Source organism: Sorex fumeus, unplaced genomic scaffold (assembly GCF_029834395.1).
Source record: "Sorex fumeus unplaced genomic scaffold, SorFum_2.1 ptg000198l, whole genome shotgun sequence".
Classification (NCBI taxonomy): Eukaryota; Metazoa; Chordata; class Mammalia; order Eulipotyphla; family Soricidae; genus Sorex; species Sorex fumeus.
The window spans coordinates 991,847-1,115,000 of record NW_026606255.1 but is presented as its reverse complement, the minus strand read 5'-3'; the positions used below and the strand labels follow the sequence as shown (position 1 = coordinate 1,115,000).

The window sequence follows — 123,154 nt, the reverse complement described above, 5'->3', positions numbered from 1 at the left end:
ACCTCAGAGGAGGGGCACGGACTCACACCTCAGAGGAGGGGCATGGATTCACACCTCAGAAGATGGACACGGACACACACCTTAGAGGATGGGCACGGACACATACCTCAGAGGACAGGCACGGACTCACACCTCAGAGAATGGGCACGGACTCACATCTCGAAGGACACTGCAGCTGTGGGGGAGCATGGCAAGAGTGTCCCTTCTTTGGGACACGTGGGTTCGCTCCCAAGTCTTGCAGGGACTGGAATGGCCCCTGCACCATTTCCAGAGCAGCATCTCCTTAAATCCCAGGCAACGGATCAGAGATGCGAGTTACGTCCATGAGACACCTGCAGCTGGCCAGTGGTTGACCAAATGTCTGGGTCCGTCGGCCCACCCACTGAACCTGTGAAACCTCATACCTGGGACCCAGGAGCACTCACAGCTGGGCTGGGGGAAGAAGCACCTGGACCCATCCCGTGGGGGATGTCCAGGGGGCTGGGAACAGGAGTCTTGTGGCGGCCTGTACTGCCATCTGGATAGGGCTGTCCTGCTGGGGAGGGAAGTCTTGTGGAAGATGTTCTCAGGGGAGAGACCCGGGGTCCGGTGCTTTCACCTGCCTGGTTCCCCGGCATCTTCTGGGGCTGTGGGTTCTGTGGTGTCAGTCAGGAAAGCCAGGCTAGAACACAGAGAAAGGCTGTGTCCCTCCCTGTGGGGGCCAGTGGGGCACCCCTAAGCTATGGGACACAGCCGGGACCACGTGCTGGCAACACAGTGGTCACCTGCTTGGTGAACAAGGCACAGGCAGGAGTTAGCCTCCAAACGCCATGGAGCTCCTGCCCAAGTAGCAGGCCTGCTGGACCACCCGGCAGATTTTGGACTTACTCACAGCCACTATTACGTGAGCCAAATACTTAAAAACACATCTCTCATGTACAGACGCACACGCACACGCGCGCAGTGCCCTGCTGGTTCTGGCTCTCTGCTGCACCCAGACTGACACAGTCTCCCTAGGGGGCGGGCTTCCTCCCCCTGCCTCCACAGCAGGCCCCCGGCTGCTCAGATCTGATTTACAGCACGGGGCCCGGCAGAGTAAAATCTGAGAGTTGGCATGAACAGCTGACGCTAAGCAGAACTGACAGTTTATGCATTTATTCAACAAATATTTATTGAGTGCATTCTGTGTGCGAGGCAGTCTGCCTTGAAAGTGCCCAAAAGTCAGCTGGGGAGAGAGCAACTCCGAGCTGACGGAACCAGGGGGTGCCTGGGGAGGGTGGGACGGCCGCGAACGGGGCCCTGCCTGAGACGGGCAGCGTCAGCAAAGCGGCTGGCTGCGCCCTTGGGTGGGGAGGCAAGAGGGGGCACTTCTTTGCTGGATCCCCCTTCAAGGGCGTCTGTGGTGCCTGCCTAGCTGGGCCCTGGCAGAAGGCAGAGCCAAAGACGCATCCACATAGCTCTGGCACTGCGCTGAGGCCCGTCGCCCGTGCCTCAGTCTCTCCGTCTGTCCTGGCCATCGTGCTGATCTCCTAAACAGACGGAGCCCTCACAGTGCCCAGTAGATGCACAGCTGCGGTGGCCGCTCCCTGGAGCACACGGGCAGGAACTGTTCCCCACTGCGCTCCGTATGCAGTCGAGAGTTGGGTTTGCCCTTTTTCGTTTTATTATTTATTTATTTTTACTTGTTGGGTCACACCTGGCGATGCACAGGGATTACTCCTGACTCTGCACTCAGAAATCACTCCTGGCAGTGCTCAGGGGACCATAAGGGATGCTGGGAATCGAACCCAGGTCAGCCGCGTGCAAGGGCAAACGCCCTACCCACTGGGCTACGGTTTTGCCCTTTTTAAAGAAAAAAAAAACTTTTACTTCATAGCGGCTTCCTCCTTTATGGTCACTCGGTGGCTGCCCACTTGCAAATCCCAGCCCCTTGGCACAGGAAAGAGGGCCCCCGAGGGTAGGGCCATCTCCTGGCCGGGAGAGCCTTCCCTTCGGTCTTCCTGTCCTCAAGCCCAGTGCCTTGCCCCCTGGGCATCCCACAAGCCCTTCCGCAGCCTTCAGTGCCCAGCCCAGATGTCACCTGCTCTTCCAGGGCGCCCCTCAGCACCCCCCCCAGAGAAGCCCAGGGCTTTGTCTGAGCTGCAACCGCCACCAGCAGTAGCAGCTGCACTGTGGTCTCTTCCCGAGTAGGGTTCGGGGGGAAGGTGGCCTCTTGTCAGCACACACGTTCTTGATGCTCTGATCTCTGGTGTGGGAAGTGTGCTCATACCCAGCGTGCAGGGTTGACCCGCTGTGCATGGGATTTGAAGGGAAGGAGGGAGGGAGGGGTGCTGGGGTGCATGTCAGCCCAGAGCTGTTTCCAATAGCATAAGCGGCTCGTGCCTGAGGCCGTGTGCCCCGGGAGCTGCCTGGAGGCCCCTGTATTCCAGGCACAGGATGAGGTACCCAAATAGATTCCTTTCTTTTAGGGGGGAGGGGATGACACACCAGCAGTGTGTAGAATAACATTGCCACAGGGAGCAATGTTTATCGGGTCACACCCATCACAGTGCTCCCGAGTCACTCCCATTCCTCTGTTTATCTGTAAACTCTTCTCTGTGCTCTCCTCCCCAGCCAGTTAATCACCTTTTCTCCCTAATCAGATTCTGTTAGCTTGTAAGATCAGATCCTTCTAAGCACACTGAACTTGTATTGTAAGTTATGTCCTTTGCATAGTTTACCTTAAAGCAATGTCCTTTCTGTATGGACACAGGAAGACAGTTAATATTATGCTCTGTAACTTGGGAGTTGATTGACTCCGAATAATATTTACTCCTGGGCATCTGCTTTCTTGACTCAGTTGCCCTTAGTTCCTAGCACCCCAAAAGCAGGGTCCCAACGAGGGACTGAATGGACCCAGGGCAAGCTGTGAGCTACCCTGGCATCGAAATGGGCCAGGCCAAAGTGCCACGATACTCAACTATAAGTTGAGGGCACGATCATGGACAAATGCTGTCATGATCCAAAAGTAAGTAACGACGAGGCCAGGGCCCTGCTGGGCTAGGAAGACTAATCTGGCCTGAGGACTGTAGTATTGGTCATGGTCCTCCCGTTGTTCATCGATTTGCTCGAGTGGGACCAGTAACGTCTCCATCATGAGACTTGTTACTGTGTTTGGCATATCGAATACATCATGGGTAGCTTGCCAGGCTCTGCCGTGTGGGCGAGATACTCTCGGTAGCTTGCCGGGCTCTCTGAGAGGGGTGGAGGAATCGAACTCGGATCGGCCATGTTGGCCGCTTGTAAGGCAGATGCCCTACAGCTGTGCTATCGCTCCAGCATATATATACATATATATGTATATACATATATATGTGTATATATACATATATATGTAATATATAGCAGTGCTTAGGAGTCACTCCTGGCAGTGCTCCATATAGGGTGCCGGAGATTGAACCTGGGTCAGCCATGTGCAGGGCAAACACCCACCCTGCTGTGCTGTCACTCCAGCTTCTAGAATTTTTTCGTTAGTTCTGATCCGGACCCCAGTGGGCCTTCGAGGCAAAGAGAAATGGGAAGCGGGTGTATCTTCCGCTCACCTGGCCTCAGCTGCCCTCTCCCTGCTGTCCCCCCCAAGCCCCTGTAACTCACGTAGAAAACACTGCCCCCTCCCTTGTGAAGGCGTGAGCACCTCTGGCTGGGCCAGGTCGCAGCCCCAGTGGGATCTGTTCTTGGTACCACCTGGCACTGCTGAGTGTGGCCCGTATAACTACAGGGGCGACTTAAAAAATTAAAAGCACTACACTGTAGCACTGTCCTCCCGCTGTTCATCGATTTGCTCGAGCGGGCCCAGTAACGTCTCCATCGTGAGACTTGTTGTTACTGTGTTTGGCATGTCGAGTATGTCACGGGTAGCTTGCCAGGCTTTGCCGTGTGGGTGAGATACTCTTGGTAGCTTGCTGGGCTCGCTGAGAGGGGCAGAGGAATCGAACACGGGTCGGCCCAGCCAGCCTCGTGCAAGGCAAACGCCCTACCACTATGCTATCACTCCAGCCCAACTAAAAGCAGGGATTTAAAAAAAAAAAACTCCTGGTGAGGGCTGGATGAGCCTCCCGGCCATATACCAAGAGCCCAGCCCAGGCTCCGGGGTGCGTGGTCTGGGGAAGCAGAGCCACGGGACAGGCTGGCGGGGCCATGCGGGGCTTTTGGTCCTTCACGAAGCCGACGTGAGCACCCAGCGTTGGGGAGCCAAGGGGCGAGAGCACAGCAGGGAGCCTGTGGCCTGCCTGCTTCTCTATCCTCGTGCCCACGGTTTGCCTGATGGGGCTTCCGGCCAACTCGCACTCGACCACGTCTGGGTTCTGCCAGCACACACTGACAGTGTCGCAGCCTTCGTGGCCGGTGCCACGGCTGACCCGGGATTTCACATATGGCATTGTCGCCCCCATGGATGATGGTGCTGGAGAAGTTCCTCATGGCATGTTGAAGGAGGTGGGGCCCGTGTCCAGGACACTCGTAGGTCGGCCCACACCTGCCCAGTCTCTTCGTATGTCCACACTGTCACTGAACTCCCGAGGGCAGGGACGGCGGTGCTGGATTCACACAGGAGGACTCTGAGGCTCCTGGTTGAGCTTGGGCTGAGGCAGGGAGAGGAGCAGTAATGGCCAGGGCCTCCGGCCGACATCAGCGCTCCTCGCCCTGCTGACTGAGGGGATTTCACTGTGTCCAGAGGCCCTAGGTTCTTTCTAAGCATTGGTTACTCTCTACCACCCGCAGAGGGGCCCCAGCTGTTCCCAGCTCTCTCAGATGCCCTGGGAAATGCCTATCTCCTGCCTGGGTCTGGCTGGCCCCACATCACCCAGACCCACCAACAGTGAAGTTTTATCTTGGTGGTTTGTTTTTCTTTTTTGACCTCTGAAACTTTACAAACATCATCTCTCTCAAGCCTCCTGCCCCCATGCCTGGCTGTCCTGGCCGGGCCCCTTGGAGGGGAGCGGGTTGAGTTTCCCTCCCCACCCCGACCAGGGCTCCGGCAGCCAAAGACCTCCAGAACCAGCCACCACCATGCTGAGACCACTCTCCACACGCATGAAGGTACCAGCAGAGGAACAAAGGCATGCGGGTCCTAGGGCTGAGATCTCCAAGCCTGCTCGGAACGGGGCTGAGCATCCTCCACCCAGATCCTCCAAATTCCAGTGGGAAGGGGTCACACCCACCAAATGGCCCCCCTGGCGCCGTGTAATCCCATCAATGGCCAAGACTCAGAGACTATAAAACCCAGCTCCCGGAAGTACACGGTCGCATTCATGGCCACACGACATCTTATCTCATTCCTACTTTGGACAAACTGGCAGGTCACCGAATGTAACCTGCCCACATGGCAGAGTCTGGCAAACTCCCCGTGGTGTACCCAATATGCCAAACACCAGTAACAGTGATGGGTCTCATTCTCCTAACCCTGAAAGAGCCTTGAATATGGCACTTTTTAAAAAATCTCAGGGCTAGGACAAAGGAAACTTTACTGGGGCCTGCTCGAGGCAATCGACGAACAACAGGATGGTCGTGATCGTGATCGTGATCTCTCTCAAGCAGCACTTTTTATTTTTACAGTGAGAGTGATTAAGAAAGGAGCGAGAGATTGGTGCCAACGGGAAATTAGCATGCAGCATTTCTGGTGAATTTATTTACTCGTGTTTTTTTTTTTTTTCAAGAAGGTCTGTCTCCTTTCAGAAAGACTGTCTAGGAACACGGAGGACAATTGGGATGAAACCTATAAATCATTTCTGATACGGTTAATACTCCACTGTAAGGCCACGGAGATGAGGGCTGAGCCGTCCTCCCCAGCTGGGGGAATTGGGGCTCTCGGGGTGTGACATTTCCGTTCTGCCGCTTCTCGCGTCCTGTGTCCTTGGAAGCCCCCGTTCTCTCACCAGCTTTGCTCTGGCACAGGGTCTTCCGAAAGGGGTGATGACTTCTCCCCTGGGGGATGCTGGAACCGTGGTGGGGATGGTCTGTGTGTTTGCTTGAGGAACGTGGTCTGGGGCTGCGGCGCTGCTCGGTGGAGGTGGGGGTGCCTGGGGTCCCCGGCCCTCACGGGAATCACAGGTAAACACAGGAAGGAGAGCAGACAGGAAAGCGTGAGCGTGCTTCCAGGACCGGGCTGGGGGGGCTTTTCGGAAGAGGGGCTGATAGACCGAGGTATCTGAGGCATCTCTGTCATCCTCCCATCTCCACCTCGTGCCCTGTGTTCCCCTTAGGGAGCATGGGTGTGCCGCCCTGGGTCACTTGGCCACTCAGTGGCAGTGCCAGGCTCAGCACTGAGGTGTCCTCAGGCTGGATTGTCCAGCCCCAGTGGGGACTAGACCCACCCGCATCTGGGGGCCTCAGCCAGAAAGCAGAGCCAGACCTAGCGAGGGGCTTCATGGGAGACCAGAAACGCCTCCTGCCAGCACTGCCCCCCAGTACTGTCTCCGGCACTGCCCTGGCTCCCCCCATTACGGCCTCCTCCCCCAGCACTCCCTCCCCCATCCGCCTCCTTCTCCTCTGCCCCCTGGAGGCAGAGGTGGGAAGTACAGTCCAACCCATTCTTACCCCAGACCACCCACCACAGACACCCCGCCTCGGGGAATGGCCTTCCGGGGGACCTAGGGGTCCTGAGAACCATCTCCCGCAGCCCCCTCCTTGAGGGGTGCAGGGCACTGCTCTGGGCTAGACAGCGCGTCACAGACCCCGACTGCAGTGGGGTCTGGTACTTGCTTTTATTCCCACTTGCCGATCGATGCAGAGAGTGGCTTTGCCGGGTGCAGGGAGGGGCCTCCTCCAGGCCCTTTTCACCCCCTCTGGGTCCTGCGTAGCCTGGCTCGGGCGTCCCCATGCCTCGGCGCCAGCCGCCAGGAAAACGGGGATGTTCCACTACACTGTCGCTGCTCCCAGCATGCACAGGATGAAGCATCGGTGAATTAGCAGGGGGGTTCATTAAGGGCAGGAGGAATCTGGACACGCAGAGAGAGTCCATATCTCCTGGGCAACTGCCAAGGTCGTGGGCAGCTGGCTGGGAGCCCTGCGGTTCCCCCCAGCATCGGTCAGCATCAAGGACGCGGGCTCCGGGGGCGTCCACTCTGGAGTATCATCGGCCAAGAACAGCAGAACTAGGGGCTGGAGCGAACGGACAGCAGGCAGGGGGTGTGTGCCCTGCACCTGGTCAATCCGGGTTCTGTCCACAGCACCCCATAGGTTCCCTGAGCCCTGCCAGGAGGAGTTCTAAGCATAGAGCCAGGAGTGACCCCCCAAGAGGCTCCGGGTGTGACTTACAAACAAACCATGCAACAGAACTAATTCCAACTCCCTGATTTTCAAATGCATCGCAGGGCTTGACCTATTCTAGGCGTGTGGGACAAGGACTATTTGCAAGCGATTAGCCCCCTTCGGAGTGGCTTTCCCCAGAGTGAGCCGGCCCACCTGGCCCTCAGCGAGACGTGCATAAATCAGCGCAGACGCCCATAAATCCAACAGTCGGCTTACGCAAAGACGGGTCATAAATATTAGAAGTTTCGGAGTGCCATAAGGGGGCGAGGCAGTGGGCCGGGCTGCTGCTGGCTTGAGGGAGAAGGCGTGGGATCAATTAGCGAGATGATCGGAGCAGGTTGTGCAGATGAAACGCAGAGGCGCCTCGGCACAGCTGCCTGCCGTCCTGCCGGCACGAGGAAGGAGCACAGAGAGCCGATGCCCCCCCCAGCCCTCCCCTTGGACAGAGAGCAAGTGCCTCTCCCCTCTCTCCTGCCCTCTGTCCGCAGGGGAGCTGCCTGTTGAAAGCAGTCGAGCGGCGCCCTGGGGAGAGAAGCCCAGCCCTCGGGTTAAGGGAGATCAGCTATTCGGAAGAAAACGCCGCCGCTGGCTGGCGTGACTCGGAGCTCGCTGTCCCTGGGAGAGGGGCTGTCTGAGCACGGGAAAACAGCACCGCGCTGATGCAGAGCCCGCCTGGCAAGCCCCGCGCGTCTGTGGCATCCTGGGAGTGCCAGGCGCTGCCTGAGCCCGGATCCCAGCCTCAGGCGACTGCCTCGTCGTCCCCACTCCGGGTGGCGCCAGCCAGTCACGGGCAGAACCCAGTGCCGCCGCCCTGGCCCCGTGCCCGGCGGGTTCCCACGGAGCCGGTGTGTGTGCTGGGTCTGTGCTGCCGGGCGTCTCCCCACGGCCACGCCTCCTTCCTCACACCCAGAACCAAACCCCGCCGCCCCCAAGGGTGCTGCTGCTTCCCTCCGCGCTACGCGGGGGCCCAGGTCACGTGGGGCCTCTGAGGGGCTTTCGGGGAGCAATAAGGAAAGTCTTGATTTTCTCTCTGCCCTCCCTGAGGGTCAGGATGTAGCAGCTGCTGAGAGATCGGGGTCCAGGAGGGCGCCCCGAGTGGGTGCACATGAGGTCCGGCGGGTGTGGTTCACGCCTTTACGCCCTGCGGCGTCTGTGTCTGTGGACGGCGCTGCGGGAGTGGGGTGGCCTGTGGCAGGAGCAGAATGTTGGCTAGGGGACTCGGAGTCTGCTGCCTGAGGCCTCCCTCCAGTCAGAATTCCCCGCCCCCCCCCCCCACGGTCTCTCGCCACCCCCATTGTCTTCCAGCCTCCTGTCGGAGGTCCCTATAACGCCCCCGAGTGTCCTGAGACCGCAAGGCAAGTGGGCCAGGGTCTCCGGGGTGCAGGTGTGGCACGTGGGCCCGGGATTCTAGTTGGGCACTTGACTCCGTATCCCTGGAGAAAGGCGGCCTCGAAGCCCGGCTCACCAGCTGTGCCAGTCCCCTGGGCTTGTCTCCCAGGCACCTGAGCGTGGGTTTCTTCACCAGCAAATGAGTTGACCTGCGCCTGCTGGTGCCATCCTGGGCTCACCCAGAAAGCGCCCTCTGACGCCACCCAAGTGTGTCCAGAGCATCCTTGGAATCCCCCCATGTGCTCAGTCCTGCAGGTGACAAAGGCTGCCTGGCCCCCGCGCTCCCTAGGACCCTCAGAGCCACAGGCCTGCCCACGGACGGGGACAGCGGCCTGCCCAGCCCAGGGGGGCCTCCACTTCCAGCTGTCCCCACCCTGGACCCGGGGCCTGGTCCCACCCGCACCCCCACGCCCTGGCTGTGTGTGAACCTTGTTCTCTCTCCGTCTCCAGGGACGCAGGCCCGGCTACTTCTCCTTCCTGGACCCGTTCTCCCCGGGCGTCTGGCTCTTCATGCTCCTCGCCTACCTGGCCGTCAGCTGCGTCCTCTTCCTGGTGGCTCGGTAGGCGCCTGCCCGTCCCGACACCGCCACCTGGTGCCCGCCTCCGGGAACTGCGGGGAGGGGGTGGGGACAAGGGACCTGCCGCCCTCTGGCCAGCTGTGGGCCTGGCTCTGCCCGTCCACCAGTCCCTGCTCCTGCTCCCTCCTTGGGTGCCCGAGGAAGGAACGGCCCAGGGCCCGCTGCTCTCCACCCATCCCCCGCACTCCGTCCAGTCTCCGTGAGGGTCCTCAGAGGCAGCGCTGTCCTTTGGCCGCCCCGGTGCCTGGCTCTGCCAGGATCCGCTGCAAAGTGCTGAGTGACAAGAAAACAGCAGCCACGGAGCCCTGGATGGCACAGGAGTGGGGCGGGGGGACGGGCTGCTGCGTGAGGGCCTGGCGCCCCCAGCCCTACTCTGCCCTGCAGACACAGCTGCCCCCATGGGTGTGTGCCCCCGAGGGAGGAGGTGGGTTTGCATGTCGTGCGGAGACCAGCGGTTCAGAGTGGGGGTCCAGGAGAACAGGCCCCCTTGCTGCCCGGGGCAGCCCCTCGCCCCCAAGGAAGAGGGCGAGCCCACTTGACGCGCCACTGGGGGCGCCACTGATCCCTGTGGCCCTCGGAACCCAGCTCGGCCTCCACAGGGCCCAGAATCACACGGGCCGTCCAGATTGAGAGTTCTGGGTCTGCACGGCAGCGCCCAGTGGTCCTCTGGGGTCCAGTCCAGCTCGGCCGGGGGAGCTTCTCTGTGCAGTAGCCCCGGGCAGGGCGGAAGAGGAGTCAGCTTGGGGTGAGGGGACTGAACCCCGGGCTCTGCCAGTCTCGCCTTCTCTCTGGAGACCCATGGGGGCGTCTGTGTCTGCAGGGTAGAGTCTGGCTGAGGTCGAGGCTGGCGTGGGGCGAGGCCTCACTCCTGCCTGGGCCGTGGGCAGAGGCTGCTGTGTGCTGCCCTCCTGCCCCTCCGCTGCCACCTGTCCCCACCCGCCTGCTGAGCTCACAGGCATCTCCCAGGAACTACCCAGGAACTGTTGTCGGCGACGAGCCCGGCACCGTCTGCCACCTCCCCCTGTACCTCGGCACTGTCTGCCAGCGTTTAGGCAGCCTCCGCGTGGGCGCTCGGGCCCCCTCTGGAGGGACGCCCGGGACCTGGCAGGCCACTGGCAGGCCACTGGCAGGCGGGCAGCTCTATAGAGGCCCGAGAACGGCTCACGGGCTGGACCCTGCCGTGCCCCTACTGGGCCCCACACTTGGCAGCACCCCAACCCCCTGAGGTTGAAGGGACCCTTTGCCCTGCCCTGCACCCACCCTGGCCTCCCCATGCAGTATTAACAGGACGGCCCCAAAGCCGCACCGAGGGTCCAGCTGCCCTGAGTGCACGTACAAACCTGAGCCCCGTGAGCAGGGCTGCGGGGATCTGGCCACTTCTGGGGGTGGCAGGGACTTACAGGGAGTGAGGGCTGAGTGGACGCTGGGCAGCTGGAGTCCAGGGCCCTCGGCCCCTCCTTTCCCAGACTGGCCTCCCGAGCATTGCCCCCTGGGCCTGGCTGGATGGTCCAGGCATCGTCAGGAGTGCTGCCCAGGGAGAGGCCGAGTAGGATAGGCCTGCAGGGTCCCCCACACCTAAGATCAGCACTCACAGCCCAGATGCCCACTGGGAGCCCTGGGCCTCCTCCAGAGTGCAGAACCCCAGGCCTGGCCTGGGATGAATCTGTTCTGGGAGTGGGGCCTGGGCCGGGGAGTCTTTGACAGCTGGGGACCACAGACTTGGGCCAATGAGACCACTGGGGTCCCCAGAGCACAGCGTGGTCCCCCCTGGCTGCCCACAGGCCCAGCCACACCTCAAACCCCCACCAGACTCCCTGAATCTGAAGCTCAGGAGTGGGGCGGGGGGAGGCCCAGCAAAATGTGCGTACGGATTATTTTTTTACTTGTCCTTTTAAAAAATAAGGCATGATTTATGTGGTACTATCGCGCTACAATTTGTGGAAGGTTTTTTTTTTGGGGGGGGATGGAGGTTGAGGGGGAGGTGTGGGCCATACTGGGTGATGCTCGGGGGTTGACTCCTGGCTCTGGGCTCAGGAATCACTCCCAGCAGTGCTCCGGGGACCCTATGGGGTGTGGGGGAGTGAACCCCGGACAGGGGCATGCAAGGCAAACGCCACCCCCACTGCACTATCACTGTGACCCCCGATTTGTGTTTTTAACGGGGTCATAATTGGTGGGAGTGGGAGTGGCTAAAGCTGGTCTGTTCGGGGGTCTCTGGGCGCCCGTCCCTTCATGCCGTCCCCGTCTTCCTGCAGGCTGACGCCCTACGAGTGGTACAGCCCCCACCCGTGTGCCCAGGGCCGCTGCAACCTCCTGGTGAACCAGTACTCGCTCGGCAACAGCCTCTGGTTTCCCGTGGGGGGCTTCATGCAGCAGGGCTCCACCATCGCGCCCCGGGCCCTGTCCACCCGCTGCGTCAGTGGCGTCTGGTAAGCGCCCCCCGGGGCGGAAGAGGGGTCCGGACCCCTTGGGCGCGGGGGAGGGGGATGGCAGGGGTCAAACTGGCCCTGCTCTGGGCTTCCTGCCCTGGGTGTGAACCAGCAGGGCTGTTGGTGCCCTGCCAGCAGGCGGTTGGGGGTGGGGGTGCAGGGGGCACCTCTCCACCTCTAGAGTATAGAAGCAGGAACGTAATGCAAACCCCCTCCCCCAATCCCCGACTCCCAACTCCCACCTCACCACCAGGAAGCTGCCGGGGCAGATTTATGCCTACGATTTATGCAAACTGGGCAGAGCTGCTGTGCCCCCTCCCCAGCACCTGCTTGGTCAGCACTGCAGGGGGCAGCGGGCGGGGCCAGACAGTGTGGACCGCGGCTCTGTGGCTGAGACCTTGGGAGCTCGTGGACAGCAGGCCCAGCCTGGGCCACACGCACGGCCCTTCTCTCCCGCCCCTCTGGGGCCCAGAGGCCCTGGAGGTGGATCCCACGGGTGGGGCAGTTCTGCAGACTCAGGCTCATGCGTCAATGGAACTGCATCCAGGGTGTCGGGAGCGAGCCTGCAGGGCCCACGTTCCCCGTCCTTGCTGGACCTGCGTGTTTGGGTTTGAGAGGCTGGGTTGCTGCCCACCTGCTGGGCCTGGTGAGTGCGGGAGGGAGTGGTGGACGCGGCACCCTGGGCTGTGGCCAGCAGGAGTCAGCACTCCCTGGCCAGGGGTGGATTTCCCTAACGGGTGATGGTGCTTAGGAGTGGGTTGTCCCCGGTGGGGCACACACCCTGTGTCAGCGGGGCACCCAGAAGGTGACCAGGTGGGTGAGCTTGAGGAATCAGGCCTCCCCTACCCTGGTGGGGAGGGCTAATCACAGGTCTCTGGGAAAGCCTGAGGGCAGGTGTCGGCAGCTATGGGCTTGATCTCTCCTGGGGTGGGGGCGCATTTCTCCTCCACACTGTGCAGTGTATTTCATTGCCTGCTCCCCCTGCATGTCAGCTCCCAGGCCCAGGGGTCCCCACCAGGGCAGTGGGCTGGGACTGTCACCCACAGACTCAACCACACTCTGAAAAATGGTCTCCAGGTGGCCTGATTCCTCAGCTCCCAGCCTCTGTGTGTGTGTCTGTATGTCTTTGTGTCTCTGTGTCTGTGTGTCTGTCTCTCTGTCTGTGTGTCTGTGTGTCAGTGTGTGTCTGCGTGTGAGTGTCTGTGTGTGTGTCTCTGTGCGTGTGCGTGTCTGTGTGTATCTGTGTGCGAGTCTCTGTGTATCTGTGTCAGTGTGTGTCTGCGTGTGTGTCAGTGTGTGTGTCTGCATGTGTCTCTATGTGTGTCAGTGTGTGTGTGTGTGTGTGTGTGTGTGTGTGTGTGTGGCGGGGGGCCCTCCCCACCACCAAGGACACCACCCTGGGGTGTCAGTGTACCCCAGGGCCTTGCTGAGTTCTTGCTCATTAGATCCAGGCCACCTTGGGCCAGCGTCCCTGGGCAGCCAGAGGCCGGGGCCACTTCAGCCGAGCCCGTGATGAACTGCAGGTGGATAATGAGACTCCCAGGCCTCCCTGGCATTGTGGGTTCATGGTCTTCCCAGGGGAGCAGGCAGAGCAGAAAGGGCTCTGCCTTCCCGCCCCCCTGGCACCCCACGCTCCCTGACCTCCATGGCCCATGCAGCCACGTGGCCGTCCCGGGTGGAACAGAGCGGCCCGAGGGAGGTGCCCGGCCAGCTCTGAGGTCAAGTCCACACCTGGGGCTCATTAGCCCGGAAGCCACTTCCCAGGATCACTCGGGCCCTCCTGCTCCTCTGGGGCTGTCGGCAGAGGGGGCGCAGGCAGGAGAGGCAGCAGGGCGGGATGCTGGGCAGGCGTCCTGGTGGCCCCAGGGCCTGTCCAGGTGGGGATGCAGAGAAGGCCATGGCTGAGGGAATCACGGCTCGGCCCGAGGGCTTATTACCGAGTCTCTGAGGCTCACAGCCCGCGGAGGGCCAGTGAGCTGGGACACATGGGCTGTCCCCGGCGGCTCACGTGGGGCCTGTCCACTCCTGTCCACTCCGTCCTGTGGCAGGTGTTTGGCTGGCACTGCAGAGAGCTTGGTGACAGGGACAGCACCGGGTGTCCACTCTCAGCCGCCAGCCCCCTGGGCTGCGCCTACCCCAGTCTCGGCGCTGGCAGAGGACTTGACTTGGCTCCTCCAGTGCCTCCAGCACCCCCTGCCGGAGTCACAGAGCGAGTCTCCCTGACTGAGCTACCAGCAGCCGCCCTCTGTTTCCAAGTGACCCGTGGGCGCTCAGGGCGGCTCCTTCCCGGCCTTCCGGGCCCTGCCAGAGGCTGCGTGTCGCCTGCCAGCCTCAGGGAGCTGCTCTGAGGAGCTGGATTTGCCCGTGGAAAGTGACTTGCCTTTTCTGGGCCTCAGTTTCCCCACCTGTGAAAGGGGTGGGAGTAAGGACTGTAGGGAGCCCCTGGTGGTGTGTGTGGCTCCTGGCCTTGTGGTCAGGGGTGGGGGGAGGGTGCCCAGCACCAGCGCAGGACAAGCCCCCCGCCCCCACTCCGGGCCGTGCACAGGTCACTGTCACGTGACCCCCTCCCAGAGGTCCACTCATTGCTGCCCAGGCCTGTGCCCGCCTCTCTCCCACCCGCTGAGTGCCCCATCGGGAGAGGGCCTCCCAGTCTCTACTCCAGTGGCCACCTCAGGCTGGGGATGCAGGCCCAGTCCCCTCTCCCCCCCCACCCCCCCACCCCCCCCGGCAGTGGCGGCAATGTCCTGGCCTCCTCCCGCAGGTGGGCGTTCACGCTGATCATCATCTCCTCCTACACGGCCAACCTGGCCGCCTTCCTGACCGTGCAGCGCATGGAGGTGCCCATCGAGTCCGTGGACGACCTGGCAGACCAGACGGCCATCGAGTATGGCACCATTCACGGCGGCTCCAGCATGACCTTCTTCCAAGTAAGCCCGCGGCCGGCTGGGCGGGGGGAGCCGCGTGGTCGACCCCACCGCCCGCCGCGCCCCCATATCACCTTTGCTAGGGCCACGGGGGCCCATGTGGTTGCAGCACCCTGCGAGGGGCCCACAGAGGCCTTTGGGTCAGTCTCGGCCATCCCAGGGCCACGCCCGAGTGAGCGTTGACACGCGGGGCTGCTGTGGTCTCATGCTTGTCCCGTGGTGTTGGGTGTCGGGGCTGTGTGACCCTCGGCCCTACCGGCTCTTACCGGCACCCGCGCACGGGAGAAGGCTTGTGTGTGTGTTTAGGCTTCTCAGGGCAGGTCGAATTGTAAACGCATGGTTAGGCCGGGGCTGGGGAACCTTCTCTCTGTTCGGATGCTTAGAGCATCTTTCTCGGGCCGTACGGACCGTGGGCAGCCAGTAAGGAGCACAGTGTCCGTCCCGTCTTAGACCCAGTGGCCTCCCGTGCATTATATGGTCCATAGACCAGCCACTCCCTTCTCCGCCCCCCATCCCCCTCTCCCGTGCTTGCCTTGGGCAAAGCAAGATTAGAACAGCATGCCCAAAGGCAGCGTGAGGACACAGGCAGGGACGAGGGGCCAGCACCGCCCCGGGCCCCTGGGGCCCCCCTCCGCTAGCCTTCCAGAGTGTCCCCCGTCAGGCTCCAGCTGTGACGGCGTGGGCGCAGAGTCAACGGTCCCCAGGACCAAGCACCAGGCCAGGCAGACAAGCAGCCATGTTGCACGTTAGAAGCTCAGACCTCTTGCGCCAGGCGATCCCTGTGGAACGTCTGCTGCTGCCCACGTCTTGGGGCCTGCTGGCCTGGGCCTGTGAGGTCAGCAAGTCAGGGGCTCAGAGCCCCCAGCAGCCACTCGGTCTAGTCCGTGTTTGTCAGATCACAGCCAGTGTCGAATGTGTGAGTGACGGGGGGGTTGTGGGGAAGGGGAGGGTTTCTGTAGAAGTCTTGAGCCGACTGAGCTCACTGCCCCTGACCTGAGGGACGAGTGGAGGACACTGCTGCTGGAATGTCCCTTCTGAGAGGCCGGCTGTGAGTGCCCGTGATGCAAGACCAACCCTCTGGGCAGAGAGCAGAGCGTTCGCAGAGCCTGAGCCCGCTGGCGGCTCCTTGGTCTTCCGGAAAAGGCAGCTGAGGGCAGAAAGGGGGCTGCAAGGAGGGGGGTCACGTGGCCGCGGGGCCCACCGTCCCGGGACCAACCCCGCCGCCTGTCTTCCCGGTTCCCCGCAGAATTCCCGCTACCAGACCTATCAGCGCATGTGGAACTACATGTACTCCAAGCAGCCGAGCGTGTTCGTGAAGAGCACGGAGGAGGGCATCGCCCGGGTGCTGAACTCCAACTACGCCTTCCTGCTGGAGTCCACCATGAACGAGTACTACCGGCAGCGCAACTGCAACCTCACTCAGATTGGGGGCCTGCTGGACACCAAGGGCTATGGGATTGGCATGCCAGTCGGTATGCAGGAGAGGAGCAGCCTCGGGGGGGCCGGCTCGCTGTACCCGCCGAAGGCAGCCCCCTGTCTCTAGCACCGCGGGGTCTAGGTGGGCGCCCACCGGGCGGGCTCCCGCTCCCCGGCCAGCGGGTCTGTCCTTCAGTGCCCACTGACACCAGCACGGGGTGATGCTCTTGGGCGCCGTGGGCCTGTGCTTCTCCTACCCCCGCCGGCTGCCCTGTGGCCAGTTCGCTGTTGATTGGCATGTCTGCCCGCCCGCGGGAAGGAGGCACGAGAGCCTGGCATGGGTTCCAAGGCATTCGCTTTGCTGGCAGTGGCCCTGGTCAGCCGTGGAGACGAGATGGGGCGCTGATGCAGCTAGGTGGCCCTGGGAACAGGCCACGACACTCGCTCGTGCAGGGACTCAGAGTGTCCTGGGTGCCTCAGAGTCACTTGTTCCCCCCCACCCCCCACCCCCAGCACCCCATCATCTCCTTGGTGGAGCTGGAAGATGTCTGGCTTCCGGAAAGTTGTCCCTACAGACAAGCATGCCCTGCAGAGGGGGACGGTCATGCCTGACTGCTGCCACGGCCTGGGGAGGGCTCAGAAGTCATGGCAGGCTGTCCCAACACGCCTTTCCCCCGTCACCCTGACACCCCCCGCAGGACAGCAAGGGACTGGCCCGGGGCTGGCAGGTCCTGAGTGCAGGTCCGCCAAGGCCAGAAGCTGGACCTGGGGCATGCCCGGCTTCTCCTGTCCGTGAGGGCCCTTTGCCAGTCCATCGAGGAGACAGACTGTAGACCCTACTGAGGTCTGCCCGGGAGAGAGGGGCTCGTGCCGGCCTTAAGCGCGGGGGGAGGCCTGCTGGGCATGGGAGGGTCAGGCACAGAGCGAGGGACGTGACGGCCAGGAGCAGGGGGCAGGTGTGGAGAGAGTAGGGCAGCCTCCCGCCAAGGAGTGGGGGGCAGAGATCGCCAAGGACCACCCAAGAGTGGGGGGCTGGGACACTTGCCAGCCTCCCCACCTGACACCACCTCCTCCCAGTGGCCACTGGAGGCCGGTGTGTCCAAAGGCTGGCCTCCTCCATCAGCCAGGACTCTCGCGCCTTGCACTTGATGTGAGCAAGCAGAGCTGTTTCTGCCACGGGGGGCAGCCTCAGTCTGTGGACTCTGGTCTGGCAGCAAACATACAGGATGAGGGAACGGGCCAGGGCCCGGGGCTGGATGCTGCTTTGCCTGTGAGGCCTTTTGTTCTGAGCAGCCCAGCCGTCCCCTAGGCTCTCTGCCATCCTCGGGCCTTCCCTGGGCTTCCACAGGGACCTGGACCCCTTTGTCCTGGTGACCTCTTACCCCAGTCTGGGCTGGCACACAGAGATCCAGTTCCATTCGGGTCTATTTTCGGGTATGAATTCCTGAAGCCAAGCCCCTAGACTCTTCCATTAGGGGAAAAAAGGTTTTGGTTTTGTTTTCTGTGAAGAACTGTGAGGGCGTGTGTGGGTGAGACAGGGGGAGCGGCAGGGTGGGGGGAGGCGGCCCCAGGGTCCTTGCACTCGGCAGGCAGCTGTGGGTGTGCGAGATTCAGTGCACCCCCCTTGCCCCATGCCCCAAGGAGATGGGAGACTGACCTGACCCCCAGGGTGGGGCTCTCCTCCCCCGGGGGCCCTTGTGGGCGACTCAGGGTGGGGGTGAGTCTAGAGAGTGGATACAGGCTTGAGGCCCCTGGATGCGGGCCAGAAGCTTGGCATCAGAGCCCCGTGGCAGTGCCATGCCTGAGGTGATGACACACAGTCGTCCCAGCCGGACGTGGCCACGGGCTGCAGGTGCCAGTCCAGGTGGAAGCAGAAGGCCCTGCAGAGCAGGGAGAGGGAACAGCAGCCAGCCAGGGGCTCGGGCACGGGGCAGAGGGCCACGCAGCGGGCACTCACCTGTGTCGCGGACTCTCTGACCCCCCAGGCTCCGTCTTCAGGGACGAGTTCGACCTGGCCATCCTCCAGCTGCAGGAGAACAACCGCCTGGAGATCCTCAAGCGCAAGTGGTGGGAAGGGGGCAAGTGCCCCAAGGAGGAAGACCACAGGGCCAAAGGTAAGGGGGCGGGGCACGCACGACACACCCACACTCACACCTGCACTCACATGCACACGCACCCGTGCACACGACTGGCACACGCACATACATACACCCAGGCACATATGTGGGGCACGCACGCATACACAAACACGCATTCACACACTCACACACACTCATACACGCACATACACACACACTTACACTCACGTACACACACATGCACCCTCACACACTCACACACACCTGTACACTCACATGCACACACACATACTCATGCACAGGCACTCACACCTGCACACACATACACCCGTGTACATATGTGGGACACATACGCACATGAACACAGACATTCATTCACACATTCACACTCATACACTCATGTGCACACACATTCCTATGCATATGTACTCACACTCACGTGCACACGCATGCACCCTCACGCACTCATGTGCACCTAACACTCCTACATATGCACACATAGTCACTCATACACATGCACTGCACACACACTCACACACACACACACTGTCCACTCCCGGCATTGAAGACATATCAATAACAAGCCCCGAGGGAGTAGGGGATACAACTGGATGCTGGGGTACGGCATCCCCTGGGCCTTAGCATGTTGTGTCCCACGGCCCCCGGAGGCCTGACCTCCACTCTATCTTGGGCCCAGCTACCCACGCCCGTCCCCTGCCCAGAGAAGCCTTGTCGTATCCCCTGCTCCCTGCATGCAACCTGCTGGGCACATGCCACCCTGTACAGGTGGTGCCATGCCAGTATTGCCAGTCTGTACCAGGCAGTCCCAATCTGTGCCACCTGAGTCAGGGGCTGCCATGCAGTACTAGTATTGCCGTCTGTTCCAGATGGTGCCCATCAGTGCCAGGTGTGCCAGTCTGTACCTGATAATGCCACTTGGCCAGCCTGTACCAGTCAGTGCTGACCCTGCCAGACAGTACCATCCTGCCAGGTGATGCCAGTCTTTGCCAAACCTGTGCCACGTGGTGCCAGTAGGTGCTAACCTGTGTCATACGATGCCCGCCTGCCAGTGCAGTGAAGTGCCATGTGATATCTACCCATGTCAGGTATCAGGTGATACCAGTCTGTGCTGCCCTGAGCCGGGGCACGTTCGCTGGCCCTGTTGGTCGTCCTGGTTTGTGATGGGAGGGGACAGCAGCGTGCCCAGGCAGCGGGCACACAGGCCACCCTCATGGCTCCCTGTTCTCCAAGCCCCGCCCCTGCCATGCGCCATCTCCGGGTGTCGGGTGCCCCATGGTGGGGCTGTGGGACCGTGGAGATGGGGCCACGAGAGTCATGAGGGGCAGTGCCCTGGGGTGTCCTGGGCCCTGCTGGGGAGGCTGGAACCGAGGGTCTTGCTGGCCAGCCGGGCCCGGGGAACAGGCCCCTACGCGGAAGCCCCCCAAGGTCCCTCCGTTCCTCATGCTCGCACCTCGCACTCCTGCTTGCGCCCCACGACCTGAGCCGGCTGTGTTGTCGCAGGTGCGAAGCGGCACCCCCGACCTTGGCTCAGTGCCAGCTGTGTCTGGATCCCGGGGAGGCCCGGCCATAGGAGGGTGAGCCCCGGCAGGCTGGGCGCGGGTGCTGGGGCAGGAGGTTCGAGGGGTCTTGGCCGTTCCGGGGACAGTGTTGGCCTTGGAGGAGCAAGGACTCCACTTACCAGCTGCGGCTTCCCAAGGGCCTTCTCTGCGTTTCTGAGGGTGACCATGCTCTCTGCGTTGTCTTGGAGGGGCAGAGGTCAGTGCCGGGAGCCAGCTGGGGAGGAGAAGACTGTGCTTCTGAGCTGTCCGCAAGCTGCCACTGTAGGGCTGCCTGGAACACCCACTGTCCTTGCCACAGCTGGCAGCGCCCGGCCAATGCAGTGGCCCATGCAGGGGGCCATGTGACGAGCTCCAGGCCAAGGCAGGAACCCCTGGCTGGGGAGGAGGGGTCGCGGCGGGGTCTCTGTCCCACACATTCGCCATCAGACGCCCGAAGTCTCCTGTCAGACGCGAGGCCGTCATCTCAGGCTGCTTTTCTGGCACAGCTGCCAGTGATCGTTGTCCCTGGCGTAGAGCTGCCGACTCCCGGTGTGCCTGCAGGAAAGGGCAGGGACCCGGGGAGGCCTCTGAGGGGCAGGGCAAGGGTATGCTTCTACTTTTATTTTTTGAGGACTTCCGGAACCCAGAGCCACTAGGACTGTGGCTGCATCCAGAAGAGGCCACTCAAACTGTAGCGTCCAACACAATCCCGTTCCCCTCTGTTCAAAACAGCTCTGAGGAGAGGGGCGGGTTCTGTGGGGCGTCCGCTCCATTAGCCCAGCCCAGCTCTCGGGCCAGATTCCAAGGGGGGTCCTGACCCGGTTCAGGCGCGTTGCCTAAGTGCCACTGTGTCGCCCTGTGGCTGCTCCTCTGCCGGTTTCTCTCCCGGCCTCTGGGCTCTGGGACCACCCGGCTCCATCCACAGCTCAGGATGGAGATGGTGGCCAGCTGGGGAATCTCTCAAAAGGTGACAGGCTTCCTTCCGAGCTGTTTCCTTCAACTTTTTCCTTCCCGAGACCCTGGTTTTATTTATGTGCTCACTCCCATAAAAAAGAAATCTCGCTAACCCCTCACAGATGCAACCCTGTCTGGGGAGTTGCATGGCCGTGGGCTCTGCAGAACAGTTGCTAGACCGAGGGTGGTCGGTGGATTCCAGGGTAATCGAATCCATTTATCTGGAGAAGCACAAGCTCAATCAACACTGGGCTTCAGAGGCACAGAAACACACCCGCCGGGCTGTGAAACCCAGGCTTCCCTTCGGGGGTGGAAGAGAGCCCTATGGCCCGGACTGTGAAAATCCTTAGCCACGGGAAGTTGGCCGTCAGGCTCCATGAGACCGGAAGTGTGAGACACGTGGGGTGCCGAGGGGAGGGGTTCTCGGACCTAAGTCTCCCCTTCCTTCCCCTGGAGGTGGTCCCAGAAGAGGTTCCCGACTCTCTGGGGAGAGGCCAGGCTGGACACCTGAATGTGGGTGTCGAGAGGCCACCAGGGAGAGATGCTTCCAATGGGACGTCTGTCTCCCCCGTCCAATCAGATTGATTGTTGGGAGCAGAGGTGAGGGAGACCTGGCCAGGGGCCTCCATTCAGGGACAGGGCAGTAGGCTGGACCTGGAGCCAAGCCGGAGCCAGTAAATCATCGCTAGCAGCATCTGCCGACACGCGTTCGAGGAGAGAAGGGGGTTTTACATGTTGAAGGCACAGTCAGGCCATCGGGATTCTCCCCCCAAACCCCCCCCCCCCATGCCGCCCCCATCACTCAGGCCTGGGGAGGGAGTTCCAGGAAGAGACTCGGGCCCTCTAGCGTGTTTGCAGAGCACCATTGTGGGATGGAGGTGAGGATGCAGTGTCCATACTCAGTCTGGACCCATTCACGTCCCCTTGCTGGTCAGCACTGCCCCACCCCCACCCCAGAGAAGGGACCTGCCCCAGGCATGTTGGATTCTGGGCGGGAAATGGGCAGGAGGCTTCGAGTCAGTCTCACAGAAAAGCTCGGTGTGGTGGCTGCATGGATGGAGGCTCGGGACCCCGAGGCAGCCCCTGGGGAGTGGGAGGCTGACCGGGGAGTAGAGGTCTTCCTGGAGGTGTCCAAGCTTCCGTTTCCTCGACCATCCATCTGGGCTTCAGCTCCTGCAGATGTTAGACATTACTCCGGCTTCTTAACTGAGTGACGCTGGGGGATCTTTCTGGGACGGGGCTTGTGTTTTGAGATGTGGGGCAGCGGCCCACGCTCTGGCCAGTCACAAGCGTTAGCCTCTCCCGTCCCTCTTCTGTGTCCTGGTGCCTCTTTCCCAGCTCAGCCGCCACCACCACCATCTGCAGGGTCCGCGGGGTGCCTGTGACAGATGTCCCCGGCCATGCAGATGGGGCAGCAGATACCCGGCTTCCTGGGTGCCCGCCCTGCAGAGGAGACCGATAAGGCGACTTCAGGAGGACTCTGTCGCCTTTGCAGAGATGCCCCGTGGCCGGTGACACTCTGGTGGAGCAAGGGTTGTGTGTCCTGTGGGTCGGTCCTCGGAGCTGGTGGGTATGGAGCTTGGCTTCTGTGTTATGCCCCGTGGGGGCCCTGGAAAGGCCTGCTGGCCAGCACTGTCAGCAGAGTGCGTCCCTCATAGAACAGTCGCCCCTGCCTGGCCTCTTCTCACTGTCAGTGGTCCTTGTGGCCACTGTCCCTGTTTCCCAGGCTCCACAGGCACTCAGAACCTGACAGTTGGCGTGCAGGTTTTGGACCCGAGACGAGACATCTCTGCAGGCAGGGAGGGTCTGTTTGTGGTGAGCACTGTGGGCCGAGCAGCAGGGTGGGAGGGTGGAGCCTTGCATCTGCCCAGAGATTCTTTCTTCCAGGACGCCCTTGGGCTTTAGGGATCAGGAGCCGAAAGACCCCCAATGGCATTTGTGGAGATGAGAGTTACCCCCTGCGGCGGCACAGTCCCTGACCCAGCTGCGGAGAGGCTGGCCTCCCTCCCGGGGGTCTGGCCTTCTCACATGGGCATAGCTGAGGCTCTGAGACTCAAGGTGGGGAGCAGAGAGACAGTGCAGCAGGGAGGGCTCTTCCTTGGCCCGTGGCCGACCGGGTTCGAACCCCAGCACCACATCTGGTCCCCTGAGCACCGCCAGGAGCAATCTCCGAGCTCAGCCAGGGGTGACTCAAAACACGCAACATCCCTTTGGAAATCCTCCGTGTGGACAGGTGGCCCCTGCTGGGACCAGGGGAGAGGAGTGGGAGGGCAGCAGCCCGGGGCTCCGCCTCGTAGGTGCTGCGGCCTCTGGGGTGCAGGCAGGTAGGGGGGTGATGTGCGCCTGACAGGGAGGAGAGATGGGTGACGGTGTTCCTGTTGCCTGCTGAGCTGCTCCCCACACCATCTGCCCCTGCCCGGACTCTGCCGGCTCCCACTTTCCAGGTGGTTCCTGACAGCATGAGGGGTGTGCAAGCCTGGCTCCTGGGGAGAGCCCCCTTGGGCGGGCACCCCCCTGTGACTCGGGTTCCTCCCGCTGCTGTGACAGCCTCAGCTCCTCCCAGAGACCCCCCCCCAACCCCCGGCCCATCGAGGCAGTGACTCCAGCGCAGCCATTCTGCCAGGGGTCACGACCCCTCCACTGACGGTGTGTCTGCTGATGCCGCTTATGATCCGAGTCTGATCAGGCCCTCCCTGGGCCTCCTGCCTGTGTGTCCGGGCCAGAGCCCTGGGCAGGGCTGTCACGCTGTCCAAGGACTCCACCAGCTCACCGGAGGGCTGCATGGAAGGGGACGCAGCTGCAGGCCAGGAAACTCTCTGGAGGGGCCTGGACTGGGGAGGGGGGATAGCAGGGAGAGGAAGGCGAGGAGTGGGTAGGTGTTTGGGGGGGTCCGCAGGCCCTGGGCATCTGCAGGGACAGGGAGACAGGCTGGGGGTGAGCCAGAGAGGTGAGACGGCGCCAGGCCCGGCTGAGCAGTTGGAAGGGGGAAGGGGACAGGGATGGGGCTTTACGGAGAGTCCAGGTGGCAGGCAGGGGTGCGGGTGACAGGGTCGACTGTTCCAGAAGGTTCTCTCAGATCTGGAAGTGAGCATTCCCGTGCCTCAGCATCCCACACTGATTGGCCACCTGAGGGACGGAGGGTGGTTCTGGCAGCACAGGACAGAGCACCTGAGTTCCAGGACTAAGGAGCTGAGGACAGGAGGAAAGGGGGGTTCAGATCGGGTCGGCCCGGCTTTCGTTGCCGCAGGCTACCGAGGGCTTCTCACATCTGCAGCTGCGTGTGCGACCTGAAAAAAAAAAATTATTAGCACCAAACGCCAAGAGAAAACTGCAAAATTAAATTAAGACATGTTTAATTAAATATCTCCAAAATGTAACAGTGTTTCAACTTCATTAATTTTTAAATTTAATATTCATAAAAGCTTCATTCCATTTAGAAACAAATTTGGGGATGCAGTCCTTTTATTATTTTTTTTCCCCGGGTTTTACAAACATTCCCTTGTATGCACCATGATGGTTGAGAAATCACAGGCAGAGAGAAATTAACTGTTTCTTTCCACTCCTTCACCTGGGAGGCAAAAAAGAAGAAAAAAAGTGTTTCCATCCAGACATTTTACACAAGACGTGGGTGGGTGCACTTTCTCCTCGTTGCTTTCTCAAGTAGGATTTGGGGCCTTGGAACGTCAATGTCCTAAGGGCTGTGGAGTGTTTCCCCAGTCTGGTCTGGAGGAAGAGAAAAGTGCTCAAGTAGCCAAGGGGGGAGGGGGACAGGGGCTGGGGCGGCCGGAGGGGATATGGAAGGAGGGAGGGTGTGAGGGGGAGAGGCCCGGCCTGGTGGCAGATGGGGAGTCCTGCTCCTTCCTTCTCTGCTGGCCGAGTGATTGACCCCCATACAATGTTCCTCACCTGGAGACAGCCAGGGCCTGGCAGTGATGACCTCCCGGCTCTGTCCCCTGTCCCTTGCCCCCCCCTGGACTCTCCGGCCACCCTCTCCGCACCAGGCGTGCGTAGGAAGCAGCTGCTTCCCCAGGCCTACGCCCCAGTTCTCCCCACACCTAAATCAGAGGCTGAACCCCGACCAGAAACACGGGTTCCCTCTCTTCAGCATCCCTTGGGCCTCCCCCGCTCTCGTTCACCTGGCCTGAAGCCGGCAGGTGAGGGCAGGTGTGCGACGCAGGCTCGGAGGCAGACTCTCCCCGCGAGTCTCAGCCGTGCTCGGGTTCTTGTGTCATCCGGAACAGACGCTCCCCTTTTCACAGCACTGCTGGGGGCGCTGTGTAGGCTGCAGGCCAGAATCCACAGCGTCTGAGTTCGTGTCAAGTGGGGATCCTCAGAGCCTCCGAGGCCGATGAGCACTGGGAAATGAGCACTGGCCAAGAACTCTAACAACCCAACAGAAACCAGCACCCGCTGGAGCCTTGGGTAGGGAGCCCCATGTCTCCACCACGCTGAGGTTTTCTGCTCCTGTCCCTGGCTCAGCTTCCTGGCCGGTGAGACATGAGCTCTCCTGGGGAGATGCAGCCCCAGCCCCCGGGACCCCCCCAATGGAGCTTCCATGCCCACACACCATTCTGGAGGAGCTCAGGGCGCGGGCTGCCGTCTTGACGTTCTCCTGGATAAAGGCGGATATTTTTCTCTCATAACTGTGACCCTCCGTTCAATCAGAGTTCTCTGTGTGGGTGATGTTCCTCTAACACTGAGGGGTCTTGACCCAAAAACTGCTGTTTGTGTCACAAACCTCAACTCCGGGTCCAAGGTCGTGGGAATGAAAACACCCAGTGAACCGCAAACTACAAGTGTGTGGCCAACCCCGTGATCTACAAACCATGTGCATGTGGCCAAGGGCGGCTGTGACACAGGATGGATAGAGCTTAGTGCTCTTGGGCCCTGCCTCCGAGGGGCCTGCATGCAGACCGTAGTCCTGGCTGGGAAACATGTTCTAAAATGCAGACTCTCGGGCCCCTGTCTCCAGAGATGATGATGCCAGGGGTCTGGGGGAGGCGCTTAGAATCTCTCTCTAACCAGCTCCCCAGATGATTTGAATGGCAGCTAGGCCTGGAAACCACAAGTTTGAGTTCAGTCTCTGGCACCAGAGAGACCCTCTGGGCACCACTGGGAACTACCCTGGTAGCCCCCAGCACCTCTGAATTCAGAGAGAGCCGTACAGAGGGGCCCTGGTATTGAGCCATCTGGCCTGTCATCCAGTACCACTGGGTGTGGCCCTCAGGAGCCCTGAGCATCACTTGGGAGCTTCTCTGACTGTTAGCACTGGAGTCCCCTGAAAAACATCACCTTCCAAATTAGCATTTTAGAGATGTGTGGGAACAGAGAGGTAAGCCATTTTTCTAGCCGTGGCTTGGTTAAATAAGTGCTTTAGCTCGTCCCAAATGCCGTCTAGAGGCATTCAGAATGACCCAGCAGTTGGCACACCACCGTAGACTCACCACCAGTACAGCCGCCAGCATTACTATACCGTCTCAACCCCTGGCAGTGTAATTGTTTACTTTATACCAAAAAGGTTAGGGACACACCAAAACCTGCATGGTGTGTGTGTGTGTGTGTGTGTGTGTGTGTGTGTGTGTGCCTATGCTGTGAGACTGAAGGTTCATAAGAGGCACCTGAGACACAGGGTCAAGTCAAGCAGGGTCTGTGATGGGCCCAGGCAGGCTGGTGTGTCCAGGACAGATCAAGCACGCTTTCCTTAGTGAGAGGAAATCACGGGGCAGGTGTGGTGGGTACATGCAGAGTTTGAAGGCAGCATTTTTAAAGGAAAATTTTTGGAATGGAAAAAAATAAGCGCTTATTTAAAAGAATAAAAACACTGTCACTGTCCTCCCGTTATTCATCGATTTGCTCAAGCGGGCCCAGTAACGTCTCCATTGTGAGACTTGTTGTTGCTGTGTTTGGCATATCGAATACACAATGAGTAGCTTGCCAGGCTTTGCTGTGCAGGCAAGATACTCTCGGTAGCTTGGTGGGCTCTCTGAGAGGGGCGGAGGAATTGAACTTGGGTCGGCCGGGCCGGCCGCGTGCAAGGCAAACGCCCTACCGCTGTGCTATCGCTCCAGCCCATTTAAAAGAATAAATAAATAAAATAAATAAACATGAAACAAACCCACTAGGGCGATGGGCCAGACTCTTTAGGAAGCTTCTCAAATGCACGAGTGTTTAGGCATTGCATAGCCAGAGGCTGAGGCAGGTTTTGCCTGACCCTTAAGATGATTCTCAGGTCTGGAGTGATAGTACAGTGGGTAGGGCGTTTGCCTTGCACACGGCCATTCCGGGTTCGATTCTGAGCAAGAGCCAGGAGTAACCCATGTGTATCACCAGGAGTGACCCCAAAAGCAAAAAAAAAAAAGATGATTCCCCCACCCCAGACATCCCTTTGGGGTCCCCTCCTTTTGAAACCATAAGTACCCCTTTAACTCTGACCTATGCTTGTTCTTTCCCCCCAGAAGAACAGTTGAGCCTCTCAGACTTAAGTTCTGGTTGTCTAACTGAGAGTATCTCGGGTAGGGTATTGGTAGCTTTCAGTTCTCTAAGCGATTTGTCTGTTTGCCACGGCTTTCCTCACAGGACTGGGAATGGAGAATATTGGTGGAATCTTCGTGGTTCTTATTTGTGGCCTAATCGTGGCCATTCTTATGGCGATGCTGGAGTTCCTGTGGACTCTCCGACACTCAGAAGCCACAGAGGTAACTCAGAGGGGGCTGGCTGGCAGGGGTTGAGGGGTGGGCCCCGGGGCATGCTGCCGTTCAGACAAAGCCCTGCAGTGGGAGGTGGGCGCCCCCCTCCGCCTCCCCCCCCCCATCAGCCCAGTGGAGAGAATCATAAGTCCCACGCCAGGGGTGGGGCAAAAGCACCCGTACTCGGTCACACGGCCACAGAAGAGACACAGACCCTCCCTCAGCGCCCCCGATCTTGGAAACAAACAGCCCGGCAAATGTGTGACACCTGATTCAGAAGCAGCCGAGCCTCCCGCCGTGGAAGGATGTAGGCCCAGCAGAGAGAAAGTGACGAAAATGCCCTCCTTCCCGATGGGAGCGGTGATGGGCCTCCACTTTCCAACACCCCGAGCCTTGGGAGCGCCACACTGCCCAGGACCTGCGGGAGCTCAGCCCCGCACTGGTGGCTGGGACCCAGGGGCCCTTAGAAATGGCGTGAGGGTGAAGAGCCGGAGAAGCGGGAGGCGTCTGCCCTCTCTTCCCTCCGTGCCCGAGAAGGCTGCTCACTCTGTGTTTGAGTTTGTAAGCGCTCTGGCCCCCTGCCTCCAGCCCTCGCTCCTGGAGCCCCCTGAACGCTTCCCTTTGGAGCCCTGTGGCCCGTGTTGTTGCCCTGCACACTGGCCACGGTGTAGACGACTGCGGTGTAGACAGGTGTGTGGCACCTGGCTGTTGGAGGGGGAGGCCAGAGCAGGAAAGGAAGTCCCAGGGCGCTGCTTCTGCCAGGTATGGCCGGTGACACCCCACCACCCCGTCCTTCCCTGCAGGTGTCCGTGTGCCAAGAGATGGTGACTGAGCTCCGCAGCATCATCCTGTGTCAGGACACTGCGCACCCGCGCCGCCGCCGCACCACCAGCGGCCCCCCGCCCCGGCCCCCCGGCCCCGAGGAGCGCCGGCCACGGGGCACAGCCACGCTCAGCAACGGCAGACTGTGCGGTGCGGGGGAGCCCGAGCAGCTGGCACAGAGGCTGGCGCAGGAGGCCGCGCTGGTGGCCCGCGGCTGCACCCACATCCGCGTGTGCCCTGAGTGTCGGCGCTTCCAGGGCCTGCGCGCCCGGCCCTCGCCCGCCCGCAGCGAGGAGAGCCTGGAGTGGGACAAGACCACCAACAGCAGCGAGCCCGAGTAGCCCGCGGGACGGCAGCGAGACCGAGACGGCGGCGCCAGACTCGGCTCCACGCGGCACACGGCTCGGAGCCCGGAGCCCGGCAGACACGGTGCCCGGCCGGGGTGTCCTCAGGACCAACGGACACGCTCCCGGGGGGCCACACGGACCAGCCTCTCCCCGTGGGTCTTTCCCTTTGGCCCAAAGAAGTATGTGTGTGTATGGGGGGTCCCTGCCCAGGAGGGTTCGCCAGGACAGCGGGATCCCCTGGAAGGGTCCCTGTACCCCACGTCTGGCCCGTCACCGGAAACATTAAACTCCACAGGGAAGGCTTTTCTTTTCTGCATTTGTACACTTCTGTTTCAGGCTTCTTCGTGTCCCCCTGTCTCTCTCCCTCTCCTCCCCGCCTTTTCCCTTTGGTTTCTTTTCCGTCCTGCTCCTGTGTGCTGGGTCTTGGAGGGGGAGGCTGGAGTTGGGAGTGGAAACCATCTCATGGGCGCCTGATCCTTGGTCCTGAATTTGGGGAGAGGGGTTTCGGGTGCATTCCATTTCTGGTGCTGAACCCCCCCTGGTGTGTGGCAGAGAGGCCTTGGGAAGTGGGTGTCAGACGAAGCCTCTGAGACACTGAGAGGCGGGGGTGTGGGCCGGGATGTGTCCTGTCCTGCCTTTCCACCGTGGCTTTCCCTGGCAGGGGTGGGTTTGATGGTGGGTGGGTGAGAGCGGAAGGCAGCTCAGAGCTGGATGGAGGAGTGGGGGGAGGACTTTGTTCATCGGCAGAGGGGCGGCCTGTTCTTCCCAGCAGAGGAAGAGGGGGCCACCCTGTGGGCATGATGCCCCTGTGCCAGCGGCGTCTCTTAACACCCACACCTGCCTGTGAGGCCAAACCTGCCTCCACTCTCGGATTAGGTGAGTTCTTGCCTTGAGACTGAGAGCAAGTATGAGTGTGTAAGTACATGCGTGTGCATGCATATGTGTGCATGGGTGTGTGTGTGTGTGTGTGTGTGTGTGTGTGTGCATTAGTCATCACAAGAGTTTGCTGGGTGCCCAGGAGGGGCCGGGCAGTCTCAGAGCGAACACCTGCGCCTGTGCTCAGGAATCCTTGAGCCCAGCCTAAGCTGGGCAGTTGAAGTGTCGACTTTCTTGACTTTCATCTGCAGAGTTGGTTTCTGCTGCTTCCTGGCTGTCAGGGGGTCGGGCTGCTGGTTACCCCTCTACTTGGAGGGGTGTCGCAGGACCCTAAGCTGTCCTCTTGGGGGGGGTTGGCACCGGACACGGGACTGTGTACTTCCCCAACAGCAGCTTGAATTGCCTTGACTCTGCCTCCTGGGAGTCTCACCGGGAGTTGTCACTTTCTGATGGGAACAAATTCTATGCAATGTCTGCTTGTAGGCTTAGAGTATTTATGCAGAGGGGGAGAGAAAGAAACAGCCACTGTCCCCTCCTCTCCCCCTCCTCCTCCTCTCCCCCTCCTCCTCCTCTCCCCCTCCTCCTCCTCCTCCCCCTCCTCCTCTCCCCCTCCTCTCCTCCTCTTCCTCCTCCCTCATCTCCTCACTACCACTGTGAACTGAGCTGCCCTCACACCGTTTCTGCACTGAATGTGCTACAATACAGACATCTTACGGACGAACAGGTCCCGTGGTTCTGCCGCGCGGGTAGAGAGGTACCCCTCTCTCAGCTGGTATTGTGTGTCCCGACCAGCCCCCAGGAAGGCTGGCTTCCAGTCCTAGCCCCCATCTTCTCACTCACGATGCTGAACCCCATCCCTCCTAAACCTTAAGTGACAGCAAGCTCAGCGGACTTTGTGAGTTTTCTTCTTAAACTTACCTCGAGTCCCAAGGGCGCCAGGAGGTCAGTTGGCCACGGGCCCTAAAGGTGTGACAACTCCAGCCTACCGCTCTGTCCCAGCCACGGCTGTCTGGGTCCTGCTGCCACATCCCATTTGGAGGAGGGAGAGGTGTTTTTTTCTTAAGGAAAAAAAAAAAAGACATGAGCAGGATATCTTGATTAATAGTGAACTTTTTTTAATGGGTTCGTGAAATAAATGTCCCCATGAATCATGTGCAAAGCCTTTCACCGCGTGGAATGACGATGAGATTGACGGCGTGAGACCGCTTCTGTTGGCCGTGACCCACTTGGGCTGTGAGCGAGTCTGCCACCAGCTAGTTCTCATCCTGGGTTTGTCTCCACTTTTTTATCTGTCGCTGGTCGCCTTTCATTTCCATTCTGTATTTTCTATCTGATTCTGTATCCTGTATAAAGCAGTTGGGTGTTTTTTTTTTCCTCCCCCTTGTCTGTTTAATCTTTCTTTGACTGGAATATTTACAATAAAACAAAAACAAACCCTGAAATCTTGGTGATGGGGGGAAACTGTTTGGGTTTGGGAAGCATGGTTGGGTGTGTGAAAAAGGCGCTGTCCCTCCACCCACCCCGTGCCTTCCCCACCACCCCAGCTCCCCAGCCCCCTCCGCCCCCCACCCCATCCCTCCCTTTGTTCAGCGCTCAGGGAAGTCTAGGCACCTCTTTCAACTTGGAGCTGGGAGCCTGAGCCAGTGCCCCCACTCCCCCCAAACGGATACACATGTTAATGAAGACCAGGATTCATGAGGTTTTGTCTTCCTAAGGGCGCTTTCCCAGAGTAGCCATCTGTGGGTACCTAGTCAGGGTAACTCTAGTCAGATATCGCCTCCGATTCCACTGGGAGCTTGAAGATTACATCAATTAAAATATAATACTTTGCTTTATTTCTTTTAATTGCCTTGCAGGGCCCCGACCGTCACCAGATCTCTGCCTCAGAACCCAGGTGGGGTGTAAGTTGAGCGTGTAGATGGCCGAAAAATCTCTTGGCTTCCTCTAATCCCGCGCTCAGCGGAGAGCCTTCATCCTGGGAGTGTGCCAGCCGGCCCTCTTATTGGTTAGCTGAGACCGAAAGATCAGGATAACCAAACCCCCCTGGGGCCGGCCCGCGACCAGTTATTAGTTTTGGATTCCAAGGAGTTTAATTTTCTTGCGGAATCCGAGGGGGGCTTCCCGGCAGTGCATGAAGCCGACCACGCACACGGCCGTCAGACTCGGCCCAGGGGTGGCTTGAGAGAAGCCCGAGAGAGACGAGGCCTGGCCCGCCCGCCCTGGGGTGCACAGCAGGCTGAAAGAGTCTGGAAATGATAAGGGGGATTGGGTTCCCCGACGGGTGGGCCATAACAAAGAGGCCTGTTTGGGAAATTCGGAGAAGAAACCCTTTCATAAAGATTCTGCCTACAGCGAGGGCTTCCTATGGGGCCTCCTCAGAGACAGCCTGTGACAGGGGCCTTCTCCCCACGGGCGGGTCCCTCCAGCTCCCCCAGCAGTGTGCCCTCAGGTGACAGCCTCCTCCAGGTGCCTCGCAGGCAGGGCCACGGGCCTCCAGCAGGCACTTCTCACAGGAGAAGTTGAAAAAGAAGCTGCGGAAGCAAGGGGGTGGACGACCCTTTCCTTCAATTTGTGGCGACCTCTTGCCAATTCCCAGGTGCGCCTCTTCCCATCACACCCCAGGCCTGGCTCCCGAGAACAGGCCGGGCACCTCGGAGGCCGTGAAGCCTCTGTGATCCGAAGTGGCAGGGGCAGGCGTGAGCGTGGAATCGCCCCCATGGAACTCGCATGTGTGTCCCAGAGACGGCACAGGGAGTCGGTGACCAGGCGCTGACCCTGTCTCCAGGTCAAAGCCGCCTGTGCTTCCTTGCCCGTTTCTTGGTGTCCTGACTGAGGGAAACGGGGGCCTCAGAAAGTGCTGTGCGATTTCCTCAGGATCCTGCACCCTGCGGGGCTCCCTGGGAAATCATGACGTGCGGGAGGCTGCCCGGACTCTGTGGGAAGACCAGGCTTCTCTGTAAGGAGCCATGAATGGCAGTCAAGCCCAGAACATTCCAGAACATTCCAGAATATGCTGTTGCCCCTGGCATAATTTCGAGGTGCACGATCTTCCAAATCATTGAGTTGGTAAAGCAAACTGTCTGGGTTGGGTTTGTTTGTTTGTTTGTTTGTTTGTTTTTAGCAATGCACAGGCGTTACTTCTGGTTCATGCACTCAGGAATTACTCCTGGCCGTGCTCGGGGGACCATATGGGATGCTGGGAATCGAACCTGGGTCGGGCCGTGTATAAGGCAAACACCCTGCCCGCTGTGCTATCACTCCAGCCCCTGGGTTGTTTTTTGACATCTAGAAAAATCATATGCTCCCCTCCCTTGGAGTGGAGTCTAGTGGTTCCTGTTGATGAAGGCAGCGTGGCTCTGCCAAGGCAGCTCTGGGCTGCTGTTGTTTTGTTTTGTTTCCCTGCCCCCGCCCCCTCATGCCTGCTTTTCGACAGGCGCTGGCTCTCTTGCTCAGCCGCCAACACTGTGGAGAGGCAATCACCACTCTCCTTCCCGGGCTCCCTTACATTTTATCAGGGGGATTAGCGGTAGAGACAAGCCACGTAGCCCCACAGAATACAGAAAAACCCGCCAGAATAAGCAGTGGAAGGGTCTAAATGGATTAGGAGCTGGAAAAATATATATGTGTAGACATCAAACACGTTCAAGTGTGGGAGGAAGGAGTGTGGGTGCAGGGCTGAAGGTGTGGAAGCAATGTGAAGAATTAATACTGAGCCCCCAGCACCCCTCCCCCCCGGTACAGAACATTTAGAACCATTTTCTTTTCTGCTCCATTAGGCCGTCCTGTTACCCAGAGCACAGAGTCGGCCAGCAAAGTTATTCTACTCGGATTGTTCTGATTAGATTCTTAGAAGCTTTTCCATTAAAAATAACAGAATGTAACTTCCATTTCCACATCATCTGTAATCCCTCGGCGTCGAGTGGGTATATCGCCCAGCGTTTTAAAGCACCCAAACTTGGTGGCACGTGAAGGTCAGAGGAGGCATGTGGCAGGTGGATAAACAGTAGGAGGCAGCTTTCCCGAGAGTCGCCGTGTGCCCCCACGGGGGGTGTCGGGCCACAAAAAACTAGCGTCAGAAAGACCTGCTGAACAATCGCTGTAGGCAGAGACGTTGCAGGTAATTTTGTTTTGCTGCTCCTCTCCTTGTTAGAGGAGCTAAAGTGGTTGTGTGTGTGTGTGAGAGAGAGAGAGAGAGAGAGAGAGAGAGTGTGTGTAGAGGGAAAGAGGAGGAGTGGGTGAGAGGGAGGGAGAGAGGGAGAGAGAACGTGTGTTTAGTGCAGACCTGCCATTACCCCTTATGTCCACTTTTCTATACAGAAAAGCCACTTTCTCTCATCGTGTCAGTCAGCCTTTCTTCGTGCCACTCAATCTCATTGCTGGGTTTCGTCTTTTGGCTTTTCGTAGCTTAGTTCCCATTGACTGGCCTCTGATATAATTCGTTTCTAAGCCAGACGTATACAGAGATGCACGAAGTAAGAAGAGTCTTCCCCTCCATTTCCAGTGGAGAAAAAAAAGCGCCTGAGCTGACTTACTAAACCCTCCCCTCCTTGCGGGGCCGAGCCAAGTTCCTCTGACTTGAGCTCAGCCCGGGGGACACCGGCAAGAAGAACAGTAACACCGGCCGGCCGGTGTTCATTCCTGTCCTGTACTTGGCAGTAACCTGGTCCATGGTGGGCAGAAGGCAGTTGTCCCCAAGTCCAGGCAGTGCCATTATTCAGACCCGAGTGGGGTTCAGAAGTACAGATCTCAGAGACTCTTTCCCTGGCTGGCATCTCTCATTCTAGTTGGGACCCTGGTGGGCCTCTGATGATGCCATCCTTCCAGCGCGTCCCCGCTCCTGCTCCATCAGCCCTTGAGCTCTCCTCACCTGCTCTCGGTGCTTTCCCCACTGCCCTCCACCCACTCTGCAAGCGGTGCTCGCGCCTCAGTGCTCTGTGTGGCCCCGCGCAGCCCACCAGAGTGCTCATCTCTGCCTCGGCTCTCTCCTCTCCCAGGAATGCTCTGCACCCCTCCCTCCACGTCAAAGACTCCCCTCTTCGAGCTCTCGCCGCAGCACCCTCCCCCCATGAAGTCTCTTCGTGGGCTGGGGGAGTGAGGAGATGCCCCCCTCATTTGAACACGCCCCTTGGCACTTAGGACGAGGCGCTACAAAGGCAGCGCACATTCCTTTCTTCCTTTTCTCTTTTTGCTTTTCATCCTTGCGCAGAGCACAGGATTCCCCGTATGTACTGGCTTCCCATGAGTGAACACACCAAAAATTCATCAATGTGAATGTTGGACGGTACATAAAAATGCTGCAGGTATGGGTCTGAGTGGCAGAATGCGCTGAGCTGCCCTGGATTTGAAGGAACTGTGAAGAGCCCAGCTTAATAATTTATGCCAGGCCAAAAAGAAAGAAAAAGAAAAGAAAAATGACTTCATTTATTTCACTGGCCATGAACCGTGCACGGCGAGGCTAGATCATATTCCTAGGCTGGTTGAGAGTTGGTTGCACTCCGTAGGTAGATGTGCGGCGGGTATTGGCTTTGCCTTCGGTCAGGGTGGAAGAACGCAGCCGCCCAGCTCCATTGCCAGCTTTGGAATATTCATCCTGCCTTCTCCCTTCTCTCCTCATTATCCCTCAAAAGTGACTTCCGCACCAAAATAAAATAACCCAGACTTGATTCACAGTCTGTCCATTTCAATATAAGTCCATCAAGGTGGCACTTGCTGAGGACAAATAAGATCTTCTTTGCCTGCCAAAGTAATAAAAATCAACCTCAGTTTCCTACTAGCCAGGAAAAAAAAAAGAAAGAAATGAAAATCCCACATTTTCATTCCCCTCCCATCCCCTCAGAGGTCTGCATTTAAAAAGGAAAAAAAAAATCCTCAAAATATTCTAAGGCTTTGAAGGCCAACAAATTGTAGCTCAGGAGCACAGGCTGATGGCCATACTGGGAAATCTTAGCGTGAGGATGAGTTTAGGAAACTGTTGCCATTTTCTGAGGTGTTAGCAGTTAGGTCAGAGAGAACAGGAGCCAGCCCTGCCCCCTGTCAGCTCCATGCCAAACACACTACAAACATCTGTTTATTGTAGCCTCCTGATAGCGCTCCGAATTAAATATTGCTATTTTCAGGCCAGAAAATGGAGCTTCTGGAAGTTAAATAACATCTGCAAAGTTCACAGCGAGGGAAGGAAAGAGTGAGTCAAAGCCAGCCATCTCCCTTGGCCAACACAACCTCCTCACATGCCTGTCCCTGGGAGGGTCCGGGCCTGGCTGGAACGGGGGCCACGAGCTGCACGGGCCTCCTGTGCATCGTCTGGGCATCTGCCGCTGGCTGTGCTGAGCAGATGGATCTCATGTTCTGTCACTTTGACCCCCTCGAATACTTTGAATTCGAATTTGAAGCAACCTGTTTCCATGCATGACCCCTACCTCATCAGAGATGCTCTGGCTGTTCCTTAAAAACTATATATTCTCTGAGGTTCTCTGACGATGCGTCCTGTTATTAACAGTAATGAGAGTTGAGAGTTCTAATGTGGTACCTGCCGGGGAACCAGAACAGCCATCGCGATGGCCCAAGCATCCAGGTAGCTAATTTTCACTTTCAGAGTTCAGGGGGCAGAAATTACTAAAGCAGCTTCTGTGACAGTTTCGTGTAGACCGAGAGGTTTGCACAGAGGTTCTAATTCTGGAGGGGCCCTCTGGAACTCAGTTTATTGGTTTTTTTTTTATTAGTGAAATACCATGAGGTACAGTTGTGGACATTACAAGTTTTTGTGCTTGGGTTTCAGTTATACAGTGATCGAGTACCCATCCCTCCACCAGTGCCCATTCTCCACTACCACTGGTCCCAGTATCCCTCCTACCCATCCCCATCCCCCATCCCACCCTGCCTCTGTGGCAGGGCATTCCCTTTTGTTCTCTCTCTCCTTTTGGTTGCTGAGGTTTGTAAAAGAGGCATTGAGTGGCAATCATGCTTGGTCTATAGTCTACTTTCAGCATGCATCTCCCATCCTGGGAGGATCCTCCCAACACCCTTGACTTGGTGGAACTCAGTTTTTTACTTTAACTTTGCCTCTACCTTCAGGACTGTACTTGAAGAGGCCCATTAAACCCAAAGCCTCCCGTAAATGCTCAGTTACGCAGTAGGAAGCAGGGAGGTTGGGGGTGAACTAAGGCCCAAGTCATCCTGAAGATGGATTAGAGCATGTAGCAAAGGCAGCAGATGTGCCATTTTGTGTGGCTCCGAGAACTAATTGTGCGTTTTTCTGCGCTACAAACACCACTACTCAAAATGAAGACTTAAAGCACCAAGCCTCTTGTCACGGTAAGTATCAGGTGCATCTTAACAAACGGTGGGTATCAGAGAAGATTCTTGTATTTTCCCAAAAGTCAGATTAGATGACTATTGTGATGACAAGGGAGAAAAATATTATAATCACATCCATCAGATAGCATTACTAGCAGTTGAGTTATTTGTAATCATTATAGTTATCTTTTATTGAGACTGAATAGTTACCAGATCACGTGCTTTATGTTTTCTCTTGCCTCTTTTCATCCTCACAGTGGGAGATACTATCTTCCACACGTTACAAAGAAGGGAACTCTTACACTTGTCCAGAATCGGTTTAGAAGTCAGTGGTGGAGGAAGGGTTTGAACACAGCTACCAAGTCTTTCCTGTTTTTAGCAAGGTATTCTTGATTCTAATCTTGAAATCCTGCAATTGTCAGGCCTGGGGTCATGCCTTTAAAGTATCATTTAAATAATAAGACATATGTCTTGTTATTTAACAAGGAGGAAATCATATATAATTCAAAGCATCATTCAAAGCATCATCTTGTTGAGATTTGAAACACAGATACAAAACAAAATTAGCTTTACTTGCTAATGAAAGATATGATTACAAAAGACCTAACAAAGAACTGTGCAATCAACCAATAAACTTGAACCAATAAACTTGAAGTATACAAACAACCAATAAAATTCAATATGAATTTATTATTGTGTAATCAAAAATTGCTCCTTCAGCTGCTTATTCTGTGTTCATTTCTGTCTGGCAGCTGAGGATTGAGCAAACAAGGCTCTTGGAATAAGGGACTCACTTTCTCTATCACTTATTTGATCCTCGTCTCAGTTTGGGGACATTACTAGAGTCCTGCTACTTAACTCATCTTTTTTTTTCTTTGCTTTTTGGGTCACACCCAGTGATGCTGATGGATTACTCCTGGCTCTGCACTCAGAAGTTACTCCTGGCTGGTGCTCGGGGATGCTGGGAATTGAACCCGGGTCAGCCACGTGCAAGGCAAACGCCCTATCTGCTGTGCTGTCCCTCCAGCCCCTTAACTCATCTTTTAAGCTTTGAATTATTTATTAATAATGAATAAATGTATCACATAAAACTTATAAAATCAAAAAAGTAGGGGGGAAAAAAAACCACCCCAGTACCAAAAGATCATCATGACTGTATTCAAATGTTACATTCCATAAAATAAAACAGATGTTCCTGTGTAGAACCGCCCACAAAAGTCAGTCACCGCTGGAGCCCCGATACCACCCCTGCTGCCATGGTAAGGGGGAGGGGTGAGTACTTGTCCGTGTGCTTTCCTTCCATGGCAAGGCCAGACTGAGACCCACCAACACGTTTCGAACCGAGCTATGACTGCAGCCATTGGCAGCTAACCCCTGCTCTCTGATTCACTGCACAGGCCATGACCTCTGCCGAGACGATATTCTGTGGAAACTTGCAGTTATCAGATAAAATAGCAAAGGCCTTCCTCTTCTCCTTCCAGGCCTTTGTATGTGGTTTTACATCCTCCTGATTTTATGCTCCTTTGCACCCTCGCACCTTCTCGTACACTGGTCCAGCAAGATAGAAAATTACTAGACGGGTGGCCCGACAGAGTTCCTTGCCCAGTGCTCTCAGCGGAGTAGCTGCTGGGATGCCAAGTAGATGGATGGTGGGGTTATCAGTCAGTGACCAACAGAAGCAACACAAGCATCCCCTTGGCCTTGGGTCTGTGTGAAAAGTCAAGTAGAATTGAATGCGCAAAGCATGGCAGCCTAACGCTACCAGTGATCAAAGGCTGCCTCCTCTAGGTCTGCTCAGACAAAGAAGTGACCTTGGGGAGGAAGGAGGCTGCTTCTCTCGCTAGCCAACAACCCCACAGACATAGGCTGCCCTGTGTCCAGCCAGGCCCCGTTGTCCTGTCCTGTCCAGCACAAACTGGCCTCTCCAGCTCCACGGACCCCTCTGTCAGAGGACCCACTATTTTCCAGGCACACCAAAGAAACCAGAACTCCTCTCTCCACGGGGGAAATCGCCCGGCTAGTGTTTCTTCTCCACTCGGGGACAAGGAAGGAATTCTCAGCGACACGACAGGTTCCTTTCTCCAGCGGTAAGCTTCCTAGGAAGAGGTTTTAAAATCTCCAATGGGTGCCTTTCAGGTCCAAGTCAGCTGGGGCAGAGGCTGAAATGGATCCAGGGCCCCGTTATCTGATCACTGCAGGCCCAGGCCCTGTGCTCAGATGTGCATCGAAGTGAACCTTTGCTGGGTGACCTGTTTTGGTTCCAGTACACGGCATGGTCGGGGTGTGGGCTGGGGGGACCCCAAGGAGCTGGGGGCTGCAGCAATGGCCTGAATTCAGTGACTGGTTCCCAGCTAATCAATGGGAGCATGACAAGCAGGCGGGTGGGGGAGGGGAGGGCAGCGAACAGTCTAGCTGGAGAATTACCCAGGCGTACCCTCCGGCGCATAGGATCAGGCCCGAACTTGGTATGCGCCAGCGACGGTGGTGGCAGCTTGTCTGCCGGGTTACCCACCCCTGTAACAGCTCTTTTAATTCCACATGAAATGAAAATTCCCTCCTTAGTAGTCATTAAGGCTCCAATTTTATTTCTCATTATTAAACCATGAAGTTGGCCAAAACATTCAAATTAAGCAGAATGAAGAGATTTATGAGCAAATTGGAGTCTAGGTGAGGCCTAATCTTCAAAGATTAAGAAAGACACAATAACCTCACTGGGGGTTGTGGTGGGGGTGGGGGGGAGAAGAAAAAAAAGAGCAAATCTCAGAGTAAACAGGAGGAAATGATCTCTGATTCCCCCCCTCCAAGAACCACTGCTTTTCAAATGGAGGTTTTTAGATGATAATTTTATGCTTGGTCATACCCACTTGCTTTGAGGAAGTTAGAATAAGAATTAAATGGTGTTTTCCTCTCCATGAAGCCTTGAGGGGGAGCCCAGCACTGACCAGCGGCCTTGTGGGGATGAGGGGCTCCCCCTTGGCTCCCAGGCAACCCCGAAGTCCAGTGTGGGGCCCAGAGGAAACTTCTCTTCCGTCTCTGAGACTGGCAGTGCCCTCAGAAGAGGGTTCCTGTTCTGGTCAGAGTCTGCCTCCTTCCGGGAGAGGCTCCTGCCGGGGGCGCGGGTGAGTCCATCTAAAGCAGCCAACAGCGTGGTAAAGCAGGAGGCCCAAGCCTAGAAACGCACCTGGCAGGGAGCATGCTGGGGCCTGGAGGGAACCTGGGGACACTGATGGGGGGGTGGGTGTTGGGGCACTGTTTGCCTGAGACTCTGTTAGGAATAACTGTAAATCACAGGAAAGGAAAGAAGGGAGAGAGGGAGGGAGGAGTGGAAGAAGGGAGGGGGGGGGAGGGAAGGGGGAGGGAGGAGGGGATGGACGGGGAGGGAGAAAGGGGAGGGAGGGGGAGGAAGGGGAAGAGGGGGACCACATGGAGCCACTTCAGCCAGCCACTCATCAGTCTAATTGAAAAGCATTTTCATTTAAGGCCAAAGAATGCCAGGGGTGGGGGGTGGGGGGCAGATAACCTCACTCCATCTATTTCAGAGGCCATGAGGACAACAGCGATTCCCCAGGGACTTTCAGAGAGAGAATTCCAGTCCCTTCAGTATAGAGGCACAAAGACGGGCCCCTCAGGTAAGAGGCCTGCTCTGGGGGCTGGCACCAGTGGCTGCATGAGTCTGCTTGGGTTCCAGTCCACTGAGAGCGTCCTTCAGGTCAGGTTGAAGGGCATCCCAAGAGCAGACAGGGCTGAGGAGTGGTCAACATTTTATTTGGGGGCAGGGGGCGTGGAAGCACAGCTGGCCGTGCTCAGAGATCACTCCTGGCAGGCTCAGGGGACTATTTACGGTATCTGGGATTGAACCCACATCACCCGGGTCAGCCGCGTGCAACCAACCGGGGCCAGGTCAGCATTTAGGAAGGTTGTGGGGTCTGGTGTGGGCCCACCAGTTCCCCAAAGATCGTGGGGGCTTCGAGTGACTGGGTGTGCGGGGAACTGATTCAGAGATGGCAGTGGCAGGGCCGGGGGGCAGGGTGTGGAGGAAGAGGGTTCAGGTGCACTTCCGGCCTGTGCTGTGGGTGGGTTTCTCAGTGTTTCTCCATGAGGTCGCACATTTAACCCCAGCAGCGACACTCGGGTCTCCCCTCATGTTAGCGCAGTCCCCAGGGCCCCTGTCCTCTCTGGACATCAGGCCGGATGTCAAAAAAGTTCTGCCTGAAATGGAGAGATCAGGGGTGTGCGTGGGGTGGGGTGGAGACCCACTTCCCAGCAGGGCGCCTGTATGAGAGGGAGGATCAGAGGCGAATCTCTCATCCCCAAGGGCCATTTTGCCCCCCACGAATGGTTTTCAAGGAAACGCCTGACTCTCTCTAATGCCCCAGAACTGAGCGGCCACGAGGCGAAAATGATTAAATAAGACTTAAGGAAAGGGTCAGGGATAACAGCGGATCACATACGGATTAAGAGGCGACTAATTCATCAGCCCAGGAGCTCTGGCTCCTGCCGGCCGCTGGCCAGGGCCCCCCCCCGTTCAGCATCTCCAGGCTGCTCTGTGTGACTGGAGACCAGGCCCGCCACCCCCCAGTCATCTTCCCCCACCCCACCTTCCTTCTGGGAACTTACTGAAGTCTGCCTCCCAAGCTTAGCCCCCTTCGAAGCCAACTTTTGAAACTTGAAGCCAGGGATATTGAGGGAGGGAAGTTGATGATGGTGGTGGGTCGGATTGGGGTTGGAGTATGAGGTGCCCGAAACTCAGCCACAAGTGACTTTGTCCATCTGGTGCCTTAATTAAAAGTTGATTTTTTAAAAACCCTGTAAGATGGAGCTAGAGGGGACTGGAGTAGGGCATTTGCCTTGCACGCGGCTGACTCGGGTTCAATTCCCAGCATCCCATATGGTCCCCTGAGCTACCGCCAGGAGTAATTCCTGAGTGCAGAGCCAGGAGTAACCCCTGTACATCACCAGGTGTGACCCAAAAAGCCAAAAAAAAAAAAAAGAAGAAAAGAAGATGGGGCTAGAGCAACAGTACAATGAGTAGGCGCTTGCCGTGCACACAGCCACCCCGGGTTCGATCTCCGGCATCCCATATGGTCCCCTGTGCACTGCCAAGAGTGATTCCTGAGTGCAAAGCCAGGAGGAACCCCTGAGCATCTTTGGGAATGGGCCAAAAACTACTTCTACTGTATTACTACTACAAATAATAATAATGAAAAAACTCTGTAAGCAAACACTTTCACCTATGAGATGGGCTTCAGTCTCATCTGTGGCCAATCCATAATTCAATCAGAACAGAGAACAGCCAGTCCCATGGGGCAAGGGAAGGACATTTGACAGTTTGCTGACATATGAAGACCAGTGACGTTTTTATTCTAAATATAACTGCTCGGAGCACTGGTCCACAACCCGCCTCCTTGAGCACAGCCCCCGAGGTCTCACTCCCTGAATTCTTCTCCTGCCCTTCAGACAGAGCCGTGCATCCATGGAGCTTCCAAGGCAGCTGTCTTCCACCAGCATGAAGGCCTTTAGAATAGCAGAGTTGGGCCAGAGAGAGTACAACAGACTGGTGCTCGCCTTGTACATGGACAACTGAGGACTAATCTCCAGCACCCCAGAGACTCCCCCAAACCCTGCCAGGAGGGATCCCCCAATTACAGGGCCAGGAGTCGACCCTGAGCACAGTCAGGTGTGCCCCCCCCAATTTAAAGAAATTTCAAAAATAACAAGTACTACAGTACACCCATCAGGTAGACAAAATAATATATTTTTTTAAAGTTTATAATACCTCTGAAGTCTCAGGCCTCCCTGCTGATAGGAACCGGAAGTGGAGACCATTTGGCAGCATCTAGCAAAGGCGGAAATCAGGTCACCCCTTCGAATCCGTCCATTGTATGTCCCAGATTGTACTCAAGAGAGTGTTTCTCCAGCAGAGTTTTTTCAAAGGGTTTTCCAAGGAGACACAGGTGGAAATCCCATAAATTGGGAGCCATGGCATGAAACGGGGGAGTTGACTGGTGGAGCTGGGGGTGCTGTAGGAAGGAAATAAGCTGGGAAGGGGACCATGGTCAGGAAAAGGCCGAGAAGCATCTGGCTCCAGCGTCTGGCTCCAGTGTGACCTCTCGCACCCCCATATGGGCGGTAGAACACTTTTGAAACACGTTTGAAAACAGATTTCTTTATGGTTTCTTATCAGTAGATGTTTGGTTTGTATACTATCGCATATGCCTGTATGCTGGAGGTTGTGTAAGATGTCCCCGGTGAAAGGGCTCTTCAGTGGGAAATATTTAACAAGCTCTGCTCCAGAAAAGCTCTTGGTACTTCATACACTTAGACATGAGTGAGCACTGGGGCCTGAGAGATAGTTCAGCGGAGAAGGAACTGTTCCCAGCATCCCATCTGGCCCCCGGAGCACCATCAGGATTAACTCCTGAGTGCAGAGCCAGGAGGAACCCCTGAGTATCACCAGGTGTGGCCCCAAAAAGAAAAAAGTATAGTCACTGTCGGATGGGGGTGCAGGGGATAGTACCAAGGTTAAGCGCAGAACTTGGTGTCGCCTGTGGCTGACCCGCACAGGTTCCTCCAGGCACTGCCTGTGGTGACCCCTGAGCACTAGGAATAAACCCTACACATGCCAGCTATGTCCCCCCCAACTTTGCCCCCCCCAAAAAAAATTATTCACTGTAGCAGTTTATAACAGCCAGAGATATTTTTTTTCCTGAGGAAAATGAAATGCATACCAAGAGGGACAGAGTTTTCTCATTGTGATTTATTCCAATCAGTGGAACCGTGCGTGGTGCTGACTCAGCCACTCTACAGACCCTTTTCCCTGGGGATCATTACCACAGGATATTGAGTGGGGGCCACCGCCCCTCAGGTGAGAGGCGCACTCTCTCAGGTACCAGCGTCCACAACACTCGCTAGCACGGTCATTCTTTCAAAGATGTGTGTTTACTCACAACAGACACAGCCACTGGTGGGTGTGTGGGGAGGTTGAACTATTGACCTGATGCCAACGAGGAAGCTTTTCCAAGCTCCAGGGCTTGGGGTGCCTCTGCGATGGACTCTCAGTCCTTCAGGGCATGCTCTCACGGGCTGGCACCCATCAAGTGGGTGCAGATAAAATGAAAGAGCCACCAGCAGGAAGATGGGACCAAAGGCAATGGTCAAGGCGAGCAGGTAAGTGGCATTTGATGACTATGAGCTAGACCACGGAAATCTGGATGGTAATGTGAGAGGACTCAGACCCCCACCAAGAGAACGGGAGAGCGGAGAAGTGTGTGTCTTCCCCATGCCCACTTTTTGTTGGAGTACAGAAAACGCTCGAGAGACCAACAGAGCGATTGCTTTTGCAATGGATGTTCAATCCTATGCGCATTTGGAAGGAAGTCACAAACAATAAGAAAGGAGTTGTAAGATATTGGGGGGTGGGAGGGAGACTTAATTGCGTGACATGGCATCGAATCCTGCCTCTTATGATCCAGGGCGGTTTATTTCATAAGTTATGCATTAAATAAACCCCGCAGTGTTGCCAGAAGGGCTGCAGAGATGGTGCATTTCAAGGGCGTGTGTAGACCCGAGATCTGGTAGAGTTGATGATGATGGTGATGGGCGTCAGGGTGGTGGTTTCCCTTTTCCTGCCTCCTCCGACTCACTGCTCTCAGCACTGTCCTAGCATTTATGGTGCTGATACCAAAGGCATAGGGAACTGCTCATGCTGATCAAAATTGAAATCACTAAAACATTTCATGGCAAGACATAAGCGCTCCCAGCTCGATGATGGCCAGCCAGGCTGTCTTAGGAATATGATATATTCTGGTCCCCATGTAGTTGGTTGTTCGCACATTATTGATCAGAGGAGAGCTGCTGACATGAACTCCATTTCAATGGGCCCCAGAAGAATTATTCTCTTGGAATCACCCTCCATTGAGCGGTGTTCTCTGTGCAAGATCTTTGTGAGGAACCTGTGTAAGGAATGATTGTGAGGGTGACGCTCGTCATACCTGCATGGTTCTGCAGCATCTGCTTCCCCGGGGGCCTCAGCAGTCCCCGACCCCACCAGGGTGCCAAGACCAACAGCTCAGAATCCTTTGAGCCCCTGGTCTGATCCAATAATCCAGTAACACTGGGAGCGACCACAGTATCTAAAATGTTTGATGCAAGCAACATCTACAGGTTGTGATATTAGGGTGCACATTTTGTTTGGGGGCCACATCCAGTGATGCACAGGGGTTACTTCTGGCTCTGTATTCAGGGATCACTCCTGGCCATGCTTGGGAGGCCATATGGGATGCTAGGAATCGAACCCAGGTCGGCAGCATGCAAGGCAAACGCCCTCCCTGCTGGACTGTCACTCCAGCCCCAGGGTATACACATTTTTAAAGCTTCGCCTGGGTTCATCTTTCATTTTGCTCTGGTTTTTTTTTTTTATTTCTCCTCTTCCCCTGCTTTTAGCTAGAGAGTATGCATACATGAATAAATGCACGTGCATATTATATACATATGCACGCACGCATCTGTAAAACACAATGCTCACACGCATCTCTGAAAGAAATTAATGCAAAACGGTGTCACTGTGGTTGGTCTAAGTACAGATGAGTATGCGGCAGATGAGTGTGAGGTCTCGTCTCTCCCAGGATCCCCATACCCATGAGCTTAACGGTGGCGGCTCCTTAGAGGCAGTTATGCTAATGCCCACCTAGATCCTAAATAAGTGTTTTCCCCGACATGTCATTTATAACATATTGTCACCCGACAGGGGTTAGGTATTAAAGCGCTACTTGAGGCATGCTGGGGAGACCCTGGGAAATAACTTGCTAACAGGAAAACAGTTCAGGAAAGCAATTTTCAGCACCATTTTCCTGGTGGGGCACTCTGGGACGGGGTGCCATGGTTTATATGTAAGCAAAAACCTGGTTCCCATGCTGGGAGACAGAGCAGTGCCAGCCTGTGGCTGTTGGCAGCAGCAGATCTGTAATAGGGACTTTCCCAGCCACTGTCATCTTCATGCATGAAGGACCCTCTTCTAACACTCAGCCTCTCCCTTTTGCTCTCTTGTGGTCTGCTTCCATCTCTCTTAGGGCAGGAGAGATGGTACAGCAGGTCAGGTCTGGCCCGCCACTGACCCAAGTTCACTCCCTGACACGGTACAGGGTTCCCCAATCCCCTCCAGAAGAGACCCCCAAGCACAGAGCCAGAAGTAAAGCCCAGAACAATATCAGTTGTGGTCCCCAAACTGTAGCACTGTAGCATTGTCCTCCCGTTGTTCATCGATTTGCTTGAGCGGGCACCAGGAACGTCTCCATTGTGAGACTTGTTGTTACTGTTTTTGGCATATTGGATACGCCATGGGGAGCTTGCCAGGCTCTGCCATGCGGGCGGGATACTCTCGGTAGCTTGCCAGGCTCTCCGAGAGGGAAGGAGGATTCGAACTCTGGTTGGCCACGTGCAAGGCAAATGCCCTACCCGCTGTGCTATCCCCTATCAAATAAAATCTCTCTCTGTGTCTCTATTCATCCTTGCTCTACATTCCACAGTTTATCTTTTCGTTGGTTTGGTTGTTCAGGGGCCCCATCCAAAGAGGCTCTGGGCTTGCTCTTGGCTCTGCACTCAGGGATGACTCCTGGGAGAGCTTGGAGGATCTAATGGGATGCTGGAGATCAGACCCGGGTTGGCCACGTGCAAGACCCGTGCCCTGTCAGCTGTACTATCTCTGTCACCCCCCCCTTTTTTTTTCCAGTTTGGTTCCATGTTTATTTTGACTCACTCAAATCTCACATCTTATCCTTGGTGAAAAGCCTAGACAGAGATCAGATTAGCAATGCAGGCGAAGAGATGGGCCTCCGATCTGAACCAGACACAGTTCCCCTCTTTGAAAAAAGGCACACTTGACAGCTGGGGAGAGAGAAAATGGGCTGAGCTCAAGCTTTGCGTACCAGGATTCTGATCACCAACACCACATGGCAAGTACCTCCGGAAGTGACCCCCAGAAAAGAGTCAGAAGAGGCCCCTAAGCCCTGCTAGGTGTGGCCCCTCCCCAAACTGAATAAACAACCTGACTCTAAAGGCGCTTTCCTCTCTCCCTCCCCCAGGGCTGTTTTGGCTTCTTAACTCAGCCTTTCTCTCAGATTTTGCTATTCTGCTTTCTTTTGAGTCAGATCCTCGTGAGGTGCCGGGAGATGGATGGGCCTTCTCCAGGGAGGAGCGGTTCACTTTTTCAGCTAGAAAAGGTGAGGAAAGGTCCCTCTTTTGTGCCTTCATTTTCCTCAACATGCTGAATTGCCGTTCCTTGTGATTTGAGTCGCGGAGTTAATGAAGGGGTGGGAGAGGCAGGAGCTGAGGTGGAGGAGTTTCTGGGGGACTCGCGGGGGTGGAATCAGCCGCTGCCACACAGGACAGACGTTCCGGCCTTCTCTGAAGAGGCTCAAGTACAAAGCCGGGCCTGGGTCCTCTGGACACGCTTCCTGGGGGGCAGCCGGTTTTGGGGCTCAGACCCCCACATCGGCCACTTTCCAACCAGTCTCACCACTTCAATTCTCTGACCCCCTTGTCCTCCAGTATGAAGTGAGAGGGACGATTAGATGACAGGCCACAGAGGGGTGTCACAGGGACTCGGCGAACAGAACAGGCTCAGGATGAATCCGAGTGGTCTGTGACCACTGAGAGGGCCACAGTCACTTAGAGATGTCTGGGTCACGTGGCTTCCGTCGATGAAGATGCTGTTTTAATGACATGATGGCTGTGTGTGTGTGTGTGTGTGTGTGTGTGTGTGTGTACAACAATTTTGGAAGATGGGGACTTGTAACTCACCTTTGAATGCTTCTTTCCTTCCTCCCTTCCTCCCTCCCTTTCCCTCCCCCTCCCTCCTTTCATTCTTCCCTCCCTCCTCCCTTTCCTCTCTTCTTCCCCTCCCTTCCTCCTTCCTTCTTTCTCTCCCTTCCTTCCTTCCTTCTCTCCCTCCCTCCCTTCCTTCCTTCCTTCCTTCCTTCCTTCCTTCCTTCCTTCCTTCCTTCCTCTGGCAGCCCCAAGCCCCACGCATGCTCAGTAGCTGGGCCTGCCCTGCTCTGTGGCCCTGACATGCCCATCGCGCCCTCCATGGTGTCCATAATCTCAGTCATCAGAGACACCCCTCTCTCAGGTCCTCCTGCAGTCCTCCCCACAGGCCCCCGCAGGTTCTCTCGCTCTGGGAGATGCCCAGCTGGAGAAAGTTCCTGAGCCGCTGTGGTCCCCAGCATGAATACCTCTGTGCCTCCCAGGATACAGTGACGTCCATCCATGCACGCACGCACCTGGACTGTCCTGCCCCAGGCAAGTTCCTTTCCTGTCCTCAAACAAATCTCCCCATTTCTTTGTTGTTGTTTCAAAAAAAATAGTGTTTATTGAAACATTTAGAAAGATGTGTGTGTGTGTGTGTGTGTGTGTGTGTGTGTGTGTGAGAGAGAGAGAGAGAGTATATGTCTGTGTGTGGGGGGTATGTGTTCAAGAGAGAACACAGGTTTCTTCAGAGTAGAAATAAGCAAAGAAACAGTAAGTGAGTGAAATTTGGGTTCAAGGGAGAACCTGGGCTGGGGGAGAGGGAGCGAGAAGCCTTAGTGTGGTTCTAATTCTAATGTTTTCCGCCTTGTTTGTGACAAAAACACCAGCTTCTACAATAAAACCTCCAGGAGCCTGTTCTGAGAGTCTCAAGTGGGCAAGGAGGAAGCGTTCCCGTCTGCGTTTGTACATCCTGTGCTCCGGGAGCCGGGGGAAGCCTGCCGGGAGACAGCATTTGGCGGAATCAAGAATGAGTGACACGTGACTGTCTGTAGGCGGCCGGGGATGCTCTCTCTCTGATGACAGGGGGAGACTAAATTGGTCGGCTCTGGAGCGCCTCTCGGCCGCTTCATCCAGTGACTAGCTCCGTAGAACTCTGTACATGGTATCAGCTCTGCCCAGCCAGGGCCGCAGAGATGGCCGAGATGGCCTGGAGTGTATCTGCAGGAAGCTGACGTCATGGTTTTGGGGATGCTGCCAGCGGCGCTCAGGGGCTCGGAGACTGTTGGTGCCGCGGATCTGGTGCAGGCCTGCTGCGTGCAAAGCATGCACTCCGGGCTGTGATGCTGTCTCACTGCTCCCTGAAGCCGAGATTTTGAATTCCGGGCCCTGGGTTGCGTGGTGCCAGGAGAAGCAAGAAAGGAGAAGGAAAGATGGGTCCGTAGGAACTGAGCGCTGAGGAGCTGCCGTTTGGTTGAGGGTGGAGGGCAGGCTCGGTCCTGCCACCAGGGAGAATTGCAGATCCAGCTTGTTCCAGAAACCAAAAAGAAGGGAGCCAGTGCTGCTGGGAAGGGAGCCTGGCCGTCGAGCCAGCCACGGGAGATTTGACTTGGGCACAGGGAGCCGGCAGTGGGCTAAGGCACTTTCCCTGCATGCTGCCGATCCCAGTTTGGTCCCCAGCACCTCAAGGTCCCCTGAGCACTGCTGGGAGAGACCCCACTCTGTCTCCCACAAATGAACAAACAAAAACGTGATGAAAAGGGAAGAGAAAAAAAAATAGAGCCGTGGGGGAAAGATTCCCTGCTGTGAAGTCAGGAGGACGGGAGGCCATCCAGGAGTTCTAGGCGGTGTGGAAGAAGGACGCAGAGGAAAGGAGACAGGGAAGGCTGGAACAGAGCGGGAAGCCCACGGTTAGAGGCTCTTGAGTCTGCGACATCCAAGAAATCCTGTCCCCGAGCGAGCAGTCTGCAGGTTCTGAGGGCTTCCTCCACCTCGCCAATGTTGGCAGACGCTGAGATGGGCCAGAGAAGGCTGAGAAAATGAAGTCCCCCAATCCAGTCTCCTGACTGTGAAGTGAGGAAAGACATCCAAGTCGACGGATGCCCGAGGGGAGAGAAGGCCACGCTCAGGAGTGGGGAGTCGGGAGGAAGGCACCAGAATGATGGACAGCATGAGCAGTGCTGAGCGGCTGTGGCCATTAGAGACGTCACAAGTGCCTTCAGGCGTCTTCCCCAGCAGGGTCCCCCCAGCTCCTGCACCCTGCGATCCCGCCCTGGCCTTGGCATGCAGCAAGGGGAGAGGAGAAAGAGAGAGCCAGCCACGTACGACGGAGTCTGTTTATACCCACAGGCTGGTGGACAATAATGAACCTCCTGGCGATGCTGTCCTGCAGGGGGCGCTAGAACAGCTCCAGGTGGGCAGAGTACCAGCCCAGTGCAGTTGAGGGACGTTCTCTGTTTGAAGAGGGTAAATTTCCAAGGGGGGTGCTGGGTGAGGTGGTTTTTTTTTTTTTTGAAAAGGGGATGATCAGTAAACTTGTGGGGATCTTTGCAGTTTGGAGGACTTACTAGTTTCTATGTTCTCAATAGTGTTGAAAGGCCATCTTATGAGTGGAGAGGTTATTTGGGCAGGGATCAAAGTTCTACAAATTTTTGAGGCTTGTCCGTCCATAGTCATCTAGCCAATACCTCACTTCCTTTTCTCCGCCATAGTTTTTACTACACTTCTACACCAGATACACACTCCTCTGTCTACACTCGCCCAGAACTAAAGACACTCGGTCAGACCTTTGTCGTAGACCTTTCCTTGAGGGATTTGGGGGCCACGTCTATAACAATCACGCAAAACTAGACTAGAAGACGTGAAAAGTACTTTGAAGGACCATGGATGCAAAGCAATTTAATTTGTCTAGTAGGTCGGGGATGTCTTCCAAGAGGAATTGGCATATGAACTGAGACTTTGACAAAAGGCTTCAGTTGAACCTGGATGTTCAACAGAAATTCACTAAAGAGAATCCAGATAACTTATGGCCATTAATATGTTAAATCAAAGAGCCTTGGATAGCAGTTGAACAATATTGGTATCGCATTGGGCGAGTTATTGCATTCTTTACACTCTCAAGAACCATTTGTAGGCCTTACTAAAGGTGTCTAATCAAGGACCCTTCGGCGTGCATGAAATGCTGGCTTGCCAGGCTGCAGCTGCTTCCTGTTCTGTTCTCTGCTCTCTGTAAACATTTAACGCGGTGAGTCTGTGCCCCCGTAAGCATCGCCTCTCTGCCAGGAGTTTGTCACAGGTAAACCTGGCTTGCCGTTAAGATGAAACACTGCTCATAGGTATCCATCTGTCCTGGGAGCGTAAGCTGTTCACCTGCCACAGAAGGTTCCATGGGGCTCTGTGTCTGTGCCATTCAAAAAGAACCATGCCAACTTTGAAATCACACCAGTGTGATTACAGTGACTAGATAGAACGTTAATCCAGAAGATTGAGCCAACGACTGAAGCACTGGGAAGAAAATGGATTCTCCACAAGGTAAAATTTCTCCGGTTCTACTTTATAATTTATTTGTGAGAATTTTATAGCTGACTTTCTCTGAACATCTTCACTCCCATATGATCTCTCTCAACTTGGCCCTTCTCACATAAAGGTGTAAGTGAGGGAAAGAAGACTGCAGAAAGGGAACTAAAATGAGGGTTAGGTGGGCTCAGGAGGGCTTCAGGAAGAGGAGATAATGCAGTGACCCACCCATTTTACATGAAGCGATACAGTGGCAGATATCACCTCAGTGCGGCTAGAGGAGCTTCCTGGGCAATTAGAGTCCCTCCATATTCCCCGACCCGACTCATTTACTCTGTGGTAATCATGTAACTCAGAAACACGCCACAAATTCTTGGACACCCCTTCTACAAAGTGGTGGATCTAAAATGACCTGTCCTTGAACCTGGATGGCCCTTTTTTCCCCCCTTTTGGGTCACACCCAGCTATGCACAGGGATTACTTCTGGCTCTACACTCAGGAATTACTCCTGGTGGTGCTTAGGGGACCATATGGGATGCTGGGAATCGAACCCCGGTTGGCCGCATGCAAGGCAAATGCCCTACCCACTGTACAATCGCTTTGGCCCCCTGGATGGTCCTTTGTGACTTTCTCAATTAGTGGAGACAAAGGCCTGTTCGGTAGGGCTTGAGTGCTCAGAATTCAGCCTCCATGCTGTGAGAAGAGGTCACACGAAGGTGTTCAGGGACCCTGGCCAACAGCCTTGGCGTAGGGCCCAGCCAATGGCCAAAACCAGCCACCAGATTCATATGAGGGCGGCTGCCTGTTTCCAGGCATAGCACAGAGTCACCTGTACCTTTATGCATTTCCAGCTAAGGCCCCAGACACAAGGGAGCAGAGACAAGCACCCCACTGTGTCCTCTTCAAATACCTGAAGTCCCCCCCCCCCAAATCCATAGCAAAACAAAATGGTTGTTTCATGGCACCACTCAGAGATTTTTTGTTGCATAGCCACAGAGAGCTGGAATGTTCTGACTCATTCTCCTGTTGCTCTTCCTATCCTACCCCAACAAGCTCCCCTGCTCTCACTTTGCCCCTACCCAGAGGCTCTCCCTGATACAGCACCTGCACTTTTGTTGGTGCCAGACCCATTTCCAGAATTTTAGCATTAGTGACAGTTGTTTTAATCCCAATGGTCCCCCCCCCCAGTAGTAAGATTAGTTTTCTAGATTCTCACCAGAATATCAAGAATAAAATACAGAAACCCACTTTTAGAGTAACTAGCTAAGGCACATTCAGTGCTCATATTATGGTAAAGGTAAATGAGCACTGTGAATTATCTGGTTTTAGCAAGTCACTGAGTGTGGTCAGCGAACTCTCAGATCTAAAAGGATGTCATTTTTAGAGAGAGTCTTTTCTTTTCTTCTTTTCTTTTTGCTTTTTGGATCACACCCAGCAACGCTCAGGGGTTACCTCTGGTTCTGCACTCAGGAATTACTCCTGGCGGTGCTTGGGGGACCATATGGGATGCTGGGAATCGAACCCGGGTCGGACACGTGCAAGGCAAACGCCCTACCCGCTGTGCTATTGTTCCAGCCCCAGAGAGTCTTTTCTTAATGACTGTTCCCTCCTGGAGGAAAAATACCTTGACTTTGTAGAAAATTCCTCTTTAGAGGATAGATGAGTAAGTACATGTAATACTAAGAATCATATCTGGTTATTGCAAGAGCTTAATGCATGTTTAGCTGTCATTATCATTAAGCCCCAAATACTCATTGAAATGCTCTCAACTTTCAATATCCGTTCCCTCTGTTTCTTGAATGAGAACAGGAGTTAGTGCAGATACCAAGGAAGAAGGCATTGTAGAAATTAACTGACAGCTTTCATTTCTAGCATGAGCTGGTGTCAACTAAATCTCCCTTTGTAGACAAGAAGAGCCATATAGCTCTTTCTCTAAACTTTGTAGGTCTCCAAAAGCTAATAAGACCAGAAAGGAGTCAAGATTCAAAGGAAGGCAGAACCCAGAAAGGCATTGAGGCTGCTTCCGACCTGCCCCTGTGTGTGCTGGTTCAGGATTAGACAATCGAACAATCCAACTTTCAAACACCAAAGATAAAGAGAGAGTCCCGGAAATGGAGAGAACAAAGCCACACATCACATACAGGGGATCTTCAATAAGATTATATGTCTGTTTTTCATCAGACACCCGAAAGGACAGAAGGTTTGAGGATAACATTTAAAGAATGTACAGAAAGAGGGAAAAAAAAAACCCTCCTCACCAGGAATTCAATACATGGAAAACTCTCCTTCAAAACTTAGAAATTAAAATAAAATAATCCCAGATTATAAAAAAAACTCCCAGACAAAAGCAGAGAAAGTTTATTATCATCAGAATCTGGAAATGCTACCGTGAGTTCTTCAGTTTGAAATGAAAGGGTGACTTCATAGTATATAGAGATGGAGGGATGCATTGGGATCCCGGTAAAGACAAATACATGTGAAGATAGAAAGGAAATTTAGTAATATTCTGGTTTTGGTTTGTAACTTTTTATTTTACACTTAAAGGTAAAGGTAAAGGTCCTCCCGTTGTTCATTGATTTGCTCGAGCGGGCCCAGTAACGTCTCCATTGGAGATTTTGTTGTTACTGTGTTTGGCATATCGAATACATCACGGGTAGCTTGCCAGGCTCTGCCGTGCGGGCAAGATACTCTCGGTAGCTTGCCGGGCTCTCCGAGAGGGGCGGAGAAATCGAACTCGGGTTGGCCATGTTGGCTGAGTGCAAGGCAAACGCCCTACCGCTGTGCTATCGCTCCAGCCCATTTTACACTTCTAATTGAAAAATCAAGCACACGATTATCTATGTTACTGGATCTCAGCAAAAGGTAGGGGCACAGGGCTGCAAAGGAGCCACACATGACCGAAATTGGTATCACTCTTAAATATAACAAAAGCAATTGTGTTATAACTTTAGAATGGCATACATAATCCCCCTGCTGACCACAAGAAAAATCTCTACAGATATATGCAAAAAGATATGAGAAAGGAATGACATGTCCGTACAGGAAAAAGGCAACTAAACATAAAAGAAGGCAGAAACAGAAAGCCAGGGGCGAGAGAGTCCATAAGACATAGAGAAAAATAAGTAGCAGAAGGACAATATTAACCCCTTCCTTATCAGAATTTTAAATGTAAGTGAAGTAAATTGATCAGAATCCATGGGCGGAAACAGCGAGGAGGAGACTCCTATTATTCATTTATTCCTTCCACTGTATCACTGTCATGCTCGAGCGGGCACCAGTAACGTCTGCATTTGTCCTAGCCCTGAGATCTTAGCACCCTCTCCTTACTCATCCTTCCCAATGGTGCCGCATTGGAGGCTCTTTCAGGGTCAGGGCAATGAGACACGTCATTGTTACTGTTTTTGGCATATCGAATACGCCACAGGAGCTTGCCAGGCTCTGCCTTGTGGGCAGGATACTCTCGATAGCTCGTTGGGTTCTCCGAGAAGGAAAACTAGACTATCATTCATTCCTTTACTGACATAAATTAATGTTATATTGAGGAAAGACACTAATCCTAAAAAGAATGTGTGTGTGTGAGAGAGAGAGAGAGAGAGAGAGAGAGAGAGAGAGAGAGAGAGAGAGAGGGGTAAAAGGGGGAAGGGCCGGAGCAATAGGAGAGTGGGAGGGCACCTGCCTTGCTTGCGGCTGCGGCTGACCTGGGTTCAATCTCCAGCATCCCATATGTTCAGCCAAACACCGCCAGAATTAACTCCTGAGTGCAGAGCCAGGAGTCATCCCTGAGCATCGCCGAATGTGACTCCTTTGCCCCCCAAAAGTAAAGTTACTTTAATTTAATCCACACCTAAAGCAGGGCGTGGGAACCCCAAAGCTGGGCACCCCAACACCAACACTTCCTTATCTAAGAACACACATAGCTTTAAAGTAAAAAGGTAGAAAAAAATGCTCAAATAGTATTTTTTTTTTTAATTGAAAAAGGGGGAAATGGAATATCGGGCATAATAAACTATGTTCAAAACTGTTATATTGACAGAGACATTCTACATTGATAAAAGGGTCAAATCATCAGGAAGATCTAGCTATATTGGCAGATTTCAGGCAGAAGAAACGTCAGGCGTTCCAAACGCAATACAAGTATTGATGGAGTGGCAGGGAGACAGATGTCTCTGCTATTGTCGAGGAAACTTCAGCCCCACACTTTCAAGCATGGATGAACAGATCAATAAGGAGACAGTTGTCTTGGTTTACCTGAGCTCCTGGAGCAGAATGCCCCGGATCGAGTGGCTTGTAGATGACGGACACTCACTTCCCAGGAAGTCTGACACAGATAGGGGCCGCTCAGCTACCTGGCGAGCTTGCCTCTGCTGATGGCCGTCTCCTTGCCAACCCCACAGGTAGATGAGCAGACAGCTCCCTGGGGTCTTTTAGATATAAAGGCTAATCCCAACCACCGTGCTCCAGCCTCGAGGTCCAGTTGCCTCCCAGACGCCACCCCTAACATCCTACCAGGGTGAGGATTTCAGCATGTAAAATCTGGGCTGCCTAAATAGGGCCCAGTGTGGAAACGGGGACATGCTTAGCACTGGGGACCCACTGGGCCTAATGAACATGGAACTCAGCCCACAGCAGAATACAGAACACTTTCACTTGTGTGCACATGCAGCATTTTCCAGGAGGGAGCAAATGTTGGGCCCCCAAATCAACCTCAGTGAATTTGAAAATGCTGATATTGTACAAAGTATTTTTTTTAACTTTTTTTTTCTTTTTGGGTCACACTCAGCAATGCTTAGGAGTTACTTTTTTTTTTTTTTGCTCTTTGGGTCACACCTGGCAATGCACAGGGGTTACTGCTGGCTCTGCACTGAGGAATTACCCCTGGCGGTGCCCAGGGGACCATATGGGATGCTGGGAATCAAACCCGGGTCGGCCGCATGCAAGGCAAATGCCCTACCCGCTGTGCTATCACTCCAGCCCCTTAGGGGTTACTTCTAGCTCTGCAGTTAGGAATTATTCCTGGTGGTGCTTGGTGGACCATATGGGATGCTGGGGATTGAACCTGAGTCAGCCATGTGCAAGGCAAACACCCTACCCACTGTACTGTCACTTTGGCCCTGTAGCACTGTAGCACTGTCCTCCTGTTGTTCATCAATTTTCTCGAGCGGGCACCAGTAACGTCTCCATTGTAAGACTTATTGTTAACTGTTTTTGGCATATCGAATACACCATGGGAAGCTTGCCAGGCTCTGCTGTTCGGGCGGCATACTCTCAGTAGCTTGCTGGGCTCTCCAAGAGGGATGGAGGAATCGAACCCAGGTTGGCCACTTGCAAGGCAAACGCCGTACCTGCTGTGCTATCGCTCTGGCCCCCTTCTGGCCCTAGAAAGTATTTTCCTGTTGGCACAACAGAATGAAAAATTGTACTGTCCAATGGTTTATAGTGGTGAATAGTCAATTTGGCTATTGAATACTTGACATGTAGCTTCTCCAGTTGCTATAAATATAAAAGAACATGAGACTAATATCTCAGAATAATATAAAAGTCATCTAACCCATTATTTTCCTATTGATAACATGATAAAATGCTATTTTAGATGCATTGGGTGAAGAAAAAGCATAGATAATATTAATTTCGATTTTAAATCTGGTCACTAGAACATTTTAACATGACATATGTGACTTGACTGGCATTCTATTTCTAGAATAGTGGTAATCGAAAATTATTATCTACCAACCTTACTCCTGGGTGCATTCCCAACAGAAATGTATATATTTGTTCACTAAAAGTCAAGTACGGAATGTTCATTGCAGTGTTAATAGTCCCCAAACTGGAAACAACCCAAATGTCTTTCAGCCGTGGAGTGGATAAATTAGCTGCAGTGTGATTATAAATAAAATATTAGTTCATCGCAAAAATTAATAAATGACTGTGCAGCAGCATGGATGCAGCAGTAAGTGACCCGAAGATATCTCGTTTGAATTTATGTCTATGAAATATAAAGACAGAAAAGTAAGCTAGAATGTTGGAAGTCAGAATGTACTTAGCTTTTGGGAGGGCGGTGGATGTAGAGCCTTGGGTGAGACTTTGGGAAACTATTAAGGGCATTCAGGTAGGAAAGGAAGAAATCAAGCTCTCGCTATTCGCAGATGATATGATACTTAGAGAACCCTAAAACCTCTACCAAGAAACTCCTAGAAACAATAGACTTGTATAGTAAAGTTGCAGACTATAAAATCAATACCCAAAAGTCCATGGTTTTCCTATATGCAAATAATGAGAGAGAAGAAAGGCAAAACTATCCCGCTCAAAATCGTGCCTCAGAAAATAAAGTACCTAGGAATCAGCTTAACTAAGGACATAAAAAACCTGTACAAAGAAAACTACAAAATGCTACTTCAGGAAATAAAAGAGGACACGAGGAAATGGAAAAATATTCCCTGCTCATAGATTGGGAGAATTAACATTGTCAAAATAGCAATACTCCCCAAAGCATTGTACAAATTTAGTGCAATCCCTATAAGGATACCCATGACATTCTTCAAAGAAATGGAGCAAACACTCCTGAAATTCATATGGAACAATAAGCCCCCACAAATAGCTAAAGCAATTATTGGGAAAAAGAAAATGGGAGGAACCAACCTCCCCAACCTCAGACTCTACTGCAAAGCAGTAATAATTAAAAAAGCATGGTACTAGAACAAAGGCAGAGCTGCAGACTAATGTAACAGGTTTGAACATACTGACACACACACAAATATATGATCAGCTAATCTTTGATAAGGGAGCAAAAAAATGTGAAGTGGAGAAAGGAAATCCTCTTTAACAAATTGTGCTGGCAAAACTGGACAGCTACATGCAAAAAAAAATGGGCTCAGATATCTACCTAACACCATGTACAAAAGTAAGATCAAAATGGATTAAAGATCTCAACATCAGATCGGAATCCATAAAGTACATTGAAGACAAGGTTGGCAAAACCCTCCACGACATTGAAGCAAACAGTATCTTCAAAGATGACATGCCACTGGCCAAGCAAGTGAAAACAGAGATAGATGAATGGGACTATCTTAAACTAAGAGATTCTGCACCTCAAAAGAAACAGTGACCAAAATACAAAGATAGTCTACAGAATGGGAAAGGATATTCACCCAATACCCATCTGATAAAGGGTTGATATTTATGATATACAAAGCACTGGTTGAACACCACAAGAAGAAAACCCCATCAAAAAATGGGGTGACAAAATGAACAGAAGCTTTCTCAAAGAAGAAATCCAAATGGCTAAAAGGCACATGAGAAAATGCTCTACATCACTAATCATCAGGGAGATGCAGATCAAAACAACAATGAGATATCATCTCACACCACAGAGACTAGCCCACATCCAAAAGAACAATGTTGGTGTGTTGGCGCGAATGTTGCGAGAAAGGGACCCACCAATGCCGACTGGTTCAGTCCTTTTGGAAAACAGTATGGACGATTCTCAAAAAAATTAGAAATTGAGCTTCCATTTGACCCAGCAATACCACTCCTGGGAATATATCCCAGAGAGGCAAAAAAGTACAGTCGAAATGACATCTGCACTTGTATGTTCATCGCTGCACTGTTCACAATAGCCAAAACCTGGAAAAAAGCTGTCAAAATAGCAATACTCCCCAAAGCATTGTACAAATTTAGTGCAATCCCTATAAGGATACCCATGACATTCTTCAAAGAAATGAAGCAAACACTCCTGAAATTCATATGGAACATATGGAGTGCCCGAGAACAGATGACTGGTTAAAGAAACTTTGGTACATCTACACAATGGAATACTATGCAGCTGTTAGAAAAGATAAAGTCATGAAATTTACATACAAGTGGTTCTACATGGAAAGTATCATGCTAGTGAAATGAGCCAGAAAGAGAGGGGCAGACATAGAAAGATTGCATTCATCTAGGGACGGAGACGAACACCCAAGAATAGTGGAGATAAGTACCAGGAGATCTGCTCCACGGCTTGAAAGCCGGCAGCACATGCTGGGGGAAAAGGCAGCTCAGATAGAGAAGGGAACACCAAGTAAAGGGTGTTTGAAGGATTCGCTTGGGATGGGAGATGCGTGCTGAAAGTAGACTATAGACCAAACATGATTGCCACTCAATGCCTCTTTTGCAAACCATAGCACCCAAAAGGAGAGAGAGAACAAAAGGGAATGCCCTCCCACAGAGGCAGGGTTGGATGGGGGAGATGGGGGGGGGGTGGGATACTGGGAGCACTGGAGGTGGAGAATGGGCACTGGTAGAGGGATGGGTACTCGATCATTGTATAACTGAAACCCAAGCAGAAAAGTTCATAAGTCTACAACTGTACCTCATGGTGTTTCACTAATTAAAAAAAAAATAGGACTACTTTGTGGTACAATTAAAAAAAAAAGAAGTGAGTGCTGGGCCTGGAGTGATAGTACAGTGGGTAGGGCATTTGCCTTGCATGCGGCTGACCCAGGTTCAATTCCCAGCATCCTATATGGTCCCCCAGCACTGCCAGGAGTTAATTCCTGAGGGCAGAGCCAGGAGTAACTCCTGTGCATCGCCGGGTGTGACCCAAAAAGAAAAAAAAAGTGAGTGCTGAGTAATTTTCTTTCTTGAAAAGGGGTCTGTAGGTCAGATAATCTGGGTAACCTCAGCTGCCTCCAAAGAGTTTTGCTTTACATGACCGAACTCTCTATTTAGGTTAAAAAAAAAAAGGGATTAGTGAAGCATCTAACAATTTGTTGCAAATGATGTTTTTTAAGTAGGGGCTACATCCAGTGGTGCTTGGAGCCTGATGCAGGGCGGGGGGCATCTGCCTGCCTGCATCAGCTGTGCAAGTGCTTTACCCCTTGAGTTCCATCCCCAGCATCACTCTTCATTTTCATAAACATAAGGCCTCCTTGAAAATAAAGCTGGATACATTTATGTAAATTGCAGAAAAGCAAATTAAGAGTTATTTTTAAGAATCCTGTTCTGCCCAGTAAGGAAATCTTTAAACATTTTAAGTAGCTCTAGGTATGACTCTAAGTTTAAAATTAAAAATATCTCTGCTATTTGCTTGGTCAGTAAGCACGGCATGACAGCCCATTTCCTGGCAGCTATGTCAATAATGTGGATAAAAATAAAATGAGGGATCTCGGAATTGCAGAATTTAAAGCAATAATGAAAAGTAATGCTTTTTTTTTTTAGTTGTAATTTTTGTTGTTGAAGACTCTGACATTTCCTCTTACAAATATATTTTTTAAACTCTATGTATAACATTTTGTACCTCATTTACACCATAATCATTTTTTCAGTCCAGGTTGTTTGGTAGGTGAAGTTCTAAGGTAGAAAGAGATCAAGTGATAAAACTCTTTAGTGGAAAAATCCGAACTAACATTGCTAACTCTTCATTGATAATCCAGTCATTCTTCTTCCTGGTGCAGTCACTGCTTTTTCCCCATGTTCCCAACTGTATACTGACGATGCTCACTGGATTTTTATATATCTGTCCTATCCTTCAGTTACTTGGAATGACTGCCTTATCTCTTCAAAATAGCAGACCTTCAGTTGTCTTATATCACTGTTATTTAAGTCTTATCTTTGCAACTTACGCTTCATCCTTGCCTTTACAAACCATTTGGCCGAGTTCAAGGAAGACATTTATTATAAAATAAACATTTCTATATTCAAAGGACAAACACCAGATTGAAACTTCACCCCAGGTGTATATTCCATCATTGCAGAGTTACTATGAACTCAGATGCTGGTGTCAGACTGACTTAAATAGGAATTCATATTTTGTCACCGACTACTAATATACTGCTGGTTGTGTTACTTAATCTGAGTCCCACTTGGTCAACACCGTTCATAAGAACACCGTTGGGATTAGAGGTAACACTCTATGTGGGAAATCTTGAAAAATGTCTGATCCATAGAAAGCCTTATGGCCATTACAGCTTACTCCCCCCTGAATAAAGACTTGGAAGAACACGGACTTAGGATCCTTAGAGTCAGCCTGGCAAACCAGTCCAGCTAACGCAGCAGCAATTTCTTCTGTGGGGTCTGCCTTTGCTTAACCTCCCCCGGTGAGAGGGAGCCCATTAGAACTGCCTGAAGTAGTTCCTATATTTCCCGTGTTCTTCCTAATCGTTAGATTGAACCGTATAAAATTTCTGCTAGTAGGTAAAAAAAAAAAATTCTCAACAATTTCTAATCAAGTGACAAGTAAGTGGCCTGCTCCTTCCTGTCATGTTAGTTTGACACCTTCGGCTCTCTCCTTTGTGCCTATAGCAGTGCAGTCCTGCACAGAGTGAGTAATCAATGGCGAGCACTGCACACCTGCCTCCAGTCTCCACAGGAGCTGTTGGCACCATATACGCAGGCTCGTGAAAAGAAAATTTACCCAAGTCAGAAATAAAAGATAGAAGTTTCAGCAAAATGACTCACATCGTTTTGGCCCTTTTCTCTGTTGCTCGCAGGACACAGGTGGTAGCTTGCCCCCAGGGTACCTGACTCAGAGGTAAGGTAATTAACGAAGTCTCCCCGAAGCGCCCCCCAACCTCATATTGAGGTGTATGTGTGTCCACGCGCACGCCTATGTGCACACGCACAATTCTCTCTGCTCCAGAAGTCCTTGCCACTAAGGTGTTTTGGAGGGTGCTTGTGCCAATGGGCCTTATGTGCCCAAAGCTGTTCATCTTCCCCTTTTCCCTCCTGTCTTTGGGCATGTCCCAAAGGAGAGACAGTTGCACCTACTAGGCAGCCTTGGGGCCTACATTTTTAGCATCATTTTGTTATGTTTTGGAAGGGGCGCACCTGGCAGTTCTCAGGTGCTACTCCTGGCTCAGTGCTTGTGTGTGGGTGGGTGGGGGGTTGCTCCCTGCAGGGCTCTGGGGACCATATAGGGGTGCCAGGGATCAAACCACACCTCTGGCTTGCAAAGCATGCACAGCGATCTCTACAGCCTCCTGGGTGTAAATTATTAAGAAGAGAGATGGTTCCCCATTCTTGAGTGGTCTGGTGACAAAACCTGTGTGGTCAGGATCTGTTGAGACAATCAGGGCAGATCGGCTGCTTCAAAAAGACCGTTCCTTTGGGTATTTCTTCATTTGTGCAGTCTCTCAGCTCCATTGTGAAATGTTAACAGAAATAGGATCACTCAGTATCAAAGAGACAATATGAAAATCAGCAATCATGTACAATTTTCCATCTTCAGCAGCTCCAAGAATGTCGAGAAGGGCTCAGCTGACTGGAAGGAGCGTACTGCATTCCCCAGCTGAATTTTCTCTGATAAGGAAAATGTTCTCAATCTCCTCTTCCAATAGGAGAACCACTAGTCAGAGAGGTCACAGAGCACCTGAGATGTGGTTAGTGCTGGGGACTCAGGAGATGCCATTTTAATTTAACTTCATTTTAACTCACTTCTATGCAAGTGACTCACATAGCTAGGGGCTGCCCAACTGAACAGAGCGGGCAGAAAGTCCGAGGAGATGGGTAAGACATATAGCTGGAAAAGACAGCAGGATGGTCACGTGACAGCCTTGAGCACGTTAGTATTGTAGATTTTTATCCTGAAAACCTTGGGGAGTCTCCAAAGGATTTTAAGACTCAGGAAATAACCAGATCAGATAGGAGTTTCTGAAAAGATCATTCTGGCTGTCTTGTGGAGAGGCAGCAGAGAGGGTGCAGAGGTGGAGTCTGCACTGTAGAGCGATGATCAAAGAAAAGCGAGTTGAGGAACCAGGAACGCAGTCCCTGAGCCAGCTGGCACCCGGGCACCCTGCTGTGCTGGCCAGCAGACATGACTCACGTTTGTTGCTCTTCTTCCCAGATGTGCACAGGACCCCAAAGGTCGCCTGCCCCCAGGTACCTGACTCACAGGTAAGGCTGTCAACAAAGTGTCCCCACAGTGTCCCCTTGAAAGGCCTCCTGCAGTGGGGGCGGGGTTGGGGGATGGGTTTCTTGAGTCCTAACGTGTGTAAGGCGGCTGTGCCAATGGGCCTGGCATGCCCACAGCCTTTCCTCTTTCTCCTGCTTGCTTTGCCAACTCTTCTAAGACCCACCCATGGGGTAAAAAAGAGAGAGAGAGAGAGAGAGAATAAGAGAAGTAACAGGTGGTGAGAAGCTGCCAGTGGCTTCAGCTCCAGAATGTTGTCTTACACCTCCCCCACCTGAACCCATAGATATCTCAGTTCCCCAGTACACCATATAAACGTGTGTGTGTCTATCTGTCTGTCTTCAGGCTGCAATACACCATATAAATGCGTATGTTTGTCTGACTTCGGGCTCCCATATGTACACTGGTTACCCAATGCACTATATAAATGTCTGTGTATCTGTATGTCTGTCTTCGGGCTCCTGCATATATCCTGGTTCCCCGATGCATCATGAGAGAGAGAGTGAGTGTGTGTGTGTGTGTGTGTGTGTGTGTGTGTATCTTCAGGCTTCCATATGTATCCTGGTTCCCCAATACACCATATAAATGTGTGTGTCTTTGTATCTGTCTGTTTTTGGGCTCCCATATATATCCTTATTCCCCTAATGCACCACATAAATGTGTGTGTGTGTATCTGTCTTTGCGATCCTATATATATATCCTGGCTCCCCCAATACACCATATAAACGTCTGTGTGTCTGTCTTTGAGTTCCCATATATAGCCTGACTCCTCCAGTGCACCGTGTGTGTGTGTGTGTGTGTGTGTGTGTGTGTCTGTCTGTCTGTCTGTCTCTGCAGGCTCCCATTCTGAACACAGGTGCTCTGGAACCCTTGTAAAGGCATTCGGACACGGCTGGGCAGTGGGGGCGCTGGCAGCCGGGATTGTTCCCCCCCTCCCTCCCGGGAGCCTTTGCCGCCGCTCGCGCGCGCCTGTGCCGGGGCCTCTGAGCCCCGAGACCGGAGGCGACTCGGCTGGCCGGGACCCAGGGCCAGCGGGCGGCCCGCAGCCCAGACCGACTCCCGGCCGGCCTGCGCCTCTTCCCGGGCGTCGCCGTCGCCCCGGCAACGCCCCGCCCCCCGCGCGGCGGACGTGACACGTGCGCGGGGTCACGTGTTGTTGTGGGGCCGGAGAGCTGCTTCCGGGTCAATGGAGGACAGCGGGCTCGGGCGGCCCGCGCGGGGGACGCGGTGAAGCCCAGCGGCCCGGGGCGGCCGGGACCAGCCCGAGGAGCCGCCGCCGCCGCCGCCGCGCCCCGGCTCCGGGCAGGGGTGAGTGGGCCGGGCGGGCGGGCGGGGCCCCGCTTGCTGCCCGGGCCGGCCGCGGGGCCCGGAGCCGCCGGAGCCCGCCGCGGTGGGCGCCTGGGCCGGCCGGAGTCGGGGCCGGGGCGGGCCCGGCCCGCGCGTTGCCGGGGGGACGCTGGAGGCGCCGCCCCCGATTGTGGGGGGTCCCGGGGTCCGCGCAGGCCCCGGCCCGGGCCGGGAGGAGCCGAGGGCGACCCCGCCCAAGGAAACGTCCCGCTTTCAAACTTCACATCTCACCCGCCTCGGCCTTCCCGCCCCGCGTGGGCCGGGACCCCTTCCCCCTCCGTGGGCACCGTGCTGACCCACGAGGCCCGGGCTGCAACCTGGGCAGGGCCGTCGCGCCCCCTGCCCTTCCCGAGCGACGGTCCCCCCCAGGGCCAGGGTTCGTGCTTGCACCCACGGGCGCCCGGGTCCATCCCAGGCACCCGCTCGTGGACCCCGGGTCCACGAGATGGGATCCGCCCCCGAGCCTCGCGGAGGGTGGCCCCAGAGCAGGGAGGAGAAGGTAAATAATCACTTCCAGTTCCATCAGGAGTAGGCAGTCGGCCTGGCTGGCATGCACAGCGTGTGGGAGGCCCGGGTTCGAGCCCCAGCACCGGAATGGTCTGTAACACGCCCCCCCCCCCCCCCCCACACACACACACTCCCACCCAGCTGCGGAAATCTCCAGCACCTGGAAGACTGGGCAAGGTGGCCCAAAGAAACCAAAACAACAAATGCTAACCGCCATCCACTCAGTTGATTTATGGGTCCCAACTTGCAGTTTGAAAAATCACCTCCTGCAAAGACACATTTCTTCCCCTTGTGACCACTCTGTGGGTTTTCAGAGCGCGGCTGCGGAAGGGAGGTAGAGGCCCCTGCCCGCAAGGGCAGGGAACTGCTGGAGGTGTTTACAGAGTTGCAATGTGTAGCTCTTCAAGGTTCTCTTAAAGCACCGCATCTTTTCTATCTTAAGTGTTACCTGATCGTTTGATAACATTTTGGTCTAGCCAAAAAAAAAAAAAAACTCTCTTGAAAGAAATTTACTTTGATAGGATGGGAGAGAAAAAGGAAAACAGTAATCAAGAGAGAGCTAGCGCTTCTGCAGAGTGAGAAAAGCCTCATTTGATGGCATTTTGGAATTACATGCATGCTTGAACTTTCTTGGTCCTTGCTGTGGATGAGAAAGAAACATGAGAAGCCTGGATCCGTGGAGTTGATTTATCCCTACAACACGGTTAATCTTGCTGACTTTTAATCGTTGTGACGATACACTGATTTGCTTTCCTGCTATTTGAAAAAGTTTCGGGATGAAATAAAACTCTCCTTACTCTAGTGATTGTTCTTTTGTTTGGGGGTTCCACCTGGTTGTGAGAATGAGTCACTTTTGGCAGTGCTGGAGGACCATGCTGGAGGACCAAATGTGATGTGGGGAATTGAACTGGGGTCGACCACATGCAGGGCAAGCAGGCACTTTTATCTCTCTGGCCCTCCAGTAGTTCTTGTAGGGAGTACTCTGAACACTATTAAAGTTAGGGATACAGCTTTAGTATGTATTTGAGCCATCACAACTTAACTTTCATCAGTTGTCTTGGTGCCTCCATCATCTCTTGCTAAAAACAGTTGTAGCCCTTGGTGAATAGTTTTGTCCTAGATGTCCAGGAGTGGGGAACAAAGTGAGTGAGTAGCCAGCTGGTGTTACTGTTCAAAGTCCTTTTCAAAGGGGTCAAGCAGCCTTTGCTACTGGATGTTGCATGTCAGTGATGCTGCTTGATTTTTCTAGGTAAATTTATAGGGTATGTATTGAAGACCAGTTTAGCAGGATTAATTTTTGTTGATGATTCTTTCATATTAACTGGAACATGGAGTTCAAAAAGAACACCTTCAGAATTCCCAGAATGAGTGGGCCCATATTCTTGATTAGATGCCTTTGAAAGCAGCCTTGCCATCCTCAAACTTGGTGTGTCTACACTGTTTTTTTTCTTACTATTTACTGACTGTATCTTGTTGGCGTATGATAGGAGCTGTATCGGCAGTATGTCTATGTCCTTTACAATTTTTTTTCTATATTTAGTAAATACTTGTTTTGAAATATGAAGCTTTAAAGAATGTTTAAATTTTCCGTTTGTGGTAGGTTAATGGAACTTTAAGGATTCTAGTGAATTTTATTTTTCTGGGAATCCATCAATAAACAGTTGTGGAGAACTTATCCTGAGTGACTGTGTGTACTTTTTAAAAAAGTTTTTATTTGTTGAACCATAGACTCATAAATGTCTACTTATAGCTGGCTCTTTTCCCCTTCTAATTTTTGCTTGCAAACTGTGGACCTGAAAAATCAGACACTTACATTGTTGGAAATTTGTGTAAAAATGAAATTGTGTGGCCCTGACTAATGTTCTTTCATGTATTTATTTATATGTGTTTATATACCTGTAAATTCACACTTTAAATACTTTTTTTCCTAAGTGTATGAACCGTGTGGCATGTATTTTGGCTACTCAGAGGCCAATTTTTACAGACCTCTTAGACCTGAGCTGTGATTTGGGTTTTGTGGTTGTTGTTTCCTTGTTTAAGTATAATTGACATTCTTCATTACATTAATTTAGGTAACATTGGTATACAATGCAAAATGATCACCCCAGTCTACCTCCAGTCGACTCCTGACATCTTTCAAGCATGCTCGACTATATTAATGCCCATGGACCTCATGTTATACCCTGTTTCCCCTTGGCGTATTTATTTCACCACTGAATATTTGTACCTTTCATCTCCTTACGCTTCACCCACCAGCAACAGCCCTCCTCTTCGGTAACCACCTGTCTGTTCCCTGTATCTAAGAGATTGGCTTTGTTTCAACTTTTAGACTCTACGTATAAATGAAATCATAGAGTATTTTTCTTTTTCTCTGGCTTATTTCACTTAGCATCACACCCTCGGGCTGGAGCAATGGCACAGCGGGTAGGACGTTTGCCTTGCACACAGCCTACCCGGGTTCGATTCCTCCATCCCTCTCGGAGAGCCCTGCAAGCTAATGAGGGTATCTGGCCTGAAGGCTCCTCGTGGTGTATTTGATATGCCAAAAACAGTAACAAGTCTCACAATGGAGACGTTACTGGTGCCTGCCCAGTGAGCAAAGCAAATCAAAGAACAGCAGACGATAGTGCTGCAGTGCATCACACCTTCAGTTCATACAGGTGGTTATAAAAAACAGGATTTCATTTTTTTTCATATTGATCCATTGTGTATGTATGCATATATCCATCTGTATGTATACAGATGAACATCTACATTTTCTTTTGTCTCTGTGAACTCTTAGGCTGTTTTTATATCTTGGTTATTGTAAACAATATTGCGGTGAGTATGGGAGCTCGAGTGTGTCTCTCTTTTTGAAATAGTGGTTTTGTTTTCTTTGAACAGTATCCAGAAGTGATGTTGCTGGATAATGTGGTAGTTTTTTTTTCTTTTCTTTTTTTTTTTTTATGTAGGTGTACTGCTATTTATTCAGCCACTGATTAGGCTGATTGAATTGGGCATGAACTCCACCTTACTTTTTTTTTCCATTTTTTATAATTTTATTTATTGAATCACTGTGAGAGCAGTTACAAAGCTTTCGGGTTTAAGTCTTGCTCATACAATGAGACACCCGTACCTTCACCAGTGCCCATTCTCCACCACCAAAAACCCCAGTATACCTCCATCCCACACCCTCCCCCTACCTGTGGGGCAGATGATTTCCTCATTGCTCTCTCTCTCTACTTTGATTACATTCAGTATTTTGACACCAGACCCACCATTATTATTTGGGATTTTACTCCAACACTCAGATCTGCCAAAAAGGCAACAGTAGACAATTTGTTTTCTATTGCTGGTTATGAATAACATAATGATGTTGTGCGGCCGCAATAGTGGCCACGCAATTTTGAAAATACGAAATTTTAACAATTACATCTGGAGGGATTTCTGCCAAAACCTGCTGGGTTCCAAGTTTTGTTCCTGAATCTCTCGGATCATGGCCGTTAAGCAGCTTGAACAGGAGCCAGAGAGGCCCTTTTTGGGTGGCGACTCGGGGTCTCGTTGGGACAGGGAGGAAAGGGCCAGCTCCATCCTCATCCCTTGCTGCCCTGCGTGTCTCGTCACTGCGGGCCCAAACCTGACTGTCCAGTGGCCTCTGGAGGATGGTGGCCAGGAGGCCACCAGGGGGAACAGGCCAAGGCACGAAACCTATTCCCACCTGGGGTGGCCCAGCGCCGGTAACCTACTGGAGGGACCAGACATATTTCTGCCAAAAGCCGCTGGGTTCTGAGATTTGTTTCTGAGTCTGGGATCATGGCCATTAAGCCGCTTGATCAGGAGCCAGAGAGGCCATTCGTGCGCCATGACTTGGGGTCTCGTTGGGGTGGGGAGGAAATCAGGCGGTAGTTTTCTTTCTAACTTCTTGAGGAACTTCTGTAGTGTTTTCTACCAGTTGCACCTTCACGGGTTTCCTTGTCACTCCACCCTCACCAGTACTTGTTATTTGGGCTCCTTGTGTTGTTGATGATGTCCATTTTGACAGCTGTAAGGTGGCATCTCATTGTAGTTCTGATTTGCATTTCCCGAATTAGTGATATTAAGCATTTTTGCTCATGCCTGTTGCCCCTGAATGTGTTCTTTGGAGCAGGGTTTATTTGATGATTTGCCCAGTTTTGATAGAAATATCCCTTGGTTATTAACTTGGATGAGTATTCTGTTTTGGATTTTAAATCCTCCTTGGATATGTGATTTATAAAGAACTTCTCCCACTCAGCAGGTTACCTTTTTCCTTCATGGTTTCCGTCACTGCAGAATCCTTCAGTACAGGTAATCGTATTTATTGAGTTTTGCTTGCTCTTGGAATCACATGCAAATAAAAAAAAATCTCTAAGATCGATGTCAGAGAACTTAACTGCTTGTGTTTCCTTTTCAGAAGTTTTGTAGTTTCAATCTTGTGTTGAAGCCTCTAATCATTTTGCATTAATTTTTGTCCTGGGTATGTTTTTCAGTGGTGTTTCAGTCTTTCACTGTGGCCAGGAACTTTTCCCAGCACTGTTTATTGAAGTCTTTTTTTTTTTTATTCTGTTTTGTTTGTTTTAGTTTGGGGCACCAACTATGCTTGGGGATACTCCTAGTGGTGGGCATATGCAGTGCTGGGGATTAAACCCTGGTCAGCTGCATGCAAGGTAATTGCCTGACCTGCTATACTGTACTCCCCCTGCCCCCCCACCCCCCACTTTATGGACTTCCTTCGTGGGGAGGGCTATACCTGGAAGTACTCCTGGTTCTGTGCTAGGGGTTACTCCTGGCAGTGCCCAGGAACCACGTGTTGTGTCAGGGCTCAGACTAGAGTCCGTAACACACAAGGCAAGTAAGCGCCTGATCCCTCTGCTATTTTCCCTGCGCCTGTCTCCCATTCTTATCTGAACTCTATATATTCAGGGTACAATTCAGAAAAATACCCTAAAAATAACTTGAAACTGATGCAATTTGGGTTTAAAGAATAAAGAAATAATTTAGTTGGATTGTTGCCTTTTCCCTGCCTATACTTAGTCATTCAGAATTGCCATTCCTCCTTTTATCTTTTCTGTTCTTTTATTTTTGTGTAATAAGAATGCTAGCAGCCCAATTATTCCCTTTGTCTTTTATCCCGCTGCTTCTTGATCTTGTGTAGTTTCATCAGAGTACTCTTCCAAAAATTTTTGCTGTGATTTATCATTTCCCGCCTCAGGAACCATGAGGCCGTGACCAGCACCGAAGAACGCCCAGTAGGCCGACGTTTTCTGGCCTCCTGCGGTCTGTTTTCTTCCTAGCAGATTGTTCCATCACTCAGTGCAAATTCTTGGTTCCTACCTAGCAGACTGCTGTGACTTCCTTTTTGTGTGACGGTATTCCTGGAAGTCTGCGGCCTGTAGGGTCCCTCTCCTGAAACTCTGCCTCTGGGCTTCATTACCGGAGGAGTGTCTTCCTTGGAGTCTTGCACGGATTGTGTCACCTTTCCTTGATCGTTTTGTGTTGCTGTTTCTTGTTCTTACCCTTTCAGCACACAAACTCCCAGAGGACTAAGGAACAGTGCCCTCGGGTTTCCACCTGGTACGGGATCCATTAGTATAGTTCAAAAGTCACCGGACTTCAATTTTTTTTTTATATTTTTTATTTTAATGAGTTACAGTTACAGACTTACAAATTTTCATGATTACGTCTCAATCAGTGTTCAGGTACCCATCCCCCCACCAGGGCCCATTCTCCACCACCAATGTTCCCAGTGTCCCTCCTGACACCCCCACCCCTACCCACCCCCTCCCTCTGTGGCAGGCACATTCCCTCTTTCTCTCTTCTTTGGGGTGTAATGATTTGCAATATAGGCACTAAGCAGCCATCATGTTTGGTCCATAGTCTACTTTCAGCATGCATCTCCCATCCCGAGCGATCCCTCCAAGCATCATTTAGCTTAGTGGTCTCCTCCATCCCAACTGCCTTTTCGTCCCAGCACATGAGATCAGTTTCCAAGCCACGGGGCGATCCTCTTGGCTCTTATCTCTACTATCCTTAGGTGTTAGTCTTCTATTATGTTACTTTATATTCCACAAATGGGTGTAGACCGGACTTCAGTTTGGCTTACTGTTCTCACCCTTTCCCAAAAATAAGCTGGTGCAACTCAGAAATTTGCCTTTGTAGGTGAACAAACAGAAAGTGACCCCAGTGACACCTGATACCACCATCCCTCCAAGATGGTTCCTTCCAGAGCATGCTAGCGCTCTCTCTCTCTCTCTCTCTCTCTCTCTCTCTCTCTCTCTCTCTCTCTCTCTCTCTCTCACACACACACACACACACACACACACACACACAAAAAACCCCAGGGGAAGCAGAATGTACTAAAATTAGGATTAAAATTACAGATCTCTGAACTCAACCTTTCGTTATGAGTCAATTTCTCTTAGAGCCTGGGAATCTGCATCGAGGGATGCTTCTGAAGAGTGAGTTTGGGAATCGCTGACTGCATGAGGCTTCCCAGCAGTAGTTTTCCATCTTGGCCTAGCTGGTGCCAGCCCACAGGTGTGCTAAGGCCCAGCACCACTACTTGGAAGTCCAGGCGGTACCCGAACAGCTTCTGAGCAGTGATGCCAGTGCTTCAGCAGTATTCCCTCACAAGGTTGGGATCGGCAGCCCAGTTTGAATCCAAACTTGAGCCCACTGTTCGTCTCGTCTATTTGCTGTCTTTTTCTTATATGTCAAATTGTCATGACAATTGAATGTGATACCATGTAACCCAGCACTGTATGAAGCCCCGGCTAAGCTGAATGGGCTTTATCTACTGTCATCATAACCGTATCAACACGCTCATAACAGTGTCGCTTGCAGCAGTGAATTGTGCATCTCGGTTTCATACTAATCTCGTGTTCAGAATTGAGGTTTGAGGCTTGCTTTCCATTTCAGACTTGCACCTGGTGGGCCTGTGTGTGATCTCAGGTCATAAGCCTTAGTGCCATCCTGTGTGGCCTTGTGATCCCCAAGCATTGCCCAGACGAATCGAACCCTCCTGGGAGAAGCCCCGGCCCCCAGCACTGCCAGGGGTGGCCCCCACAGTCACAAAGCAGTAAGGATAGGGGAGACCTAGAGCCAATCTGGTTCCCAAGGTGAGGGCCATGTGGCCCAGTGAAGCTTATTAGTAGTCTTGAGGACTGTGCTCTATTACTGGTACTGAGAGAAGGATAATTTAAAATTACACATTTTTAAAATATTCGTATGTTCCCAGTGATTTTCCAGATTTTTTTTCTTCTCCCACATCCCTCACTGGGGGACTTGATTTTCATCACACTAACAGAGGTGATTCTCCACATAGTCAAAGCCAAGTTCACCTTCTCATTCACCTGAGGAGTTGTTGTTGCCATGTGTCAGACACTGCCCTTGTGATGGACACACATCCTTGCTCTTGTGAGGGCCCTAAAACCAGCCCCACGGAAAGCGCAGGGACACAGGCGACGGAGCGAGCACACCAGCACCGGGCCGGAGCTGTTTCTGATGGGGTGGTCAGGGCAGCCCCCCTGCCAGCAAATGTGCATATAAAGGTCAGGAAGAAGCCAGCTGAGCCACCAGCCAAGTGAAGGGCAGAAGAAAAGCAGGAGGCTGCCCCACCTGCAGTCTCGGGGCTGGGGAAGAAGATCTGGAGGCCGTGAGACGAGGACTGATTAAATGGAAGATCCGGAAGGTTGTGATGAAGAGATAGGATTTTATCCTTAGTGTGGACGGAAATCACCGGGCAATTTCAAAGACAGGATTTAACGGCATCTTGAAAAGGCTCGCCTGACTGCCCAATGGAGAACGAGCTCGTAGAGTGGAGAGAAGCCAGGGAAGAAGAGTCAGTGGGGGCCTGCACCCGAGGGAAGAGAGGAGCAGACTCCCGGGACGCAAAACATGGATTTAATCGTCACTGGTTTTGCTGCGGAAACAGCTCAGACTAGCAGTGGCCTGTTTCCACTGTCTTCGGACATTTCCCAGTATGAGTAAGATGCGGTTATCCCACTCGAGTGGAGAGGGCCTTTGGTTCCCCAGGGTCTCCAGTGTCTGTTGTCGAGGATGTGCTGGTACTTGTCTCCTGAGGCACAGTGCAGAGGTGACACTTGAGTCAGACTGTGTGCGTGTTCAGCTTCTCTGGACAGTGGAAGTTGTTTCCCAAGGGGTTTGTGGTCCCGTGAGCATGTAGTCCCTGCCCAGAACGCCTCTCCCCCAGACCCACCAACACTTCAGAGTGGCAGAATCTTGGTTTAGTCTTGTCTCATTATTATTGAATGTCTTTTATATATGTTACCTTTTGAATTTCATCTTTTGTTTAATGTTCCATGTCTTTTGTGTCTATTGTCTTCTTCTTTTTTTTTTTTTTTTTTTGCTTTTTGGGTTACACCCAGCAATGCTCAGGGGTTCCTCCTGGCTCTGCACGCAGAAATTACTCCTGGCAGTGCTAGGGGGACCATATGGGAGGCTGGGAATCGAACCCAGGTCAGCCATGTGCAAGGCAAATGCCCTACCTGCTATGCTATTGCTCCAGCCCCTATTTTTTTTTAACAAAAATTATTTAAAAATTTTTTTCCCAATTTTTAAATGAATCAGTTTTTGGGCTAAACCTGGCAATGCTCAGGGCTTACTCCTGACACTACACTTGGGGATCACTTCTTGTGGGGTGTCAGGGATCCATCCCGGATTGGTCAGTACCTCTTGGACAATTGCTCTGACCCTTTGTCTTGACTAAACCAAGTCTGTTTGTTCCCAGCAGTGCCCAGAGCCAGGGTGGCCTGAGACTGTGGTGCGCAGGGCCAGGGTGGCCTGAGGGGGTGGTGCCCAGGGCCAGGGTGGTGCTGCTCAGACCCAGCAGTGCTCAGGGGCTGCAGCTGGCAGTGCTTTGATGGAGATTTGCAGCACTGGGGGGTTGTAATTGGGCCTTGTGAATGCCAGGCCTTACCCTCCAGCCCTTTGAGCTATCTCCCTGGCCTCTTGCACGTTTTTAAATGTCTATTTTTTATTTTATTTTTTATTTATTTTTTGCTTTTTGGGTCACACTCGGCAATGCACAGGGGTTACTCCTGGCTCTGCACTCAGGAATTACTCCTGGTGGTGCTCAGGGGACAACATGGGATGCTGGGAATCGAACCACCCGGTCAGCTGCGTGCAAGGCAAACGCCCCACCCGCTGTGCTATTGCTCCAGCTCCTTTAAATGTCTTTTGATGATCTAAACATTTTCATTTTGTTGGTCGACCTTTTCTTTTTGGGCTCTGTTTATTTAGGGAACTTTCCCCTAAATCAGAGGTTCCCAGACTTACTTGGCCTCCACCCTCTTTTCAGAAAACTATTCCCCAGCATCTTGCTGGAAATCTGCCTGCTTTAAGTGAACCAGCAGCACCCCGCCTGCACCCCAGGCTTCTGATGCCCCCTGCATCATCCCTCCCCCCCCACCCCCCTGGGTGAGTTTTGCCAACTTTGGAAAACTGCCTAAATCAGGGGCTTACATTAGAAGAAATTATTTCCTTCTCGAGAGATAAGTGTGCCTTTTCTATTTTCTCTGGGTTTTTGTGTTGTCGTGCGGTGAGAAGTCAGTTTCATTTTCCCAGATCAATGCTTGCTCGTCCTGGGACTAGTTGTTGAATAGTTTAACCTTTTCCAGCTGATCTTTATTACATTTCATTTGTCTTCATTCCAGGGGTCTGTTTCTGGATGCCCGCTCCCGCCCCAGTTCTCGTTCATTGATCTGTCCCTCCCCCTCCCCCCACATTGTTCACGTTGGTAAAATAGGGACTGGAGAAATAGTACAGTGGGGAGGACGTTTGCCTTGCACATGGCCAACCCAGGGTCTCTGATACCCCGTATGGTCCCTGAGCCCTGCCAGGAGTGGTCCCTGAGCACAGAGCCAGGAGTAAGTTTTGAGGGCCACTGGGTTTGCCCTTCACCAGGAAAAAATACAAAAAGCAAAATATAGTCAACTCCTGTTATTCATGGTATTTGTATAGTGTTCTAGTGAAGATGAAACTATCGATTCTGTGGGAAGCACAGGGTGGTGTTCTTGCCAGCTCCTCTGGAAATAGCGTTTCTTCAGTGACTGGCCTTACTGTGTGTGTTTTATTTAAAGATGCCTTATTCAGTATCTAGTTGATTCATGGATGTTGACGAGTTCCCGCCCCATTCAATCTGAGCGAAGGTGGATTTCTCCCCAGGGCACTGCGCACTGCACAGCCCTCTCTGCTCAGGAGCACAGAGACGGCTGAACTGCAGCAGGGGTGGGCATTGCCGCACGTTCATCAGCCACACAGGAATACGGAAGGCAGGGCACAGTGGAGGTCCTGAGAAGGGCACTGTTGACAGTCTGGGACCCCATGCGTATTGGATCATTCCACTTTTTGTTGCACACGACTGAAAGCACCCCTTTGGCTTTGGGGTGACTCTTCAGTTGGCGCATTTGCAACTGAGGAATTCATGAATGAGGTTTCACTGAAGTCCATCACCTCGGAAGAGGCTGCTTTTCAGGAAATCATTGCTTCAGAACTTTCCCTTTCATGCCAACACATATATTTGTACATCTCATTTTCATTTATTTTAAAGCAAAACATTTTATTTGGAGGTTTTGATGGGGAGGTGAGAGAGAGGCAGAGAGAGAGAGTAACGCCTATACATTTTTTAAAATTTATCTTTTTTTCTTTTGAGTCATACCCTGGATGCTCAGGGGTTACTCCTGGCAGTGCTTGGGGACCATATGGGATGCTGGGAATTGAACCTGGGTCGGCCACGTGCTAGGCAAATGCCTTACCCGCTGTGCTATCGCTCCAGCCCCTAAAAAATTCTTATTAATGCTGAAGTTGGAGAGATAAGCCAGGAGCCAAGGTGCTTGGACGCACACAGCCTACCCCAGCTCAGGCCCCGGTACCACCAGGAGTGATTTCCGAGTATCTCCAGGTATGACCCAAAGCGGCTCCACCCACCCCTGCCAAATTTGCATAGGTTCTGAAGTCATGTTTGGTAAGTCTCTGTTGTTTTTGTTTTGTTTTGTTTTGTTTTTTTGAGGAACTGTGTGCTTTTTCCACTGTAAGCACGCCATTTTCTGTCCCTAGCAGCAGTGCCCGTCTATTCATCTGTATTTACTAAGCAGTATGTTTTGTGGAGTGTGACATAAATTATTTACTCTTGTAGGCCTCGCCTGGGCACAAGCATCACACACTCAGTATTAAATCCACTGTGTCGGTAGTGTTTGCAGGAGAACGTAGCTCATGCTACGTAACAGGTATTTTTTTGCTCCACTGCTGATTCATTGCTGTATCGTGTCATCTCTTATTCAGCTCTTATTTTTGGCGTCTCCAGGAAGAGGTTGACAAGATCACAGATTGCCATGGTAGCTATGGAGCATTTTTGCTCATGGATAGGCGCTATGGGTTTGGCGTGCGTTAGTAAGCCGTTTCAGGCTTCACAAGATCTGTTTGAGCAGCGCAGTCAGACGTGGTTAGAAAGTCCATTGATGAGCACATTTACCCGGTGCCAGTCACGGTGCCGCACTCTAGTGTGTGGTCGGCATGGGGAGCGTCACGTAGTGTCCTCAGGAGCAGTGCCAGAATCTCAAGGCCTGTGGAGCAGGTGCTATGCCTGACCTCAGTGATGCAGGATGGGACAGAAGTGAAAAGATACCACGCTGATAGGTGACTTTTGAGTTGTCCTCTACTTTTAACACATTTTTAAATGTCTTGTGGTTAAGGTCATGTGTTTACAATAGTGTTGACGTGTCTGGCCCTGCAGTAGACAGCTACCTCAACACCACCAAAGTGCAGTGCCCAAGACCAACCCCCTGCCACCCAGCCCCCACATTCCCCCGGTCGCCTGCAGTCTGCCGCCGACTCTGGCAACAGACACCATGAGCTCAGCTGTCTGTGGCAGGCGGCATCCGAAAGGGTTTGTCTCAGGTGCGTCCGAGTAGGCGTTGAGGGATGCATCAATTATTGACAGGCAGAGGAGAGGGGAAGGAGACCTTGCAGTTCGGAAGGATGACATCATACACGTCAAGTCATTTCCACTCTCTGACTCATTGGTGTAATCTCGGGACAAAAAAACTTACCATCCAGTCGATTTACAAAAATTGCAAGGAAGTCCCAGGGCTTGCCTTCATACTGCTCTGCCCGGGCCAGTGTTAGTGGTGGTGAAAGTAAGGATAATAGCAGCTGGCCAGAAGAGGAACTCGAGAGGGTGATCTCGCGGGCCAGGCCCCATGCGGGCCACCTTTTCCCTGTATTATTCCCGGCCCCCAATGAAGTTCGCTATCTACCTTTGTAGGACAAAGCAATGGAGACTCAGAACCAAAGGAATGCTTTGCCCAGGAACCCGGCTAGTGGAGTTTGTCCTGTTTTCATCCCAGTAGTTTGGTTCGAGAGCTGTCATGGAAGCCACACAGAGCCGTATGGTTGGGGGTGGAGACTGGACTGTCCCACTAAAGGTCTAAACCCCGAAGCCTCTCTGTGCCAGGTTACCATCCTGGCATCCCTGGGTATTCACCAGAGTTGTTTGTAGGGTTACGAACTAGACGTTTCTCCCTAACAAGGCCTGGCTTCAGCTTGATAGCTGCCGGAGGGACTCCCTGGACAGAATGGGGCTCATCTGTCCTGCAGAGAGCCAAGGAGTGACCTTATGCATGTGTAGCACAGCTGAAAGACAGCCTGAATATTCACTTTGCTTCTGGGTGAAACCTAATCCATCCAGGAACCTTCTAGATTGCTTCGTGTGGGAGGATGGGGGGAGAGTGGAGAGTAATGTTTTATCTTCAGTAACGGGAGCGATCAGTGGTGCTGCTTAGCTCACGGTTCACTCCGATGTGGTGGCCAGCAGCCTCTGGGACTGGAAGGACTTTCATTGATCTTCACAAGTTGTATTTCTGTGATTTGTTGGTGATGCCGTGTGCTGTTGACATGGAACACCGCTTTTCCGTAAAGGCGGTCTGGCTCAGCAGACGCCGGCCGGTATGACTTAGCAGGCCAGTGGGGCCCCAGAAACGAGCAGGTGCCCTCAGTCCGGCAGCCCTGCACGGAGAGATAAGCGCCCAGTGGTCTGCTCCGGAAGTGGTTGTAGGAAACGCCCAGGCTTTAAAGCAACTCATAATCTCGGCGTGGGTACACTTGGCTTTGGAGAACATGGAATCAGAAGCAAGAGCGTCTTGAGGGAGAGTGCGTGAAAGCCAGGTGGGCCCATTCCCAGAGGGGTGGAGGCATGTTTGTTTGTGAAGGTGTTGGGATGAGGAGAGGGTGCTGGGGGGATGTGCCTGAGATCGGGGCGGAGCTTTCCTTGGAAGCTGTGAAGTAAAGGGCCTTGTGCATGTTAAACTTGTTTGAAAGTCTGGAAAGTGCCTTTCTGTTTTGCAGAATGCCTCATTTAATCGGGATGTTTGTGGTAGATTTGGGCCAGCATTTCTGAATCGTGAGAAGCAATGGAGAGAGAGAAGTGCTTAGAAATATTTCACACAAAAAGATACTTCATTCTAAGGAGCAGATTTCCTTAATTTGTTTTCCTTGCAAGTGCTTTTTCACCTGGATCATTAAATTCTTGGGTCTAGTGCAGTTGAGCCAAAATTTCAAGTACTTTGTTTACAGACGGACTATAATGGGAGATTGGCCCTATTTTCTGATTTGCCGTTGGGATGGGAAAACTTCTCTTTCTCTGTCAATGGGCCTCAGCGTGCACTGTAGTCCTTTAGCAGACAGAGACAGCTCTGAGACTTCTCCCTGGCAACATAAAATCTCAGTTTTGGATATCTCTGGTGTGCTAGTAGAATACACATGCGCACACACACTTGTCCGGTTTTGAGAAAAGAAAAGAAGGTAAACGGGTAGCAGTCTCCTGCTGTTGTAATAATTCAAAGAATGACCAGGAGTTAAAATTCCTATTTAATTTGGCAGGTGGAGTTTCTGTGATTATCTTTTATTATGTTTGGCTATACATATTTTTGATAAGAAAGTCATCTTTGGTGAAGGAGCTGGAGGTGTCACCTGGTGACAATCCAGGTTTCCTCCTGCCTCTGTGCTCCAGAACCACTCCTGGCAGGGCTCTAACCGAGGTCGGCCCCATGCGAGTCAAGCACCTTCACCCCTGCGCTGTCACTATAACCCCTAGGCGGCAGACTTTTTAAAACCAAGAAAAGTTGATGTGTTCACATTCTTAGACTCGGGTGCAACTTAGTATACACTTGAAAAGGAAACTGAACAACAGGGCGGGGCATGGCCAGGCTGGCATCCTGGTGACATGGGGGTGAAGATAATGCGGCCATCAGCCTTATCAGCCCCACTCCAGTTTTGCACTCTGCTCTGAGTGAAGTTGTAAATTAGCAATCTCCCCTACAGACTAGTTCTGAAAGAGTCTTAGAATTAGTCGATGGGCCTGTTCATAGCAGGTGGTTATTCACTTAGATATATTATGTAATGTGCAGAGGAGGAAGCGGAGATAGAATTCCAGGTATACAAATTTTATGATAAATGAAATTAAAAGTGCTGTGCAGAATGAGACTGTCTGGCTTAATCATATTGACTTGTACAATGTCCCTGAAGTATTTTTATGGGGGAGCGAGTTGTCATTCATGATCAGGTATAGAAGCTTTTTAACAGTGTTCTCTGCAAACCTTTAAATGGTTATGCAGATTTATATTTATTGACAGAATTTTTTATGAACTATTTAGCAAATAGGCAGGTCATAAACTATAATATATAAAGTAATTGAATTTGTATAAAAAATAGGTACTTATGAGGCATGGAAAAAGGGTCTGGAAAAATATACACCTTACGGTGTCTCCTTTGGCTTAATCTAGTCACTAAATCTGGCTGGCAAAGCTGCAGGTTTGGCTGTGTCTCTAAATATGTTTCAGATATAAAAAGCTTTTGGTAACACATTTTCATACTTGGCGTAGCCAATAAAATGGAGAGCTACATCTCTATGGTAGAGTTAGAGGTTTTCAATTTTTGGGTTTTTATTGGAAAATTGAAAAAAATCAGACCCATGTTTTTCAAAGCAGTTATTTGGGGGGACGGGGAGGAACTTATAGACCTTTATTGATTCTTTCCTGGAGGGAAAATATATATAACACATATATTTCTCCAGAGCAATCATGGTTTATTGGGGTACACTTATGCCGCAGACTGGCTCGGTCGGGAACCACCAGGCTGAGGGACGTGGGAGAAGGTTTACAGGAAAGCAGGAGATTCGGCGATGACAGACAGACACCAACACAAGTGAGGTTGAGTGCTGCTGCGATTTTACTGAGCACAGAGTTCCTTTTTTATACAGTCAAGGCAAAATCATAGAACAAAGGGCCAGAATACAATCGGACATTACATCATATCGTGGTCACTTATTGGTGACATATTCCAAAAAATATCGAGGGACAAAAACACTTTCTTAATACACTTCCTGCTTCAAATTAGGACAAAACGTTTACCTATGAATTCTTTACAGTGATTACACAGGATTTAATGTCTAACCATGGTTCCCCTTTCTACAGAGTTCTTTATCATTGTTTTTCTTCAGCAACTTATGTTTTCATCTGACAGGGTCTTAACCACACATCACAATCCAGGAAGGGTCTCGGACCTTCCCATATATTGGTTTGCAACACTTTGTTTTTCTGTTAATAAACTCCAGGATGTATGTACTTAGACCAGTTTTTGTATGGGGGGATAGAGGTTTCACAATGTCCCTCATTCTCTCAGACGGTAACTTATTGTTTTCTTTTATGTTAGGCACCCTTGCTTGAAATTAAGGGCTGTACTGTATGCTAAGGATCTAATTGTTTCAGCCACAATATTTGGCGGTTTTTCTGGCTCCTGTTATTGTTTGGTTTCACTTATGACTCCTGACCTTTGTCAAACCTAACATCTCCTTAGTTTCCTACAGATTTCACAATGATTAAAAGCAAACTATAACTACAAAGCTTCTACTTATTAATTCTAAATACCTAACTTATAAGTAAAATTGGCAGGCAACCATTATGAACTCCATCCGGGATGCAGAAGAGCCACATACCAAAGTGCCACAGAAGCACACAAAGCAGGATAAGAAAAAGGGGGCGCCGGAGGCATAGACCCGAAGGTCGCGAACCTCCCTTTCCCGCGGGACCTGGGCCAGGCCCGGGCCACCTTAGCAGGTTGCTACGCGGGCGACACCGTTGACGGCGTGGCAATTCCTCCCTTTTTATTTTTTAGACGCTCGGCATACAGATCTTCTTTAACCCGTTGGAGAGATTGTGCCATGCCTCTAAAACAACAAGGAAATATGAACAAAATAACTCCTATTACAGCTGCTAATAAGGCAAATATAAGAACATATTGGATCCAATCTAATGGGTTTAATGCTTTGATTCCAGCAGTCAGGCTAGTAGCCAGGTCACTTAATTCCGTTGCCTTATCATACGCTTGACTCATGGCTGCAATATCTCTTTGTATTCCTTCAAGATCATGTGTAATGGATTGGTCTTGCCAAACACCCATGAGATGATGTTTAACCTTATTCCAATCTAAAGAGGTGTTGTATGGCAAAGGGGTAACGCAAATAGCTTTAAATTGTTCGTGACAACGGGTTTCCATTACTCTTTTTAAATTATTAACGTCCTGACCAAGGGCTAACACTACTTCTTCCAATACATTTAATTTTGCTTCTAATTTCTTATCAATAATAACTTGTTCAGATAAAGCAAACGTAACATTTTTGTTTAGGTTATTCACAAAATGGGCTGTATGAATTTCTTGGACCAATGCTGTTGTGGCTACTGCAAATGTGGTAATGATAGATATTAATGCTGTAATTCCTAAAATCAATGCAGCAATAAACCTTTTTGGTCGAATTAAAGCTGTTAACTCTTCAAGAACTTGCATAGCTGAATTATCATACCAAGTTATATTGGGTAAATGTACTGGTAACATCACAAAAGATGGCCTCCATACCAATAACAGGACTGTTGCATTATTCCTTTGTTCCGGAGAAACACAATTAGTTAAGATGCAATCAATGCAAGACACATGATAGGAATTATTACCAAAGGAGGTTATAGCTAAATTTTTTGAAGACCCTAATAACACAGCATAAGGATAAGAAACACAACTTCTCACAGCCAGGATAGTAGTTTTTGACCACTGTCCAGGGCGGTCTTATAACACCATATTAGAAGCAACAATTAAGCAAAAAGGTCAAAGTGTATTTGCTGTCTAACAAAAGCGGTAATTCAGTTAAAAATGCAGGGCCCACCCAGAGCTAGAAGACTCGCTCTAAACCTTCCCTTAATTCTCGCATGGAGTTTTTAATCACTACACTGTGGTTAACATAAAAGCAACATTCTTCCCCCAAGGCAGCACACAATCCCCCCTCTTTCATAAAATGCAAGTCCAGTCCTCTGCGGTTTTGAAGAGCAACTTCCGAAAGAGATGTCAGAGAATCCTCGAGGTGAGAGATGGATTGTTCAAGGCACTCTAAATCGGCATCCACGGCAGCACGAAGTGTGGCTAGACCAGAGTGCTGAGAAGCCAGGGCAGCGATGCCTGTGCCGGCGCCCACAAGGCCAAGGATGAACAGGGTGGTGATGGTGAAGGCGGAGACAGGCTCACGGCGGAATCGGTGGGGTGAGGCAACATCGCTTGGAGTCTGGCATCTACACCCCAAAGATCAGGCCTGGCTAGCACCTGAGATCTGCTCTGTGAGATAAGAGAAGCTGCCTCTAACAGCAAGGTTTCTGTGAGATAAGGGAAGCTGCCTCTTGGAGTATACTGAGATTATTACTTAAGGCTGTTTGAAAGGAAAAAATGTTTAGCCTCATCCAAACTAGTCAGAACATTCTTCTAGGACAGATTCTCACTTAGCAGATGACTCGCAATTTACAACACAAGTTCAGTGTCCTAGAAGGATCTGATCTTACAAATTAACAGATTCTGACTAGGGGGAAAGCTGATTAGCTGGTTGGGGAGGAGAGCATATAGATATAGAAGTGATTACGAAAAACAAAGGAATGGAAGTAACTCAGGAGCACTGTGATGGGTGTAGCCTGATAAACCTTAGCTCCTTGTGTCAAGGGAGAATGGACAAATCCAATTGTTATCCTATAAATTGCCACTGTTTAGGAAAATAAGGAAACTTAATGTCTTTTGTACCTATGTAGTTTGTAAAAGCGGCCTAGTTTTTCATTAAAGTTAGCTGAGGCTTGTAAGATAAGGTCTTGCTTTCTCTGAACTCTTATTTCACTTTAGCTTCAGGCTCTAGTTCCATAGCTCTTCTAGATACTACAAGATTCTTAAGATCAAAAGAATTTCAACTGTTAATCACATAATCATTAATGTTATTCTGCCAAGAAATTTAGATTGAGAATTCTGCTTTCTCTATAGGCTCAACCTTCTGATAAGGATTAACCCTTGTCTAACAGGTTCCAAAAACAACTGCATTTCTTAAATCACTGGGTTGCATATCACTAACTTCTCTAAAATTTCTACTTCTGATTTCAGCCTGGTTCCAACACTCGAGTGTTTCACAGAGACAGATAGACAGACAGACAGACAAAACAGACAGACAGACAGACAATGAACTGACTAAAACACCAAACATACATGTGCACACATCTGCAATTGATTGATCAATCTGACCCTTCAAAAATGACAGGGAAAAACTGATGGTCTGAGAAAGGAAGGGACAGTCCCCAGGGCGGAGAAACACTGCTCCCCATTTCCCAGCCTGACCAGCCAGTCTCCTGCTTGTTAAAAATGGGTCAGGAAAGCGCTTTTGTTGATATAAGCCGGCAAAATAAACTATGACAAAGATGTTACCGTTTTTTAGCCAAGGCTAATTCTGAGGCAGGGAGATTCTTATCAGACATGGGGATTGGCTCCTTAGTGACACACTTCTTTGTTTCTGATGTCAAACAGTTAATCATAAGATGTTGCATTTTCCTGCCTCCTCTGCTTTGATACTCCTATTTCTTTAGTTTACCTGCAAAGATCTGACTCTAAAATAATCTGGTAATGCAAACTGCCATTTACTGGCTATCTTTCCCCACTATACTCAGGCAACAAGGTGTTACAGAGGTCAACAAGATACTCTTTATCTAAACTACCTAGTTGGAGGCTCCTAGGATGTTTTTCTAATTGCAAGCAATAATCTATAAAAAAAAAAAGGATGGTTCCTTGGCAAAACTTTTTTTCCAGGTCTGTCACTTTGGCCTCTCCAAGGGGATTCTAAGCCCTTGTAAATTGGCCTTTACTTTGGCCTTTTACCCCCCCCCCCTTTTTTTTTTGAACTGTCTTCATTAACATTTCAATTGACCTCTATCTTCTAGTTAGACCTGGGTGGGGAAAAGGATCTTATGCCTGGAAATTGGCCTGCCTTAGTTTCCCAGAGTCTTTCTCACTAGTGGGCTTCCTCCTAGTGGAGGGTGACACAAAACAGGCAAAGAAGGGGTGCCTCTTTTGCAGAGACCATTCACACAGAGGTTATCACATTCCTTCCCCATGCCCCCTAGAGATTTCCAGGGGAGTATACCTTCACAGCAGATTTTCTACAGATTACCTCTTTTACTGGAGCCACATGGTTTGTTGAGAAGGAATCTTGTGGGGGCCAATCCACATCAAAAGAAGGTCATTCTGATGAACAATAAATGCCAAACTTTCTTGACCCTCAAGCCCAGATCCTGAACTTTCCTGTGGATCTCAGAGAAGTGATTAAGAATTAAAGCTTTGGGGGTCGTTCGATTCTGACCCATGTTAAACAATCTTAATTAACAGAACTAGGAGAAAGATATTAAGAAAATACACACACTAGGAACACACGCACAGATCACACTCCTACACTCGCTCGGACCGGTCCTCCATTTACACAGGTGCGCACCACACTCACCAGTCACACAGAGATTTCTGAATTTGCCCAAAGGGCGTGTACGTGATTTTCACTTTTGAGGTTTCAGTTCTTCCAAGTCTTCTCCTGGCGCCAGGTTTTCCAGATCAAGTTACTAATTGGCAGTGCATAACTCTGGAATTCTGCAGCCAAAGAGAGGTCAATTTTCTCTTGCAAATACATTTTAGGGTTGTAAGGGGGAGGTCAGGAAGAAAAGGTAGGGAGGTGTGGGGGCCATTTGCACTCTAGATATCGGGCAGCCTCCTGCTGGAGGTCTGCCTCATCTCTGGGGATAGGACAGAAGGGAAGTCATGGTGGGGAGCAAAGGGTGGATCTGTGGGATTGTCCTTAAGAACTGGGTATAAATGAGGAACATTAGCCTCGGAAACAGGCATGGGGATAGTAACCAAGGGGCACTGGGATATGGGCTTCTTCATGGGAGAGGAGGCCCGAGAGGCTTTTCTCTCATAAGAAGGCCTCTGAATCTTTCACAGCATCCTCTACATCTGATTCAAAAATGCCCTACAATCCGCAAGGCTCTGGGCACCTGCTCTGATCCCTCAGAGGGGTTTTCCACTGCCACAGAGGCATAGGCCGCGGAGGCGGTTTCTTCCTCCAAGCCCTCTAGGTCAGATGTCTGTGCTAATAACTCCTTTATTTGCAACCATAATGCATAAGTGCATGGGGGTAGCTTATCCTCCCCTTCTTCTTTACCGTATTTATGCAATGCTTTGCCCACTTTCCTCCATTCAGTTAGAGTAAGACTGCCGTCTTCTGGAAACCAAGGGCAAAGTTTCTTTACTAAATTCAAGAACTCTGATAGAGCTGAACTAGTCACTTTCAATCCCTTCTCAGATAGCATGCGCCCGATTACAGCTGCAAAGAGCTTGTCCTCCTTTGACATTTGCAAACCCATGATTACCTGCACTTAACCGGTGAGCCTTTACCGGCGGATCCGCGGAATCCTGACAGGAGCCGATCCCTGCTTTGGAAAGAAAAGAAAAGAAAGAGAAGATTACCTGTCCTTCCCGCCCCACGTTGGGCGCCACCTGCCGCAGACTGGCTCGGTCGGGAACCACCAGGCTGAGGGACGTGGGAGAAGGTTTACAGGAAAGCAGGAGATTCGGCGATGACAGACAGACACCAACACAAGTGAGGTTGAGTGCTGCTGCGATTTTACTGAGCACAGAGTTCCTTTTTTATACAGTCAAGGCAAAATCATAGAACAAAGGGCCAGAATACAATCGGACATTACATCATATCGTGGTCACTTATTGGTGACATATTCCAAAAAATATCGAGGGACAAAAACACTTTCTTAATACACTTCCTGCTTCAAATTAGGACAAAACGTTTACCTATGAATTCTTTACAGTGATTACACAGGATTTAATGTCTAACCATGGTTCCCCTTTCTACAGAGTTCTTTATCATTGTTTTTCTTCAGCAACTTATGTTTTCATCTGACAGGGTCTTAACCACACATCACAATCCAGGAAGGGTCTCGGACCTTCCCATATATTGGTTTGCAACACTTTGTTTTTCTGTTAATAAACTCCAGGATGTATGTACTTAGACCAGTTTTTGTATGGGGGGATAGAGGTTTCACAATGTCCCTCATTCTCTCAGACGGTAACTTATTGTTTTCTTTTATGTTAGGCACCCTTGCTTGAAATTAAGGGCTGTACTGTATGCTAAGGATCTAATTGTTTCAGCCACAATATTTGGCGGTTTTTCTGGCTCCTGTTATTGTTTGGTTTCACTTATGACTCCTGACCTTTGTCAAACCTAACATCTCCTTAGTTTCCTACAGATTTCACAATGATTAAAAGCAAACTATAACTACAAAGCTTCTACTTATTAATTCTAAATACCTAACTTATAAGTAAAATTGGCAGGCAACCATTATGAACTCCATCCGGGATGCAGAAGAGCCACATACCAAAGTGCCACAGAAGCACACAAAGCAGGATAAGAAAAAGGGGGCGCCGGAGGCATAGACCCGAAGGTCGCGAACCTCCCTTTCCCGCGGGACCTGGGCCAGGCCCGGGCCACCTTAGCAGGTTGCTACGCGGGCGACACCGTTGACGGCGTGGCACACTTACACTGAAGATCAGGAAGATATGGAAAATAAACCAATAGGTCTAGCCAGCTAAGATGTCTCTGAGGACGCTCAGGTACAGTGGGACGCTTTCAAAATAGAATGCTTTCTGGGGATGACGTTAAGAATCTAGAAAGCAAAAGTTAAATGTATTCTCACACCCACACATACACACACACACACACAAACACAGATTTGGGAAACTTGAGGGAGTTTATGATCCTAAGAGATTCCCTGAAACAGCTCAGTGCTCTTCTCAGACCTAGTTTTTTGTCGTTGACCGCTTCCAACCATAGATTCTCCCCTTCCCCCTCAGAGTTCTCATTTCTTCTTTGTTTTTGTTTGGGAACCGCACCCAGAGGTGCTCAGGGCTTACCCCTGGCTCTGCACTCAGGGATCACCCCCGGTGGTGCTGGGGCAGCTTCTGGGGTGCCGGGGATCGAACCTGGTCAGCAGCGTGCAAGGCAGGCACTCTGCCCACGGTATTATTGCTCTGGCCCCTCACAGTGCTTGCTCTGGGTGTAACAAATTCTGTTTGTTCAGTCCTGTAGAAATTGCCAGATTCTCAGTATTTTTGACCTCTTGATCGTCTGCCTGAAGATCCGTAATCCCTCTCTTGTGGTGTATTCACCATAATCTAGCACAGTTTTTCTTTTTATGTTCATAGAATAAAGTGGGAATCCAGTCAGGCCTATCATCATCACCAACCCTGCCCCCTCCCCTCCCGTGCCCTCCACCGCGCTCTTGTTTTTCTTCCAACGCTCGTGTCTGTGAATGTTTTTCTCATGCTTAGAAGGTTCCCCTGTTCACCTAGTCTGCAGCATCTTTCAGAGCCCAGGATTCATCCTCCAGTCATCCCTGGCGAAGCTCACCCCTTGTTAGGTTTGAATCTGTTACTCCTGTGTGGTGTATTTCAGATGTCTATCATCTTTCTTGATGGGGGGGGGGGGGCAGTGCCTGGTAGACTGAGTCTGGATTTTCCTTCTTCCTGCTTTTAATGCTTTCTTCCTGTGGCATTTGTAAAGTTAGTGCTAACCGTGGTGAGCCAGATGACAGGCAGTAAGCGCTGTGAGGGCACACATCTTATGGAAACTGTTGGATAGGCAAAAGAGCCCTGATCAGAACCATATTACAAAATGCAAGAAAGAACGCAGAAAGCAAGTATTTTTTTTCTCCATTTTTATTAAATAGAGCAATTTAAAAAAATTTTTATTAGTGAAACACGTTGAAGTACAGTTGTGGACTTACAAGTTTTTGTGCTTGGTTATACAATGATTGAGTACCCATCCCTCCACCAGTGCCCATTCTTCACCACCACTGATCCCAGTATCCCTCCCACCCCACCCATTCCCCCATCCCACCACACCTCTGTGGCAGGGCATTCCCTTTTGTTCTCTCTCTCCTTTTGGGTGCTGTGGTTTGCAAAAGAGGCATTGAGTGGCAATCATGTTCGGTCTATAGTCTACTTTCAGCACGCGTCTCCCATCCTGGGAGGATCCTCCCAACACCCTTTACTTGGTGCGCCCTAGAGCTGCCTTTCCCCCTAGCATGTGCAGCTGGCCTTAAATGGAGCAGTTTTTATTCTTGGGGTGAAGGCCCAAAGCCCTCAAGGAAGAAAAATGACTGGAATGAAATGTCAGATCAAAGGGACCTGCAGGTGAGATTGCAGGGAACTTTGACCAAAATGACTCCCTAGGTTTTGTTTTTGAATATTGGGTACCAAAATCTCTGCAGGTATTTAAAAAAAAAATAGTTTCCGTTTATTTTCTTATTATTTAACGCCCCCCACCCCACCCCCATGCCCTGGGTGTGCTGCTGAGGGACCCACGCCCAGCCAGGGCGTGTGCGCACTCTAGTCGTGGTCTTCATACGCATGCACTTGGGATCCCACATTCTGTGGTGGCACAGGGATCCCAAGTGACAGTGCTGCGGGGGTGACTTGGAGAATGGGGGCAGCGTCGGGGATTGGACTTGGGGCCTCACGTTTCCAAGGCAGACTCTTGTCCGTTAAATTAGCCCCAGACTTCTTGGCAGGTAACTTGTAGATATTTTTTCCCCTACCCTTCTCTGAAGAACAGGTAAAACGGATTCGTTGTATGCAGCTAATGTTCATGTCCAGTGACAGATTGATTTTATGCTGCCTGAGAGCAGCCTTTATTTCTGTGCTAGGAGATCCCTTCCTGGGACTTCTGCCTGATGCTAACTTAGTGCATATTTTTGAATTGCCGCGAGCGCCTGTTGGAGCTGCCCCGCTTTCTCTTCTCCCTGAAGCGCATCCTGCAGGCCTGGCTTCCTGCAGCTTCAGTGCCACTTACTGCGTCTCCACAGTGCAGGCTCACTTCTGTCTCCTGGGGCACTTTTGCTGGGCATCGGGGTGGAATATTTGGTCAGTGGTATTAGCACACGGAAGCTAGCGGCCCGTAGGGGCTCCCACCTCCCCACTGGGGCCTCCTGGCTCTGTCCAGCACTGGCTGAAACCCAGCTTGGCAGTGTGGCTCGCTCTTTTCTTTTTCAGATTGTGGTATGACCACCTCTTGTTTTAACTACGATTTAGTTCTAGCCTCAGATGTGTTTTATTCTTTCTTTTTTCTTCCCTATTGCTGTTTTACAAAATCATCTTTTTTCACTTGGCCCCCTTCTGGTTTTTTTCCCCTTTCTTTCTGACTGCCCAGTTCATTGAAGAATCACTATTAATACATGTCTGTGTACTCTGATTTGTTTTGCCATAAAAAAAAAACTGATGAGGAAAATTTTAAAACCTTGGCGGGTCCGTATAGATCACCCCAAGATAGAGCACTTTAAAATATTTCACACTTGTAAAAGATACGGTATTTAAAAACATGATGCTTATATTTGGTCAGTTCAGATGATTTAAATGAGTGAACAGTACAAAAGCAAAGTTTTCTATTCTGTTCCTCATTTTTTTCTCTCTGGACTCAGTCAGAGGTGCTGATTTCTGTTTTATCCCCTGGAAGTAAGCTGTGCATATAGAGCGTGAATCTGTATTTTGGAGAGTTAACATGTGCGTTTTGGGTCTCCATGGCATAATATTTGTGTGGCTTGGAAGATGTGAGGCTGGTGGATTCAGGTCCTGTGAATCAGGGTGTGAATATCGATCCCTCATACTCAGTATGAGGGTATCTCGGATCCCTCCCAGACATGGTGTCTGTCCCATCTTCCGTGGTGTTCAGTTTCGCATGCTTTCCATCACACGCACTGATGGGGATCATGGAACAGACCATTTCGCAGCAGTTCAAGGTACCTGGGTAACTGACTGGCTGTGCCATTGTGACTCCAGTCTCCTTGGCAGAAGTGTCTGAGCACCTCCTCTCCAGCTTGTGTGACTTTCTCCAGGTGTATTACAGGAGCATACTAGAGTCAAGATCTGGGGCACAAAACCGTTGAGGTTTTGCACTTGGTAATGGAGCCACGCAACATAACCCAAGATTCCTGACTGCCTGGCTGTCATCGCCAGTTCGGGATGGTTTTGCAGACACTTTACAACACTGCCAACAGTAGGGGTAGTCAGTTGTCATCTGACACCTGGTCTTTCCAGAAAGTCTCACTTGACCCCTCTATACCCATCCAGTTCCTTAAAAGGTCTTTCTTCTTCTCTATTTACTTACTTTTCTTTTCTTTTCTTTTCTTTTTTTTGTCTGTTTGGGTTTTGTTTTTTCTTTCCCAACCGGTATTCTTCCTGTAATGGTCCCACCAGACTAAGAGTAGATTTGTGTTACTGATCCGTTTTGCAATCCCAGTGTTAGAATAATTTGATCCCCACGTATTAATATATACACTATCTGCATTCCTGGAAAGCTATTTCAGAGACTAGAAAATGAACAGTGAAGATGCCAGGAGTTGCTTTTACATACTTAGGGAGGAAAACCTGGGAGAAACAAAACAGAGAAAAGGGACTGGAGTAGAGACGGTGAGGCACTTGCCCTGTGCGCAGCCGACCCAGCTTCCATCCAACCCCCCAGAAGGTCTCCCGAGCCTGCCAGCAGTGATCCCTGAGTGCAGGGCCCCGAGTCGGTTGGGTATGGCTGAAAAACCAGAAACAACAGAGGAAGAAAGAAGGAAAAGACGAGAAACCCAGGGTATTTGGAAGAATTGTTAGAGCCTGAGGCACAAGGAAAACTTAATATTTGCTTACCTGCTAGGACTTGGTTTGACTTGCCTTTAATCAGACAAGCAAGTGGACATACCTCAGTTCTTATTTAGATTGTGTGAGTGTCGTTGCCTTTGAATTTTAGAGCAAGTGGAAGCTCAAATGTACTGTTTAAACTCAGTGACTGTTATTTTGACACTGACACTTCAGCACCCTCCCCACACACTTTTGATTCTTCTGAACTGCAAATTGTTTGGAAGACAGCAGTGTAGCTTCTTTGACTTTTGTGTTAAACATTTCAAGACATCCTGTTGGCGTTCTGCTTGAGACACGTCTTTGATGAGAGCTGGTGCCTGTCACGAGTGACTTAGCGCCTGCACTGCAGTGTTGCTGGTGATCAGCCTCCTGGGAGGAAGCGTCTTTCCTCCGGAAGGTTCCCGAGGTACTCAAGGCTCACCCGGTTCAGTTGGACCTAGTCAGTGCTGTGCTGACAGAGCAAACCACCATGCACAGGTTCTAGCCTCAGACTGCCAGGTTGCCCCTAGGGAGAGATGGCCCGAATGTTTAAGGTGAAGTGCTCCCTGTGAAACGGCGTCCAGAGCCTGGACTTGGTGACCTGCATGTACAAAGCTCTTGTTCCACCTGTGTGCTCAGCAAGCATTCGTTCTGTTTCCCAGGCCTTTGCCAACTCCATAAAGCACCAGAGTCCTGACAGTTACTTAAGAAAAGGACCACGTTTAGAGATCACTTTTCTACTCTTCCCTTTTTCCACATTATTTTTTATGAACCTGAGATGAAAATTCTAGCTCATGCATAGGCAAGAAAGTAACTAGCTTATGTTTACCCAGCAGTAAATGACAGAGAAGACACTTTGCCCAAAATCAAGACCAAAAGAAATACATTTTGTATTTGATAGGATAGGTCCGTTTGTAACTAACTGAAAGATTGAAAAGAGCAGTGAGAGTGACTTTGAAAATCCAATTATCTTTCATTGAAATGATCACAGATGCTCTTTCAGCACCTATTATGGCAGACAGCTAAGTTCCTTGGGCACCTGTGTGGCAGACAGCTAAGGTCCTTGGGCACCTGTGTGGTAAGACAGCTAAGTTCTGTGGGCACCTCGCAGACACGTAGAATTTTAGTCGTGTCACGGCTTCACGTGCTGAGCAATATTGTTCTCTTCTGCCTTCGTGTGTGGCTTCTCTTAAGTCATACAGGCTCCACAGAGTGTAATTTCCAGGCAGCAGTGGCCATGCCTCGTGCAGATGATGTCTGTAGTACGCCGTCAGAGTACCTAATAAATAATTGATGATACATATGTGAATAGATCAGTGTTTTTGACGGTTTCTCGTAAAATTTTAGGAGAAGAAGATGGATCGACCTGCTGGAAGGAGTTTTATGCAAGTATTATGTGAAAAATATAGTCCTGAGAACTTTCCTTACCGCCGCGGTCCTGGAATGGGAGTCCATGTCCCAGCCACACCTCAGGGCTCGCCAATGAAAGGTAAGGAAAATGGCACCTGAGATACTTATTTCCTTGTGCTTTCTTGGGCTAGTAAACCAGAACAATGCCATGTCTACAAAGGAATTAATCTAAGTGATGAGTCAAAGTGCACTGGTTTTGATTGTGATTTTCTTTTTTTCTTTTTAACTTAAAGGACTAGCTTTCCTCCAAATTAGCAAGAAGACACTTTAGTTGCATTCAGAGGGTAATAACAGTCTTGAGTAATTGCCTATCAAATGCAAGTTCTTTCAAGGGACGTGGAGGGGCAAGCTAGTACAAGCCTGCTCTGTACCCCTGGGACCTGACATCCTAATTGGAATACAAGAGCATTTCATTTTTACAAAGATAGACACTGGTAGTTTTCCTTGAGTCAAATGAACGGCACGGTGATTGGGAAGGAAATTTGGAGCAGTTAATTACTGTGATCAAAAGCCTCCAAAGCCGTGGGACTGAACAACCTTCAAGAATATAGAAGCTGATTCAAGAGACTCTAGAGCCATTTTCGGAGAGGGAGTGATGAGAGTGAAGAGCTCTGGCTGGGAAGGTGCATTTCCCTCCACTACAGCCTGGTGTAACCGTGAACTGTTCTTGGAAGTTCTTTGTAGTCAGGAAGCATTAATATCGAACAGTATCTCAGTGCTTGGGTCCATAGATAACTGAGTGTTCTGTCTTGTCACTCCATATAAACTGGAATAGCAGAAAGAAGTCAACTTATTATTTGGTAATTTTTTTTTCAGGATCCCTTCCTGAGAAATTGAATACTGAAAAGGACTATATTGAAAAACCATGTAATCTGAGGCCTCCATTAATAAAATATTCCTTGTGGGTGTCCTTGTTTCTATACAAAGAGAAAACGAGTTGTGGGATTCTCCTGCTTATCGTTTTTATTAGTAAGAATGATTTTAGTGACACGTATTTGGCGGGGCTCCACATCCGGCAGTGCTCTGGGGAATTAATTACTCCTGGCAGAGTCTTGGGGGAGCGGGGGTGCCCTGGAGCAGAGCTGCAGTCCAGTTCAGGCCCCACACAGGTGTTTCAGAATCATTCTGTGACTTGACTACCCTAGTGTGACCAGATACATCAAATAATTGAAGACTCTGAAAGGTTTCCCATAAAACGAAGAGGCTGACTGGAAAGTAACAGACATGTGGCAGAGGTGGGTGGTCAGGGCACTGGGGTGGTGGGGAAGTACAGTAACTGTATAGCAATACCATAAATAGTAACAGTATTGCAACCACAAACAGTAAAAGTATTGCAACCATAAACAGTAACAATATTGCAAACTATGATTTGTAGTAGTGATCAAAAAAACTTTCCCATTACAAATCTTTTCTAAGGTTTGATTTTTTTTTTACTTTTTATTTTTTTTCTGTTCGGGTCACACCCAGCAATGCATAGGGGTTACTCCTGGCTCTTCACTCAGGAATTAACCCCTGGCGGTGCTCGGGACCATATGGGATGCCGGGAATCGAACCCGGATCGGCCGCGTGCAAGGCAAACACCCTACCCACTGTGCTATTGGTCCAGCCCCTAACATCTGATCTTTTTAAGGGACACATTTTACATGCTCATGACATGAAAATGATGTGTACAAGAGAGACAGAGATTTGGGCTTTTGTTTGTTGGGTGCCCTCTGCGGGGTCTTCAGAGGCCGTCCCTGGCTCTCTCGCTTAGGGCCTTCTCCCAGCAGTGCTCACGGGACCAGGCTGGGCTCAGCTGCATGCAAGGCAGGCGCCTCGGGCCTGGTGCCCCCTCCGGCCTCCAGATGGAGATCTTTAAATGGACTCACGTGAGTGAGGCCGACTGCTCGGATGCTAGGAACTTGCAGAGCAGTAGTGATTCAGCAGAGAGATTATCCCTCTCTAGTTTGAGATCGTCTTCATAGGCAGGAAAAGGTGAAAATACACATAAAACAGAGAAAGAAAGAGCTGTCTGGAATGATACTTCTGAACTGAAAAGAAAGGAAGAATGTGGGCCAGGAAGCAGCCAGTGGTGTGTGGAGTGTGGCCTCGGCCACAGCAGCTGCTGTTGGTGATGGGGCTGAGCCGTCGTGCAGAGAGAGGGAAGCCAGCAAGACTGGCTGCACAGACCTCCACCCCCCAGCCCCCCGCCCCCCGCCCCAGTCTGGCTTGTGTTTGGCCATCTCCTCTTCAGATGCAGTGCCCGTGGGCCCCACCCAAGCCCCGTCCGAATCCCTGCAGTGATTGTCTTGGTTCCCAGGGCTGCCTGTCTCCAGACAGAATGAAACTGACGTTGAGCGTGTCTCCTCTCCCGCCCTGCAGATCGCCTCAACCTCCCAAGCGTGCTGGTATTGAACAGCTGCGGAATAACCTGTGCCGGGGACGAGAAAGAAATCGCCGCCTTCTGCGCGCACGTGTCAGAGCTCGATCTCTCTGACAACAAACTGGAAGACTGGCAGGAGGTACGGTTCTCTCCCACCGTGCCCGGATGGCCCCGACGGGGAAAGGTCCCACTGCCTTCAGCATTGTAAGCGATCGTGCCGTGGGCATGGCCCGAGACGAGGGGTGGACTGCTTCAGCTGGCTCTCGGGCGAGTTTTCAGGGAGCATCGTTTTTGCTCGTTTGTTTTCTGTGCATGTGAAGGCCTTGCTGACCAGGAGGCCAGTGGCTCTGCAGAGGTCGGGCTAGGCCTGTGTCCACACCCGCTCTGCTCATCCGCTCCGGCTACTGTGTATCGCAGGGCAATTTCAAATTGTTTGAGCTGGAGGCTAAAATGATAAAAATACGCTCGTTACTGAAACATATTCTCAATATGTTGGATCTTTTTATACTATTAAGTCTTGTTAGTGGTTTGACATGACTGATAATAATTTCACCACCTCGGAGTAACTATAAACCAGGTATACCAATAAAAAGCATTACAGTATCCTCTCTTATTTTTATATCACATGCTGTCTGTGTATAACATTACCTTACTGCCTTTAAAGAGAAAGGAAAATATGGCCGGAGAGATTGTACAGCAGTTCGGGCGCTCGCCTTGCACGAGTTTGATCCCTGGCATCCCACGCGTTCTCCCAAGCCTGCCAAGGGTGGTCCCCCAGCACAGGGCCAGCAGAAAAGCCCTAAACACAGCTAGGTGTGGCCCAAAACCCAAAATAGTTTTAATTTAAAAAGAAAAAAAGGAACAAACAGGAGCTGAAGAGATAGCCCAAGGGTGGAGGCGTGTGGCCTGCGCACATGCAGCTTCTGAATCACAGCCAGCACCAGTTCGATCCCAGGCATCACATAGAGGCCCCCGACCACCACCAGGGGTGGCTCCTGAGCACTCTCTGGTGTGGCCCCCAATGTCAAAGATGAGTCACTAAGAAAGAATAGCTCTTGCTATGTGATCATTCTCTTGTCTGAAATTAGGGCTCTTATTTATTCCTTGGACTATTGACAAATCTTAATGAGTTTTCCTGTCTCTGCTTTGGTTCTGTTTTTATTCCTCTTCCTCTAAGCTATCTTCTGCAGTGCTCCCAGACTCCTTTGAATCAATAAAACATGAGCAGGACATGCTTGAAGTCCTTCGGTTGCCTTCCATTGTAGCTGAGTGAGGTCTGAGCTCAGCATGGCCCTCACCAGGTGCTTTGCCCTTCCTGAGCTTGGCCTCTGCCTCCAGCCTTTCATTGCAGCACAGGATAAACTCTTGACCGGAAAGTCTTTCTTGATTTCACTCTAAGTTATTGCTCTTTTTCTGCCCGTGGTGTTCCCAGCCCCTTCCTCTGTAGCTAGCACGTGGTCCAGGCTGCTGTTCCCTGAGCAGCTTCCCCTGACTGCCTCGCCGCCAGCTTCACTTCCCTCAGCACCTGTGTCCTGCCATGTGAGGGGGTTTATTGTCACTCAGTGCCATTTCTTGCTTACTCAAAAGCTTTTCTACTAGGAGCTGATGCCCATCTCAGGGCTCACTCCTGGCAGAGCTTGGGAACCCATGTGCAGTGCTGGGGATCAAAACCCAGTTGGCTACATACGACACCAGCACTTTGCTTGTGGTACTCTCTCCGGTCCCGGTCTTGTCTGTTTTGCCATTGCTACGTGCACTCAGCACTCAGATGTTTGTGGCATTTATAAAGAAATGGTGGTGTCTTAAGGATTGATCAGGACTACTTGCTTCAGCTATTCCTGGGGTCTAAAGAAACTCCTTTGATCCTTCTGTGTTTTCAGACTTCTCATCCATAAGACAGAGATGATGACAAAATTAATCATTGAGGCACTTTTCCAATATTAAATACCGTACAAATTTTAAGCTACTTCTCTAAGAAAACTTAAGACTTTTTTTTTAAAGTCTTGCATACTGAGCAATTTCATAGTCTTACTGGGATAACTGTGTTCTCAGTTATACTTTCCTTTGTGACTAAGGTATTTCCTTTGAGATATATGTATCTTGATTTCTAAGTGATTTCTTAATATGTACAAATATACTAGATTTTAAAAAGCAGTCTATTGTGCATGCATGCATTTGTTTACTGACTTTATTGAAGCAACTGATATAATTCACTATTGAACAAATTAATCTGTTTCTTCTTTTTTGTTTGTTCATTTTATTTTGAGGCCCTACCCAGAGATGCTTAGGGGTTACTCTTGGCTCTGCGCTCAGGAAGTCATTCTCTTCTGGTGGTCTTGGGAAACCATGTGGGGTGCCAGGGATCAAACGCAGGTTGGCCGCACACAAGGCAAGCACCTTACCCACTGTACTATCTCTGTGGCCCCTAATCCCTAGTCTCTTCCTTTGTGGCTCTGTGTGGTTTTATCTGACATGTGTGCTCTATCCACACTGCACACTTGCAAAAAAGACCTTCTCTGCAAAGCCCCTTCCCTAAGATCCCAGCCGTTGAGTTCCTGCGGACTCTTTGATGAGCTGTTTGAGTTTTTTCCCATCTCCCAAACAGTGCTCAGGGGGGGTCTTGAAGCCACTTCCAGAATCTCAGCCAGCTGAGCCAAGGGTTCACTGCAGGGGCCTGCAGTTGTGGTGCTGATTACAGGGTGTGGACCTAGCTCCTGGACTCTCCCAGGTCACAGGTCACACCAAGCCTTCCTCTGAGCCACTTTGGCATTTACATTCAGGCTGATTTCTCTAACTTCTTTCCTCTGGTTTTAGTTTTTGTTCATACTTTGCTAACTGGGACCTATTTAGTAGTAAGGTACTTGCCACCTTAGAAGAATGGTTTATGTAAGTATAGATTAGAACACAGTTTGCACTAGTTAATCCTGCCTTTTCTATGTTTAGACAAAGGTCTACCCTAATTATTTCCCAGGCTTTCTTAACTTGTGTGTAACCAGAGTGTCGTGTATATTTATACTGTTTGTATTTTCCTGAGTGTGCTTTATACCCTGTTTTCAAGCAGTGTTCAAACAATAATTTCTGCCCTCTTTTGGGTTTTTTTTTCCTTCTTGGGTCACACATGGCAATGCACAGGGCTTACTCCTGGCTCTGCACTCAGGAATTACTCCTGTCAGTGCTCAGGGGACCATATGGGATGCTGGGAATCGAACCTGGGTCGGCCATGGTCAAGGCAAACACCCTACCCACTGTGCTATCACTCCAGCTCCCATTATTTTTAAATTTATTTTTGCTTTAATCATTCCCTCATATTTGTCCTTCTCCTTAACTGTAGATGATCCCAGTCTTCTGGAGTATAGAGCAAAACACAGAGAGATGGGAAAAATAGTAACAGATAACTAACTTATAGAGTAAAACTACCAGACTACAAATCCCACTGGTCATGGTTTCAAGACGTTACGTTTCAGTCCCATCACAACCCAAAGAGCAGATTGTCAAGACGGTCATTTGCTCCTGGCTGTAACTAATTTTATTTTACTTGATATTAATAGTGTTTTTCTAATAAGTACTAAATATAGTTTTTTTTCGTACTTTGAAAAAGTTCTGAGTAACGTTCTGTAGTTTCAAGCACTGTCTGCTATCTGCAGATGGAGATCAATCAGGGGAGAGGACCCTGCTTTTGTTTGGGAGGAGGCAAAGATTTGTCTTTGTCCTTCTAAATTGAGTCTATTTTTTATTTTAAGAGATGTGAGGGTTTTTTTTTTTAGTTTGTTTTTGATTTGAAGTTTTGCTCAGTTGATATTTTGTTTTTCCTTTCCCAGGCTGTCTCCTTTTTTCCCTTCCCTCCCTTATCAAAACCTCTTACAAAAGAAATTAAAGCAAGTACTTGAGGGGTGGGGAGAATGAAGAGCTCGGGTAAAGTAGAGAATGGCTTGGGTGTAGGTTACAGATTGTTATCTTTACACCCTTTCCCGTTTTCTTAAGAGTCCACTGCTTAGAAGCCAGAGTGGGGTCTCCCATGGAGTCGCTGAGCTATGGTGTTAGATTGTTGGGTGTGGGTGGTCCCCTCGGACCTCACACCCCCACCGGAGCCCGTTGCTGCCCAAGAGCTTCCCTTTCCAGCGTTAAAAGGGGGGATGGGTACTCGATCATTGTATAACTGAAACCCAGGCACAAAAATTTGTACGTCTACAACTGTACCTCATGGTGTTTCACTAATAAAAATTAAAAAATAAATCAGCGGGCAGGGCGTTCGCCTTACAAGCGGCCAACATGGCCGACCCGAGTTCGATTCCTCCGCCCCTCTCGGAGAGCCCGGCAAGCTACCGAGAGTATTCGATATGCCAGACACAGTAACAAAAAATAAATAAATAAAATTATATTTGTAATTAAAAAAAGGGGGGAGGGGGAGTCGGTCACTGCCCTGAGGCTCACAGAATGTCAGCGTGAGCCACTAGGACATTTTTCTGTTACAGTAAATGTTCCTTGTAAACGGAATATCATCTTTTCTGCTCTTTGGGTTTTTTTGGTGGAAGGGTTGGAGCCACACCTGCAGTGCTCAAGGGCTGGGCCTCAAGCCTGGACCTCTGCAGACCCAGAATGCGCTCTGGACCCCCTGCACGCACGTGCGCGCGCGCGCGCGCACACACACACACACACACACAGACACACACATGTGCCTTGGGCGCCCTGCACACAGCCACCTTGAGCTCTCTGGCCCCTTTATCTAGAATTCCACCATTAATTTGAACCTGACCAGCAGTCAACCCCTTCTGATTTCAGCCCTTGACAGAAAATACTTAGATTATATATTCTTTTTTGTGCATGAGTTGAGAGGCTGTATAGTCCCCTCTTATCTTTGTGGTTGATTCCAGTGAATGAGGTTTCCCACTCTGCGCTCTCAGAGGACAGTGGCAGTCGTGCAGACTATGAAGATAACAGCACATACCTATTTGTCTTGGAGGTTCTCTCCGAGACAAATTTTGAAAACCCTTAAATTAGACATTTTTTCAGTATTTTTCTCTTCACTAAAGGGGTGGTGCTTAGGATTTTGTTCTTACTGATTTCATTTGTACAACTAGCAGATTCTGGATGAGCTAGTCAGACCGCAAATTCTTTATGTCCTTTCTTGCCCTTGAAAAACGGTCAGTCTAGCTGGTTATCTTTTTTTTTTTTTTTTTTTTTGTGGAAGACCTTCATCTTTAGTCTCCAGGTGATAGAATAGGGGGTTGGGCCTTCTATGCTGTTAGCTGTGCTGCGGCCCCACACGGAACTCCAAAACCTAGCCAGAGAATTGAAAAAAAAAAAAGCGTGCTACGACTCCATCGCAAAAGGGATCAAGCAGGAAAATACGTGAAGAGCTCGGTGTTTGCTGTAAGAGATAGCATCCTCACCTTCACGTGTAGTAAGAGGGAGAGTGGGTATGTAGAACTGAGGGAGGCATGGCCATCAGCACCTTTCCCTCCAGTGTCCTCTCTGACCCTTCTGGAAATCACTCTGCTTCTCGTTCATCTTGGAGCCCCTGAACTCTCGGTCCCAATATATCTCTGTCCTGCCCACACACCTCAGCCCTGCTCTCTTGGCGTTGTTTTGGAGTTCTGAAAAGAAACCGCTGTCCTAAGTCGCAATCACAAAATTTGCTCCCCCCAAGAGATTTTGATTCAGTAGTTTAGGTAGATTCTGGGAGTCAGCATATTTTTTAAAATTCTACAGTGAATCTTGACAATTCTGAGTAGCCAAGGTTGAGATAGTAGTGTGTATTATATCTATCATATCAGTAGTCATTATATTCATTCATTTTTTTTTGCCATTTAATAATTATGAGGTGCTCACTATGCAGTGATAAACTATGTAAGTTTTCTCCCTGCTTTCATAGAGTTTATACTCTACTGGTTAATAATTGATGAGGAATTTCTTTTTTTTTATTTTATAAGGTAGTTCAATATTTGATTACAGTTAATATTCAAACAACAATCCCACCACCATTACACCTTCCCACCACCAAGTTGGGGATGTTTCCATCCCAATACCCAATCCCTGTCCCAAAGCACAACCGAAATGATATATTTTGTGTTGTCTGTTATGGAAAACCGCTGCAAATGCTACAAAAAAGTATAGAGGAGACAGCGTGAAGATTGTTCTGTTTTGGCAGGGGCCATTAAGACATTCTTAAGAATATCACTAACATGTTAAAGGTTGAGTGATGTGAGCTTTCATATATAAATCTAAAGCTATGTGTGTATGTGTATATATATGCATATATATATATCACTGTCACTGTCTTCCCGTTGTTCATGGATTTGCTCGAGCGGGCCCAGTAACGTCTCCATTGGAGATTTTGTTGTTACTGTGTTTGGCATATCGAATATGTCACAGGGAGCTTGCCAGGCTCTGCCGTGTGGGCGAGATACTCTCGGTAGCTTGCCGGGCTCTCTGAGAGGGGTGGAGGAATCGAACTCGGGTTGGCCATGTTGGCTGCATGCAAGGCAAACGCCCTACCGCTGTGCTATCGCTCCAGCCCATATATATGCATACACATATATATTTTTGCCTCTGTAATTTGTTGCCTACTACTTGAACCCCATCAGATGTGGTGTGGTACTTATGGAGAATGGGTTGGGAGTGTCTTATGATGTGTCCAGGAATACGTTCACTCGTGCTTTAGGCTCAGCCCGGGTGTGTGGGGAGCAGCCTTGAGCATGGTGGTGGCTGGGTTCTGGAGTTTTTCGGCTGCTGGGACTGGGTCTATTGGGGCAGGGAGGGCTCTCACCCACCCCTCTCTGGGGTGCCCCAAGTGAAACAGCCTGGCGCAGAGTCCGTTGGCATGGCCATGGCGGGCACCATGTTGATGAGGAATTTCTAAAAGGTAGACCCATCACTAGCTAAGTGCCTCACATGTCCTCCTCATTTAATCCTACCAATAATGCTACATGGTAAGTGGCTACTATCCCCCCACACACACCCCGTTTTGACTCCTTACTCTGTGCTTGGGGATCGTTCCTGGTGGACTCAGAGGACCCTGTGGGATGCTGGACATGGAACTTAGGTCGGTCATGTGCAAGGCAAGCTCCCTCCCCTCCATGCTGTCACTCAGCCCTGGTTGGGAAAAGATAAATCACTGATTTGGACCCACAGAGCTAGGAAGTGTTGGAGCCTATTGGAATCCTGACTTTTCCCATTCTAAAGCTGATTCTATTTTGTTCTACGCCTTTTCTTAGATTCCGTATTGCCTCAGTTTTGCTGTTGCAGATGAGACTCAAATCACTTACTGAGCCCCTTGCACTGATTTCATTCCAGTTTTAAGCAATTTCTTTTCTTTCTTTTTCCTTTTTTTTTTATGATTTTATTGGTTGTGACAAATTGGAACGAACAATGGCTCTGATTTTTTTTAATCTCATATTTTATTTTTGTGACTATGAAACCATGGTAAAATTAGTTAATGCTTCTGTGCTATAGCTTCCTCATTTATTAAAATTAAGATGCTATTTAGTTACCTTCCAAGCTTCTTTCAAATTTAGTGAAATAGGCCTTGTCAAAAAGAAGAGCCAATAGTTCAAGGCAGGGAGCTCGATGCCTGCCTGCCTTCCCCCGCTTTGTCTGCCAAGGTACCAGCTCAGTGAGCAAGTTTATGGTCATGTTTTCTCTTTTGTGAGATAGAATGGCTGCCTTTGTTTTTGAGTAAATATATCTTAAAGTTTAATAAGTCTGGAGCCAAGCTGAAATTATTTGCTGAGTGATTATGATTATGTAGTCGATTTTGAACACCTGGATTGCTACCAGGTGGTCTTCAATAAACTTAAATTAGCCTTAATGTGCTGAGAATGTGAGAAAAGAGATACTCAAACGAGAATTGCGCGATCCAATCTCAGCTCTTTAGAAACTTGCAACCTAAAAAGTCATTTAAATGATCTTTTCTCCATTTAGCAAAGAGGATATCGAAGCAGAATCAAAAACTACACTAAAGAAGGAAATCTTTCCTTTGTACCATTACGTTTCTGTGGCGTTACTATTTCATAGGAAAAAGTTAAATTATTTGCCAAGATTGGGTGAAATGACAAATTCGACTTCCCCACGCTCTGTGGGTGCCACCCTTCAGCGTGTGATGGTCCTGTGGAGACCCAGGAACCCTCAAGCGTGATTGTAATTTAAAAGCTCTGATTACTGCCTCATGTACTTTTCTCTTTTTCTTCCCTAGGTCAGTAAAATTGTGTCAAATGTTCCCCAGTTGGAGTTTCTAAACCTGAGTTCCAACCCTCTGAATTTGTCGGTTTTAGAAAGAACATGTGCCGGGTCCTTCTCTGGGGTTCGCAAACTTGTTCTCAACAACAGCAAAGCTTCTTGGGAGACAGTCCACACGATACTGCAGGAGTTACCAGAGTAAGCCCCGCGAGCATGGTGGAGAGGGGGCTAGCCAGTCACTGCTCACCTCCCGTCATGGGAACCCTAGAACTGCAGGTTGGATGGAGAGCGGGGTCAGAGAAACGCAGTACTTGCAACGCGGGCGTGAGGGTACACCAGCAGCGTTTTCACTGGAGAATGTGTGGAGTGTTGAGTACCCCGAGACATGGGATAGGTCCTCCTCAGGCTAGAAGATACCCCTGAGAAGCTCTGGTCATTCGTGATCAACCACACCCTTCTCCATCTCAATCTTCTGATTACCTGATTTGAGCTTTTGCCTGAGTTCTTTTCTTCAGGAGAAAAAAAAAAATCTGAGTATCTCTAAAGTATGTTAACACCGAGATTACTGAACACCTACTTGGCCTGAGGAGGAAATGGACCTGTATTCTTTTTCCATGATTCAAGCAAGAATTTACACTTTCCTTTGTCACTTTAGAAATGCATCGTTAACAGTTCCCTGCCCCTCACCCCATCTCTGTATTTGCATGTAAGTGGTCAAAAGAAAGCAATTTCAAGAAATATATGAAAGCGTATTTTTTTTAAATCATTTTAATAAGGAAAGTAACAAGACCTTGGAGAATCTGGTCTCACCTTGTTTTTCCATCTGAGTATCTCATTCATCCTAATGAGATTGGTTTCCGTGCTGCTCGCAACCTCTAGCATGGACTAAAAGGAGCTTTTAGATCCCACTTCTACTTACCAACCAGATGGCTTGATAAGCTGACCTCTCTAAGCTGTGTCCTGCTCTGTAAGTTAGGTTATTGTATCAGTCCTGTAAAAGTAGGAGAGTCCTTGGCGCACTTGACATGGAGCCTGACCCAAGTAGATATTTAGGAGATGGTGATGGTCAGTTCTACTTCAAAACTATTTGTTAATGCAGTTTCCGGAAATGACTCCTCTGTCCTCTTCCTCCACGGCCAGGCATTCTTTTGATTCTTCTTATTATAGCCTTTGCCTCTGCGCCTGTGTGATGTGCCATTGTATTCATAGTCCCACTGAGTTAGCACGTAATTATTTAAGCACATAATTCGTCCTCTGCCATTATGCATGTGCTAGGTTTTGTCTTCTAGCTACTGTCAGCTTTAGAAAGGCATCTTTGCGTTTTTTTCCACACCACTAAGTAGTCTTACACCTTAGAAGGCACTTCACTGAATGAAGAGGCGCGAGTCAGGGATCCAGCCGCTTTCAATAATAAAACATTTCCTCTTCCTCTGCAGTTTGGAGGAGCTCTTCCTGTGCCTTAATGACTACGAAACAGTGTCTTGTCCTTCTATTTGCTGTCACTCTCTTAAGCTGCTCCACATAACAGACAACAACCTCCAAGACTGGACTGAGATCCGGAAGCTGGGCGCTATGTTCCCTTCCCTTGACACCCTGGTTCTGGCCAACAACCACGTGAGCGCCATCGAGGAGCCTGACGACTCGCTGGCCAGGCTCTTCCCCAACCTGCGCTCCATCAGCCTGCACAAGTCAGGTGAGGCCGCGCTGCAGTCACAGCCCTCAGGTCCTGGGTTGCTGAAGATTAAGTGGCACATTCGTATGTTAAGGGGGTCATGCGTGAAAGGAATAGACGGCATTGACAGCTCACACAGTGAAAACAGGCCAGAGGGTTTTAGACTAGACCATTTCGTCCGGACCTCGGTTACGAGAGAGACGGCACGTGTGCCTTGGAGATGCCCGCTCGCATTTTCAGCCACTTGTATCTAATTGGTTGCTAGGCCGTGGCCATCTGATTCTGTGTCACAGGGATGACTGTCTTCAAAAAATGAAAGAGGTTTATTTTTAGAGCGTATTCATCCTTGTTTTTCCCCTGATGGATGGTCGGTTTACCATACTGTGGAACATCGAGAGAGCCTCCCCCCTCTGACTGTCAGACTCCCCCGCTCCCCATCCTTAGCCGCTCCAGTGCCTCCACCACTTCCTCTGGCCCTCTGATAATCACTATAGTTTGTACCCAGCCTAAAAGTCCTATTTTTTTCCGCCAAGTTTTGGGCTTTAATTGTTTTTCACATATGAGTGAAACAATTTGTTGATGGTCTTTCACTACTTCCGTAGTTCATTTCGCATAATCACCTTAAACTTGATCCATTTAGATGAACTCGTGCAAGGGGCACATTGTTTTCCGGAATGGATTTAATGTGTGGTAAAATAGAGTAACTTTATCATAAAAGAATATCTTCTTGAGAGTGCCAAGTATCGATTTGGACAGTTTGCTTAGTCATAGAAAGAATTTTAAAACTAAGTAATAAAACTTCAGAATATTATTTTTGCCTCTTCTGACATAAGGGTTTGGCTGTCTGTTTTAACTTTAAAATCTGTTCTCCCTATTTCAAAAGTGTGGCTGGTCCCTGGTTCTAGTAGTCTTCCTCCAAAATCTTTAAAATTCGCTATGAAGAATTTTAGTACGTGTCATCGCTAACTCTTCAATGGTTATGTTTAATTGGCCTGCGGTAGGTAGAGGAGTTGATCCCGTCTTTTTGTTATGGCTCTGTAATCATGGCGTACGTTGAGCTTAGTGAGACTATGAACTGATCACGTGAGCCCCCTTGCGAGCCCAGTGGGTGGAGCAGGTGCGTGGGTGCCAGAGGGTAAAGGGCTCTCGGGCCATGGGAGCAGGAGCAGGAGCAGGAGCGGGAGCGAGCACCAAGGGTGCGATGCTGTTCAGCTGTCTTCAGTTCTTTGATAAGCATTTCGGGCTTTCTAACTAGTTCATGATCACTTAACGTTTTAGAAAGGACTAAGGGAAGTAGCACTTTGCTCATCTGTAGGCGTTCCTGGATTTCCTTAAACGGTGTGTTTCTCCCATCAGGTTTGCAATCCTGGGAAGACATTGACAAGCTAAATTCATTCCCCAAGCTTGAAGAAGTGCGATTGTTAGGAATCCCACTTCTGCAGCCATATTCCACTGAGGAGCGGCGGAAGTTGGTGATCGCCAGGTCTGTCACCTCGATTGTTCTGCCTCTTTTCTTGGGACTTCACTGAGGGGGCCGGGGACAGGGACAGGCAGGTTTTCTCTTTCAACAGACTGCTCAGCCTGCCAGGCCCCCTGAAAACCTGCCTCGTAGATCTCTTCTGTTTTTGCTTTTTAATACTGAATAGTGGTTAAAGTCCTATTTGGGGCTGATGAAAAGAAAGTTAGGGGCCTAAGGGAATTGTTCTTAGTCAGTTTTCTTAACTAATGTGGTCCTGTAAGCTGTAAATATCTGGAAATTGGACTCGTTAGTTTAGAACTTGAGTGCAGAGTCTTTGCCTTCTTGACTGTGGATTGGCTTAAATATGACTAGCTGCTCTCCTTCCTCCCAGTCCTGCTCCGGTGTCTCAGACCTGCCTGCACAGGTGACTGAGCCCCCCAGAGGGTCTCCCTTTGTGTGTGCTGTGAGCGCCACTGCCTGTGGCTGAGGAGTGCAGGGACAGCACCGAGCTGTGCTTTTGCTCTCTCTGGACTCCATACCCGTTTGGGAACCAGCAGTGTGGAAGGGGCAACAAAGAAGAGGGGTTCTGTTGGGTTTGGGCCTCACACCTGGAGGTGGCTCAGGGACCACCCCTTTCTCTCTGCTTAGGGGTCACCCTGGCAGTGGTTGGGGGACCAGGCTTCGCTGGAGGATTGAATTTGTCGTGGCGCGCTCAGCCCACTGGGCCGTCTCTCTGCCCAAGAAGGGCAGTTCTTTAAACAAGATGTGGAGCCCCTGGGAGGTGGTCCAGGGGTTAAGGCACTTGACTCCCACCAGTCCTGATTCTGATACGGTCCTCCAAGTACTGCGGGGTCTCTCCTGAGCACCACTCGGTGTGGCCAGCCCCACTGCCTCCTGCCCCCAGATAACACAATTTTGATATTTCTGACCACCTAACACCCAGTAGATCATTTACTGTTTCCCGGGGTGTTCACATGCAAATTAATATTGAAATTAAGAAATGGAATTCAGTGTATTTATTTCTAAGATTAAGTCTTACGATAGGCCTTGTGCTTTTTTTTTTCTTTTAATCAGTTACTGAACTATTGAACCAGATTCTCCACAGCCTTTGTGACCCTGGGCTGGAGAGCTAATATAGCACAAGGGCACTTGACATGGACGGGCCAGCCTGCTCCCTGATCCCATGTGGTCCCCCCGACAAGGAGTGATCCCTGAGTGCAGAGCCAAGAGTAACCCCTGGGCACTGCTAGGGGTGCCTCTACCCCACCCCCCACCGCCAAAATAAAAAAAAAAAGAATAAAACTTATATCTGTTGTCTGGTCTGATACCATCAACCATATGTAACTTCTTGAGCACGTAAAGTGAGGTTGATCTGAATTGAATTGTGCGGTAAATATACCAAGGATTGGGCGGGGGCGGGGAGTGCCAAGTATAGTTTTGGTTATTTTTCAGCTGAAACAACTAAATCCTGAATATAACGAGGTGAGATAGCATATTATTACAACTCATGTCACCTGTTTCAGTTTTGTTCCTTAAAATACGGCCCCTTGAGAATTTTAAATTACACGTGTGACTCGCATCTTCTTCATTCGGGTGGACTGTGCCGCCCGAATCTTTTACAAGGTGGATGTGCCATAGATCTGCCACACCTGGAGTGGAGAGGGCCAGTGTCTGCGGTCCTTTCTTTTTACAACACTTGAGCTGAGTCATCTGGTGGGGACCTGCAGAGCCACGTTCGATGTGTCCTTTCCAGAGACTGCCATTTCATTTCTTTACCATTCATTTTTCTCGGCGGGCTGGAGGTGAAGCCCAGGGCATCTCTCCTGCCCAGCCTAGACCCAGCCCATGCGTAGCCTCTGTCTCTGATGACAAGAATCCGTTGTGTCGTGATGGGACTTTATTTTGCTTCTTGCTTGCAGGTTGCCCTCTGTTTCCAAACTCAACGGCAGTGTTGTGAGTGATGGCGAGCGGGAAGATTCCGAGAGATTCTTCATCCGTTACTACGTCGATGTTCCACAGGAAGACGTTCCGTTCAGGTACAGGCCCCGCGGGCTGGCCCCGGGTTAGTCGCTCTTTCAGAGCTAATAAAATCGAAGAGTTTATTATTTGACCCTCTCAGTTGACTTTGGTGATGGAAATAAATATTAAGGAAGAAATAGGAAGCAAACCTCTTTCCTCTCGTTTTCCACGTGTATTTCTTCTAGCCTTGCACTTGTATTAAGAATGATTGGGCGAGTAATTAACAGCTTCTGGCCACTTCTACCGCATCGATTCCTTTTTGATTCTCTTCTCCAGGGCACATTTCCCTTATCCCCAGATTGGTCTCTTTTTCTCTCATTCCATCTGCTGTTCGGCTCTGCTAAGTGCTGTGGTCTGGAAGGTTCGATAAAAGCATCAGGTTCAGAGATGAGGAAAGAACTCGGGAGGAGTAAAGTCAGAAGAGCAGCTGAGCAGGCAGAGAGGCTGAGGGCTAAGCAAGCTCTTCCTTTATGGATGAGTCAGTGTGCATTTGGCGAGGAATATCTGGAATACCCTATGAAAGATGGTGTCTGTATAAGCATTAAAAAAAAAATCCCCCAGACAGGTATCAGATACACAGGTATCTGAGTGCCAGGATCATTACCCCAGAAGTCACATGCTTTCTGTAACGACTTTAAGAATTCGGTGTCCTCCCATTTGACAGGAGGAGTCTTCCACAAACAAGCTGCAAGCTGGGGCTGAGCGTGAGTCAGACCAGTTGGTCCTTCTGGCTCCCAGCCTCTCGGATCTGAGTCATCCTTCCCCGCGACTGTCTGTCCGAGCCCATGTCCCGGACGTCTCCATTGGCTCAGTATAAAAACCTTAAGATGTTATTAGTAGTGTTTTAAAAAGGCAGGTCTTTAAAGATGCTAGACAAACAAATGGTTTAAAAATAATCTTTTTTAAAAAATTAACGACAAATAAGAAGATAGGAAGAAGTAGGCATTACTGGACCTTTTCACAATCGAGAAGTCTCAGGTTAAAGTGTGTGAAACTGTTTCTTAGATAAAGAGTTAAATTGAAAAAAATACTTTGTAATGTCTGCCTGATATCTGTAGTTTTATTTGACCCAATCTAACAAATGAATGGCAGAAGTAAACACTCTTGACTTTGGACGTGCCCTGCCGTTATACAGGGAGTCGGCTGTGTATCTCCCTGAGTCCGCGGGTACCTCTGGTACACTGTTGTTTTGTTTTGGGGGCACACCCAGTGGAGCTCAGTCTGTGCTCGGGAGTTACTCCTGGCAGTGCTGGGGGGCGAAGGCGGGTCTGCTCATACAAGGCAAACGCCTTCCCCGCAGCCCTGTCTCTGTGGCCCCTGTAACAGTCGGTGCTCTTGACTGCAGGTTGTAGACGTCATCTTTGATGGGGGAGGAACTTATTAGATGATGTCTTGATTCCTTCGAGTGGCAGCAGATCTCCCTGCTCTGAGGACTTGAGTTCTTCCTGCCTCCTCTAGTTCCTGATTCTCGCAGTCCCTGGTGTTAGCACGAGCCGTGTTTTCACACTTGTGCTCCACACCTCAGACGGAGCGCCTGGAAAGCACTGATCTAAACAGTGTATTTCTTTTTTGGGGGGGGGCGGAGTGGGAGGGTCACACCCGGAGATGCACAGGGGTTCCTCCTGGGTCTACTCTCAGGAATGACTCCTGGTGGTGCTCGGGGGACCATATGGGATGCTGGGAATCAAACCCAGATCAGCTGTGTGCATGGCAAACATCCTCCCCGCCAGACTATCACTTCAGCCCTGAACGTTGTATTTCTTGTGCCAAAAGTGAGGTTTCTTTCGTGCCTCCACAGCAGGGACTTGCAGAATTCTACCCATGAACCCTATAGGACGCACACTGCCCCCTCCCAGGACCGTGCCCAGATTACCCTGTAATGTGTGTGAGTCTGTGCCCATCTTCGCCTCCCGGTACCAGGTTCTTACTGCCCACAATAGAAGTCAGCTCAGCCAGCATAGGTAGGACTGCAGTTCAGTAAGGGCAGTGAGCGCTGTGTCACTCACAGCTCACCGGCGATTAGAACACTGGGCCCGCTCAGGTGGACGGGAAGGGGAGCACAGCTGTAGCTTGTGTGTGCCGCGCTGCAGAGTGGACCGGACAGCGGGCAGCCTGCGGCGAGCTCTGGTTCTCGGGATTAGCCACTGAGCTCTGAGTCACGATTGCCCTCAGTCCAGCCCATCTCTGCCGCTCGGCTTGTGCGTGAAGTACAGGACGTGTTGTTAAGATTGCAGATTTTGATCACGGGCCACTTTATGTTCCCGCCCTCTGTGGTGGTGTTCAGGGAAGGGAGAGGGACGTCGAGGCCTTGGGAGCTCGGGAGCTCGCGCTCCTCTCTCTCGGGCTTTCCTCAGATCAAAAGGGCACCCAGATGCGGAACCTTCAGAGTGGAACAGATCTCCTCTAGTAACTGTTCCCTGGCGGTGTTCCTCTTTTGTCCCCTGGTAGATTTATCCCAATCACAATCTACTGTGGTGTCCCAGGAACTGCATTAGGTCCTTGAGAAAGAGCAAAGGCCAGCTTCTTCATGGCAGCAGAGTGGGGTGGGCAAGGATCGCAGAGGGTGTTGCTTTCTCCGTGTTAAAACGCATTGTTCTCTCTGAATTAAGAGTAGCGATACGCAAGTCTTGTTGTTAGGACTATACTTACGATCTCTTTGTTTTAGGAAGTATGTGCATGGTCTCTAAACACCAGCAAGTAATTAAGCGCACAGAGCATAGGGAAAGGTAAAAATCTGGATAATTTGGTGTTTCAGTAGAGAGTTTCAGTCACTTGAGCTTTAGCTTTTGGGTAGGATAAAAATACCCATTCTTTGGGAGAAAAGCATTCCTTCTCAATTGGCCATGGATTTTTAAAAAACAATCTGCGTTTAACTCTGATTTTCTTACAGAGTCTGATTTCTACAACATCCGCTAGATGTTAAGGTTCCTGAACTTTTCCTCCAGCTTTCGTTTTTCCGGTCTTGAATCATTAAATATGAAATACCTCTACTCAAGTTAGACATAAGAAAAATTAGCCAAAATGAGGAGAAAGTCATTATGATCAGTTGAATGTCTTTTATGGTCACCAAAGTTATTTTCTGAGCCAGTCGGACTGTTCAGCACATCTGTTTCCCAGTGATTAATTGTTTGGGCAGCAGAAAACTTCAAAGACAGTTGAGAAACTGACATGTTCTGTTTTTCTTTCTCAGAATAAAGTACAAGCTCCATTTACCGGAATTATTTCCATTTTGATGATGAATAGAATAGCATGTTTAGAGGACCAAAGGGAGACATGCTTATTAAGAGTGTTATAATTTCCTACAGGTGCTCAATTACCCTTTTTACTGCCTTCCACCGAGAGGCAGAGCTGGGACATTGGACCTCGTCTGGAGCTATTCCCGGTGATAATGGCTAACGCAGTGAAGCTCAGGGTCACCCATATGTTCCGTGCTTAGATATTTTGCAAGACGGTGGAAGGCAAAAATGGGTTTCCCGATTCGCAGGCTTTCGAAGTCATTGTGTTTTGCCGGTCCGTCAATAGAGCCTTTCTTCGAAAGCCCTCATCTATGACTTGTGCCCTTTCAGAGTCGACAGGTGGCTGGAAAGATGTCCTCCCCAGGCCGCTCAGGTTCCAGTTAGCGGAATCTCCTCCCCCACCAGGGGACCTTCTAGGAAATAACTGTGTAGGCTAGCTGCGTTTCAGAGGACAGTTTAATTTCTTTACTCGATGCCTACTAGGAACCCGGGGGCACGGAGCCAGAAGCTGAGATAAAGAGACACCAACAGCAGTGTCCTGCATCCAGCCAAGCTAAGCCCCAGCTCGGTTTCCTTTGCCCGACCCACCCTGTGTTCCCAGCCTCGAGGAATTCAGTCCCGGAGGGTGCTCGCCTGTGCCTGCCCCGCAGAGAGCTTTCACCCAGGCCGGGGCCGTTCCACGGCCTCTTCCTCTAGAAACGGCCTCTGAACTTCAGACGCGGCCTCTTCCCCTGGTGTCCAGACCTGCTGTATCCGAGGAGGAAGGCTGCTACCCTCCCCACCGGCCGGTCCTGCGCCGCCTTGTCTACTGTCTGCGCGTTGCCCAGACTCCGCATCCTCCCCAGCCTCCTCCTCCCGCACCCTCGGCTTTTGATTTGCTCCTCACAGTTCTGTTTTCAGAGACGCATGCAGAATCTGAGGGCTCCTAGCCTTTTTCGGCGATGTTTCCATTTTCCTGTACGGCTACGGTCTCCTTCTCATTGGTCGCCCTGAGTCCACCCTGGCCCCCTGTAGCTTGTTCTCCAGAGAGCAGCCGGCATAGAGGAGCTTCTGGGCTGGAGAGAAGACAGGACAGGGGAGGAGACTCTGGCCTTACTGAGCCTGGTTCCATCTCCGGCACCCCAGGTGGACCCCTGAGCACCGAGCCAGGAGTAAGCCTGAGAGCCACTGGCCGTGGGCATCCGCCTTCCCTTCTATTAAAAAAAAAAAGTTATAACGACACCAGACGAAAAGAAAAGAAGGAAACGATGCCCTGCTCACTCTCCTCATGCACATCAGACGCCCTTTTCAGGCCCGGGTACCTTTCCCTGCTCACATGCCCCAGGGCGACTGCTTGGCTCACTTCTGGTTAGCACCTTTTTTTAAAAAAAAAATTTTTATTTATTTATTTTGGGTCACACCCGGTGATGCACAGGGGTTGCTTCTGGCTCTGCACTCAGGAATTACTCCTGGCGGTGCTTGGGGGACCATATGGGATGCTGGGAATCGAACCTGGGTCGGCCACGTGCAAGGCAAACTCCCTACCCGCTGTACTACCGCTCCAGTCCCCTTGTTGGCACTTTCTCCAAGACTCCACCCCTGACCGTCCTGTCTGAGTTTGCATATTCCTCCTGTGTCCTGCAGTTTGCTTGTCCTTCTACACTCTGGTCTGCACCCCTGACTTGGGCTTCTGGCAGGCTGGGCCGCCGGGCTCTCCTTCCCAGCGCTGTCAGCTCTGCAGCGGCTGAGCCGGTCTCTATGCAGGCAGTTCCTGGGGCAGTTCACTGCAGCCTCTGTCAGCTTCCTTCCCGGGGAGCACAAAGGAACAGCGGAGTCTCCCTCTGCCAGGAGAGGTGGTGCATCCACATCACTGAGTCGCCCTGGGACACACACGTCCCGACCGATTGGGGCTGGTGGAGAGACCCAGCACCGCAGGGCCCAGGGCATGAGTGAGGGCAGCTGGCTGTGACCGCCGAGGCCCGAGTGGGCAGGGCGTGCCAGTACACGCCACCTGCCAGGGGAGCAGACGGGGACGTCCCATGGGCAGGTGCTGGTTGATATATCCCCACCGAGAGACCTCGAAAGGCAGGCGCGTCCTTGCTCAGGTGGGTCACATCTGTGTCTGCACTGCCATGTGCCTGACCTGTTCCCAGCTGTGTGCAGCCCTTACCACTCTGCCCGGTTCCACAGCCCTCTTTTCTCTGGGGCCGGAGAGGAACATGCGTCCACGCTGACAACATGCTGAAACGCAGGGCCGTGGGGTTTCCATGACCCGTATCAGACGTCTGCCCACAGCCCCTGTCTGTGCCCTGCCTGCCCTCCAGGGCGGGCTTGCTCCTCTGTCTGTCTCATCTGAAACCGCTTTCACACTCCTTGGTGGGGGTTTATCCCACCCAGCCCTCCTCTGCTTAGTCTTCAAGAGAAATGGAATCAAAATCTGTGTTCCTTTTTCCTCTTAGAAATCAACATGTCATCTTCGGGGGATTCAGTAACTTCCTGTTGTTTCTGTCGCCAGTGGGAGGAAGTGAGTCGATTTGGAGTCTCTCCATGCAGACTCTCTCTTGGGGGAGAGAGAGGAGGGTGGGAGCCCGGCCCAGCCCAGCCCGCCAGCGTCCGGTGTCTCCCTTTCCTGAAAGGCCTTTCTTTGCTCTGACTCTCCCGGGCACCTCACTTTGTGTGTGTCCCAAGGAGTCGCCGAACTTTGCTTTGGGTATGATTTATGGGCCCGGGGATTGCGTGGGGCATTCCTCAAACGCCTCTGTGATAGTCATCAGTGCTGTGCTTTCGGAGCACGGGGAGTTTCTCCCTGCTCGGTCGGGACTAATGGCCTTTCTCAATAGCGCCGATTGTATCTCCGCGTCATTGTGCGCGCAGGGCAGCGGGCTGTATTTGGACACCACCATAATGAAGGCCTATTTTGTCCTGGATGCTGGAGAAATCCTAGTGCGCTGTGTCCCTTGCCTCCTGTGCCTTCCAGACAGAGGCCCTGCTGTTGGGAGGAACATTCCGACACTGGCCCCGAGTCTCCTGGGGGTCTCCGGATTGCCAGCTCCATCATCCTCTGACAAGGGCCGTGACACAGCACTCCTCACATTCAGCTGGGGGCCGGGGAGGAACAAAGGGGGCTTTCTCCCCCGAGCGCTCTGAAACGTTAGCCTTCCCCGCGCTCACAGCCTTTGTCAGGCCAGTGGCCTTGGACCTGACTGGGGCTTCTTGCTGCTTTCCCAGCCTCCCTGGTCTGGACTGGAGTTAGGGTTGAGGGTCAGAAGGGAAGGGAATGAGCCCGTCTTCCTGAGTGCTGTCCTGGAGACCCGTCCCTGGGCTCAGAGCTTTCTTCTGGGACAGGACAGGGCCAGTTTTATCCTTGTCTTTGCTTTTCAGAAAATGCTGGAAATCAGAGGCTAATGTAACACGCTCACATTGTTGGAAAATTGACAATTGTTAATATTTCATTCTCTTGGCGAAAAGAAATAATGCTGCAGATGAGATTAGGGTCTTTGAGAAATTTTACCAAGTCTGGGGATCAGGGTGGAGAGGCCTGACATTTTCACTGTATCGGATCTTCCCATCTATGAGGAAGATTTATTTATTTAAATTCATTTATTTAGGCCTTTGATTTCTTCCATCAGCATTTCATGATTTTCAGCTACGTCTCATAAATAATTTGTTAGATTTCTACATAAGTATTTCATGTCTTTTGCAAATGTAAATATTTTACCTCTGCCTTTTCGATCTATATGAGTTTATTTGGTCTTCTTGCCTTAATTGCATTGGCTTGAACCTCCAGTGCTCTGTTCTGTAAATGTGGTGAGATCAGACGCCCTTGCTTCCCTCCAGGCTGAGGGAGAAGCCTTCAGCCTTCTGCTTCTGTGTGTAACATTAGTTCGAGGTTTTGTATAGACAGTTTTTACAAAGTAGAATTAGTTCTTTTCTATTTCTGACTGGTTAAGACTTTTCTCCTACGGGGATATTAGACTGTTTTAGTTGATAGTTAGGATTTTTCTTCTTTAGTCTGCGATATGGGAGGTATAGTGATTGGTTTTCAAGTGTTGCTATCCTAGAATAAATGCTACTTGGTTATTGTGGTAATTCATTTTAGACATTTATGAATTTGGTTTGCCAATGTTACATTGAAGATTTCTGTGTTTAAGGTCATGGGGGATATTAGTATGTAGTATTTCTTTTTTTTTTTTTTTGAGAAAAATGCTGTATTTTATTTGCTTTCGATGTCAGCACTTTAAACTGACTTTATAAAATGATTTGATAAGGGTTCGATTACTGGTTTTGAAGAAATTGTGCAAAGTTGGTGTCAGTTTCTTTTTTCATCATTTGAATTGAAAATTTTTTAGCTGTTGGAAACATGCAGAGCAAAGTATCTTAATTTCTTTAAGTTGTGGTAAAATACACAATACTTAAAATTTTCCGTCTTATATTTGGACAAAATGAGAGAATAATTCTGGAAGAAGACAACAAAATAGAAGCTTGAGGAACACAGTAGAAAATATCTATGCCATAAAATAAGTTAAAGAAAGGATGTAGGTACACGATGGATGTGGTATTGGGATTATGTGTGTGAGGAACCATTATTAACAGTATTGTAAGCCACAGAAATTCAATCAGTTTTTATTGTTTGTTTTGGGACTCCACCAGCAGTGCTCAGGGGTTCCTCCTTGCTCTGCACTCAGGAATGACTCCTGGCAGGGCTTGGGGGACCATATGGGGTGTCGGGTATGGAACCTGGGTTGGCTACAAGCAGGGCAAGTACCTTACCCATTGTACTAATGCTCCAGCCCCTCAATTTTTTTTTTCTTTTTGGGTCACACCCAGTGATGCTCAGGGGTTGCTCCTGGCTCTGCACTCAGGAATTACTCCTGGCGGTGCTGGGGGGACCCTATGGGGATGCCGGGGATCGAACCCAGGTCGGCTGCATGCAAGGCAAATGCCCTACCCGCTGTACTACCGCTCCAGCCCCATCAATTCATTTTAAAAAGAAAGAGATTTGTGATAGAAGATTAGAAATAAAAGAAGGAAAGAGTATCTATGAATGAATTTTGAGGAATCCCCAAGGGTATAAGGTAAGTAGAAGAATGAAACCTATAAAGAGAGCCTGAAAGGAGAGCTCATTTGAAATATAGAAAGAAAAAGGAGTTACTAAAACAGTTTTGCACTTCATTCTAGCAAATCAGGGTCTGGGAACAGGACCCGAGTTCTGATGTGTCTCCTTTCATTTGGCTCCTACACTCCTGGCTGTGGCCCCTGGTTTGGCTATAAAGTAGGTAATCCGCAAGCTTTAAGCTCTTTTCTACCTCTAAAATGTGATTTTTTTAATGTCTTTTAAGAAATAAGATAGCAGTAACCTTAACAAACTGTGAATAGATTGTGAAATCTTGATAGTAGCATGTTAAGGAAATTTCTTGATCCGCCTTGATCTGACACCATATCCAAATGGAAGTGTACTCTAGCAGGCAGGAGTTTGGGTTGTATCTTCGTCCCACCACAGTGTCTTGGGAATCGAAAAAAAGTGAATGAATATCTTCTGTTGATATGTCAGGGATCTGACTTAACCAGTAAGCCATCAGGAATTTTTAATATTTTAATGTTTGCATCCTTAAGAGTATTGGGATTTGTTTTAGAGGAGCGTATTTTTGCTTAAAACAAAACTTTCAGGGGCTGGAGCAATAGCACAGCAGGGAGGGCATTTGCCTTGCACGCGGCCTACCCGGGTTCGATTCTCAGCATCCCATATGGTGCCCCGAGCACTGCCAGGAGTGATTCCCGAGTGCAGAGCCAGGAGGAACCCCTGAGCAGTGTCGCGTGTGACCCAAAAAACCAAAATAAATAAAACAAGCAAGACCTTTAGTTATTCAGTATGACTCTCCATTGGAGGGGGAAGAGAGCAGGATTGTTAGTTTATTGCATAGGCTGCCTGGGAACTCACCTCTGGGCAGTCGTGTACAGAGGCAAACATAGTCCACCACGGTAAATCCGTAAGCACCAACGTAAGGCGGCAGGCCCATCTTGCTTCTGCGGACGCCTCTTAGGTTATGATAACTGCTTCTTGGACACATCGGAGATACGAAATCCACAGGTAGAAGCTTTCTCGCCTCCAAAAAGCCCTTCATTTGTTCGCCTTCTCTGCTTTCCAATTCCCTAAAAGCGATGTAAAATATTTTGCGTTTTTTGTGTTGCTTCTTCAGAATGGTTTCTGAGGCTCCTCGGTGTCCAGAGTCCTCTGGACCCAGGGCTCTGTTCACAGTTGGGCTTTAGTTTTGGTCACAGTTGCCCAGACGAAGGCTTAAAGGCGGGACCTGCAGCTCTCCTCACTCATGTGCCCCCGCCCCACCTCCGTTCATTGCCTCGTCACGGGCCTGCTGGATCCAGGCTGCAGGGAGACTGGGAAGCCTCGGCTCGTCGGGCCTGCGAAGACGAAGACTCGTTTCGGTGCCCGGGGAGGGGTGCAGCCCGCGCGCCCCTCTGCAGCCTCCTGCAGCCCCTCTGTGCTGGCGCCCTGCGCCTGAGCTGGGCGGGATTCAGGGCCCGGGAGCCGACAGCAGCTCTGCTCTCCTGGAGTGTTTTATTTAAGGGGAAGGGTGCGGAGCAGATCACCGTCTGCCTGTGGGCAGTGTTGGTCTGAGGCTGCATTTGTTGGTGGGAGGCTCCATTTATCATGCTCACGCTGCCCTGTGTGCTGTGGGCAGTGAATTACTGTCCCCGTGATTGGCCACTTCCTGTTGGAAGGTCATGGTCGAGCGTCTGAGCCCCAAATGCCGTGTGCTCCGTCTGAGCACTGCAATCCGTCCTTGTCAGCAAACGCCTTCCAAGGTGGGCTCCCAACGTTCTCTCTTCGGGAGGGAGGCTCGCAGATACGAACCCGTCATGTGCATGGACTGGCTGGTGGAATATAAATTAAGATCATTAGTTTTAACAAGTAGTTTGTCGTCGGGAAACATTTACTGGTTAAGACTTTCTCTTTGGGGGCTGATGCTAATCAAAACTCAGATGGGTAAGACAGTGTGCAGCTATGGTTCCATTTGAGTGGACTTCTGAAAAATGAGTAAAATATCCAAGTTGGACTAGAAAGAAATTGGTCTCCAAAGTTTAATGGGAACTTGGTAAAATCCTGATTTCTTGTAGTTACTCATTTGACCTGCTTAAAGATAACCCAGAGCTCTGATAGACAGAGAATGTTTCTGTCAGGTATGATTTGGTCGGTCCCATTTGGGGTGTGGAAATGCTCAGAAAAAAAAAATGTGTTTCTAGATAAATCAGTGGTAATAGTGTCTCTGGGCTCCAAAAATAGCCTTCCAAATCACATTGAAAAGGAAAATTCCACTTTTGCATAGTGGGAAAACACATACCGTATGTGTGCATAAATAACAATTCTACCATTTCTTCAGTTTTTTAATAGAATAAAGAGTGAATATTTGTTATCTATTCTATATCCAGATTTTTTTACTGATACACCAAAATCTGCTGGCTTTACCTGCAAGTTAGTAAAGAAACCTTGGGGTTCAGAGAGGAATATAGCAGACAGGGTGCTTACCTTGGCCGACCCGACCCAGGTTCCATCCCTGGCATCCCATAGGGTCCCGCAAGCCCCATCAGGAGTGATCTCTGAGTGCAGAACCAGGAAGAAGCCCTGAGCACTGCTTGGTGTGGCCCCCAAATTAAAAACCTGAAGTTTTTGTTTCAGAACATTGAACTGTTAAATTCAATTCTGAAAAATCTTGGGTGTAGCAAGATTTGATTGGGTATAGCAATAGTCTCAGGTCATACTTTTGGATTTCTTTGGTCAGAGATGGTGTTGGGTTGCTCCTCGCATTCTTTCATGGTCTCTGCCATCTCCCTTTTCATTTTATTGTGTTGTTTATTGTTATTATTATCTCTGAGCACTTGTTTTAGTGCTTTCACACACTTGGTAGTTTATGGACCTTAGGGTATTCGTGGGCCTTTTCCTTGCTCTCAGTTATGCTTCTTTCAGATGAATTCTGTCTCTGCGGTTTACTTACACCTTTCCTCCCCTTCATCCTTTTCGCTGTGGTATAACTTAGCTACCGTTCTGTGTCTCAGCTTCTTGGCCTGACTTAAAGGTGGGCCTCTCTAGAGCGCCTCTTTCTGGAAACATGTGAGTGGATTCTATCCGATCTTTGCAGAGTGTAAAAGTGGACATCGCCAGCCTGGTTTTCTGTCGTCTGCAGGAAAGCCATCCCTAGAGTTGGGGTCACCTTTAACTTGAGCCCCCTGAATTTTGCTACCTTCTCTGAGGTTTTATTACTAGTACCCAGCTTCACTCATTTGAGGGTATATACCGTGAGACGGGATACAGGAAAGAGACCGGGAATCCTTTCACGCTTTCAGCTTGGAACCGTGAAAATGTCAAGTCCTGGTGGTTTGGGGGTTATTTGGAATTTGTGTCTTCTTAGCCTTGGCCAATCTCCCAGCACGCTGGCTCCTGGCCATCGGCCCTTTCCTTAGTCTCTCTCTGACTGACTCCTGCCCCATGCAGCCTCAGTTTCTCTAAACTGGGAAGGGTTGGTCGGTCTGCTCAGGCTTGGAGCACTGTCTCCGTGGCTTCTGTGTGTTGAGCAAGGGTCCCTGCTTAGCCGTTATAGGTATTCCTTCTCTCTCGTTCTTCATTGGTTGCTGCCACTTTCTTTTTAAAAGCACCATTGAAAAGCACTATTTTTGACTCAAGTGCTGGGAGAAGGGCTGATCATCTGTTTCATCATGCCAGCACCATTTCCAAGAGGTGCCACCCAAGACTATTTCAGTTGTGTGGTTTCTAAGGGGGTGGGGGTGGGAGGTGTGTGCGCGCGCATGCATGCCTGCATGTGTGTGCATGTGTGAGTGTGTGTGTGTGTTTCAGTCATGGAAGCCCCATGACAGTAGGAATGCCACATGACTATTTTAACTTTAATATAAACTTGGAGTCGAGAAAAAAAACCTTACTTGTTTTTGATGTCTTTCTGTGACTTCTTTATGTGGTAGGATGGGCCGGGCTCATCGTCCCAGCTTTACCTCAGAGGAGCTGAGGGTGTGGCCAAGTCTTGGCTAATGAAAGACACCGTGAAGACTCTGGCCCTCGCTCAGCCACTTCCGACCCGTGCTCTCCTGCCTTGCCCCGTTCTCGGGCCGAGGAACAGTTCCCTCCAGCCCAGCCACAGGGGTCTTCCTCTCTCCTTCTGACACGCCTTCCACCTAGATTAGCTGAAGCAAAGCCAGAAATAGAGTGGGGGTGGCGCGGGAGGGATCTTACAGGGTCGCGGTATTCTGGGCCTGAATTAACCTCGGTGCGTGTTGGGAGTAGGAAGCTATCAGCAGAGCATCCCAGCTCTCCCCCGTCTCTGACACATCAGCTGCTACACAGTGCTCTCAGAATCAGACCCGGCTCCCCAGCGGCTGGCGTGGAAACAGGCTCTCCACCTGGGGAACGGGGGTGTTGGGCCCTCGCCCTCTCTCTGGAATTCACTTCCCTCGGTGGCCTCTGCGGTCCTCATAGCCCCACCAGGAACCTGTGTTCCTCATTTACCGCTCCCCCGGCCCCTGCCGCAGTCTGGAATGCATTCAGTACTCGCCGTGGTTCCCAGCACTGCAGCTGTGACAGTTGAACGAGGCCTTGCTGGGGAAGCTGGGCTAACGGCGGGGATGCCAGATGGTCGAGTTTGTGAGTTGTCCTCGCCAAGACTCAGAACCACTAGCGTTCTTCCACCTTCCTGGCAGTTATCAAGGGCGTGAGGTTAGGCCCTTCCCTTCTTGATGATGACACCCAAGAAAACTGGTTCTGCAGAGCGATTGGCCTTCTCTCTTCTGCCTTTGGAGTGACCCTTTCCTACTTCCATTTCCCTCTCTAGCCAGTAGCAGCGTGATCACTGTATTTAGAGATAATCTTCCCCTGCCCACAAAGGTGGGGGGTGCGGTACGGGCTGGGTTGGGTTGGATTGGACTGGATTGGAGGGACACATGCAATGCTTGAGGACTACTCAGCATGCTTGGGGGTCACTCCTAGAAGTGCTTGGGAGCCCTTGTGGTGCCAGGGATGGAGCATGAGGCTCCCACATGCAAAACCTGTGCACCAGCTCTTCGAACATCCCTCGTGCAAGCATGTAGTTTTAACGTGGTCTCAATAGGACGACCAGTTCCGCAGTAATCATCTGATAGGTGGCTGGACAATGTAGGGGGAGTTGGGGAGTGGGCCGGGGGCGGGGGGTGATAGAGACAGAGAGGGAGAGGGAGAGAATTAGAACAAGGAATGAGAAAGATGTGGAAACTGGTAGTGGAGCTGGCCTGCAGCTCTGACGAAACCGAGTAGTAGTTCTTCTGCTGTTTCTACGCTGAGCCCTGCTTTGTTTTTTGTTTGTTTTTTTAGGTATCATGAACTGATCACAAAATATGGAAAGTTGGAGCCTTTGGCAGAAGTGGACCTCAGACCGCAGAGCAGCGCGAAAGTCCAGGTCCACTTTAACAATCAGGTGGAGGAAGTGAGCATTCGTCTGGACCAAACAGTTGCAGAACTCAAGAAGCAACTGAAGACTCTCGTGCAGTTACCCACAAGCAACATGCTCCTCTACTATTTCGACCACGAAGCGCCCTTCGGGCCTGAGGAGATGAAGTACAGCTCTCGGGCTCTGCATTCCTTTGGCATTAGGGATGGAGACAAGATCTACGTGGAGTCCAAAACAAAATGACCTCTTCCAGCGCGGACACAGGAGGACTTCCCGCAGGGCGCTTGTTTCTAATGTGCTTTTCTTTAGGAGAGGGAGAAGGTTGATTTTGTTTCGTTTTGTTTAGGTTTATGAGGGGAGGGGGGTGTTTGTATATTTTTTTCCCTGAAAAACGGGAAGGGGGCTGTTTTTGGTATTTTTTACCACCAGTTTCTCCCACTGCGCCAGCAGACCGGGCCCCATCTACAGCCTGTGAGCCCTCCGTCTGGGACGGCTCGGGAATCTCCGACGTTCTGCAGTGTCCCTGGGTCCGTCTGCTGCTGGCTTGGCACTTCCGCTGTGGTCAAGCTGCCGGGCACAAGTGTCCCCCTTGAGGGTGTCAGGAGGCGCCCCCCCCCCCCGAACCTGAGTCTTTCCAGGCAGGGTCCACCCCCTCCCCCAGCTCTTTCTCCCCTCCCCCTCTTTCCTTGCTGTGGTTTAATTTTCCCGTGTCCGCATGTTTACGTAGTAGTTAAACTCTCTCCATAATTCATTGTGGGTGATTATTTTTTTCTTCCTGTCTCCCTTCAGAAATAATTTTTTTTTTTTTTTTTACTGTTTTAGGCATTTTTCAACCTGATTCTGATCTCAGGTACTCAGTCAGAACCCAGGCCCTGTCGGGGTCTTGAGGACGTGTAGAGGGGGCGAACCTCGGGTGAGCCCTGCCCTTCCTCGGGAAGTGCAGGCCGGGCAGCCTCGCACCCCTGCCCTGGCACGGTGTACCCACCACGACCTCCGGAATGCGGGCAGCGTCTGATCCCAGAATGCTTTTCCTTTTGCTTATTGAATGTATTTCCACAGTCGATCCTTCTCGTTATGTTAAGCCTGACTTTCGGAAGCGCCCGGTGGAGTGGTGGACACGTGGACACGCGTCCAGGAGCGTGAGAATTAGCTGATGGGCTCTCGGGAGCGTGGGGGATGGCTCGTGCAGCTGTGTTGTCTCGAAGCCCTGGCTCTTGCACTTTGCATTGAACGTGGGAAGTTTGAATTCAGGGGAATTTGAGTCCCCGTTCTTTCCTGGGATGTGGTGACGTGGTAATGGTTTGGTTTGACGTTTTTATTTAGATGCTCCTACAAAAAAAAGCTTTGCCTGACCTGTGGGTGAAGTAAATGTCAAAACTTTGGAATTGACTCCAGGTCCTGTATATATATATTTTTTTGTTTTTGTTTGTTTTTTTTTTTTTCTTTTTTGGTTTGGTTTGGGTTTTGTTGTTGTTGTTTTTGTTTTTGTTTTTGTTTGCAGAAGCATATTGAAAGCACTTTTCTTTAAAAGCTACTTCCTTCCCTCCTCTGAAGTCTTTTCCTTTGTTCTTCTTTTAACAAGATGTGACCCTTCCCCTTACCGTGTGTCTTTCCCAGCCCTCCACGTTTACGGTGTAAACTTGGGCAGAAGGTGAGCACATGAAATATTTTCAAAGAATGTAGTCGGTACCCGATTGCATTTGACCTTTCAGCCTT

At 50.8% G+C, this 123,154-nt stretch overlaps 2 protein-coding genes across 3 annotated transcripts in view; both read left to right on the top strand.

Moving 5' to 3' along the window:
• The window catches only part of GRIK4 (glutamate ionotropic receptor kainate type subunit 4), a 221,149-nt gene extending 192,668 nt beyond the window's left edge, over window positions 1–28,481 (top strand). For both annotated transcript variants that reach the window (XM_056108186.1, XM_056108187.1), the window contains 7 exons: window positions 9,106–9,215; window positions 11,489–11,662; window positions 14,424–14,589; window positions 15,833–16,058; window positions 17,988–18,116; window positions 27,170–27,288; window positions 28,083–28,481. In XM_056108186.1, the coding sequence (XP_055964161.1) occupies window positions 9,106–9,215; window positions 11,489–11,662; window positions 14,424–14,589; window positions 15,833–16,058; window positions 17,988–18,116; window positions 27,170–27,288; window positions 28,083–28,442 (1,284 nt within the window). In that variant the 3' untranslated portion in view covers window positions 28,443–28,481. The remainder of the gene's footprint in view (window positions 1–9,105; window positions 9,216–11,488; window positions 11,663–14,423; window positions 14,590–15,832; window positions 16,059–17,987; window positions 18,117–27,169; window positions 27,289–28,082) is intronic.
• Window positions 28,482–63,928: 35,447 nt separating this feature from the next.
• Window positions 63,929–122,762, top strand: TBCEL (tubulin folding cofactor E like). Its single transcript, XM_056108176.1, has 8 exons — window positions 63,929–64,065; window positions 92,032–92,173; window positions 94,456–94,595; window positions 102,648–102,829; window positions 104,068–104,324; window positions 105,660–105,786; window positions 107,682–107,798; window positions 121,363–122,762. Exons 2-8 carry the CDS (start codon window positions 92,041–92,043, stop codon window positions 121,679–121,681), a joined length of 1,275 nt encoding a protein of 424 aa, XP_055964151.1. The 5' UTR covers window positions 63,929–64,065; window positions 92,032–92,040; the 3' UTR covers window positions 121,682–122,762.
• Window positions 122,763–123,154: the final 392 nt, after the last annotated feature.

What these genes read in the sequence shown, in the direction of transcription:
- TBCEL (XM_056108176.1), top strand. Translation starts at nt 92,041, where the DNA reads ATGGATCGACCTGCTGGAAGGAGTTTTATGCAAGTATTATGTGAAAAA. An exon ending in TCAGGGCTCGCCAATGAAAG is followed by an intron (nt 92,174 to 94,455) that starts GTAAGGAAAATG and finishes CCCGCCCTGCAG; the next exon opens with ATCGCCTCAACCTCCCAAGC. An exon ending in CGGAAGTTGGTGATCGCCAG is followed by an intron (nt 105,787 to 107,681) that starts GTCTGTCACCTC and finishes TCTTGCTTGCAG; the next exon opens with GTTGCCCTCTGTTTCCAAAC.